At 40.1% G+C, this 144179-nt stretch overlaps 1 protein-coding gene across 2 annotated transcripts; it reads left to right on the top strand.

Moving 5' to 3' along the window:
- The first annotated feature begins 23594 nt into the window (after window positions 1-23594).
- FGFR2 (fibroblast growth factor receptor 2) lies at window positions 23595-116685 on the top strand. 2 transcript variants are annotated; one of them, XM_065407683.1, is made up of 16 exons: window positions 23688-23772; window positions 43646-43720; window positions 50912-51081; window positions 60138-60261; window positions 80581-80771; window positions 83370-83514; window positions 85916-86112; window positions 99864-100015; window positions 103339-103460; window positions 104118-104228; window positions 105039-105229; window positions 109364-109486; window positions 110896-110966; window positions 113224-113361; window positions 113706-113811; window positions 116521-116685. In XM_065407683.1, exons 1-16 carry the CDS (start codon window positions 23703-23705, stop codon window positions 116683-116685), a joined length of 2151 nt encoding a protein of 716 aa, XP_065263755.1. In that variant the 5' UTR covers window positions 23688-23702. The 2 variants fall into 2 exon arrangements, with proteins under 2 accessions (XP_065263754.1, XP_065263755.1); XM_065407682.1 differs by lacking the exon at window positions 43646-43720 and having other exon boundaries at window positions 23595-23772.
- The last annotated feature ends 27494 nt before the right edge of the window (window positions 116686-144179 follow it).

Raw genomic sequence — 144179 nt, 5'->3', positions numbered from 1 at the left:
CCATATACATTCTGTGAATCGCAATGCATGGACAATCATGGAAAGAGCATCTTCATAGCATATTTTCCTACAGGTTCATGACTGCGTACCATACATCATTCTGCACACTAAGCTTCTGGTGAAAACAGCTGTTTACATGTATATGCTATGCTGAGCCTCTTGCAGCATTTGTGTTTTGCCTAAGTGTTTTGATTTAATGTTTCTTTACTTATACTATGCTTCATTTTATTTGCTGAGCAGTGGAAGATGCAAGGAAGATGTGGGGTGGTTAGTGCTGTGGCAATGGTTTTCAATGCAAGTTCCAGATGGAAGGATCTTATAGCAAAGGCTGGTTTGAGCACAGTACTGGGAGCCAGGAACTACCAAGTTCTAGTTCTGACACTGTCGCCAATTTGCTGTATGGCCTCAGAAAAATCACAACCCCAGTGTCTGTTTCCTGATCTGTCAAATAGGAATAAGGGCTGGCCTATGCTGGAATTTTACATTGCCATAGCTAGGTCTCTCAGGGGTGGAAAAATCAACCTAACCTCCAGTGTAGACAGTGCTAGGTTGATGGAAGAATTTTTCTGTTGACCTGGCTATCACCTCGTGGGAGGAGTTCTCCCATTGCTGTTATTAATCCACCTCTCCATTGCTGTAGTGCGCGTCTACACTGAAGTGTTGCAGCGGCACAGCTGCAGCTCTGCCACTTTTATTGGTTTAAGTGTAGAGGTACCCTAAGGCTAACCTACCTCACAAGGATGTTGGATGATGTAATGGAAGAAGAAAAGTACTCCAATAGTGCTAAATATTCTAGTTATATATCTATAGACATCACAGTGTAGAGGGTGAGCAGTGAGTATTTTGGAAAGCAATGACTGACTGGGATGTAGAGTCATGGTAGATAACCAGCTGAACATGAGCTGCAATTGTGATGTGGTAACTAAGAGAGCTAATGCAGTTCTTGGGTGTATAAGCAGGGGAATATCAATCAGAAGTAGAGAGGAGATATTTCTCCTTTATATAGTCTTAGTGAGACCACTACTGGAATACTGTGTCCAACTCTGGTGTCCACACTTTAAAAGGGTATTGAGAAATTGGAAAGGATTCAGAAAAGAGCTATAAGGATGATCGGCTCCCGGCAAGCAGGGGTAAGGGCAGGCAAGAAGGAGCAAGGGGGGAGAGAGTCGGGTGCACAGCGGGCCCACCAAGTCCTAGGCTGCACACTGGGGGGATCTAGTCACGTAGAGTGTTGGAGTTCTTAGGGATTGGCTTGTTTTGGCCTTGTTTTGAAATGAGATTAACTTGATTTTTGGCTTCCTGTGAAAGTCGGGGTGCTTATTTACTGCGTGAAAGTTGGCAGCTGTGGTACAGACTAAAAATAAGGTGCACATTTTTAACAGTAAGGTTAATTAACCAGTGGGACAATTTTCCTAGCCATGTTGTGGATTCTCCATTGCTTGAAGTGTTTAAATTGAGACTAGATGTCTTTCTAAAAGATCTCTCCTACCTCACCCAGAAGTTATGGGCTGAATGCAGTAGTTAATGTGAAAATCTATGGCTTGGGTTATGCTGGAGGATGCACTAGATGACCAAAATGGCCCTTCTGACTTCAATGGTTTAGATAATGGCATAGAGAGTACACTTATAAAGTTTGTGGATGATACCAAGATGGGAGGGATTGCGAGTGCTTTGGAGGATAGGATTAAAATTCAAAATGATCTGGACAAACTGGAGAAATGGTCTGAAGTAAATAGGATGAAACTCAATAAGGACAAACTCAAAGTACTCCACTTTGGGAAGGTACAATCAGTTGCACACATACAAAATGGGAAATGACTGCCTAGGAAGGAGTACAGCAGAAAGGGAACTGGGGGTCATAGCAGATCACAAGTTAAATATGAGTGAACAGTGTTACACTGTTGCAAAAAAAGCAAATATCATTCTGGGATGTATTAGCAGGAGTATTGCAAGCAAGACACAAGAAGTAATTCTTCCACTCTACTCCGCCCTGATTAGGCCTCAACTGGAGTATTGTGTCCTGTTCTTGGCACCACATTTCAGGAAAGATGTGGACAAATTGGAGAAAGTCCAGAGAAGAGCAACAAAAATGATTAAAGGTCTAGAAAACAAGACCTATAAGGGAAGATTGAAAAAACTGGGTTTGTTTAGTCTGGAGAAGAGAAGACTTAGAGGGGACATAACAGTTTTCAAGTACATAAAAGGTTGTTACAAGGAGGAGGGAGAAATATTGTTCTCCTTAACCTCTGATGATAGGACAAGAAGCAATGACTTAAATTGTAGGAAGGCAGTTTAAGTTGGACCTTAGGAAAAACTTCCTAACTGTCAGGGTGGTTAAGCATTGGAATAAATTACCTAGGGAGGTTGTGGAATCTCCATCATTGGAGATTTTTAAGAGCAGGTTGGACAAACATCTGTCAGGGATGGTCTAGATAATACTTAGTCCTACCATGAGTGCAGGGACTGGACTAGATGACCTAGTCGAGGTCCCTTCCAGTCCTATGAAAATTTATGAAATAGTATGTTTTAGATGTTATACTGAAATACCATCTACCATAGTGGTTTGATTATTTTGGGGGTGGGAAGGTCTAATTAAATCCCCCTACATGTAGTAAATGTGTAAATCAGTGTTTAGATTGAAAAATAAAATAAACTTTCCAAATTGTTATCTGTGATGATCTTCCTTCCCTACCCATTTCCCCCAACAAACTTGCTGTGAAATTAAATTGGCTCAATTTAGAAGGCATTAAATACAAGCTTTTCTAGAGTTTTTTTGCAATCCTTTGGTTCCATCTTTTACATGTCAGGTTGGGTGTCTTTATGGTATCATGCCAGGTGGTAGTTTGCCAGGGAATACCATAGATGAAATTTTATAGTGTAATATACTCCAGAACTTCATTCTACTCACTTTCCGCTCACTTAAAATAGTATTTGCAGTCACGGAAGGTGGAGTTTTATTGTGAAAATGACAAAAATTGTCCATGTGTTTAAGTATTTGAAGAAAGCAAAATGATTTAATGATTGCTACTGCAGGTTCTTTAGGGGGCAAGTGTTTTATTTCCCCAACTGTCTATGTAGTGCCATGTTATATACAATTCTTTTAAAGGCCAGATCTTGGCTTCCACCATGTATGCTTCACTGGCCCTTACAGGTTTCCCTTAGCATGGGGGGATTCCCCAGGTGGCACAGGAGCTCCTCCACCGCTTACCACCTCATTCTCCAGCAATCACTAGCTACCAGAATGGCCTTCTGGAGATGCAAACAGCTTAAGGATTGGTTAGGGTAGCTCTGAGCAGGATTGAAAATGTCTAAAAGCATCATTCTGAAAATCGTGACTCGTTCTTTGTGTATTATAGAAATCTAGCTGTTATATTAACTTTTGATATAATCACTGTTACTTCTGTTGGTTTTCCTCTTCTAGTGGTGATTACCACCTTGATGAGCCTTGGTCTATATTTTTGGCTTTCCTATAAGAAAAACACACACAAAAAGAAAATGCTATTTAAAATGGGTTCCTTTTCTCTGTTATTAATGACAGCAGTGAGTGAATGTATACATGAACTGTGAATTGTCACACTTAATTGGGTTGTAAATGAATGATCCATGTTTTAATACTCTGGAAAAAAGCTGGCAGATAAGAAATTGCTTTCTCGAAATCTATATGGTGGTTCTTGCATTTCCCAAGATGCAGACTCTTAAGTTTATTTCTTCTCCTAACTGGGACTGAGTAATCCTTAAACACCTTTTCCCTCTAACTAGACTAGTCAACCTTACTCTTTCTATGCTTAAGACATGTTATTGAACATATTATAGGGGACATTGTTATTTGTTAACTGTAAATGTCAAACAAGTATTTTGTCTTAAGTATTTCGACTTAAACTTGGGGGAGGGAGAAAGGGGGAGGATCAATTTGTTCAAGTCAAAAGCAAGTTCTCATAGATGATAAACTAGTACACTTGTAGTGAATATATGAAAATGATTCTCTGACTTAGAATCAGGCTTAAAGCCAAGGTCTTAGAAGGTCATCTAATCCATCACCCTGCCAATGCTGGATTGTTCCTCACTGCATAGAGAAGAACCTCAGAAATGCACCCTATATTATGAAGTCCTGAGCCAAACCCCACTGAAGAAGTCAACAGGCTTTCAAAAACTGACAAAGTTTGAAATAAATTAAAATTTTCTACCCAAAAAAAAAAAATCATTTTGGGAAAGAAAGGCCATTTTCTGCTGAAAAATGTTTGAGGGAATTTTTTTCTCCAGCTCTACCTCTACCTCCCAAAGGAATGAATTGCACAGGTGTGAGAGAAGAATTTACCTTGAAGAATCTTTCTTGAGGCAGTGCAAGCCAGAAAGGCTTGACTCTGATCACAGGTTGATGTTCAGAGTTGGCAATAGGAGCAAGGCATCTTTTTACTTTGTCCACAAAGCACAGTTGATATGGAAGCCCATGATGGCATTGTTAGAGTAAGGTCTCAGGAAAGAGCTACATATTGAGCAGGGAGGATAGCTATTGGAGCAGATGGGCACTGAGGTACATGAGAAATCTCAAAATGTACATTTAGGAATGTACAGCATTTTTTTTTTTTTTTTTGCTAGAGCAGATATTATTATATTTGTCTTATACAAGTATAGGCCATTTTCAAAATTGCTTTTTGCTAACGTGCTTCACTGAGTATACCCACTAAATTATTTAATAAAACAAGCCTTTATTTTGTTATTCTTATACCCATTGTCCCTCCTCCATTTTTCAAGCTTGTACTCACTGCAAAATGAGTTTGCAAAGTGAGCAGTCTCTTTCATTTCTGCTGACAAACCGTACAACAATTCTTGAGCGCTGCAGTTTCCTCATTACTTTTTTTTGTAGGTCACCACTGTAACTTTTTACAGATAAAAAAATGACAGTCCAGTGTAATATATTGATAGCTGACTTTGCCTTACAAACGTAAATCTTCCCTTGCAGGGACAATACCGACTTGAACGGTTTGAAATTGACTAATTGAAAACCAAAACAAACAAAAAACCTTCATGGGAGTGCTCTATAAATAGTGGTATATCCTGATTTTTTTGTTAAATGATATTCTTTTAAATATTTCTTCCTGCTCCCTTCTTAATGTTTATGGAGGGGCGGGACGGTTTCAGCAGGGGAAGAACTAACTAAAATCTGGATCCTGCAAAGAAAAACACACAGGAATAACCTTAGTCACATGCTTAAATATTGGTAGGATTAGACCTTTAGCTCATTGGAGAATCTGTGCAGGTGTAGGTACACTACAGAGTACAACAGGGCAACCCTCGCATAGTACAATCCTTGCAGGGTCCCAGAGCTCGGGCTGCAGCCTGAGCCTGAACTCTACACAGCAATTTTCCAGCCTGAGCCCCGTTAACCTAAGTCAGCCGCAGGTCTTTTATCCCTGTGTCGACATACCCTGAGTGCCTCAGTTCCCCACCTGTACAATGAGGTAACAGCACTTCCCAACCGAACAGGGAGAGTTTTAAAGATTGTTGGTTGCTCCGATACTACAGTGATGGGGCAATATACATACCATATTAGAGATAATTGAATTTTAACTATCCCCCTTCGAACACATACATGACTGCCATTATTTACTGCACAACTAGGCCCTTCAGATCTGTGGGTGAACCAAAGTCAAATGTTACAATTTGAACGGCAGTTAATTATACTTGACGACCTTGGACTGTCTTGGGCCCCAAAAAGGCAAGTGCGTCTATCTCGTCTAATCTAAACCACCAGCACCTTCCCTCCCCCCTCTCTGCCCCGCTGCTACCTGCGTCTAAACATGCTGTTCATTACTCTTCTGCAGAAATTAATTTCAGATTGTTTTAACCTCCCTGGGACTTCAAAGGGATTTCTATCTGTGTTCACTCCAGCAAGCAGGGTGTGTCCTCGGCAAACTGCACGTGACAGCAGAGCATAGGTAGGTAGGAATTTGTCAGAGGGGCCGCAAGTGCCTCACTGTTCTGTCTGAATACTTAGACATCTTACAGCTAGCGAGATCTCCCGAATATCGTTGCAAAAGCCTGCAAATGAAGGGCAAGATTCTGGAGCTTTTGCTTGTATTTTGCCTTTTTAATTCTTGAGGATTAAGACGCTACTCAGTGTCAGCAACAGTGGCATAATCTGGACCCAAATCTTTAAAATAGGGGTTTTCAAGGTTTTTCATCGCATGGACCACATCTTAATATAGTGTGTCTTGTGGACCTGCCTCCACTCCCACTCATGAGCATCACAGAGGGGAGCAGCTCTTATTGCCTCACTCAAATTGGGGCACCTTGTGTACCTCATTTAATAGGGGAGCGTGGGAATCTAGCTGTAGAGAGAAGGTGAGATCATCTTGGTTGCCAGCACAACCCAGGGGAGTTCTGGAGTTTAGGTCTCAGAATTACTCCCAGAATTTCTGGTGTTCCAGTGCATTCCCTTTTAAAACCCCAGCACTGGTGATGACACAGCAATGGTTTACATGGAAAAAGGACACTAGGAAAGTACTGAATGGATTTGTAGCTGTCTTCAAATGCAATTTAGCAGCTGGAAACAAGGAGAGGCAGCACCACGTGGCCAGCCAGTTCTCCACAGAGCATCAGCAAGCACTTTGCAGGCCAGTCCACAGGCTATAGTCTGAGAATGGATGATTTGGGAGGGGGGGATCCTCTGCAGACACCCTCTCAACAGAAAGCCTCCCTCCACTCGGACCCTCTCCGTCCCCATTGAAGATGTCAGAGGGCATGTCTGCACTAGAAACGTAAGTTGACCTATGATAGGTTGACTTACAACAGTAAGTAACAGTAATTACTGCAGTGGTTCATGTCCACACTACCCTCACCAGGAGCTCTTCAACCAACTTAAGAGAGATAGTGTGGGGGGCTGAAAACCTGGGCTCTGAGCTCCACACACAGCTCCCCACCAGGAGCCTGGCTGCCCCTCAGACTCTCAGCTCCCTGCTGCCGGGAGCCCAGCTGTCCCCCTGAGCTGTCGACTCCCTGCTCCCCGCCGCAGCTGGGCTCCTGGCTGTGAGCTCTATGCCTGGAGTCTGGGAGCTTCCGGGCAGCCGCCAGGCTGCACCCGCTCTGCTTCCCACTCCCAGCTCTGAGCTGGGCTGCACCCGCCTGGCTCACCATTCCCAACCAGGCTGTGCCCTGGGCTCCCCGTTCCTCACGGGAAGCCGACTGGCTGCACCGAGGCTCTCTGATGGAAGCCCAGGAGCTGGCCGGACTCTGGGCAAAGAGCTTTCTGCCAGGAGCCAGCTGCAGCAGGGAGTCAGGAGCCTCCGGGCAGCAGCTGGGCTGGCAGCGGGGAGCCTGGGCAGCAGCTGGGCTGGGAGCCAGGAATGGGAAGCTAGGGGGCAGCCAGGCTCTGAGTGGGGAGGAGGGCAGGCACAGCCCGGCTGGGAATGGGGAGCCAAGGGGCAGCTGGGCTCTAGCTGGAGTCCCCCACCTGCCCCAGTGACAGCCTGGCTTTCTTGTCAATTTCACAGCATCAGCAGGAGCAAGGCATAGTGTGTACACGGACATAAACCGGTCGACATTAGCTGCCTTATGTCGATCTAAATCTGTAGTGTAGACCAGCCAGAGTGTCTTTCCCTGGGCAAATCACCTAGCCTCTTTGTGCATCAGTTCCCAATCTGTAAAATGGGCATAATAATGCTTCCGTACCTCACAGGGATCCTATTGGGTTCCGGGTCATACCTCACAGGGGTGTTGGGAGGATAAATATGTTGCTTTCCCCCTTCTACTCTCAAGTCCCCATGTCACAGCCACCATGCTGCAGAGAGTGTCCTTATTTACTGGAAATCAGAGGTGCTTTTTAACAAGCAGGAAGGGGGTCTGTCATGGTTTAAAAAAAAAAAAAAAGAGAGAGAGAGAATGTGATCTCAATTCATTCTTTTGAAAAGGGGACTTTGTATAGATTTAAAACTACTCTTGTTCCATTCTTGAAGTTACTGAAGTCCCTTTATTTCGAAGTTGGAACTTGAAGCATTTTAAGCTAATTTTAAGATTTGCTGCACTTAACTCTTCCACCCCAACTACATTTGTAAAAATTAGTGTCAGTGTTAGAAACCTTAATCTGCTTTTTCTCTAGACATCTCTTAATCCAAAAATGAGACAGTCAGTCACAATTGTTCTTCAGGAACTGAAATGTCTGGGGGGAGAGGGAGAAGCAAGAATCTTTAATCTGATGAAAAGCTTGTGACTTGTGACACTGACGTTGAGTTCTAGGAGGAGGATTCAGTCAAGCAGCACTCCTTGTGTTTATTTGTAAAATGTTTGAGTGAATGTGTGTCTCTGGATGTTTAGAGATCGGCAGCACTGGAAAATTAAGTTTATTTATTCACAAGATATGTATCATACAAACAGCTGCAAATGGCTTCCCCTCACCACTCTGCTAATGTGTACGACTTTGACCTCAAGGGATCACCCTATCTGTGGCTAAGAGGTAGTGGAGTCTCTTTGCAGTTTTGTTTACTGGTTTATATTGAGAAGATGGTACCAGTTATAATGGCTTTTTGTACTGACTTCTCTCTAGCAAGAATCATATCGCTATGCTTATTAATTCTGTAAAGCAACAGGGGAAGTAAGTACTTGTAGCCATGTAGTAGTAAGAAGCTTCCTAAGAATGACTGACTGAGACCAGATGCTCAGCTGCTGTGAATTGGTGAACAAATCAATGGAGCTATGTTGATTTACACCAGCTGAGGATCTGGCCATCAGACTTTTCTGCAGCACCTGCCACAGTAATAACTAAGCAGTAGTAGAAATCTGGTCATGTGCTACACTCAATAAAACATAGTGGTAGCTATCATTCAATGTACTGAAAAGATTCCTCAATGAATGAATTAGCAATGGTGTTACTTGTGACTGGACACCTGGATTTTGGAAGAGATCTACAAATGTTGTTTTCCTTTGGCAGTTTTGTTCCCATCCCAACCCCACTTCTCTTAAAGGAGGATCTCAGACAGGTAGTGGATCTGTCAGTTTTTTAGATGTGAAAGATCGTGGGGATTTTTCTCTGGAATTATCTCTGTTCTTCTTGGTACCCGAGAAATGGAGAAGTTTTTTTTGCCTACATCCTAGGTATAAAATATCAGTGGGCCCTATTTTCTCGTCCTCCAGTAAAACCTGTCAGAGAGCTCAAAAGAGATGGAAGTCACGGCAAGATTTTCCTTTGGGAATTTTCCCTAATTGCTTCATCGGGAAGATGAGGTTTGCCCCATTCCCTCGCTTCCCCTGCAGAATAAGCTGCTGGGCCGGCCTGGCTCCAAACCCAATGGATCCCCCAGGAGGCCCTCAGGAGACCTGAATTATTGTTGCAGAGGCCCATGTTTCAATGCAAGATGCTGGCTTCATTACCGCTTTGGTGCGAGCACCTCCAGGTGTGTCCTTCCGTTCTTCGTTACCATTCACCCCAGCCCACCTGCTCCTTCCCAGACTGCCCACTTTTTCTCCGACGCTTGCTCAGACCAGCACATAGCCCCCTGCTTGGGAAGTGTGTGGTTGCTGAGACTCTTTCCTGCCTGGAGGTGAGGAGTTCCATGTGTTGAGGGTCCTCTCTCTCTGTGGATTTTGGACCCTGTGTTTAGGGTGACCAGACAGCAAGTGTGAAAAATCGGGTAGGGGGTAATAGGAGGCTATATAAAAAAAAGACCCCAAAATTGGGACTGTCCCTATAAAATCGGGACATCTGGTCACCCTACCTGTGTTACTATTTTTCCTGTTTCAGAATAGTAAAGAATAATAGGGGAGCTGTCCTGTCCTGGAGTTGAAGGAAGCATTTCTCCATTTTACAATGAATCCTCTAGCAGACATTTTATCTGATCCTTGATGTGAGGGGTCAAATACTTCCAGTTCATGCTGTCCCTTGTAGCCTCTAAACAAGAGGAGCCAAACCTGTCATTCCTTCCCACCCTGAGAATCTCACTTCTGAGATCTCAAGGCAATTTGTACACAATGACAGCTAAATTGCAAAGCAAAGAGACACCACCACCACAGTGACTGACATCAGGGCTTTATGTCTATGTAAATACAATTTCTAAGTGCAAATGAATTGGTTGTTGCTGACTGTTGCTTGCAGTTACTATTCTCTATTTGATTTGGGGACATAGGCTAGGATAGTATCACTTCTTACCAGTAAATTATACATATATATTTCCTCCAGAGGCTTAGAATCACCAATACAGCCACCCTGCTTTAATCTGTATTTTCTTCTACAATTTCCCCCCTACCCCCCTTCTCTCTCTCCCCCCCCCCCCCAGTTTTCTCTTCTGTTGTACAGAGAGTTTGTCTTTCTGGAGATTGCAGCAGTTTTTGATGAAGAGGTGTCAGCTTCTCTGTTCTCCAGAATTTAATTGGTAACGGGTTTCTGCATACTCAATGGGTGGGACAGCTGATTTTTCAGAGAATAGCTTGCTGCATGTAAGGCTTCAGGGAATATAATTTACAGGCCCTTTTCCTTGCTTCAGTTCCTACTACTGTATAAATGCTTAGTTAGACCATCATGTTTTGACCCTCTGTGCACCGTGAAGAACTCTTATTAACTGAAATATTCTCTGCCATCCAAAGTTTGTTATTTCTCTCTGCTTCTCTAGTTCTTGACTTAACGTCTGTTTATTTTTATGGATCTCTAGTCCTTCACTTTCCTGGATGGCTAAAAACACAAATTAACCACTCTGTTTTTTTTGTTTCCCTTATTTAGATTTAATTGGGATAAATATCCCATTAAATATTGGCAGGATAATTTAAAACATTTACTTATTTTCTTCAGTAGATTTACTATCTGTCTGTGGGCTAGCAGTTGGATGGGCTCTTCAGACTACTGGCCTGCAGCATAAAATATTTTGAGAAGCATAGAGTGGGGAGACTGGGATGTTCGGAGGGGAGCTGGTTCATGAGATGATTTCCCTCTTACAAAGTAGTCCAATGACTGAAACAACTGGAGAACTCTTGACATGCGATACTGCTGAACTCCCAACTGAGTGCCACGCTGGCAAGTTACCAAGAGTCTGAGGGTTGTCCTTGGCTCTAGTCTGAGAAGCACTCTATGTTGAGTGTCTAATTTGTTTAAGCCCACCTTACATGTCTCAGCAGGTGCTTCTTCATCTTAATTAGATTGATTTTATCTGTTGACAACTCTTGGTGTGATCTGTGATCGATGGCTGAAGGCAAAATACTCAATGGGAAAGAGAGGAGCGCAAGTTGGGATAAGCCATTGCTATGCTCCACAACTTCATGCTAAAGTTGGCACTGACTGGATCTTTCTGACAACCTTCTGTTATAGGATTCCAATCAGAATTCTTTAGGGTTTCCACATACTCTTAATAGCTTTCTCAAAGTCAACAGCTTGTGTGCTACTTACTGTTGCTCTTAGCATTGATGATGATTTCAGATGTAATGATTGCCAGGTCTGAGGCTTGCCATCTGAATCCTTCCCAGGCATAGGATGGAAGGCATGGGCACACACAGGCTCTGCCATCCCTGTCTATCATGCTTTTTGCTGAAATGCATACCTTGATCTGTTTCTGTAACTTTACTTTTTAAGAGGATAGGTGGTTGGCTGATCACTGCCCCTCTCTGATCTGGAGGACCAGTGGGCCACTTGCATTTGGTCCCTACTCTTTGACCTGGCCAGGCAGGGTGACACTTCCAGGAGTTAAAACTCCCACCAGTATAGTTCTCAGGGTCATTAGAACATATAAGCCTTCCTGCCGTGACAAAGTGGAGTCCCTAGGGAAGGAAAAGCCTTGCCATATTGAACTGAATTTATAAAATCCCCTTAATTGAGGATTAAGCCCAAAGTGCACTCTGACAGCCCTGCCCTTGTTAATCTAGTGTTGCGTACTGTGGTCATCAGATAACTACATACTTGCAGTGTTGGATGTAGAATCTTTGGCTCCAAAAACACAGGCCTGAACTTGGTGAGCTAAAAAAGAAGTGGCTGTATCTCCAAGGAATGTCTGTATATGTGAGCCAGTCTGACATATGCCTTCCACTAGAGGGCGGTGTTACACACCTACCAACATCCATACCTTTTACTACAGAAGCAGTGGTAAAAGAATCCTGCCCTTCCTGCAGCAACACATACTCCTCTAATTTTTTTTGCATAACTGTCATTCCAATGAATATCTAATTACATTCCCCCAAAATCAAGCTTCTAGCCTGCTTACTTGTATCTACTATGTGAACCATTTCCTGGTCTATTTTACTTTGCAGTCATGGAATCTGTTGAACTATCTGTCTGTCTATCGGGCCCTCAGAGCCAGAGTTTTAGCACCTCATAACTGTTATTAAATTTTAACCCTCCAGAATCACTGAATGTACCATTATTATTCATTAAAAGATTGAGAAGATAATTAGGTCCTAAAGTTACCTGCTGTCTCATAAGTGGTCTCCTCAGGGTGTTGCATCAGTAACGGAATATTTATTGTTGTTTACACTGAGCTTTGGTGCAACTTTAAAATATAAACCCCAATGACCTTGTAGTCAGCACTGAAGGAAAATAGTGCACGTGCCCTATGAGAGGAGACTGGGTATATTTGTTTACACAAGATTGCATAATAAAGTGAGGATTTTCTTTTATTGAATATTTGTACTATGGGTAGTGCCTAGAAGCTCCAACTGAGACCGGGGCCCTGTTGTGCTAGGTAGTGTATAAACACACAGTAAAAGTTGAAGAGTTTACAATCTAAACAGACTAGGATGGGAGAAAAGAAGGCTCTAATCTCTATTATCCCCATTAGGCAGGTGAGGACCTGAGTTACGGAGAGATTCAGGCCATGTCTAAAGCAGCACATCTACAGTAGCGCCATAGTGTAGACGCTTCCTATGTAGATGGAAGGGGTTTTTCCACTGAGGTAGGTAATCCATCTATTTCAAGAGGCAGTAGCTAGGTTGATGGAAGAATTCTTCCACTGACTTAGCTGTGTCTATGCTCAGGGCACAACATTTTTCACAGCCCTGAGCAACATAGGTAGGTCAAGCTAATTTTTAATTGTAGACCAGGTCTAAGTCCAAGGTCGCTCAAGACACCTGAGGCCTCTAGTTCCTTAATGTAGATCTAGACTACAGCAACGGAAGGGGCGTTTCCATAAGTGTAGGTAATCCACATTCCCAAATGACAGTAGCTAGATTAATGGAAGCATCCTTTCATCAGCCTAGCGGTGTCTATACCAGGAGTTAGGCTGGCATAGCTACGGCACTTTCATACCCAGGAGCACAGCTATATTGACCTAAGTTTTAAGTGTAAATCACTGTACCCTCCTTCCTCTTTAAATTTGTCATGCAACAAAGTTATACAAATAATTTTAAAAAAAATTTCTGGAATCCTATAGGTAAAATAAATATACAATATTCAGCAGTTGTCAAGGAAGGTTACATGATTTACAATCTAAAGAACGTATAGCCGGACAGCATCTAGCACAATGGAGCTCTGATCCTCAGCTGAGGTCAGTTGGCACTAGAGTGAATGCAGATAAGAAATGATAATTTGTTTTTGTCCGAACTGTCTTAATGCATTAGCTGAAATAATTGTATTTCTCTAAGGCTTGGTCTACACTTACCCCCCAATTCGAACTAAGGTACGCAACTTCAGCTAGGTGAATAACGTAGCTGAAGTTCGAAGTACCTTAGTTCGAACTTACCTCGGTCCACACGCGGCAGGCAGGCTCCCCCGTCGACGCCGCGGTTCCCCCGTCGACGCCGCGGTACTCCTCTCGTCTAGCTGGAGTACTGCAGTCGACGGCGATCACTTCCTGGTTCGACTTATCGCGTCCAGACAAGACGCGATAAGTCGAACCCAGAACTTCGATTCCCAGCCGCCGAACTAGCGGCTGGGTGTAGACATACCCTTAGTAGACTCTGCTGTGGCATAATGAAAATGGGGTAGACCAAAAATTGAAAGGTATAAGCAATTACATTGCCACAAACCGTAGTTTAAAGAAAAAAGGGTCTTACCATTGCTGGATGCTTAGTATAGCTTTATCTTCTTGTGGATGGCAAGCTGGAAAACTCTGACTATGCTCCTGGCATAACCTGCTGCTGCACAATAATTTGATACCCAGTCCATTTCATGCTTTGATGTGTAATGACTGGTTCTACTGGCATTAAAATAAAGAAATTCTTACCACAATTTTTCAGCTGTGCAGCATCTTTATTGATGTTGCAGTCTAATAATTTAAGCTTTATGATGGGCACTCTCATTTAAAGAACAGCTTTAATAATAATCATTTATATCATTTGAAGTGACTTCCGTCCCAAAGTATCTTAGAAAATGTATATAGCAATCACTTCACTTACCATTGGAAGAAGAAGGGTGAAAAATGCTGAGGCCAAGATGTTCAAAAATGGATGCCTGCGGTTGGGTTCTTAAATCCATACTTAGGCGTCTAAAGAAGTTGCTATATTTGCAAAGGTGCTGAGCACCAAAAATGTCCATTGATGTCAGTGGAAGATGCAGCTCCCACTGAAGTCGATGGAAGCTGCAGGTGCTTTGAAAAACAGGCATATTATTTAGGTGCCTAAATATGGATTTCAAAGCCTAATTTTAGGTTACATTTAAAACAAATCTTGGCTAAAATGTCTAATAGTGCACAGCATTATTAGACAACATTTTAAGACAAGAAGTGAACAACTTACCCAAAATAGGAGAAATGGTACGTGGGCAGATTGTAATTGCTGGAGTTGGCCCAGGATGCTCACGTAACTGGAACTAACATTCCTACTCATTTGAAAAATGTCACAGGAACTTTTAGGATTAAAGTGGTCCATTTTTAGATCCTAAGGGCTGTAGTTAGACCACATTTGATGATTGATAGCTTGTAGGGTATAACTGCATTACATTTAAAAGTTAGAGTGAGATTTTCAAAGGGCCTAAGGGAGTTAGGTGCCCAATTCACATTACCCTTCAATGGAAGTTGGGCACCTAACTGCCTTTTGGCCTTTGAATGTGAAGGTATATGGAACCTGAGTTTTGGCTCCTCCTGTTATGAAGGGTGGAAACCAGGACCAGGTACAAGTTTAAGTTCAGATCCTAGTTTCCCCAAAGTCTGAGTGGTGTTCAGATCTAGAGCTTGGACTGAACTCGTCTCTAATTACAGTTGTGCTTTCATCTGGAATTTGAGTCTTATACTTTGTGCCATAGCTGATGCTGAATGTTAATTATATCAATGTCTATTTATGGAGTGGAGAAACAGGGAGGCCGGATGACTGAAGTGACAAAGATTTCAGAACACTGAAAGATTCAATTTAACTTTCTCTCCCTCCCTCTCCCCCACCCCACAACTTCCTTAAGTCCATATGCTAGGAGACAGTACAGTTCATGCTTTTGAAACTTATGGTGCAAAGGAGTATTGATGTCCTCATTTTCCTCCTTCCCTATTGAGGTATCATTACCAGAATGAAAAAGGATGTGAGAGCTTTTGAAAAACCGGGTGACTACTCAAGGCACTTTATAAAGGGGGAAGAAAAGGAAAGAAAATAGAACTCGGCAGGGGGTAGAAAGATTCTGAATGTGTGCCTCTTCTGACTTTTCTTTTGCTGGAAACCTGGAGCTGTTGTTCCTATTTCAGCTCAAACTGTCTTTTAGTTGTTGATGGCTTTACTGCCCTTGCTCCTGAACCTCAACAGATTGGGGCTTATTTACCTATTCACACTCCACTGAGGAACCTCGTTAATATGCTTATTAGCCACATCATTCTCCTGCCGCTGGGTTGACAAAAAAGATTCCAGCCACTTTGAGGGGGGGGGGGGGGGGGAGGGAATTGTAAGGAGATTATGCTTCCATTCAGCAGCCTAACTGGTGTGAAAGGCTCCCTGGGCCCACTGAAATCACTTGAAGCCTAAATATGATGACAGAATTGATTTTTTTTTTAATTTTAAACATGCTTTTGCTTTTCTCAGGTTGAGAAGTTTTGCTATTGTGGGCCAGCTTGCAAATTGACTCATTTAAGAGAATAGGGTGCTGTTGATAGATAGCTGCCATCTTTTCATTCCTCCCAAAAATAAATTCAGAGAACTGTTTCCAGACATAAAAACAGATGTCCTTATCTGTCATTTTCAGTGGAATGCTTCCTTTTCGTTCTTTCAGAATATGCAAAGATATTGATGAATGGCGAAACTGCCGTTTCCTGTGTTGCCCAATAATTTATGTGAGAATGCGTTGAGTGTTTTCAATGGGCAATGGACATGCTTGGAGCTGAAGAAATTGGATCTTGACTGTGACATCTCGGCTTCTCAATTAGATCATTCCAATGTCCATTACTTTAGGGAGAAAATTAAGAATTCCAATCAATTACAAACTTGTCCCCATCCCTTCCATAGCTTGTCTTAATGATGGTGTCAAGGTAAAAGTACTTCCTGGGAGACATGTACATATAGTTGTGAACATTTGAAAACGATGTCCCAAAGTATGTGAACAGAGAGATACTGTGTGGTGTGTTCACAGTCTTCAAAGATCCCATTTGTCAACATTGCACGCAGATTAGAAAATGTGCAGTAGCACTGTGCTTAAATAAGCTAATATTAAATTGATCAACACTCTAATTTAATTTGAGGCAACTACTGCATATTGATCTTGTTGTCAAGCTGATTCCACAGAATAAGCATTACATAGCATCCATATGAATAACCTTTTTGTTATTAGTATTTATTTTAGTAGCTGTTTAAGATGTTTGAATTATGCATTGTTTTTAAATCTGTGTGACCAGGCAAATAACTTCTGCTGAACTATTTGATCAGACTCTTCTTTCTAGAAATCAGGCGTACATTTCTTAAAGGGGCACTGTCAGTAAAAACCAGATGCTAATGTTATGTTTCATACAACAAGGCTTTGCAAAACCTAAGGTTGATTATTTATTTCTTTTATTGTGGTAGCTCCCAAAGGCCCCAGTCAGGATTTAGGGGCCCATTATGGGAGGGGCTACACACACGTAGATGCAGTTCCTGTCCCCAAAACTTCCTCAATATAAAGTTTTCCATTTATTTTCCTAATTCGTTTTTTGTTTGAATTTAAACGTTCCTCTGCAGTGTTAGCAACCCAGACTTTTCACACTGTGCTAGTGCATGACAGCCAGAAAGCGAAAGTGACAAAAAGTAGGAATGAAATTAACGAGTCTGTTTTCCTTGTCCAGACTGAGTTCATAAACAAACAGCACCAATGGTGGAAAAATAGATTTTTTACAATTTTCAGTTTTAACCATCGGAAGTGTTCTTGAAAACATAAGTAATGATATTTTTTCAGTGTTGTTTTAATGGGAGATGCTAAAAAGTGCTGAAATTGCAAGGGTTGACTGTCCTATTGCAAGCTACCTATTTTACTGCTTATTTAAGCTCGAATCCTTGACATTTAATATGGCTGATTTTGTGCAAGATTGTTTTCCCACGAAAAATTAGGATCCGAATTCAGCAAAACCCTTCAACACATGCTTAGCTTGAAACAGGTGTCACTGCCCATCGCCTTCAAGGAGAGAAGCTGAGCACGTGATTCAGTGCGTTGCTGAATCGGGACCTAGCTGGATAATTTTTTTAAAAAAATCAGCTTTTACCCATAAGCTTTCACCTGTGTCTTTTTCACTCTCTTCTTCCCAAGTGGATAAATTCTCCCAGTAATATTATACATTATGATGGATAGTGCCAGTACAATTCACTACTATTTAGAGCTTGATCTAATTGCCAACTTTCTGTGGACTTCAGTGGGTCAGGATCAGTCCCTTTATGAAACAAGTAGAAGAAGTTAGGTAGTTTTAAAAAAAAATCCTGATATTTTAAACGCGTTCGGTTTCCAGCATGAGATGGGGGGAGGACTCGCCTCGCAGACGGTGAGCAGCAGCACAGGAGCCTGTAAGTTTCTTTCAGTGCAGATTTTAAAGGGGGATTTTCTCCCTGCTCATTTATTTGTGCCACTTGGAGGCGTTTTCAGAGAGAATGCTCTAAAAGAGAGAGGGAGCAGAGAAATCCCCGCTCCGAGTCCCTGTGCATCGAAGGGGGAAGCGTCTGCAGTGTTAAACATTGCCTGGGACGGCTGTGATTGGCAGAGGAAAGTAGAACTGTCCAGGAAATAGCTCGAGTTTCAACTAGGGGGGAGTGACCAGGGGAGGGAGGGAGGAAGGGGAGAGAGAGGAGTGTGTAGGGGGAGGAAAAAAAGGTTTGTAGACTTGACAAAGCTTTAGAGATTACAACCGGAATTCTGAATGGAGTGGACCTGGATCTAGGACTTTTTAAAAAAAATCCCAGCTATGCCGTTTTGTTGGATGGAAGTTACTCCTCCCTTTCCCCAAGGCTGGATCTCCTCTCTGAGCCCCTAACTGGAGAAGTGGAGGGAAGAAAAGTTTTGCTGATGATTAAAATCGAGGCTTATTTCGTTTTAATCTTTTTTTTTTTAATCTCTATTCTCCTGGCAATTTGCGTGCGAATTGCGCGGCTCAGGCGCGCCTGTCCCACAGCCTGGGTTTGCCACCGAGGGTCCGAGCGCCTGAATGTGGAATAACCAAGGCACGATTGTTTTTCTTTGGAGAAGTTTCCCCCCCAAGGGAGCCTGTCTTCGTCACTTTGATTCATCCTGCGCACACGCCTGCTGCAGGGGGAAAGCAGATCGCTTACTCGGAGCCTTTTCATTCAAGGTAATTGCACCAGTGGTGGGTGGAGGAAATAGAGCCTTAACGGAGAGGGATTGGGGTCGCAAGGACCCGAAACGCAGCAAGGAAGGACTCCGTGGCTCCGGATCCCTTTCCCATCTCTAGCGTGCCCCCCCCCCTTTTATTTTTACTTACAAACGATCTGTGGGCCCCATCCACTCCTGCCTTGCACCCTGTGCAGAACGCTGCGCCGTTCCCCCCTGCCAATAGCTTTGCGCTGGTGACAAGCCGGGCAGCGGCGAATCTGGCTCTGCCCTAGACTCGCAGGAACGTGGAGTTCAGTGGGTATCTGCAGACCCCCCGTCAGCTAAGCCAGCCTGATCTAAGCCCTGCGTGTTTATTTCACAAGGATGTCTTTTGTTTGGGGTTGAGGGAACTGAGGCCAAGCACCTAGAAAAAAAATCCAATGGGGGACCCCCCCCCCAAAGAAGAGGCTTGATTTTGAATGCTTGATCATTTTTGTACAGTGGCCTTTGGCTATGAGCGCCCGGTAGAGCGTCAGTGAAAATGCACTTCCCTCATGTATCATTTCTGCTACTACAAGTAAAATAAAAGATTACCTCATCCACTACAAGACTGCATTTTTTGTCTTTTTTGCATGTGGACTTGGTCATCTTTGCTGTTAATTACAGTGAAGCCTGACAAACGTTAACACTTCCTTATTTTTTCTATACAGGGTTTATTTCTAGCAATTGAATGCCAGCTTTCTAACCCAATTCATAGAAATCCACTTATTAATATTCAGCGGTTACAATAGGATCTAAATTGGCAGGCCTATCAGTAAACCATTATCATGCTGTTAATTAAAAGGAAGCTAATCTTTGGGGGCAACAATAAAAATAGAGTACTCACTTGCAGTAAAAGTGGGGCGAAGTCTTCCAAACACCTAACAAGTTAAGGCTTGTGTGGCGGTTTTTTAAACCTATCTGGCTGTAGAAGGCCACAGTATAAAATCAACACATGGAATCTTTTAGCAATAGTTGCAACAATCTGTGTCAATGGAGAGAAGAATTTTGCATGGAGCTTAGTGAAAACGTGGAGCAAAAGTTATTACAATCAAAAGTACAAGAGGTTTCAGAGTACAAGAGGTTCCTCATCTAGCCATGCTTGGTTTAGATACCTTTTCGGTTTTTTAAAAAAAGCGATACATTTTCCCCTTCTTAATGAAATATATATTTAAATGTAAAACTGCCCTTTCAAACAGAGACCTATTATGAGTTTGGTGTGAAACGCTATCAACATTTAAAACCTCATTGTCTCCTTTGTACCAAATCCCTGTAAATCTTCCACTAGCCTTTACTCATTTTCATCTGAAAAGCCTGTTTGAGCTGAATAGACAGCAATCAGTAGCCTCTGTACCTCTCTCCCTCTCTGGAATGTCAATTAATGCAGATTTCCCCCCCCTGATCTCTTGGTGGCAAAAGACTCGAGAAAAACAGGATAGTCCAGGAAAGTAAATGAAAAGTTCAAACAATGAAGTACCACCGAAACTGCTAGCCAGTGCCCATTAGTCCTCTAGAATTCATGTTTAATAGCTGTGATACTCAGATCTACTTAGAGATTGAATTGAGATGAGTCTTATTTCTATATCATGTATATGACATTAGCTCAATTATACTGTCACTTTTTAACTGCTATACAGCTCATTCCCAGTTGATAGTCATATGATTTCTAGAAGGAGAGATCCAGACTTGATTCAGATTTTGGTATCCCCTGATGCCTAAGTGTTATACAGTGTGCAGTGTATTGATTTGGATAACATGTTCTCTACAAATTGCAACCTCGCTGGGGAGTGATAAACATCATATACACAACAATGGGACGAGATTAAAAAGAGCTCCGGCGATTGAATGTAATTAAAGCCACTGCTGAACAAGTACTGTGTGTGTGTTTAAAATTGAACTACAGCTTGGAGGAATTTGGTTGTGCTCCCAACCCAGGTTATTTTCCCATGCTTGTCAGTTTGGCAAAGAAATTTGGGCAGGTATGTGACGAGGTGAAAATTGACTTGATGAGCGGGTGGCAAGGAGAGCGATCAATCATTGGAGGCTGACAACTCCTCCCCAAAGTGTAGGCTGAGAAGAGAGACAGAGTTCCCTTTCAAGGGGAAAAATAAACACTACGTGTGGCTTTCACTGAGTCTGAGACTCCAGGAGGGATTATGGTATTGTAGTCAGGAAGCCAGAATTGTGGAGGCCAAAAGCATGCTGGGGCTGTGTTCCAAACATTGAGATAGAGGTACATAATTATCCAGAGTAGGAGGTCTTTCCAAATTCCAAAGAATTGTCCACCAGCAACAGTGGCAATTAAAATATGAAAAGAATTTGGTTTCATTTCATTTTTTTGGTGGGGGAGGGGGGACAAGGAGGACTGCTTTGAGATGGGGGATTTTTGAACTGCTTTAACATTTTTCGGTACCTGACATGTTGCAATGCAAATTGCTTAATTCCTGGATGCAAATCTCTGATTTCAGCTTTGCTGTTAAATTGTGAGAGAGATCTGCTGCATTTTAAACCTGCCTTTGCACCATGGATTAAGAGAGCCTATTCTCTCCTGGCAAATGTTCAGATGCAGAAACCGTGCTAATACTCAGGTGTGAAGGAGTCTTGACAGAAGCCTAGTGTTACTGGACTGAAGAATGTTTGTGATGAGAGCAGGAATAATTTATATACTTTAAAACCTTTTCAGGGGTTTAATGTAGCCTAAAAATCTTTAATGATTAAAATGTGATCAGAGTTAAATTATATTCCAGACCTGTTTTAAATACATTTAACATTTTAATGTGAAATGTTTTCTTTCTTGCAATGATAGTTTTCTTGCCTGTGATTATAGTTTACATTTATATATACCCTTTAATCAAGTTCAAAGAAGGCTTTATAGAAATTTAGTAAATTAGCCTCACAACCATCCTGTTAAGTCATTAAGTATTGTACCCATTTTACACATGGGCAAACTCACAAAGAAGTGAGTTAAATGGCAGAGTTAGGAAGAGAGCCCAGGTACAGTATTCTGGTTCCTGTGCTCTAATTGCTAGACAGTCAGAGACAAAAGTTACTTAAATTTGTAGCAAATTCACTCCTGCTTAGTTAGTACTTATTTAAACTTTTTTTTTTTTCCAGATCCTCTTTAAAATCATTCCTTGGAGTGATCCTAGTGTTTGTTTCATTGAAGGTTTAATGATAGCTGTTACAATATACATTATGAAAACTCATGCAATGTTTAAATTTCATTTCACAGAGTATGGATGTGCATGAGATAAGGAGAAAAAAAGCTGTGGCTTGAAACATCATGTATTAATTAGCAAAAAGTATCTTGTAATTACATTTTTAAAACGTTTAATACATTTCTGAGTTACTCTGTGTAGTATCTGAAGGGGCAGAAAATATGACATCAACATTTTCCCTATTTAAGGCAGGACAGGTTGGTTTTATGCATTATATAGCTTAAACAGGATATCTGAAGACTGGCAGACTCTGAACCTAGTAATACTTATTAAAGGATGAATCCATGTGTCAAACTATTTAAATGCTGAGGAACCAGGGTGCTGAATTTGTTATGGATAGATGTTTTGGAGAAAGTTCCAGTTAAAAAAAAAATTGGAGGATGGGAATGGGGAAAAGAGAGAGAGGGACGGTGAAAAAGGAATTTTAGATTTTTTCTTTTCTTTTTTTCTTCACAACACCTCTGAAATTTCAGTTAGGACTTAATACAACTAAGAATAGTCATTAGCCAGGTCACACAGATCAGAATAAATGATGCAGTTGCTTGATTTATTCATTCCCTGAGGAGTAGTCTGTGTGCGTTTGGGGGCGGGGGATGGAGGGAAAAGAGAGAAGTTTGTGTCTGGTCCAGTTGTTAAGCCACTCTGTGTTGGTGCTGGCATTTTGATCCATGCCTGACACATCATTGTGGTGATTACCAGGTCCATTGTGGGAGCTGCAAGTTTCCTTGGCACTCCATTTTTTCCAGTACATTGGTGTTCCATAAAGGATGCTCTTCAGCCTTTTAAGTGGCTTGTTTTAAAAAGATTGAAATAAACTTTTTTTCTTGCCTGTATAACGTCTACTAATACATGTCTATATTCTGTCTCAAGGATGTCTCTCTAAATACCTGTGTATGTATAGTCTGTGTATATATGTGTGTTTATATGTATACTTTGCGTGTAAACAAATAGAAATGGTAGATCTTGTGTGATCTCTAGCAGAAATGTATTTTTGTGGCAAACATTATTCAGATTTTCATTTTCCAAAACACAGTGAAGTTAGCAAGTGCAGCTGCAAAAACTGGACCGTTTTAATTGTCCCAGTTATGCAGACATTTGCACTGACAGTGAAGTTAATACAGAAGAATGTAAATATACAGGAGAGTTGGAATCCCAAATATAAAATAAAATCTCAAGGAAGATCTAAGTAGAAATATAGTATTTTTAAACTTTTGGCCATTATTGGTTTGTTTTAAAACTTAGCTGACCCTACAGCTATATAGGTGAGGGACCAAAAGGCCATGCAAACTCAAACATATGTTCAAACAATAGCAAGAATAGAATTTGTATAATTGTGGTAATTTTGTAGCATTAAGGGTTATGTGTCTGCACATGTGTGCCTTTGTATTTCTTAGCAAGCTGTATATTTTTCTGTGATTAAAATAGTTCTTTAAATATGTGCTGAGAAACAATTTTGTGAAATCAAGAAGGGCTTGGTTATGCCTGAGGTGATGATGGAAACTGTTAACAGAAAATGAAAAATCCCTCACTTTTCTCATGCTTTCAAAGCTGTAAAACTATTTCTCCACCCCCCTCCCCCTTGGGTTTTTGTGAAGATTTTCAACTGGCATTCAAGATGATTTCACTGACACTACTAAATCTCTCTCTTCCCTACAGCAGCAGCAACAGTTCCAAGTGAGAAGCTTTTTATCAAGGCTGAAGGCACTGCTTTCAGTCCATGCTTGTGTAGAAGTGTTCAGATGGGATTAAAGTCCACATGGATATATGGAAAAGGACCAGGAACTGGCACTAAAAAGATGGTCAGCTGCAATTCGGGTTGCCTTATATGCCTGGTGGTGGTCGCCATGGCCGGACTTTCTGTGGCTCGGCCATCATACAATTCAGTTGTTCAAGACACCACTTTGGAACCTGAAGGTAAGGCACTCTAGAATACTTCAGCTTCAAAATAAGTTACCGATAATTTGAAATGGTGCCTGAAATATAACTAAATTAGTTTATTTGCCCAGATAAACATAGAGAAAGTGTCAGGTTAGTCCAGAAATAGTTTCATATATTCTAATTCTCTCCCTTCCAAATATGGGCTCCAATCCGGGAAATATGCATATACTTAACTTTATGCAGGTGAGTTGTGTCCGTGACTTCATTGGGACCTTCGCTCGTGTGTAGTGTTAAGCACGTGAGTATATGATTGCAGGAATGGGTCTGTGGTTTCCTTTAAGAGAATTCATCTCCTAACTGAATGGAGCCACTGTGTTTGTACACATCTGTTACACATTCTGAGCTTTTATATATATATATATAAATATATAAAAAATAAAAGAAGCATAAATGTCTTTAAAAAATCCCATTTATTTTTCATCATTTGTGCTGATTATGTAATTTTGCAGTTCACTCTGCTAGGAGAATGAAAACGGGTTACTCAGTTTTATTTTTGTTTACGGTCAGTTTCCGTTATTGTTTCTAATGTCCCAGCACAAACTCTGGAGTGTCTGGTTTGCAAATCCTACGGGGGAATGCTTAAATCCAGACTATGTATATATATATATAGATAGATATAGATATAGTCTGGATTTGTTTGTGTTATAGTGTTATATAGTTATTTATATATAGTCTGGATTTAAGCATTCACCTGTAGGATTTGCAAACCACACACTCCAGAGTTTGTGCTTTTGTGCTAATATATTTAGTTTGTGTTATAGTGTTATATAGTTATTTAGTTATAGTCTGGATTTAAGCATTCACCTGTAGGATTTGCAAACCACACACTCCAGAGTTTGTGCTAATATATTTAGTTTGTGTTAATATATTAATTCCAGTGAAAACAAAGAGTAATGGGAACATTTCTATTGATAGTATGTTTTATACAAACAAGTTCTTATAAAATCTAATATTTTGAGTTTAAATGTGTCAGATACTGTTTCTTTAGGGATATCCTTGAGCCAAACTGCTTTATTTGTTGAATTTTAAGAAGGTGTTTTTATTATAACTTGTTTATTGTATTTTAAGTATATTTTTGTTATGTTGTACAGCACCCTCAGTGGCCCCCTAAGCACCTCAATAGGGATGGTTCTTTCTTAATAAAGTTATCTTGTAATACAATGCACTGATACATTTCTAATAACTGGGCTGTCAAAACAGTCTTCTCAAAATAATTGTGTATTGGCCACTTCCTATCCCACAAGCATTGTTTAAATAATTTGGCCTCTCTCTGTTATATTGTTCACATACAGGAATACAGCTTTGGTTTTCTTCAATGTATTTTAATGCCGAACTTATTTGTTTCAACCCATTATGTCTAAAAATAGGTTTTACCAGTTAATGAATTTTAAAAATAAATTCCTAGTACATTCTTATAGAAAAGTGAGGTTGAATTATTTAGATATGAGTGCTCTCCCCTCGTGTACATTCATAAAAATATTAACAAAGTATTGTAATATTGAAGTCTGTCATCAATAGAGATTATTGGTATCAAAGTAATTTTTCTCATGGTAATATGAAAATTAAAAAAAAAAAAAAAAAGGGCCAGACTCTCATCACTTCTTAATGGACCTGTTTGTTTAATAGCCCACTGGGTGCTTTCTTGATTTTTTTGGGAGCATGACAAAATCATGAATGATTCTGATTTCACGTCTGCTGTTTATGGCAAGGCCTTATGGTTTTAGGGTTAATGCAGCAGGAATGTGATTTCATTGCAGGGCAGTATAGGCAGAAGACAAATGTTTTCATCTTACGGTCATCATCATTTTTCAGTTTTATAGGGAAGAAATAACCATTATTTTTATTTTAAACTTACAATTCTAAAATATGATGCCTACAAAATGAGTATCCACTGGATGAAATCTGGATCTTATCAGAGTGTAAATTATTGAAAAGAATGTCACTTACATAAAACAATTTCAGATGTGAGAACACTGAATTACTACCAGCAAAGCGAAAATAGGCATTTGAATTAATGGCATAATAGCTTTCATGTTGCAGAATAGAGGGAACTGTGTGAGATTATATTGGAGATTTGGGAAATAAAAACTCCTTTTTGCTTATTTCCAATATATCTTGGCACTTTGATTGGGAGCTCATCTCGGTCTGTTTAGAGAGCAACTGGCTGAGCAACTGGCTCAGTGGGGCTCGATTCTGACTGTGGCCTCTAGGCAGTACCGTAATAAATAATATTTACACAGTAGAGTACATCTATCAAAAGCAAGCCATTTTACCTTGCAGTGTCATATATACTCACTAAGGGCCCGATCCTGCTAGCAGGAGTGCTGGAACAATTTGTATAGTGGGGGTGCTGAGAGCTATTGAACCAAACTGTAAACCCTGTATATGATGGAAACCACTTCAGGCTAGGAGGTGCGGCCGCACTCCCAGCAGTCCCAGCACCTATGCCTGCCAACACTTATTGCTGATTGGAGTGCGTCCTACCGCAAGTCCTAGTAAGAACGAACATTAGCAGTGTTTGCAGCAGCAGAATGTTAAGGACTCATTTTAAGCCTGCTTGTGTGTCTGTAGAATTATACCCAGCACTAAACGTTACGGGGGAAAGTAGTTCTGAGCAGGGGGAGTAACACCATCTCCACTTTCAAATGATTGTGATATTTAGAAATAAGTATATTCGACAGCATATAATGGAGTTCTTCTGTTATTGCACACTCACGCTATGCAGTCTTTTGATTGTATCCAGCACTTAAAATGCTGGGGTGGGGCGTGGGGGGGAGTTGACCGCACACATAGGTTACTTTGTGAACTGAATAATTAGTTTAGACACACATTTGATAAAGGGCAAGCTAACCCTTGACCTTCCCTCACCCAAGTTGTCTGTTATGAAGCCTGCTGGCTAGCTAATTTAGTCCCCTCCATGCAGGACTTTGACACTGCGCTCTGTATACCCAGACTCACTACTTCCACCTTTTCCTCACAAATTCAGGAACAATTGTTTTTAATTTTCCTCTGTTTTTAAAGCCATAGTTAAGCACAGCCTAATTCCAAGCCCTGTGAAAAACACAATAGTTTAAAATTAGTCTTAAAGTGTACTCAAGAGATTCAAAGGAGTAGCAGGGTATACAATCTCTTCAGATGGGTATCACCCGGGGTGATTATGCTTATGTTAGACACACACGTGACTAATAATTTGTCATTTGATATTTAACTCAGTAACAGGTATTCACTGATAGTAAATGAATGTAAATACCAGCTGGCGCAATTAAATACCTAAAGCTGTTCATTAATATCTGTAAAGTGTTTCATAATCCGCCGGCAAAGAACTGTGCTTAATGTTAATGTCACGTGATTAATACAGTCCAATCACAATTAAATCAAGGAGCACAATCCAATCTAAGTCAGAATTCTTTTCATCATTGCTACCCAGCCTTGATTCGCCTGTGGAGGGACAGACCTCGGAAATGAAAAGAAGAGCAAACAAAAATAAAAAATGAGGTAAAGTCCCCTATTATGCAGGTTGTGAGGGGCATCCAGCAGAAGAACATATTTTAACATAGCTTTTATTTTTTTCCCTGTGTGAAATTCTCTTCTTATGCTCAGGATTGCAGGAGGTATTCCAGAATGCATCATTTTGTGACACTACAAATACTATTGGTAGCATTGACACTTTTGGTATGAGTCAAGTTACAGAATGATGCATTTTGGGATGCCTTCTTATCTAAGGAAATAAGAGAATTTCAGAGGGAAGAAAATAAGTTCCAATTTGCCCTTTTAAATTATATGCCTGATAGGGGCAAATAAATCTCTGTTTTAAACTCAGTTTTCACTTGAGTCGTGCATGTTAGAGAAAAACTGCATCCATTTCACTCCGCCCCAGTGGTATGGCAGCTCACCGGGTAAGAAGCACTCAGCATGAATAAACTATAATTAAGAGAAAAAAAGGCAATTGGTATTTCTGAGACTAGTGTGGAAGTGGCCATGTTGTTTTGAGTGTTTTGAAACACTCAGTCATAAAAAAGAGCTCCAATATTTAAAGAACAGGTTTAATTTTTAAATATAAGCCATTAGCTCTGACTTCTGTTAACACAGTACTAAAGCAGTTTAGAAAATGGTCTGATGGCCACTTCCACTGGGCTCCTACACTCGAACTGTATGAAAGTCTCACACACATTCTCTAATCACCATGGGTTCTATTGCTCTGGGAACCCCGGGCACCCTGAGTCTTGATTCATACCCTGGGATCTAGTAAGATGTTCCTTAGACTCCATGTGCAGGTGTGCCAGGTTGCCATTCCTAAAGTATTGTATTTTTTGGTTGATTGTGGTTACATGGTTCCTGCTCCCAATCTAAAGGCATTGTGGAATGGCATGAAGCCCCAGAATCCTCCTTCCTACTCCTCCCCAAAACAGTGAAAGGAGACCAGCTACATGATGCACAGAGATGTGCCCAGTTTGTGAAGTAGCTAAGTAAACTGGGAGATTCCTTTAGGTCCCTGTGCTAGGGATTATGGGACAGCCTAGCATTTTCACTGAAGGTTATCTTATTTCACTGCAACCTTTGGACCTTTAAAAAGACCGACTTAGTTTTAGTTTTAATCTGCATCTCTGAGCTCAAAGAAGGATAGTTAAAATTACACTTCAGCATGGCTACAAAGATTTTCTCCTCTGCCAGTGAATTCAGATTGGTAGTCGGTAGGTGATAGGATAATACAAAATACTTCAGTTTGGTCTGCATGCTTTGTAAAAGGCAAGGCACTATAGATATGTGAACAAAAATAATTTTGACTTGATAAAACTTTGAGCCATTTATAGTGAAAGTCATGGACATCGAGGCCTTGTCCCCATTAAAGGATTAAACGGAGGTAACCCCTGGTTCTTTTTAGCATGGCTCCAAGAAAATCCAATGGCTGGAAGCTGTGCTCAGAAAAATTCGAACTGAAATTAAGATGCAAATTTTTAATTGTGGTAATGAACCACTGGAAAAGATTTATCAAGGGATGTGGTAAATTCTCTATCAGAAGTATTTTTTACAGCAAGATTTAGCTATGCTCTAGTTCAACAGCAAGTTTTGAAGCAAGAATTGCTGAGTGAAGTTCTATGGCCTATGTTGTACAAGAAGTCAAACTGATCATGAACATCCATTCTGGACTTAAATCTATGAACCTTTAGCATGGACAAGGCCTAAATCTACAGGCATGTGCATATTAAACTGCTGTACTGATCACACTAGGGTTACCATATTTAAAAATTTAAAAAAGAGGACACTCCACGGGGCCTTGGCCCCGCCCCTTCCCCGCCCCAACTCCGCCCCCTCCCCTGAGCGCCCCGCATTCCCCCTCCTCCCTCCCAGCCACGCGAAACAGCTGCCCGAGCACTACCGGCTTAACGGTTTGCCGGGCAGCCCCCAGATCTCCAGACGCTGCGCCCCCGGCCGGGCGCTTCCCCAGCGCAGCCAGAGCTCGGGAGGGGAAGCGCCCGGCCGGGGGCGCAGGGTCTGGAGGTCTGGGGGCTGCCCGGCAAACCGTGAAGCCGGTAGCGCTCGGGCAGCTCAGCTCTTCAGCTACACAAAGCTGAGGTGTCTGGGGGGAGCAGCAGCAGCCGCCGCCGCGGGGGAATCCGCCTGCAGCTCACAGCCTCCCGGAGCCGCTCTAAAGTAAGCAGGGGACTAGTATTTTCCCGGACATGTTCGGCTTTTTGGCAATTCCCCCCGGACGGGGATTTGAGGACCAAAAAGCCGGACATGTCCCGGAAAATCCGGACGTATGGTAACCCTAGATCACACACTAGTATGTGTTAAAACTTCAGCACATCAGCTATATTTGCAGTATCAGAAACAATTGCACATTGTAGGCTAATTTGCTACATTTTAAAACCTGTCCCTTTGTTATAATCTTCGGGTTTACTTTTTGGTTTTTAGTTTTTTCTGAGCCAATAACATTTCAGACTGGTTGAGTTCTTTTTTTTTTTTCTTTAACATATGACTAAAAAACTAAAACAATTCAATGGATGTGTATTTTTCTAATTTTAAAATAGTTACTCCTGAGTAGAGAACTTATAACTACATTTTAGCCCATACTAAATTTGTACAGGCAAGATACAAACTCATTAAAACAGAGTTTACAATACAAATCCTGACACAACTGCAACTACGTGAGGTTGTAATATATATGAGACAACGGGCTATTATAGCACTGCAATAATAAATGTGGCATGATTTGTAATGAATATTTTCTACACCTAGCTTTCCAACTTGAGTAGAAATAGTTGAATCCCCTTCCTTCTATATACAAATGCACAAAGATTAATATTTGCTTAAAATAAATGTTGAGTTTGGAAACAGATGGAAATATAAAGAAAATACTTAACTGTACTCTAGTGCCTTAGTGCATCACCACTCCCTTCTGGCCAGGCTGAGCCTTGTACTGTGTCCCCCTCAGCCCAGCTGGGTGTTTAGTCGTCCCTTTTGGTTTGAATCTATATAGTAGCACATCCTTGGGGTAAGGACGTTAACTTCTATCCCTCTGTGCAAGGGCCTCCCCTTATATATAGTGGGGGGCACGCTGGCTGGTCCTTATCTTCAAGGCTCTTGGAGGCCCCCTTTGATCCTAACTTTCTGTTAAAGGGGAGTTAAGGGAACCCAGGCCCATCCACTGCACTGTCTGCAGCTCAGGGCCCTTAAACCAGGCAGGCAGAATCAATCCTCAGCAATTCTCCTGCTGTGCCCATAGCTCCTGCCTACCTCCCTTAGTTCTCTAGACTTCTTCAAATACATCTGCAAGTCTTCACTCACCACTGAAATGCAGATACTTCTGTAATACATTCAGGATTAACATGCAGGTCTTGTTGTAAATCTACAGCACACCTCTGCTAGGTGGTAAATACAGCATCTTAAGTTAGCAATTAAAAAAAAAATTGACCCAATGGACCATCTTTCACTAATATTACCTACTGCCAAGGAGAGAGTTCTGGGACAGGGAATCACTTTGATATTTATTTATACTGTATTAAAAATACCCATGCCTTTTAAAATAACTCTGGGACCATCAAGCTGTGCAGATATCTAGACTGTGTAACTGCCTCCTCCTGTTACCTCCCTTCCCCCAAGTGCTATTGTTTGTTACTCTCACTGGTTGCATCTTGTTTTAAATTAGGTCCTGACCCCGCTTTGAGAGCTGCAAAGACAGAGCCCTATTGAAGCCAGTGGGGCTTTGCACAGGTGGAGGTGTCTGATCACATGCAGTACATTGCAGGATCAGAATGGTGGACTATAGGTTCTCTGGATAAGGAACTGTCTTCCTGTGTGCTAATACAGTTCTAGCACATTGGGACCCTGATCCTGACTGGGGCCTCTAGGTACTACAGCAATATGAATACAGATATATGATACCAGGCTTTAATGCTGATTAACCAAAGTGATTAATCAAATTATATTTGATTAAAAGGCCTGTGCTGACAGCCTTAGGTAGCATGTCAGGAAAGGGAATGCTCTGAAAAAACAGTCCATTTGTGGTTCTCAAACTTTTTTTTTCGCGGACCACTTGAAAATTGCTGAGGGTCTCGATGGACCACTTAATGATCTTTCCAAATGTTGTTTATACCGTTAGCTAACTATTGTAAAGCGCTTTGGATAAAAGTGTTATATTAAAATTTTTTAATCGTTAACGTTTTTGTTCTACAAATAAATAGCACACAACTCAAATAAAAGCACACAACTCATATTTTAATATTAGTACTGTTACCTTTCTAATGCGATGGATGTGCCCTCTCTCCCCCACCGCGGCAGCCCCCGAGCTGGAGCTGGGAAGGAGGGGGGTCTCTCCCCTGCCACAGCGGCAGCCCCCGAGCTGGGGCTGTGAAGGAGGAGGGTCTCTCCCCTGCTATAGCAGCCACAGAGCTGGGGCCGGAAAGGAGGACTGTCTCTCCCTGGCAGCCACGGCCCTGGAACTGGGGAAAGTCACCTCTTTCTCTGGCCGCCGCAGCCCTGCACATCCCAAATTCCCCCCACCCCCTCTTCTCACCCCACTGCCTCCTCCCACCTACCCCCTATTCCCCCCAAGGCCACCACCTCATCTTACATGTGCGTCTTCTCCAGGGTCCAGGCACCTAATTAGTGAAGCCACGCCTGCACGGCTCCACTAATTAGGTGGGTGGCCCTTAATTCTCTCATGTGGGGCCGCCCAGGCACACACCTTAAAGGGAACTATCCACGAACCACCTGAATGGCGCTCGCGGACCACTGGTGGTCCATGGATCAGTTTGAACCTCTGACTTAAAGCTCGTATCTGGAGAAACTCCATTGGAGCTGACAGATTACACGAAGGTCAGAATTTGGTCCATGCCTCAGCTCCTGTTCTTTGGGGTGTGCATGGCAAATAGCATTAGCATTTAAATGGAACCAAATAGATTTTGAATCTTGATGGTACTTGGGACAGACCAAAGTCAGATGATACGCCATGGTTTAAGTTAAGAATAATGTATTAAGGATAGGAGTTTCAAGAATGCCCATGCATCTGACGAAGTGGGTATTCACCCACGAAAGCTTATGCTCCAATACATCTATTAGTCTTTAAGGTGCCACAGGACTCTTTGTTGCTTTTTACAGATCCAGACTAACACGGCTACCCTTCTGATAAGGGAATTATAGGCATCCAATTCCACTGATGTCTAAAAGTCCCATCCTAGTCGTCAAAGGAGGTTTTATTTTACAAGGAGAATAGTGAATTCGCAGAATAGACTTCCAGATGAGGTGATTGAGTCAAAAGGAGAGCTGGGTGGGAAATTATTTTCCTGTCCTGCAAAAAATTAGAGATTCCAAGGTTTAAGACCCTGCAACTCTCACATCCCAGGTGAGCCCCGCAACTCCTGGGCTATAGAGTCAGTCTCTCTGTCCCAAGGAATACTTAATTATTTCTATAAAGTGGAAAAGCTCCAGCTGGAGAGATTGAGAGAGACCCACCTCTCAATAGTCTGTGATGGTTAGGGCACTCACCTGGGACGTAGGAGCTCTTTCTGATTTGGAAGAGGGACTTGAACTTTCCTATTTCCCATGTGAGTGCCCTAAACACTGGGAAATTGGCTCTGGGTCTCTCTCTCTCTGATCAGAAATTCCATCCTGGACCTGAGAAACTGACATTTTCCAATGAAAAGTTTTTGATTTTGATGAATTGGCTTTAAAGCACACTAGCAAACAAGCAACCTGTTTTTCCTGAGCTGCTTTAATCAAGAGTATGAATGTAGTCGTGTGTGTGGTCTAGTTTTTACTTAAAAAGCAACCACTGATTTGCTCCCAGAGAACCTGAGTAGGTCCCCTCTCTGTCCAGAAGTTATGCAACTTCTAATCTTACCATGGGAACATAGTATAACTTTATGTTTATAGTGATAACACCACCAGAGGATGGTGTGAGCCTTGAAGACAGAGGCTTAGTTCAATTTTTAGGTGATGGGGAGTGGAAAGCACTTCCCCTTCATCACTCTTACAAATGGAAATAGGGGACTGGAAAAAAAGCTATAGTTTGGGATTAGTCTGGTGGTTGGTTTAAGATGCTTTGTTTTTTTCTGGATCCTTAATCAAATAGACCCATCCCTTTCCCAGGGTCATGTCTCCTATACATAGTGTTTCCCAGTCAAGCAGATAGCAGCAGGTAGCAAAATGAAACCAGCTCAACCCCTCTACTGCTGTGTCATCAAGTAAGTGCTCTGTGCAGGAGCAACAAAGATCTGATGTTGTGCTGTTGTTGGAGGGAGAAGCAATGAGGAGACACTTGATATTTGTCTCTCTCTGCCCATCTCTCAAAGTGTGCCTTTTAGCAGTAGTAAAGGTTGTTTCACAAAATGCTGCATTCAAGGTTCTAGAAAAGGTTGATGTCCCTTTTTATTGTTTTACATGTTACACGAAAGATCCCACTGTAATTAGCGTCGATATTTGCTTTAGTTTTTGAGATTGAATAACTGTGTGTGAAGTACACATCATCTAGTTTTCATAGAGGATAAGCCTCACTTCAGTACCGGGCAAATTGGTTGAAACTATTGTAAAGAACAAAAATGTCAAGACACATAGATGAACATAATTTGTTGGGAAATAGTCAACATGGTTTTTGTAAAGGGAAATCATGCCTCACCAATCTACTAGAATTCTTTGAGGGGGTCAACAAGCATGCGGACAAAGGAGACCCAGTGGATATAGTGTATTTAGATTTTCAGAAAGCCTTTGACCAGCTCCCTCACCAAAGGCTCTTAAGCAAAATAAGCAGTCATGGGATAAGAGGGAAGGTTCTCTCATGGATTGGTAACTGGTTAAAAGATAGGAAACAAAGGGTAGGAATAAATGGTCAGCTTTCAGAATGGAGAGAGGTAAATAGTGGTGTCCCCCAGGGATCTGTACTGGGCCCAATCCTATTTAATATATTAATAAATGATCTGGAAAAAGGGGTAAACAGTGAGGTGGCAAAATTTGCAGATGATACAAAACTACTCAAGATAGTTAAGTCCCAGGCAGACTGCGAAGAGCTACAAAAGGATCTCACAAAACTGGGTGACTGGGCAACAAAATGGCAGATGAAATCTAATATTGATAAATGCAAAGTAATGCGCATTGGAAAACATAATCCCAACTAGACATATACAATGATGGAGTCTAAATTAGCTGTTACCACTCAAGAAAGAGATCTTGGAGTCATTATGGATAGTTCTCTGAAATCATCCACTCAATGTGCAGCGGCAGTCAAAAAAGTGAACAGAAGAAAGGGATAGATGATAAGACAGAAAATATCATATTGCTTCTATATAAATCCATGGTACACCCACACCTTGAATACTGCGTGCAGATGTGGTCGCCCCATCTCAAAAAAGATATATTGGAATTGGAAAAGGTTCAGAAAAGGGCAACAAAAATGATTAGGGGTATAGAACGGCTTCCGTATGAGGAGAGATTAATAAAACGGGGACTTTTCAGCTTGGAAAAGAGGCGCCTAAGGGGGGATATGATAGAGGTCTATAAAATCATGAGTGGTATAGAGAAAGTAAATAAGGAAGTGTTATTTACTCCTTCTCATAATACAAGGGGCCACCAAATGAAATTAATAGGTAGCAGGTTTAAAACAAACAGAAGAAAGTATTTTTTTCACGCAATGCACTGTCAACCTCTGGAACTCCTTGCCAGAGGGTGTTGTGAAGGCCAATACTATAAGAGCTAGATAGATTCATGGAAGATAGGTCTGTCAGTGGCTATTAGCCGGGATGGGCAGGAATGGTGTTCCTAGCCTCTGTTTGCCCGAAGCTGGGATTGGTTGACAGGGCATGGATCACTTGATGATAACCTGTTCATTCCCTTTGGGGCATCTGCCATTGGCCACTGTCAGAGGACAGGATGGATACTGGGCTTGATGGACCTTCTGACCTAGTATGGCCATTCTTATGTTAGGATAACGATCTACTAGTGTGTCCAGCTAATGGAGTTATTCTTTAGCTCCAATGATAGGGGTCTGTACTTTGGAGCTCAAGGTCATAGGTTCAAGTCCTGCTGATGACATGTGGTCACCATAACTGCAATATAATTAAAGGATACATAATAATGTAACTGGTGTGACTTCCAAGATCACGCAGTGCATAGCTAAACCCCGGAGCATGTAAGACTAGGCATTTTCCATGTGTATTGTGTACTATTGCAGCCATAACTCCAGGGACACTTCTGTGGTAAAGTTCTTTCTACTGCAGTAAGGTGGACTGTGAATGCTGGGTGAAATTCTCACTCCCTGTGCAAAGCCTGAACAAATAAGCTTTCTCACAGGGGACCAACGCAGAGGTTCTGTGAGATGCAACCATCACGCTCCAACCTGGAGGCAGGACATGTGACACTGAGGCAGCCACTTTGCAACCACCAGTACAGTACCTGAAATAGTTTCTGTGTCCCACTATGCCCTCCCCCGTCCTTATGTAGGGTTTGTAGCTAGAGACTCTGTGTAGTTTGAGGATCTGCTGGCCACACTCCATTACTTCATTGCCTCCCCAAGAGCCTGCTGGGGCATCCTGTGCAGTGGGCCACCCTGGACCGTAATGCCATCACCTGCAGAGCGCTCTGGAGTTCCTTTGCAATACTCCTCATGTTGTCTCGAGCAGTGGAATGGTGTCATTTCTGTTGTATTCTGTCCCCTCCTTAGCTACGTCGGGGGAAATGTGACTTTCACACATGGTGAATAAGAATCCTTGGTAATCAGATCTTTTACAGAAATTGCAGTTATTTATTTTAAATGTTGTATTCTGCCATGCATGATCTACATCCTGGTATTCACTGCCACGACTAAATAGAGCTGAAAGTAGCTCTCTGCAGGAGTATGCAGCATTACTTCTCTCATATTGATAACCAACCAGTTTCCAACCAGTATTACTTGAAATCGAAGTAATCTCAGAGGGATTCATTTTAGGTGTGTTTCTGAGGCTTTCCTCTTTGCTAGTAGGATCTTCAAATGTTGGAACCCTTTGCTATTTCTCCATCATTATTATTTTTGTTTAAGTCCTCAGTGCTTAGGAAAACAAGTCAGCGCCAGGTAATATTTTCCCCTTCCCATGATGATGATGGGAAATATTTCTACTGGAAGAGATTCATTTTTTTCCCTCCCTGTCCTAGTGTGTGTAGCATGTGAGAGACATTATTATGGTCCTGTAGGCTCATACTGTAATTACTCACTGTTGCTGTAAAGTATGCACTCATTGGAGTACGAGGCATACAGAACATGACATCATAACTTGTTTTGCAAGTTTCTTCCACCAGGGCAGAGTAACTTTCCCTTTTGAAATGGCTTTCTAATGTATATTTTTCATCTCAGAGCTACACCTTTTTTCATCTTATCTCATTGGTGGTACAGCCCTGCACACCTCAGACTAGCTGAGAAGCCCACTTCTTTATAGACTAAAGATCAAAGGGTTAAAGGATGCCAGAAAAAAATCCCTCAATTTATGGGAATCTGTTTCCTAACATATTTTGTAAATGAGGCTGTGATTTGAAATACAGTAGTACACGTAATTTTGTTCAGTAGTTTCTTTGAAAGAGAACTAGAATTTGTCACACCTTTCTTCTGTCTGTAACTATCAGAATGAAGTCCAGTTCCCATTCTTCGGTGCTATATATTTTATAAAGACTTTTGCTTCTGATTGTACTGACATTTTTTAAATTTCGTTTTAGAGGAAAAAATTAGTCTTTGCTGTGTGTGTGTGTGTGTGTGTGTGTGTGTGTGTGTCTGTGACTGTGACTGACTGACTTGGGGGGAACGACAGCTCAGTGATTTGAGCATTGGCCTGCTAAACCCAGGGTTTAATCCTTGAGGGGGCCATTTAGGGTTCTGGGGCAAAAATCTGTCTGGGGATTGGTCCTGCTTTGAGCAGGGGGCTGGACTAGACTAGATGACCTCCAATCCTGATATTCTATGACTGCAGTGTATTTGGGAGATAAAGTATGGCAACAGAACAGCTGGAGAAGTCTAGCTATGCCTGGCCTAGGATTTTGAAAAGAGATTGGGACATGGATGAGAGCTAGCTGGCTGAAGCTCAATCCAGACAAGACTGAAGAGATTCTGGTAGGTTGGGGGAAGCAAGTGGAAGATGTGGCAAGAATGATCCCCACACTACTAAATGAGGGGTGGTGGTGGTGCCCACCCTTTGTGAACTGTGCTCCTTGATCTTTACCTGCTGCCTGTTGGTTTCTGGATAGTGCTAAAGGTTTTGTTTTTGACCTACAAAGCCCAAATGGTTTGGGACTTTCAATGCCTTATTAGAGACATAGATTCCAAGGCCAGAAGGGATTACTGTGGTCATCTAGACTGACCTCCATAGAGACTAGACAATTCCTAGAGCGTATCTTTTAGAAAAAGATCTAATCTTGATTTTAAATTTGCCAGTGTTGGCGAATCCATCATGACTCTTGGTAAGTTCTTCCAATGGTTACTTTGTTAAAAATGTGCACGTTATTTCCAGTCTGAACTCGCCTAGCTTCAACTTCCAGCCAAGTTGGCTCTTGTTATACCTTTCTCTGTTAGATTAGCCTTAGGATAGCCACTCTTCCCATCTCATATTGACACAGTCCCCCTCAGTTTAAAAGAGAATGGGCTGGCAGCAGAGTCTTCTCTGTGAGGGGCTGTCAACTTTGCAACCAGCCTCTCTGATTCATCAATACAGGATGGGTCTTTGTGCTGCAGAGGGTGTTTGGTTAGTTACTAAGGCTTTTGAAGTGGAAGAGGCTTGACTGGGGGGAGGGGGATAAGGCTTTTGTGAAGGTGGAGAGCTTTTAGGGAATCTTTGCTGGGACTTTATTTATTTATTTATTGGGGTGGGATCTGTTGTTAGCTGATGGTTAGCTTGTTTGACTAAGTATGATATCCACATTCTTAGCCTTTTGTTAATATTTTAATAAATTTAGAAAACATAATAAAATACATATATAAATCTCTTGTTTAGATTGGTCATGCCCTAAATGGAAATGCTGTTTGGAATATAATTGAATTCATAGTCATATGAAAATGAGCTGTGGGAATTTCCACAGTCCTCTCTTCTGGCCACTTGGCTCTTAAGCAAACAGCATTTACACCATTTGTTCAGGATGGTCGGTTGGCATAAACCATGCTGAGAGACATGGGGAGGGCAGGGTTGGGGGGAAAGACACCGAAGTCTGTTTGTCAAACATTTATCCCAGAGGTGCCCAGTTTTGCAAGGGACTCCCCCTTGCTTTTTCTCCACCTATGTTGTCATGGATGTGTTCATGTTTTCACGTCTGACCTTAAAATAATGATGTAACTGTCAGCAGATGAGTGACATGAATGTAAAAGAAAAGGAGTCTTTTTTTTCAAGAATTAAGAATTGAACTGCAGTTTGAAATCCTTAAAAAAAATATTTTTTTTTTAGGGTGGAAGGACAGATGATAGTTACATTGCTTAATGCACCACTGGAGGCACTCAGATACCACAGTGATGGGGTGATATAAGGACCCGAGTACTATAAGATACAAAGAGTGTTTGGCTGCATCCGTCTTCCACACCCGATTGAGTAAATTGTCAACTTATAAACTTGGCCTTAGGGGCCAAATTGGTCCTACATGCATTGGAGCTGTGTCGGAGGGAGGTGCCACCCTCTGCAATTGTGAAGATTTCCTTGATGGTGGGGAGTCATGGCCTTGTCTTTTCCTTACCCCTTTTGGGGTGCCAAATGTCTGGTAGTACTGAGTCGGCCTTGTGCTTGAGGGAACCACAAGGCTGCATCTGAGGCAAACTCCAGGATGCAGGCACAAGAAAAGCGAAAGATTCTTGTGCCCTTGTGCACCCATATGAGGTTGGGTTACAGGAACAGCCCCAGTGTGGGCCTAAGGGCCAGCATTAATTGGGTTACACAATGTGTGAGTGTAGAAATTGGCCCTGTATTCCTTGCTGTAAATCTCATCCGAGTGTCAAAATATTTATTAACTGGGCACAGAGTACTTGGAGAGGAGGGTAATTTTGTAGAGTACTGTAGTTGGCGGGAACAGTTAACAGTTGAAACCTGTTGACCTTTCACTATGAAACTATTGGACAGGATAGTGCTTCAGTATCCCACCTGTTCCCTGTTTGCATTTGGGCACCAATTCAACACCCACACTGGAAAAGTTTTATAGGCAAACATTATAAAAAGTGGCAGTCTTAAGTGCTGCTATAAACACAAAGCCTTACCTGAAATAGCTCACTCCTTCCAAACAGTGGTTATTTCATGACAACTCTTGGTGCTTTACCTTCCTGCAGATGATATTAATAGAGAATAATGCACTAGGTCAAGGATTACTAATTTGTACAGCTCAGTATATCAGCTGTCCATTCTTTGTTGGCTTACTAGTAATTTTTCTTTTAGAGCTGTGGTTAAATATGACTTTTGACTTGTGTTGAAAGATTAATTAGGATAGCCATTTCAAAAGAATTCATTTAGGGATGGAGTTTTAATATGGTTTATCTTTCACGGCATGTAATCACAGTTGGAGTAATCTGTATGTGGAGACATTGCAATGGGATCCAGAGAGCCCTGACCGTTTGCTTTCTTGAACTGTTCAGTAAAATACCCCTTATAACAGAGAAAGAGAAGACTGAATAATGTTAACACCACCTATATTGGCATTTTAAAAATTTAAACAAAGTCATTTTTAAAGACGTCTGTCAATTGTTGGCATAGAGTAATTCTGTAAAATAAATTTACTGTGAAGATAGAGCCCACTACAGAAGCTACAGAGAAGTCTGTCAACTCTTGTACTGCAGAGTAAATTTGTCATCTTGTTTGTTTTGCAATTTCAGGTAACTTAAAAAAATCTTTGGCACTAGGATGTGAGTTTTCCAGTTTTCTTGGGTTTAATCTTTACTGAAATGAAATATATGTAGAAACCACTTGTCCTCCATCCGGAGATCACTTTTGTAATAGCACTATTTGGTGCACTATGTTTAACCTGTATAATGGATCAGTGGAATTCTTAATATGCCAGCAAGACTGGGAGGAGTGGTAGATACACTGGAGGGTAGGGATAAGATACAGAGGGACCTAGACAAATTAGAGGATTAGGCCAAAAGAAACCTGATGAGGTTCAACAAGGACAAGTGCTGAGTCCTGCACTTAAGACGGAAGAATCCCATTCACTGTTACAGACTAGGGACCGAATGGCTAGGAAGCAGTTCTGCAGAAAAGGACCTAGGGGTTACAGTGGACGAGAAGCTGGATATGAGTCGACAGTGTGCCCTTGTTGCCAAGAAGGCTAATGGCATTTTGGGCTGTATAAGTAGGGGCATTGCCAGCAGATCGAGGGACGTGATCATTCCCCTCTATTCGACATTGGTGAGGCCTCATATGGGGTACTGTGTCCAGTTTTGGGCCCCACACTACAAGAAGGATGTGGAAAAATTGGAAAGAGTCCAACGGAGGGCAACAAAAATGATTAGGGGGCTGGAGTACATGACTTATGAGGAGAGGCTGAGGGAACTGGGATTGTTTAGTCTGCAGAAGAGAAGAATGAGGGGGGATTTGATAGCTGCTTTCAACTACCTGAAAGGGGGTTCCAAAGAGGATGGATCGAGACTGTTCTCAGTGGTACCTGATGACAGAACAAGGAGTAATGGTCTCAAGTTGCAGTTGGGGAGGTTTAGGTTGGATATTAGGAAAAACTTTTTCACTAGGAGGGTGGTGAAGCACTGGAATGAGTTACCTAGGGAGGTGGTGGAATCTCCTTCCTTAGAGGTTTTTAAGGTCAGGCTTGACAAAGCCCTGGCTGGGATGATTTAGTTGGGGATTGGTCCTGCTTTGAGCAGGGGGTTGGACTAGATGACCTCCTGAGGTCCCTTCCAGCCCTGATATTCTATAATTCTATGATAAGACTAAGGTGGGTGAGGTAAAATGAGCTTGTAAAAAGTGTCAAGCTGTATTATAGCTCTTTGAAGACCTTGGCTAAAGATTGTTGTTCCCAGAAGTAAGAGTTGACATCGCCTATTTTAAGATGATGCTTGGCTCCCAACTACAAAATCTGTATATTTTATTTATACATATACGCATAGGCATACTGCACAGTTGGTGTCTGCATGTTGAAGGATATTTGTTGGGGTTCTTAGGAGCTGGAGAGCAGCTGCTCCACATGACACACCCTCCCCTTCTTTGCTTGCTATTCCATCTGGAGAAAGGGAGGAGGAGTACAAGTGTGGAGGAGAGTAGACTGTGGCTACATAACTGCTTCTGGGAGGAACCCATGGGTACAGAGGGACCAACTCTATGCAAATACCTCCGTACAATGAAGCCTAGGGCTTTGTGGGGTTTCTAATTCTCACGCTCCATGTCTCACAAGGACAGGAATCTGTCCACTTGAGGGGGAAATACTGAGGTAACTGTGAAGTGAATTTTTGGTGTTCTTTTGGGTTTTATTTTGGGAGAAGATGATTTCGCTCATAATAAATATAGAAAAACGTAATTTGCATATCAAATTTGTTTGAGAAAACAGCTGCTGAAGTTCTTGTGAATATCCTGGTACAGTAAGGGAACAGAAGGGTGAACTGTCTCATCTTGAGTTTGAAAGCTTCACTCACATGTCACTAGGTGTCCACATTCTACTCAGGAGAGAGCGTGAAATAAGAACTGGAGAGAATCAATTCAATGGAAAAAAATGACTGTAAGCTGGAGCAGAGAGTGGGCAGTATGGAAAACAAATATGGGAAGTTTGAAAAAGGAGCAGAGAGGTGCCAGAGAGAGGGGATAAATTAGTCATGTATACTGTGTATAAGCAATGGATTTATGCCAGCTTATATTTTGTTCTTCTATCACCTTATCCCTGTTCAGAACCTCTCAGGTAGAAAAATGTTTTGTTTTCTATTTCTAAAATGAATTTCTCTTGGGGAAAATATCATTCATTTAAGTACAGGGATGAAGTAAATGTCCTCAATTTTGAATTAGTTTTGTGAGTCACCTCCCTGTCCCCCAAATTGCCTTGAGATCTTCAGAATCTCAGACTCTGAGACATTCACCTGTCCAGAATTAGAATATTTTGTAGGCAGCTTTTGGTTAACACACAATAAGAATGTTACAGGGTTAACATACAATAAGAAGCAGTTATGTGTGATGTGCCTCTTTATAATCACACGCAAAGCTATCCCAATGAAGAGAGGAAGGACCACTGCTGCTTTGGCAGGGACTTTCTTTGCGGTTTACTTTTCACAAGTAAAATGTGCTCCATAACTGCATGCCTTTCCATTTTAAGAAAGAGATTGCTGGGAGAATCTGATAATGAAACATTTTCTTAACATAACTTAATTTCTGTGGATGAAAGGGGCCTTCACTGACTTTTGTTGGCAATTCTCTCCTTTCCCTTTTTCTTTTTCCTCCTTCCTTCCACTTTTGCAGAGCCACCAACCAAATACCAAATCTCTCAGCCAGATGTGTACTCAGCACTTCCAGGAGATCCACTTAAGTTACGTTGTCAGTTGAAAGATGCCATCATTTGGACTAAAGATGGGGTCCAATTGGGGCCCAATAATAGAACAGTGATTAGTGGGGAATACTTGCAAATTAAAGATGCTGCACCCAGAGATTCGGGCCTCTATGCTTGCACTGCTGTTAGGACTACAGAAAGTGATACTCTATACTTCATTGTAAATATTACAGGTGAGTGAGCTGAACACAGATCTTGCATGTAGTAGCAATTTTCAGTGTTAAAAGTGCTACATTCTGTTCTAATTTGAAGAAGTCCAGTGAGACAGAAAGTAGGATACACAGAACAGCCTTTCATATAGTGAAGTTTCTAATATTTTCCCCTTGAGCCAGATCCTGAACAGGTGTAAATTGGCATCATACTTCATTTACTTCAATGGACCTATGCTGATTTATGCCAGCTGAAGATGTGACTCTTTGCTGTATGTGTAAAATACTGGATTAGGTTCTACGGAGTGACCACAATGATAAAACAGCCTGTGTAATGTATTTAACTGATATGATTTTCATATGAGAAGTATAAGCATATCCTAGAACCAACCACGCAGTTCTGCATGTTGCTGTGTTACCTGCATCCTACAGTCTGTCTAGTGACAAATCATTCCTGAGACAATTAGAGATCTTAAGAAGAAAAGAATCATAACTGGAAAGAAATAGATTTTCTGTAATTAGCTGCCTTGCTTTGAAATCTTTACAGCAATTTCAGGATTATTACCCAGGTTTTTTAAGAATAATACACATTTTATGATTGGGTTTGCTGCTCATTTAACTTCGGCACATTTAAAGAAAATCTAATCCAGATGTACCTTGTTTAGGTGTTCTAAAGTGTAGGAAATTGCGTGTGTTACAAAATGCATCATATAAAAGATATGATCATCTTTAATATGCAGATGCTCTTTCATCTGGAGATGATGAAGATGACAATGATGGCTCAGAGGATTTTGTGAATGACAACAACCATATGAGTAAGTAACAGCTGACTGCTGGAGGTGACTGGCGGGATCCATGTGGAAAGTAGTTGCTTTCTAACCTTTTGCACTGTCAACTACTTGGCTTCTTGGCTCTTAAATGCATGTGATATCAAATAGCAATAACTTTTTCCAACTGTTTTCTCTGTATAACTTATTTCATGACTCTGGAACATGAAAATAAACTAACATTGTTGCATACCCAGTTTGTTTTACTGGTCTGTTCTTTCTACCTTAGTTTATCATTAACTTTTTAGTAGTTTTCCTTCTTCCTAAATTAAAGTTAACCATTGTTGTGTTATGGAGTCCAATTTATAAACTATCATCCCCTTTCACTTTCTGCTCTTGTGTCTGATTTGAAGTTTAACTAAAGAAAAATAATCTGTTTGAGAATGAGTTAATTAAAAGGTGGTTTGGAACTATTTTTAACTGAACCTTAATGGACCAAATCCTGCAGCCTTTACTCAGGCAGATATTCTACTGGAGACAATTAATGGACTTGAAGACAATGGGATTTATTCCTGGAGTGAGGACTGCAGGATTTGATCCCATGGAAAGCACTTTCTCTAATTAGTAGTCCAACTAAACTTGAACATTTATGATACTCAGTTAATGTGAAAGTGGGTTAAAAGAATCTGAAACCTATATGGACATTATACTTCCTTCCCTTTTGGTTATTTAGAGAGTTATTAATATGGCCTAAATGGATCAATCACTAGGAGGAAAAATATATTCATATTGATTTCTTATGTGGCTCCATGGAATTATTATCAAAGCCTTGTGGATTACTGGTAGTGTGCCATTGTGCACACTTTTGTAGTATCACTGATTTAAAGAACATAGACTGCTACATTTCACATTAACTTACTTAGAGATCATGCATTAGAGATGTCATATCGCTACAGTATATAGCAGTCAAGCAGTACATTCATTCTTCAGCCTGCTTTGTAATTAGCTCTTCTTTGGCATATAATACGTAGCCGAAACATACGTTCAAGTGATTAAGTACCGGTGTTATTCAACTGTACTAGAGATACTGCTGTATATAACTGCCTCTGTTCTGACGCTGTGAAATGTTAGATGCTATTTAAATTATATAAGTTTTTAGCTGACTGTTTGGCCCCTGCCATCTGTTAGTGTGATTAACCCAGTCTGATTCACAGGTGCATCTTAAAGTGGCTGAGATTAAGCAGCTCTAGGCTGCATTGACAAAGGAATGTGGTGGCAAGGATAATTGACAAGTTTGGAAAAGAGACATTTCCTTTAAAAACAGAGTTTCATAGTCAAAGCTGGTGAATATAGCAAATGCACATGAGAGCATAATTCTGTGTTGCATGTTTTAGGGAACGTCCATATTTAAATGACGATCTTCAAGTTTGTTTTACACTCGCTGAAAAGATTTTGTGGCATTTTTTAACAAGTTAGTCAATACAGTGGAGCTTCTGAATCACACTAATAACTGTGGGAGAGACATTTGATGGAATGAATTTCGTGAATGACTAAAGTGAGCAAAGAGGAAAAGTCCAGATCGCTGCCTCACAAAAGTGCTTTGTTTGCTTATTTAACAAGTTTAATTTACTACTATTATTTATATGTTCTGTAGTGTATTTTGCCACAGTAGTGACATTCTTGTAATATGAGTCTTCATTGCTAACTCTTTGCTGAGAAGAGGGAGAAAGACCGATGATTTTAGGATGTCCAGATTAGCAAGGTTCTTTTGCATTCTTGCTGCTCAAAATGACCCTGATGATGTAACCTTAGACTTTGCATATTAAAAACTCATTTTGTGTGGCAAAATAAAAGTTTGTTTAATTTTTAGGCGTAAACACAAAGAAACAGAATCTGTGATGAGAAAGACAACTGTTAGAGTTCTCTTTAATAAGGCTTTCACAAACTGCTCTGCCAGCCTGCAAATGGAAGCCCTAGAAAGACACTTTTCCTAGGTCTTCTTCCTGGTTCTTGCAAGGGTGGGGAAGGAAATGGCTGCAGTGCCTTCTCAGGAAACCAAACCTTGGCGTTCTCAATCCTGGATGCTTAGAAATAAAGCAAACATTTTGTGTGGTTTTATTCACTACTTTTGAAAAATGTCTTTTAAAATACTATTTATACATTTATTTGGTTACACATCTATTTTGTGTGGCCAAAGTTTTCACACGAAGGCACCTAAATCTGTCGATAAATGCAGTCTTATTTCAAAGGTGCCAAGAACACACAACTCCCCTTGCCGTTCATGGGTGCTGCAAATGCTCAGCAGCTTTGAAACCAGGCTGCTTTTATGTAGGGTGACTAAATTATGGATTTAGGAGCAGAAATGTAGGCAACTAAGTTTGATCATTTTGGCCTATGTGCATTTTTTTAAGTGAAGGGCATGCACAGCATATATCATTCGGTATTTGGTATCCTTACATGTTGACAGATATTTGAACGGTCAGAAAACAGTGGGGTAGATTTGTCCCAGGCAGTATCCTGACTGGGTTTCTATTGCTTCCAGCTTTTGTTTAAGTGATTAGTGGTGCTGGGCTGAATGTACTAGAAAATAAAATCCTCTTTCCACAGAATAGCTTTGGTGGCAGTTCAAGCTTCACTGACCTGACAGTCTGCCTCCATCCTGGTTTTGAGGGGGTAGTAGTACTGAATGTACTAGAAAATAAAATCCTCTTTCCACAGAATAGCTTTGGTGGCAGTTCAAGCTTCACTGACCTGACAGTCTGCCTCCATCCTGGTTTTGAGGGCCACCTCTAGGGGCTACAAGGCTATTGGTCACAAATGCTGATTCAGGGCCCAATCTTGCAAGTCACAGAATGCCTCCTACGTGGTGCTGAGCGTCCTCAGCTTCTCTTGGCCTCAATGGAAGTGCATTGCCACCATTTGCTACTTGGTCACATCATAATTAATACACCACTGACCTCAATGGGAGTTGACGGGCGGTCAGCAATTTGAAGGATTGTTTTAGCTGTTTGTGCTCATTGCTGAGAATGCTGTCATAAGTATCAGTTGGGATGATTTGTGTGATATGGACGCTTGTCCACGAATTACTTGCCTGACGCCACCTACTGTCATTTCACATGGGCATGGGCCACTGAACGACCATCAGGCAGGTCACTTCTAACTTGGACTGAATTCTAATATATGAAAGGCATCATATCCCAACTTAGTCCTGTGAACATCCAGTTCCTCTCTCTCCATCTCCTTTTAACCCATTTCCTTTCAGTTAAATAATAGTATATTGGCATTATGAGCGTTTGTTTTAAAACAACCTGTATTTAAACCCCAAGTCTTCCTTTTGAAACTCGAAGAATATCCAGAAGGATAAGCTATATAGTTATAAGCTATGCCTGTCTAGAGGGTGAAAAGTGATAAAAAGGTGCAAACAAATCAAACTGCAGAGAATGGAAACCCTCTCAAGGGAGCAGCAAAAATTGGATGTCTAGTAGAAGTGGTCTTTAAGTAAAGGTCAAATTCAAATTCAATTGCGCTGGAAACCTTCGGGATACTTTGAGGTGGTCACTTAAATCAGGGTGTTGCCTGCTGGAGGTGGTTTTTAGTCAAGCTTCAGTGCAGTTGACATCTTTTATATTTGTGTTTATTGGATACTTTTTGTAGGACTTTGTAAATCCTGAAGCAAAATGCTCCTCCGCATTGGCTAATTTCAAGTTTGCATGTGCGGGATTTGCCTGATTAGTTTTAATACATCTGTAGTCAAGGGCAGAGCAGGTCAGCAGAATATTTTCTTAGCTAACGTGAATTCTAAAAGTAATTAGTAATTCTCACCAGTTCATCTGTGAACTTTAAACTGATGTACTGTAACTATCTGTATACATTTCAGTGTCTGGTTAGTTAGCAAAGATGGTATGTGATCAGTTTCGCTCATAAAAAGATCCTGTAGAAATATTAACATGTATTGATTCTTGGTTTTAGTAGATCTGGTAAAAGTTATTTTTCCGTAAGCCAGTAAAAAGCACAATTGGTCAGAAGTTAATCTAGAAAGGAAGAAAAGCTGCCTTGTTTTTCTTTGATAATTTCTTCTCCTTAATAAACCAAAACAAAATGAAGATGGATATTACAAGTCTGTAAATGCTTCTGTCTCTTTCTTTTTATTTCTGTTTAAAAAAAAAATTGGTATGTTGCTAAAATATCTCTCTATGATTGTCTAAGGAAATACCATAAAGCCCTTTGAAGGATTGATTATTAACATGAAAAGATATGTCTTAGTGCAGTAGAAATATACTAATTAACTAGAAATCTAATTGCCCAAACCTGCATTGTTTTGGGGACCCTTCTTCCAACTAAGGTCTGGATCCTGATTGCCTTGGTTCCACTGTGCTGGGAGGAATATTCTGCAGACAAGCCTCCCAGGAGGACTCAGTCCAGCCCTGTAAATTGTGGAGTAGTTTCCTTCATGACAATATGGAAGGGGGAAGGCAATTATGGGGTTCCAAACCTCGTACGCACACACATTCTCATGTTGTATGCTTGAATCAGTGCATGCTGTGGACATGACTACAGCCCATGTGTTATCGTTAGGCTTGGCAGAATTTGATTTTTATTTTTGATAATTTCGATGGATCATATTAATGTTTATTTTGAAGCTTTTTCCTTTTTATAGATTGTAAAATTTTCACAGTTGCAGAAATTATGGGGAGGTTAGACAATAATTATTTAATTACAGTAGACGCTGTGGTTCAAACACTCAAAGCTTTACAACTGTTAAAACACAAATTTTGAACATCACGCCAAAAAATACAAAGTGAATATCTTTAAAACGAACTCTAATAAACTCTCAAGCAGCATTTTTCTTATCTTGCTTATTTTTAAAAGTTGATTATTTTCAATGGAAATATTTTTTCATTGGTTTGTGTGTGTGAAATCAATGTTTCCTGACATTTACCAATAAAAAATGAATCCTTCCAAGTCTAATTATAGTATTGGCTGTGAAGCTGCTGGGTTGGTGCTACACACATGGTAGGAAGGATTGCATGCACTCAGCTCTCTGTAGGTACTCAGATATCTCAGTGAGGAGCCCAGAGTAAATAAATGGCCAGGTAGGTAAGTAGATTGCTTGTGAAAATCAAGTTTAATCTGACTTCAGAAATCATGGATTTGGCCCAGTGAGCATATCTGTTTGATCACATTGCACTACCTTGTTGAATATGTTTAATGGTGCAGAGAAAATATTCTTTTTATGTATTAGTTCTTTAATGTAACTCTCCCTTTGCTTGATGTAGTTTTAATGTAATTCATTTTTTGCTAAATGAAGTAAATTCCTTTGGTCTTACTACTTCAATTTGTTGAAGGAGCCTTTGGTGTGTAAGGGTAATACTGTTTTTAGCTCATAATTTTAATGGTGTTTTCCTCTGCATCTTTATTCACTTTGGATCATTTAGCAATTTCTTGGTCCTGCATTTTAATTCCAAATACTTACAAGTTACCCGATTTTATGTTTCAACTACATGTGCAAATTTACTTTGCTTTTCTAGTTCATTAATTTTAACACTAATTGCTTCTTCAGGCTAAAAAAACCCCACTTATCGTATCTAGCATCATTTTAAGACTTGCTTTTGGAATGTTTTTCTTTATGGAGGAGAGGTAGTTAAAGAAATTATTCCTGTATTTCTGTCCAGCTGTATTTTTATTTGGGGGGGGGGGGGGAGGTCCCAGGATTTCTGAGTTTTTACCAATTGTAAAAAGTGCTATAAATATTTGAAGAACGGAAGAGTTTATTTATAGTGGAGTGCTAGACTGCTAATGAAGGAAATGAAACAGGGCTGAGAGAAGTGCAATTATTTTTCTAGACCCCTTTTAGTCCTAAAAATTCCATGCTAATCTGATTGATTTCAGGAAGAAGCCATTGTAAGTAAATTAATATTTCCTACTGTTAAACGGATCTTGATATTTTTTTTAAACAGGTAAGGTGGCTTAATTAAAACTGTGTTATGAAACCACTATGCAGTTTAGCCCAAGTAGTACACACTCTGCTTGAGAGGATTAGCTCTAGTATAGTAGGGATGTTAGGGCCGTTCAAAATTGAGTTGAACTGACAAAGTGTGTGGGAAACTGGTACGGTGCATGGCTTATATAGACAGTGCTAGTAGACCTCCATGAGTCATGGGCATCAGCTATTATCTATCTCTATTTATTTATCTATCTGTGTGTGTGTGTGTGTATATATATGTAATTTTTTTCCAAACTCAGCATTCACGGGGTAAAAACAGACTGATTTCAATTTTTTTTATCACGTTTATGATTTTGGTACATGATATATTAAGGGCCCAGTTTTTAGACACTAGAAGCCCTCTTGCACACATGCACATATCACATTTATCTATCTGTGTGAGCACTGACCGTAACTACAGATGGAAATGGGTATCTGGAGGTCTAAACATCCATTTGAGTGCAGTAATGATAGTTATCCATGTAAATGTAGGCTTGCAGATATGCAATCATTTTTGTACAACCACATTGGGCTTTTCTATACACTGAAGTTTTGGTTTGAAGGATCTTGACAAGCTCATAACAGAAGAAATCCAAAGGTTGCAACTTTGTCCTTGAATCATCCTTTTTTTTTTAATCAGGTAACCTTTAATACAGATGCTGCCAAATTCTGGCTGAATGCTGTGCACTCTTCTCCCTAACCACCTTCTAAAAAGCCATGTCCTGATGAGAAAGCATGAAATACAATTTTGCTGACTTGAGTCTGGCTCTCCTCCAAATCCATGTTGAGACCACCACTCTGCAAACCCTACACAGAAGAGTGTTCTTGGACAGGGTCTGCCTCTTGCTGTTGGTGTACTTGACTCATTTGGCCACCCGCATCTTCTCAGATAATTCATATTCCCGACATGGGAGGTACTATTAACCGAGCTGTGGCCAGTCAAAATACATATGCAAAAATGAACTGAGTCCAAATTTGCCCCATGGCATGTAATATCTCCCACTTTTTAGATCCTTTTAACTTCTGAGACTCGGTGAAGTAAATTACAGGTATAGTTCTCTTAACCATAGTAAGTCAGCAGCAGAACTGTGATTAGAACTCAGAAGCATGTGACCCCCAGTTATGTGCTAACTCTAAATGACATTGTCTCCCACAGCAATTCTTGCAAAACCAAGAGCGAAACATTCTGGCAGTGGGAAGGGAGCTCAGAACAGTTTGTAGATACTTATTGTTGAATATTTAATTTTTGGAAACAGGAGCGCCCTACTGGACACACACTGACAAAATGGAGAAAAGATTACATGCAGTCCCAGCAGCTAACACCGTCAAATTTCGTTGCCCGGCTATGGGAAACCCAACACCAACCATGCGATGGTTAAAGAATGGAAAAGAATTTAAACAAGAGCATCGCATTGGTGGATACAAGGTAAGATTACTTTTTATTATATTGCCATTTCTCATCTGCAGTATGGGGCTGATCCAAAGCCTATTAAAGTCAATAGAAAAGCTCTCAAAGGACTTTGGATCAGGCTTAGAATCACAAAATGTCCTCTAAAGAAGATTAGTTGATCTTGCCTTTCTTCTGTCTATTTTGGCCATTATTGAGCTTGCAAGCTGAGTTTTAAAACTTTTTTTTTAAACAGATTCAGTCTCAGAGAATATAAACATATTTGAAGATACTTTTGAGGGCTTATTTGGAACACTAAGAGAAAAATAACTTTACAAAACATGTTTTTTACAGATCAGATCTTAGCAGCCCAAGCTTTCAGCTCTAGTATCCTGGAATATTCAGCTACATTGTTAAATACAACAATCTACATTGGTGATTACAGAGGGTTTAATGAATGAAGGGTCGGAAGTCAAAAGTTATTATTTTCTGTGGAGTTTATGGTCTGTGAAACTGAAATGGGAAGCAGAGTTTGAGGGAAAGTAACAGCAATTACTTACTTACAAGGCTTTGTTTGAATTTTAAATAGTTTTAAGATAAGAAGTTTCAGTCTCAACTAGTAGTTACTGATTAAAAGGGAGGTTTAGGGGGGCCAGCTAGTGCACTGGTATAGTGCACTAACCTTTAACCTCTGGAGCAGGTCAGATCAGAAGTCAGAATTTGGTCATTGTATCCTAGCCTTTGTTGAACATGAATTTGTTCATACACGGGATTGAACGTGTTTGAGGGTAAGTGTCTGCGCAAGAATCATAATTTCCACCTTGCCCCACAGCTCCAGGCCAGCTCTAATCCAGCATGGCATCTGCCACAGCCATGCTGCCACTGACTTCTTCAGACACTGCTAGAAATCCCACCAAGGGAGACGAGTTTCCAGACATGTGCAGGAAGCAGTAGTATAAATTACGGCAGAATCCCTGTCTCCTCCCACTCCCACCAGATCTACATACTGGGACTGCACAATAGGGTCTCTAAAGAATGGGGGGGATCATGGCATATGCCTTTAGCTCTTCTCTTCTCCCCCGCCTTCAAAAAAAAAAAAGCAAAAAAAAAGTTGTGATCTGCACGCATAAGCAGAGGGGAGAATAGAGGAAGCCTTCATTATGGGTGTATTTACAGGGAGACTTCTGTAAGGAGTTCACTCATCCTTAGCACAGTCTGTATCCAATTCATGTCAGCATCTCCAGAAAAGCTCCTGAAAATTGCTTTGATAAGGAAATGTCTTCGTGGATGCAAAGACTTTCTTGAGCATCTAATTAGATTGTTTCATATTTCTCGCGTTGAGAAGTGAATATATTGATTTTGAGTCGTAAAACTTCTGAATTCAGTTTGATTTATTAAATTTAGTGTAAGTAAGCATACAGCATAATAATGCCAAGGAATGTGACAAATACTTGTTTCACTTCCTTAGGTTTTTTCCTCCTTTTTGCTCTGGATTAATCATTTAAGGTATTTTTTCTTAATAGTTGACAGAGATTAGCTTAGCCTTTTGTCCTGGCTTTTCATCCTTCTCCCACTTTGTACCTGACACTGTAGCACATTTTATTTGAGGATCCCAAAGTGCTTTCACACACATGAAATAACTGAGAGAAATTAAGTTACTTGCTCAAAGTGATACACTGAGATAGGGCTGGTCTACATTACCCGCAGGATCCACGGGCAGCAATCGATCCAGCGGGGGTCGATTTATCGCATCTAGTTTAGACGCGATAAATCGACCGCCGAGCACTCTCCCGTCGACTCTGGTACTCCACTGGGGCGAGAGGTGCAGGTGGAGTCGACGGGGGAGCGTCAGCTGTCGACTCATCGCAGTGTCAGATCTAAGTATGTCAACTTCATCTATGTTATTCACGTTGCTGAAGTTGTGTAATTTAGATCGATCTCCCCCTCCCCCCAGTATAGACCAGACATTAGAGGCAGAGCCCAGACTAGACCACAAGAGCCCAGATGCCCAGCTCCCTGCTCTAACCACGATGATGCTCTTCTTCTCTACTCAGATTGATGTAATCTTATTACTGTTTTACAGGCTAAAAGATTAAGATGCCTTGTCTTGAAATGCCCTGCTGTAGCAAGCACGCATATTGCCTCACGTGCTGTTGAGTCAGATCATCCCTATTGCAAAAATTTGTTTCCCAGGGCTAAGGAAGTCAGATTCTAGGCTCCCCTTTTTCTTTTCTACCCAGATTTACTGTAGAAGGTGTCAGTTTTTCCAATATTTGCATTTCTACAGAGTTAACTCCCAGAAAATTTCCCTAAACAAACATTATTTCTTCAAGAGTTTTCAATCTGATTTGCTTACTCATAAATTACTGTTCCTTATTAGTGTACACTTGGCAACACCTTCTGTCTTTCATAGTACTATAGTGTGTTAATGAATTGGCTACAATTCGGTGGTTTACACCTTTCTTAGAGTTGTTAGAAAACTGAAGCCAACTAAGAAACAATTAATCCTGTCTCGGAGCATAACAGTAGCCATTTTTTAGGTACTAACATTGCCATTGTTTGAACACTTTGCACCATGTGAGGGGGGAAAACATAGATATCTAGCCTAAAAATATTAAGTGGGGTTAATTAAATTTTGATCATATGTGTAAAAATATATGTAAAAAATGCATATATACCACCCACCCACACAAATCACAAACACGTATTTTTGAAGCTGATGTAAGACAAAATAAAGTATATTCCTATAAGCCTAAATCATAAAATATCCTACACATTTTAAGATTAACAGATGGAAAAAGAGTGCGGTATTATGATTTCTCATAGCAAGCATCTATCAAATAAACGCCTCCAGATCATTTCATATTCATCATTGTCCTTCAATAAGCAGTCTTCCTACTTGCCATAATTACCTTTAGCCTAGATTATGACAGTGGTCCTAGTAAGCAGAATGAATTGTGCTCAGAGATCGTGTTACAGAATGAAGCCCAAGCAGATTTTTGGGAGGTATTACACATTTATTTAAAATAATTCCTCGAGTCAGAAAAACTTTGCGTCCTACCAACAAATAAGACTTGGTATGCATTTTGCAACCTCAATATGAATAATTAAGAAGGGCAGGAAGACATTTTAGACATGACAATTTTTTTTTTTATATTGCTCCATATTCAACCAGGTATGGAAGCGTCTTTTGCTAACTTTTGTAAATTGGATTGTATGGAAAGTCTTTCTGGGGCTAAAGTATGTAAAAGCTTTCTGCTGTAGAATTTCATACTCCAAGGTATCCAGAAAGACTTAACTGATCTAGAATGATTAGAAGAGAACTTCTGCATCCACCATTGCTACTTGACATGACAGTTTGTGCTTTTTTTCTTCTGGCAGAGCCAATAATCTACACAGATATAAAGAGCAAACAAGAGGAAGGAAAATGTAAAATTGTTTGCTGATCCTCCATTCCTCCCCTCTTGAACTAAGGAAACTATTCTCTTTTCTTTTTGTTCTCGTTATCACAATCAGATAGCAGGACCCAATACTTTGTTCATTTGAGGTGTGTGTGGTGAGTCAATTTTCACTCAAGCATGATAGCAGAATGGGTATCTGTGTGAAGGGAGGTATGCTCCAGAAGGGAATTCCTCCACAGTGAGTAACTTTGCTTTTTAACACCTGGAAATATAACCTTTTATGGTTTTCATGATATACTCAGAGTTCATATATCAAAGAAAAATGGCTGCTTACTTACTTTTCCAAGCCTTTTTGATCCCCTGTGTCCCCTCTGAAATGACTATGGTATTTGTTAGGTCATTTGAAGAGATTTTGTAATTTCTCAGTGTGTACTTTAAAAAGAAAATATATTCTGTGTGAGATCACAAGACCCTTTACTTTTCTGTACACCACCCAGAAAGCAAATTTACTTCTATCTGTTGTTACTGTTTAAGTATTAACAGGTGTTTGTTTCCACATCTGCGTTTTGATAAACTACATCACCACAGCCCTTTTCACACATTTAAGTTCAGCTTGGGTAAATATAGGATGAACAGATAGTTTTAGAACTGTAAGAACTGAAAGAGTATAGTTTTTGCATGTACCTTTTCACACTAGCTCTGTGGAACTGAGTAGCCGCAGCAGGGAAATTGTAAAATACTTTCATTCTATACTACTAGATGCATGACTAGTCGATCTGTTTCTGATACAGAGCCATGCTCGTTTCAGGGTTTTGGTTCAGACTCCCCTTTAATATTTACATTGTATTTTGTTTTAAATCTGTGTATCTGAAACCCCATAAATTTTGGAAGGGTTTAGAATCCCAGTCCAAAACCTAAGTTGCTGACTGGACATCATCTTTATAATGGGGGCAAACCAAATCCCCAGATCTGAACACTGGGGAGGGGTAAAGTGCTTTGAAATCTGGATCTGAATTTTGTGGCTTTGGTACTAGTCTGAATTCACATCCTGTATGGGGAGGTAAAGAAACACAATATGTTTCAGCAATTTAGCTGATACCTGGAACTCATTGAGGGGCTAAAAAATTTTTATGCTAATGAGTCATCTCAGTTATGTGTCAGCTCTAGTCATGGAAGGGGTGGTTGTTAGAACTTGGTAAAATCTATTGAGGGAGCAAGTTTACTCTTAAAAAAAATAAAATAAAACAGAACATTTGCCCGTTTTCTCAGTCTGGTAAGCATAATGCAAGTGTAATGAAGAATATAGGGCTTGTCTTTGTGAACAATTTAATTGTGTAGTCACCACTGTTATCTTTTCTCTCCTCTATTTAGTTTCTCTGCCCAATACTTTCAGGGGAAGATAAGCAATGTTACCATGTTACAGCAAACATCCTCTTAATGTTAAGACTGGTCAAACATTTTCTCTCGATTTTGTTTTTCAGTGGAAAATTGGATTTTTGACTAATAATTTTTTTTTCTGTAAAATGACTGCTTTCTCCAGAAGATTTTGACTTTTGTTCAATAAACTAAACCCAAAACTGAAAAGCTTTTGATTCAGAAATGCTGCCGCAGTGCCTCATCAGAATTGTAGCTCAGTTGGCTCATGCCTCCTATTTTCCTTTATGGGCTGGATTCATCAGCCAGACTACATCTCTTATGATGCACCATGACTAGGACCTCCCATGAGGCACCTTAGCAGCATGGCTGAATAGAAGTTTTTGATTTTAATTTTTTTTGCTGAAAAGTCAATATTTTCTGTGTATATGTGTGTGGGGGGGTGGGGGGGAGGAGGGGGAAATCCCATTTTCTGACCAGCTCTACTTAATATTACTTTTGGTTCTATCAGCATTGAAGCAGTTTAGATTTCCTATTAGCATAAAGGTGAATTTGTATGGTTTTGATATGGTGCCTTCTGAGATTCTATTTAAAAAAATTGAATTGGCTGTAATGGGGTACTAGGACATGAATCAAAAACTTGCTGACAGACTAAGCAAAAATAGTACTTCACTGATTTGGTTAGAGTGCTATTGGGTGTCATGCAAGGGTCAGTGTTGGATCCTATTTTCATTAATGGTATTGCAGAGAAAATAGAAAAAAATTGATGTTAAGGTAAGGGGAGCTGTAAACACCTGAGCATAGAAAGAAAATAAATGCAACCTGGAAAAATGCAAGGTGGTATATTGGGGGGGGAAATACTGCAAAGCATGGCTATAAAATGAATTGATGATGCTTGGAAAGCAAAAATACCAAGATAAAACTAAACGGAGTGATGGATTATAAATTATAGACATCGGCTTGCAATGAGGTCTGGTTGCAAAACATTACAGGCCAGGATATGATAATCCTTCTGTATACAGCTGCAATTCCAGAGTGTTTGGAATATTGGGGTACCCCAGGTCAAGAAAAGGCCTTGATAAACTGGATAAAGTGAAGGACAGTAAAGCTGGTTAGTCTTGGTGAGGTGTGCATATGCTGAAATAACTTGAAGGGACTCAACCTTAAAGAGAGCTTTATGTTGGTATCACTAGAAATAGTAGGGTGATAATGGACAAGGAAATATTGAGGGTGGACAGTGTAAAAAAAAAAAAAAAAAAAAAAAAAAAAAAGGTTTCCCTAGCTAAAGATTAATAAAGGGTGTATGGAATGTTCTTCCAAAGAAAGTTACTGAATCTTTGTCACTGGAGTTCTTCATATTCAGTGGTACAATTCACCCCTGTGAAGGCCAGCACAAGGCCCATGTCCTACATAAGACCCATATAGGCCTGATTTTGACATTTTAAGTGGAAATTAAGGGCTGTTTAGATCTTGAGCTGGCCTCCTCCACAGGGGCCAGTTTCATTCCCTGGTCCCCTTAGCTCACAGGTTAAGACAGGTATCAGAGGGGTAGCCGTGTTAGGTTACCTAAGAGTGTGTCAATTTTTTTCATCTTCTAATGTAACAGTGTACAGCACTCAGTGACAAATAGTACCACTTCAGAATCATGGCTAACCTGCTAGATTCTAGGGATGATTATAGTTAACCATTCAGGTCAGTAATCTTCATCAAGAGAAACTTCCATCAATGCAGGAGAATAGTTTTCCCCATTCCATTTACAACATGGAGGCAGTGAGCCAACAAGATAAATCAAGTTAGCAGCCAAAAATCTGATTCCATGACAAGATGTCATAAATGCTTTGGGCATCTACAGCAACTGATTAGTTTAACTTAAAGAGGCTTAAATTGTGTGTCTAATCTGGAGATACAATATCTCTCCCCTCTGGGATATGAGAGGATATTTCCGCTGTTGCTTTTTTATACTGACATCAGTTACATTCACATTTTAGCTATAAGCCTGATTTTCCTATCAAAAGTTACATAATTGATTGTATTTTCTTCTCAAATATAATTATTTGAATAGCTGTTTGTTTTGTGGACCCACAATCTGTTTGTCCTGTTTTGATATCATCTAGGCTAAAAATTCTTGGTCTATTCTGGGAAATAATCCTAAAAATATAACTTGGAAAGGCAAAAAGCATAGAAAACGTTTCATGTTTCTTCCTCCCAAAAGAGGCCATGAAGCAGTAAAGCATCCAAAATACATGGCAATTGCCACCATTATTTATTGACAATATGACAACAATATTCTTCCGACCCCAAACACGTAATGTGCAAACTGCTTAGCAGCATGAAAATAGAATATAATAGTTATGTATTATAAACTCTTGATACTATGAAAAATTTGTAAATACTTAGGAGAATGTTATTCATATAGAACAAATTAACAATTTTGCATAGAGCCTCTAAACCACTTATAGCATAGTGACTGGTGTGTAGGTGTAGCAGCGTGTCTGAAAAGGTTTGCATTTCGCCTGTAGGGACATATACTGAGCAGGCTTCATTGCCCATGGTAGTAGGCTCCAAGTACTTTTCTACTGCACTGGCAGATTAAGCCAGCGGAGAACCAGTGCGTGGGCACTCCATGTTCCCTGAACCCTGTGGAGCAGAGCTCCAAGGTAGTTCTGTGCACAGCACAGGTAGTAGGGGGAAGTCTGGGCAGGCCCAGCATGTGATCACTATATCTATACGTTTTACGAATCCAGAGACCTCAACCCCCACCTGTTTGGGAGCAGCAACAGCTGCCCAGATGCATGCTGGTCATTGTAAGCAAGGGCTGAAGATGCTGGTCCCATACTCTGTGATGTTTCTGAGTGGTTTGGTTAGTGTCCAGGCCATTCACATAGACTAGGACTTTCTTCCAGGATTTGGCCTTTTTAAAGCACATAACCAAAGTGACTATTTCCTGGTAGGTAATAAGTAGCTGTGAAGGTACAAGGCAAGACAAAGAGTCCTTGACTGAGCTGATAGTTCACCTATATAAAATGCCTGAACCCTGGAGGCCATTGGTGCTGTCACCAACTTGAAAGAGCAGAAAGATATAAAGAAAACAAAATACCTTTTCATGTGCTTTAAAGTGCAAAGCTAAACTGTATGGCACCATGGGTACCGTATTGACAACACTAGTCTCTTCCTGATAAATAAAGACCAGTATAATAAGCAAAAGGAAAGCAGGATTTCATACGTACAGATTTTCACTTAAGTCCTTACTAAGCTTCTTTTCTGATGTATAGTATCTGACAGTATTGCTGTAACCCCTAAAAGTTATTCTAGAACACAAAATTGTGGAAGGGAGAACTCACTGTTTTCCATTTTGCATGATTAAAATTACTCAAATTTATGTTTACAGCACTTGACTTTTGTAAGCATGGCAGTTCATTGATGAGGCAGGTGTAGGTTGTTGGGGGTCCTGGGTAGTGAAGGGCAGACCTTGGATATAATTTTCATGATATATTTATAGTTCATAGAATTGAACAGAAATTTAATCACTCAATCTAAAAGTTAGAAAGTTTTTGAGTTTATCTAACTATATGTTAATTTCACAATACCACTTTGAGGTGTTTTTTTTAATTCCGGCGTAATTTCCTTTTTCACCTTCCAAAGGTTGTCATTGCAACATTCAGATGGCCTTATATTTTATATCAGACAGGAATTTTTAGAACTGTTTTCTTGAAAAGATTCTCTGTTGATATAAATTAGATTCCTAGAATAATAGATGATCTGCTTGAGTATTAATGTTGCACTTTTGTTTTTTCTTTTGCTCTGTAACACCTCTGTATATGTAATGCTGTTGTCAGTGGGCTATAGAGCCTTTGATATCACTGGAAAAATCCAGCCCTGGCTGCTAGATTGAGACAGCCAATACCATCAGATAACTGTTGGAGGCAGATGTGAAATGTCTTGGTAATCTAAATTCAGTTTCTAGTGGACTGGTGTCTACGTCATAAAACCAGAATCCGAACTGGGACTAATTGTGGCACCCTTGTTGTCAGTTGAAACAGAATGGCTGAGGACTGAATGTGCATTGAAGACTATTTTTCCAACTTAAGGGTGAAGTACCTTGGTAAAGGAGGATGTGGCAGCATTCACTGCTACTGCCTATGCTGAAGCTGCTCTGTGCATAAATAAAGGATTTTGGTCTCCAGAACTGTCAATCCAGCACTGCCGGGGCTTTTAAAAACATTTGTGTAATGGAAAAAAATATCTTCCTTTTATGTGGGAAAGACCAGTACAAAATTGTGCTATCAACTTTTTAAAACACTCTTATTGAAATCCTATCAGGTACGAAACCAGCACTGGAGTCTCATTATGGAGAGTGTAGTCCCATCTGACAAAGGAAATTATACTTGTATAGTGGAAAATGAATATGGATCCATCAATCACACATACCACCTAGATGTTGTCGGTGAGTAAAATTCTATCAACTACAAGAATTTTTTTAAATTAATGGCTTAATTTTATTTCTTTATTTAAAACTAAATGTAATGGATATTTTTTATTAATTTTAAGGATGGTTTCAGGGTTGGATATAAGAATGTAACTTCTGTTCTTTGAGGCTATTTCTACTGCCTTGCAACTACAGCAAAACCTCATTGATCACACACCTTATGCATAAATTCTCTCTCACACCCACTCACACTCACACACCAGTTTCCTTGCGTCTCAGCAAAGATGTGGTACCCAAGTGTATGAGGTCTTATATTATGAATTCATTATTGTTATACAATATGCTACAGTACACTTACAAGTGCATTATGAAATATAAATAATTCAAATCTCACCGCAGTTGTCAGAATTGTCACATGGTTCTCTGAACTACTGTAATTATAGCTGAAAAAAAATCTTCCTGCAAAGATCCTAATCTCAGTTACACCTGTGTAACTCTGGAGTGTTGGCCTTGAAATCAGTACAATTAATCTGGATTTACACTTATGTAACTGAGATCAGAATTTGGTCTGTGAAGTGCTGATATCATTTATTGAAACATAAAGGATAAATGTGAAAACATTTAGCTGATTGAGAATCTTTTTTTGAAAATTCTTATCAGTACCAAGGCCTTCATTTAGGAGAGCGCTTAAGCACATGCTTCACTTTAATCATGTTTAAGGCTTACTGACTTCAATAGGATTGAAGCACATGCTTAAGTGCTTTGTTTAATTAGGGCCTAGAATCTCAGGACCCAATTCCGCCACACATGCTCATTCTGAGTAGTGCATACTTAAGTGAGTAGTGGTACTCAACATGACTATGGTGATAGAACTGGGTCCTTAGTTTCTAACGTGAATAAAGAACAGGAGTACTTGTGGCACCTTAGAAACTAACAAATTTAATTCATGAAGTTGATGGATTTCCACTCCATACGGCTAAATGCAGTGCCTTGCATAATTTGTTAGTCTCTAAGGTGCCACAAGTACTCCTGTTCTTTTTGCGGATACAGACTAACACGGCTGCTACTCTGAAACATGTGAATGTAGCTCATGCTCACACCAGATGGTGAAAATGATGTGGGCATCTGAAGCTTAGTGAATAAAACCACTGATCATTCAGCACTGAAAAGTAACTTTGGGCAATTGCAGGCCAGTTCCGACTAGAGACAGGTGGTCCATTCCATCTCCTGTTAAATCAACAGGAGTCTTAGCATTGACTTTGGATAGGGATCAGACCAACAGTGACCCATTTTTGTCATTTCTATATTCATTCATTGTATTTATACAAATAATAGTGCACCCAACACATTGTCTCTGGATACCTGTAAGTGAATTAATAAAAATCAATGCTGCGTTTAGATCACAACTGTCCAAATCTGCAAAAAATTCCACCCTGTATTCAGCTGTGAATACAAATGTTTCCCAAGAATACTTTGAGGGTGAGATTTTTCTAAAGCACCCCGGGGGTTTAGGAGCACATCCTGTTGACTTAGGGACTTTTGAATTTCCCACCCTGAGAGAATAGAGGAGCTTCACACCTCTTCAACAAACTTGGCCCTATCTGACCAGTAGAGACAGAGAATGCCCTCGAATGAAGATGTCCTTCCCCCAGACATTTAAATTTCAAAAATTAGTTAATCTGAGCTGTTTAGCAGATCACTGCTGTAGCTTTGGTTCATGAAGAGAGATGCAGTTTCTTATGGAGCTAAGACCCAAACAAATGTCGGGCCTTTTACAGCACTAGCAACACTTCGTAGTCTGCATAGAGAGCATATTCATACAGTTGAGGTGAACTAACTTAGGGACAAAGCCATTTTTGTTTGAACACTTGTTTAAACAAAGTTTATTGAGGGTGCAGCACCAACGGCTGCCAGGAATTGTAGTAAATTGTATTACACATGGCTCCATCCTTTGCAGACCAGCTGGTGGAAGGGTGCAGTCGAACCACATTAGCTCACCAGGGAATGCTAGCAAAGTAAGAACAGAGTGGTACTGAGTTCTGTAGTGATTTTCTTTTCCCTTCAAGTCCTGGCTTTGTTCCACTTTGCTTGAGGTTACAAAGTGTTTGTAGCAAGTTAAGGGGGGAAAAAAGGACCCTTTTAAAATGCCTGGAATTTTCTTAGCTGAAGTGAAACTGATTAAAAGGCGCCAAAACTGGCCAGTTTCACATTGACTGTGAACCCTTTCAGCCAGTTCTCTAGCAAATGTGTTCACTATGGATAATGCTGTCACTTGAGTAAATATTTGCCAGAAACCCCTTACCTCCTCTCCCCCTTTAAGCCTTTTCTGAATGTCATGCATTCAGGAATATTATGCAGAAGTTTATTTTTCCTGGCAGTAAATCACAGTGGCCTGCATGAATGAATGGAATGGTAACAAGGATTATGTCATTTATATAAATGTCTATTCCTTTCCTATAGAGAAGCAGAAAAGTAAATAATGAAGCCAAGATTTCAAAAAGTGATTAGTGATTTTTTGGTGCCTCCATGTTTAGGTATTCACTTGAGACACCTCATTTCAGATGGTGGGTGCTTAGCACTTTCTGAACGCCAGGCCCCTTTCATGTGACTCAAATTGCGCACCCAAAATCATTGGTTACTTTTGAAAGTGGCAGTTCATGTTTTTTGGAAGCTAGCCATTTTAGCATTTAAAGTGTGCATAACCATGTTTAATCCCCAATAACCCTGTGTGTGTGTGTGTGTGTGTGTGTGTGTGTGTGTGTGTGTGTAAAATGTTTTTTGGGGATGTATGTAACTGCCACATTTCTAGTTTGACTTGAAGTCCTATATGTGCATGTACAGACAGACGTTTGATTCAATGTCTGCTGAAGCCACTATGAGTCTTTGTACTGATTAGGACATTGGATTAGGACCCTCGGTTGAATGCATGTGGATGGGATTGTTGGAAGGGGGTCAGGCAGATTTCTGTGGCTGCTGAGGTACTGAAAGCCACTGCTGAGTGTGGTGGTTGGGCAGGAGGCAGAGTGGAGGACTGAATTAAGTCAGGCACGGAAGGAGACCTCTGTCAGCCCTTGTCTATTGTATTGGTGTATTTCTATGGAAGTTTGGTTTGTTCTATTCTGCTCTATACATTTTCAGCTCCCATAGGGTTAAGGAGGGTTGTGGATGTGTGTTGAGAGTCAGTCATACTCCTTGGAATGTTTAGCCATTGGTGATCACCTCTCACAAACTTCAGGCCATAATTTTAGGCCAAGTTGTATACTCAGAATGTTTGAAAACTGTCAGCTGAAACTCTTTGAAATAGATTTTCCTAAATGATTTAACTGGTTCCAGAGTTGATTTTTAGTGTAAGTCATAAGGAATAGTATTAAACATGGGAATCTATTATAATAAAACGAGCAGCTGACTATACGGTGTAATGTAGAGAAACCTCTGATTATGTCACAGTTTTGGGAGGTATCCCAGCAAAATTCATGCCAAATAATGACACAATGCTAATTGGGAATATCCATTATTACTCGACTCAAATAACTTTCCAAACCCTGAACCCTTTTGACACGTAGAAGCCCAGGGCCAGCAGAGCATGAGAGGTTTTCAGTCAAAACGTAGGTGTGAAGTATAGTCAGTTTTACTTGTAATTACTTGGAAGAACCTTATAAAATAAGGACTCAGTTGGCTCAGACATTCTCATTCAAATTTACAAACCTGGCACACAGTCAGACTGAATTTCTTACAGCAAGTGGGAATAGAAATAAAAGTAGCAAATTATTAGCCATCCATATGTATATCACAAAAGACTTGGCCATATTTACAATAACTTCTAACTGTACAGTAGAGCTGGTCAGGAAACTTTGATGGACAATGTGATTCTTGAAATGTTTTGTGATGCCCCACCTCCCCAAATTTTTGACCAGCTCTAATGCAATTCACATCACTGCAGAGGGTTGAGCAAACAGAATAGACACCACATTTGCTTTCCCAATGGGACTTAAGTGGTACCTGGGCTTTGGGTTGGTCTCTTGCCAGTGGGTGAATTTCACCCTGAGACAATTAGGTTGCAGTATCAGCAGATGATGAGGATTTATTACAGGCCTGACACATTTTTTAAAGTTCTAGTATAGCTCAGTTGTTTTACACACACACACCTTTTCAACCATCCATCTCACCCTGTAAACCGGGAAGTGTGTTTTCTGGAAACCAGTACTCTTTCTCTCATCTCTGTGTCTCCCACTCTATTCTCTTCACCAGAGCGCCAGGAAAACATCAGTGAAAGAGTTAGTTGTATTGTCAAAGGGCTATCATCTTTTATGATCTTCAAGCATTAAATAAAACCCTCCACAGTACTTAAACTTCCCACAGAGGTGGGAGAAGGCATTAACATCATGTAATAAGTGATTGTGCTTATTTTTGTTCATAGCGACAAAAAGTTGAGTCCTGAGGTTTGATAGTGGACACAGAGCTGTATCTCTGGGACTCCATGGCCTATGGGAAGGATTCCATGCCCCTAGAGATCTTGCAAAACTCCCTGTATAAATCACTTTGTTGAGCCTTGTCCAGAGGAGAATAATTAAATTCTTATTTATTATGGTGGTGCCTAGAGCCCCAAACAAGATCAAAGACTCACGGTGCTAGGCATTGTATGTACAAATAGTAAAAGTTGACAATTGAAATACGTAAAGGATGGAAGAAAGGAAGTATTATCATCCCTGTTTTATAGATTGAGAACTGAGGCACAGAGAGAAATTTAATTTACCCTAGGTCTCACAGGAAGCCTGTGGGAAGCCAGGAGTTGAATCCAGTTCCAAGTCTCCTAGTCCAGTGCCTTCAATTATAAGACCATCCTTCCTCTTGTAAATTTTAGTTCATCAGCTGTTACTAGAGTTCAGGTGAAGTACCTTTTTATTCTGCTGTATTTAATTGCAGGTAGAAACTTTTATTTATAGGAAGCTTACAAAACAGATGCCTTCCATGTATAAAGTCATTCAGTCTTAAGGGAAAATGACTGGAAATTACAGTTATCACATACCAGTTGTATGTAGCAAATTCAGACTATAGAAAGCAACCTGGGAACACAGCAGTGCTGGGGCTTTTATAAAATTAGATTGCCATTATCACAGCTTGGGTAGCAGTTGCTCTCTTTAAGCATGGAAATTATTTTACAACTAATTGAATTTATATTTTAACAGAAAAAAAGAGATATTCACTGAACATTCAGGCTGTAGGTTGCAATTTGTCCTATGTAATGTAATTATCTAGGGAACCAAAGATTGGTTAGGTTTCAGTTTAAGTGCTTCACATTACCTCATCTACCGGGTGTTATAAGCAGCTAACAACTGCTCAACATCCTCAAAGAATGTGTAGGAAGACTATGCCATTTACTATGAAATGAATAGAATTTGTCAAAAACACTTTTGTCTTTTTTTAAAGGTACTATTGCAACCTGTTTAGCTGGTTAAGTTCTAAATTATCCAGTTGGCTCATATTTGTGGTTCAGTTTTTGTTTAATAGAATATAAATATAAATGCAGTTGAGTACCTTTAGCTCTACTCTATTACTGTAATTACTATTTCAGATGAAAATGGTGGCAGAATAACTTCTCCATGAGGAGCCATTTAAAAGGTTCTGTTAAACACTGTTCTGTTTAAAACCCTTTGCCCTGATCCTGCAAAGACTTATGCATGTGAGTAGTCCCATTGACTGATGTGTGTAAAGTTACATACTGAAGTCTTTGCAGGATTAGACCTCTTATTTTTTGGAAGCAAATTTTCTTAACTATGTTACATTATTAGACCACCAAAGATTCTAAACAGCCAATCTACTTTTCACTGTTGGTGATTGTTTTCTTTTTTGTATTTCTCTTTGGGAATGAGAATGAACTTCACTTTTGTTTCTAGTCAGTTTCACTTTCAGGTTCTAGTGTGCCTTAATGTTGCAAAAAACACTGCAAGGTTTTTTTGTTTGTTTGTTCCTTTTTAAAGAGGCATGTTTCCATTTTGTTGTTTCTAAATTCAGGGAAATCTATGCATTGATCTTAGATTTTGTAAACACTTACTTTTCAGAACCTAAGGGCCTGTGTCCCTTCAATTTATTTTTTTTAAATATAGTATTCAATTTATATGTAGGATCAATTATGACTTACATTGTCTAAATTTATAGCTTGCCCTCTGTATCATCCATGTCTGGCAGGAGTTAAATGTAGGTATTACAACCAAGCCCAAACTTGCATTTCTGGCAGACATGAATGAAAGTTGTTGACTAGATCTTTACATGAGCATGCTTTAGCTTGACATATTCACCTGAGTGCATGCAGCCTGGGACATGATGGGACAGAGACTGAAAGAATGAAGGAATACATACTGCCCTCAGGTATTTGGTTAAATTGAGAAGGAAAGAAGGTTTTATTCAAAGTACTAATAAGCCTGACTGTGGACTTTACACCCAGCATTGGGCTTTTGGCAACACATGTACAACTCTGAGAAGAAATTACACAGATTGTTTAGTGCTTGAGGCTGTGTGCTTCACTGTTGAGAATAAAGACTGTGGTGTGATGGTTCAGCAAAGGGAAAGTGAATTGATCTTCGTCCTTCCCCCCTCAGCTCCTGTTAATAAAGTCAAAATATTCCCAAACTGTAGTTTTATAGCATAGAAGCTTCTGATTTCATTGGAGTAATCTGGCTAAATTATATTTTATGAACATATACTAGCATCATTACTTCATCCGTTGGGTGAATGCTGAATTTGTCACGTTTGAAATGCTTTCTGCCGAATCTTTTGTGAGAGGCCTGGCCCCCCTGTCCCACTTCCTGTTTTTTTATCATCTCAAGACAGGTATTTCTTTTTGGTTTGAGGAATGCTGAACGGGACATTATTGCAGCTTGTGTGCAGATTATTATCTTTAATCTTGCCTTTTAATTCATCCAGCTTCACACTCACGGAACTTCAAGTAGAAGTTTGCAAGAGTTGTCTGAAAATACCAATAAGCATGTTGTATCCCTAGATGTGCATTTGGCACTTGCTGAAGTACATTTGTGTAATCAGTGTCTTTGTGACCCTCCACTCCACAGACTTATCCATGTAAGAGGTGTATGAGTTTGCTACTGTGTCCAGCAATGAGTCTGCTATTAGTGCTTCAACTCAAATCACAGGGCGCTCACCCTTTTAGCTCTGAAGGTCCCAGGATTCAACTCCTTCTTTTGGTCCATGTGCATTTGTTTACACGAGTACATTATTATATTGCAATTTACCCATGACTTAATAATTAAAGCTATCAGGAAAAAGAGTTGGTGCTCCATCTTTCTAAGGCAGGTAAGTTAAGTACCATGCAGTTTAATGGGTGAGATCTCTTGGATGAGATGTGGAATTCTGTGGGCACTGCAAAGACACTAAAGATATAAAAAGAACAGGAGTACTTGTGGCACCTTAGAGACTAACAAATTTATTAGAGCATAAGTTTTCGTGGGCTACAGCCAATATGCCCATATGCATCCGAAGAAGTGGGCTGTAGCCCACGAAAACTTATGCTCTAATAAATTTGTTAGTCTCTAAGGTGCCACAAGTACTCCTGTTCTTTTTGCAGATACAGACTAACACGGCTGCTACTCTGAAACCTGTCATTAAAGATATAAAAGAAGAGGTTTTCCCTGGCAGCCTTCATGCAAATAGCACTCTGCACAACAGGGAGTAGAGGGGACATGTGCCCTTTACTCCAGATGTGGCTGCATTTCAAATGTGTTGAGGATTTTAAGTCATTAGACCATCATTGGATTGCTACCATTCCCAAGGTGCTTCAGGAGCAGTTGCTGCATTTTAAGCATGGAAGTACAGTTAAAGCTGGTTTAATTAACCTTTTAAAGCCCTGTTTTAATAGCCCTATTAAAAACCATAGTTTGTGAAGAATTTTGGGATATTTTAGGAGGAGAAATGCTCTATACATAAAAATTGATTTTTTTTTTTTCAGATTGCTCTTTGAAATATTTCATCCATTCAGGTCTACTAAAGAACAACATTGATAGTGTTAGAAGTAGAGCTGAATGGAAAACTCATAATGACTAACTACTTTTATGTTTCTCTTTTTGCAAAATGTTGGCAAGCAGATTGCAAAGTTCTCAAATGTATCCGTTATTGGAAATTATTTCTCACCTTCACAAATTATTCTGTCATAACAATAGGTCATGAACAGCTTGCTACAAATAGTCACTATTTAAATTTTAAAATTCACACTGTTGGTTAGTGCTGTGAGCTAGCTGGTATTGTTTCTCTTCTCTGGTTGGATGAGACACATTAGTAACCAACACAACTTATATTTCAAATGTCAGTTTCAAGTATAAATTTGTTTTCAGTGTGACTATTTGAGCATTTGAGCTTAACTTTTCTTTGGCTGGGTATTTGTGCTAATACAGGTACCGACCTGGGTTTGAATATCTGTAGAATGCTTCCATGTCCACAGTCAGCATTCACTTTCAAACAAACAACTTTTTTCCGCTCTTCACTCCGCTCTACTGAGATGGCATTTCCATCAAATACACTTGGCCAGGAGGATAGAGATGATGCTTCTGAACCTCAAGGGAGGAGCGTGTAAATCTGTCAATTAATGAGCACCTCTAGCAGGAGGAATGTAGTTTGGTTGGGGGTTTTTTTTTTTTAGTAAACCCGTAAACAATTGATAGATGTTCAGATGACTGGAAATAGCTCTGCTGCTTTTTCCTGTATCTCGTTACATGTGAAAGTTATGCTGTCCTGCCCATTAGAATGCTTAGGTTAAAAGTCAGACAAATCTAGATACAGAAGGGAGATTAATAGCTGAAGAAAATTACACGGGAGACATGCTTTGTCTCTGGTACATCTATAACAGGGGTCGGCAACCTTTCAGAAGTGGTGTGCCGAGTCTTCATTTATTCACTCTAATTTAAGGTTTCATGTGCCAGTCATACATTTTAACGTTTTTAGAAGGTCTCTTTCTATAAGTCTATAATATATAACTAAACTATTGTTGTATGTAAAATAAATAAGGGTTTTAAAATGTTTTTAAGAAGCTTCATTTCAAATTAAATTAAAATGCAGAGTCCCCTGGACCAGTGGCCAGGACACGGGCAGTGTGAGTGCCACTGAAAATCAGCTCGCGTGCCGCCTTTGGCACATGTGCCATAGGTTGCCAACCCCTGATCTATAGTATGTTTGTGCCCAGGCATTGCCAGCTTAAATGTTTTCTATTAAAGCTGCTTCAGCTTTCTTTGTTGAAGCAGTGGAGTTAAGTTAAAGGTGATGAACAAATACATGTTTGCAGTTGGCCCATCTAGATACAGTAAATACAGTACAGTAAGAAGAGGGAGAAGTGTGGAAACATTGTAAAAGAACTCAAAGGGTTTCAATGGTATTTTCCTGTCTACTTTGAAGGCAGACACATTTCAGGGAAGGGAGAGTGTGGAGATAGAAAATATGTGGTGGAGCCACACTAATAATCATTAATACTTTGCATTTTATAGCATCTAACTAACTAATTAAATCTCACAATACCTGTGTGAGTTAGGAAAATACTATTATCATCATTTTACTGATGGGGAACTGAGTCACAGAAAGGTTGTGATTTGCCAGAGTCCTCTCAGCAAACCTTTGGCAGAGTCAGATATAGAACCCAGCCCTGTGCTTTTTCCACAAGACACTCCCTTCATCTCCACCATCATTGCCATTATTAAGTGGTTGCATGCTGACTGGGTGCTCACTGCTACCCACAACACACAATTCCGTCCCCCAAGGAGTTTAATGAAACATCTGGAAATGGCCTGGATAGTAACATTTTGCCCACTTTCCAGCCTTGTCCGTGAGACGTTACATGCTGCTTTTCACATTCTCTTGAAGTTTTAGAAGAAGCAAATCAGAAGTAATTTCAGTGGAAAGCTTTTCATTGTTCTGCTTCTCATGTTTTTTTTTCAGACCAAAATGAGGCATTTCTCCTTTGCTCAGATGTGCATAAAGCTGTTGCTTATACATGTAGCATATCAGGGATACCACACGTGAACTCCTAGGCTTAGTAGGGCAGACATGAGTCTTTTTTCAGCTAAGACACTTTTTCACTCTGGTGAGGCTGATGAAATGCATACTGTGGCAGACTAACAATAGGGTGTTGCACTAAGGCTAGTCTAGTATTAAGTATTACCGTGTATTGACAACTTAGCATTTTAAAACAAGAACGTTCATGTTGCATGCTTCAGTTCTTGACTATGTCTTGACCTGTCTTTTTTTTTTTAAACCCTCTGGTACACTCATGATTTTAAAGAACAGATTTTATTTAATTTTATACGACTTTTATAAGGCCCTGATCCAAAGCCTGTTGAAATCAGTGAGAATCTTTCCACTGACTTCACTTAGCCCTTATAAAAGCGGCATTTTTCCTTGTAGTGTCATGTTCCATTTTATTTTGCTACAGCTGTCTTATCCCCACCCTGCAGGGAGCTAGTGAAGTTTTAGTCCTTAATCCTGAAAAAGTGTATGCATGTAAGGGGACTGTTGCCCCCTTACTTAACATTCAGTGGGGGTGTTTTGGTTGGCTAGCTCCCAGCACTAAAAGGGGACGGGTCAATGGGAAATCAGGAGCCTGAGACTGACAGTCCCCAGGAACAATGGGGAGAGGCCAATGCTCCAGATCAGCCTGATTGACAGGGCGGGCAGGCTAATCAGGGAGTCAGGAGGCCAGGGGGGGGTCCCGTCCTCCGTGTGAACTGGAATGGCCTGAGTCAGACAGAGTGGGGCCGAGCTAAGGAGAGAGCAGGGGCCCGAGCTAAGTTGCTGGGAGCAGAGCTGCAGCCCCAAAGCCAGAGCACAGCCCAGAGAGAGCAGACCTGCCCTGGGAGCAGAGCTGCAGCAACCAGAGCCAGAGGGACTAGACAAGCAGCCGGGAAGCAGGTCAGAGCTGGGAGCAGAGTCACAGAAGCAGCCTGCAGAGCAGACCTGTCCTGGGAGCAGAGCTGTAGCAGCCAGAGCCAGAGAGGCCAGAGAAGCAGCCCAGGGAGCTGAAGGCAGAGCAGCAGCAGCCGCCGTGCTGAGGCAGAGTGGAGCTGGAGCTGGGTGCGGTGAGCAGCTAGGGAGAGGAGGGGGACCCTGGGCAGTGGGCCCAGCACAGGGAGACACCTCAGCCAAGAGGCTCTGCAGGCCAGACTTGGGGGGATCGTAACCCCGACCGGGCAGGGGCGACGCTGGGAAGAAGGGTCCTGCCACCTATAGCCTGAGAGCGTGTGGCCACCGCCAGAGCAAGTGTCCAACCCCCAGTGTCTCTGCAGCACAGCCAGGGCCTGAGAAGGAGCCTGGGACCTACAAGGAACAGACTGCAAACTGCCCTGATGTTCCAGAGACACTGTTCGTGATGTGTTTTCCTTTAACTTTTCCCATTTTTCCTTATTCTTTTTTTAAATTAATTGTTAATTAAACAACGTATTTGCTTTAAATTGTATGAAATGATCAATGGGTCAGGGAGGTGCCCAGTGCAGAGAGAGTACCCCGGAGTGGGGACACCCTAGCCCCTGTCCTGGGTGACCACAGCAGGGCTGGGGGTTGAGCCCCCCAGGAATCCTGGGCCCAGCCTTGTCGGGGTTTACGAGGACTCTGCCAGACAGGAGAGTGGAAGGGGAGTCCTCAAGGGCAGGGAGGCCTCTGGGTAAAGGAAGTGAGAGTGAGGACTCAGATCCTTTCGCTAGCCCACTTCACCGGGGTAGTGCAGAAGCCAGGAAAGTTCCCCACAATAGCGGGACCATTCCCCCGCTTACATGCACATGGTTAATTTTATACACCTGAGCAGTCCTTTAGGAGTCAATGGGAGTACTCAGGTGCATACAGCTAAGCACATGCATAAGGGTTTGCATGACTGAGGCCTTAGTCTTAATTCCCCTTCATGTCCTTACATGTCAGGGCTCCCACCTGGAATAAATCTTGAGAGTTGCAAGCACTGACCAGAGTCTTACGTTTAAAAAAAATAATGCTTCAGTGACTGCTTGAAAAAACACAGCAAGGTGCTGGAAGGTCTGTGGTAGCTGTTGCTATTTACACTGAGCCACCACAATTAAATTGTTCTCTGCTTGATCTAAGAGAAAATATAATCAGACAGGGTGACATCAGTGGGAGTTTTGTCCACATAGGGAGTGCCGAAGAGGGATCAATATTTCAAGTCTGAGGCGAAAAGTAAAAGGAAGAACAAAAGAGTTGAACACATGAGTCATTTTTGTAAAGGGTAGAAAGGTACTGTCATTTTCTAAACTGACCTAGATGTGATTACTTTTAAACCAGGAAGACAGTTTTCAGATGGCACAAAGAAACACAGTGATAAATGCTTTACTGCATACAGTATATCAACTGCTCCAAGTTTTTGTAATGACATTATATATTTTAAAACTATAATTGTTTAAAAATCACAGATAATCCCAGTGAAGCCATTCAAGCTTTTCTTAAAGTTGAGTCTCATAATGTTACCTAAGAACTCTTATTCATTAATCAACTTTAGGGAAACAATATTGCCTCTGACTCTCCAGTGTGGTATTCCAGTCTTATGCCAGTGTTAGCTCCATTAGCTAGTGTCAAACTGGAGTACTTCAGTGGACAGTTAGACCCTGTAATTAGAAATGTCAAAGCATGTGAAACAGCAGCGGAAAGAAACACCCCAGTCTTACAAAACTGGAGCCACTAAACTTTCGCTAGGTCGGAGGAACAAAGAAGATGGTGAAGAAAACGTAGGATAAAGACTTTAGTCCCTGTCAGCACCTACATGGGCAGACCTCTGTGCCTGCATGAAGCCCTACTGACTTCATTAGGGCTTCTCGAAGCACAGGGGTCCACTCACATGGGAACGGTTGTGGGATTGGGGTCTTAGGTATTACCTCTTCAAGGAGTCTTGAGCTGATCAGAAATATTGTATATAGAGAAAAGAGAAGAATATGATCAAAAGATAGAAGACACGTTTCCCTAAAAACTTAGCAGAACAATAATTACATAATAAAAAAATCTTCTAACAAGTCCATACTTATTGTAACTCATAAGAAACTGTTGCTGAACAGTTAAGCTGCTCGAATAATTAGTAAAAATGTATTGAGGAACAATTATTTTATCAAAGATGCCAACATTGGTAACAAATTATATGACCAGCTCTGATGAATAAAATTGGTCCAAACCGTAATCCATTCTGCAAAATCCATAGTCCATTCTGCTTATGAGTTACCTGTTAGTAAACAGCTCTATGGCAGGGATATTCTTTCCAGTGTTGGGAAGGAATATTTTCTCTAGTTTATCATGTGGTTATCTCCAGTTTAAATTACAGAGTGAATGATTATTTTATATATAAAAATAGAGCATCACAGTTCACCAGAGCTTCTGAATTGGGTATAAACAGAATGCAGTGCTTTGTGAAACAAGAGAAACCAAACTGACACACCGCTGGTCGAAGCTACTCCATCCCTGGTTCAGTATATATACAATATATGACATTAATTAGTAGAGGTACTTGCCTACACCTGCTTAGTTGTCGCTAGTCTCCTGAAGCAGCAGCCATCCCTCAGCTTTACTTCTGCACATCATTGAGCAAGTGCAATGGAATGAATAGTGTTTTCCTTCTAGCATTTCAGTGACACAGGCCCCCATAAACCATTGCTTAGTTCTGGAGTAAGGAAATTTAGGCATGGATTGCCACCGTATGAGCATACACTAAGGCCTAGGCCACACTAACCCCCCACTTCGAACTAAGATACGCAACTTCAGCTACGTTAATAATGTAGCTGAAGTCAAAGTACCTTAGTTTGAACTTACCGCGGGTCCAGACGCGGCAGGCAGGCTCCCCCGTCGACTCTGCATACTCCTCTCGCGGAGCAGGAGTACCGGCGTCGACGGCGAGCACTTCCGGGATCGATCCCAGAAGATCGATTGCTTACCGCCGGACCCGGAGGTAAGTATAGATGTACCCTGAGGGAGGAAATCTCTGTGGACACTCTGAAGTTTCCCCTAATCATCTTGTCAGTTTGATCCCTCCTATGTCACTCTACCTCGGAATGTACAGCCCGTGATCCTGCAGATCAACTTGAGTGCAGCTGGGGACACAGGGCCATCTGAACTCTCCACTCTGGCTGGAACTCCCATGGCCGTAGCTTCCCTTAGAGCCCTACTTGAAAGAAGATTCCCCAGTGCAGAGAAGGCTCCAGCAACAATTAATGCAGCCTGAGGCTTCATTAATTTTTGGACAGATTTACCATTGGTAGCTGAGGTGTTTGGTGATGGACAATGGATGTCTCCCCTGGCCTTTCTTTTTCATCCCTTTCCTTGACACTGGTCCCTGGGGCCCTCTACAGCATCCAGAGTGTGGGGCATAGAGGTGTGGAAATTGGGATGAAGATAGCACACTTCGCATGCACCAACCCAGCAAATCTGTCCCTGGTGGATCTCCAATCTTCCTCCTGGCCTTTAGAAACTTTTCTGAAAATTCATCAGAACAAGTGAATTGTCGTCATATATCTTAGAGACTCTTTAAATGAAGCTTTCTAATGTCAGTTTTGAGTGCAGAAGATAGACAACTAGCTTCTGAAAATGAACTGTTAATCAGAAGTAATATTATAAACTATAGCAATAGAGAATTAAAATGATCAGAGGAAACAAGTGTCCACATCACAAAAACTCTGTCAAAGTTGGCAATAAACAGCATGTTTGTTACAAGGTTGGAAAATGAAAGACGACTAATGAATGCAAGACCAATCATGAGTTTAGGGAGATCCTTGAAAAGGCAGTGAACTAATGCTCTTCTGCAACTTGTAATTAGCAAGGCACGTTTAGCAGGTGACTGATCTTACTGAAAATAAAGGTGCTTACATAATAGTGTTGATAATGGCGGGAGCTTTGAGTGTCACTCACTCTTGCAGAGTCATCTCAATAGCTGCTGCTGAGAAGCTGCAGAGGCACTCACTTGATTGCATGTCCAGGAAAGGAAGAGGGTCTAGCACAGTTAGGGAGACCAGACAGCAAATGTGAAAAATCGGGACAGGGGTTGGTGAGGTAATAGGAGCCTATATAAGAAAAAGACCCAACAATCGGGACTGTCCCTATAAAATCGGGACATCTGGTCACCCTAAACAGTCATCTGAAGGGTCAGCTATCTGCAGGACAGATCCTGTATCTGTTGCTCTGTGGAGGGAAGAATTCCCGTGTCCTTTCACCCCCCTCCAGCCCCACGCCCAGAGCCTCAGGTTCTGGAGGGTCTGGGAGGTCTCATTTCCTAACCAACTGCCTTCCAAAGTGATGATCTGCAGGAAACTCCATGAGGTCAATCTCGTGGATTTTTCTGAACTTCCTGGCTCCCTTCTGCAGATTTCTCTGCTGGAGGAAGGCAATCTGGCCTGATGCTTTAATGTTAATAGGTTCAGTAATGCATCTGTTAAAATATGACCATTTCTTATAAATTGGTGGGTATTTTTGTTTGTTTGCAATTTGTTTACAACCTCCGTCTTTTCAGATGTCAATTCTATTATTCACTTCTATTTAGGCAATTCAAAAACTGGGCAGGGGAAAACAAACCCTGAACATATTTATATATTGGTATGTAATTTAGATATCTTAGCTTTGAAATAAGGCATTACCTACACTGATGATCATTGTGGCTCTGCCTCTTGTAAAGGAAGTGATTGAACTCTAGTGAATGATTGACTCTTTAGATGTTGACCAGAAGCCTACTTCTTTGGAAGGGGAATAGGCTGTTTTTTTTTTTTTTTTAAACTCTGAGTTACTTATCTCCACATTCTCTTTAGTTACTGAGAATGAGCCATGCTTTCTGTTTGTAAAATATTACAGTGTTTGACTTCAAGAGGAATTAGAAGGAAAGTAAAATTTAACATGCTCTTGCTCAAATTTATATTTTTCTAGCAGTGTACTTCACTAGTTCCAGATCATTTTAGAGAAAAATATATTTTATTATTTCAAAACGATGTAATGTGAGTTACTAAAAAAACACTTTTAAGAAAGCAGAATTGATCTTTGAAATACCCCGTAGACCTGAATTTTGTTCAGTAATTAAATATCTGAGGATTTGAGTTAATGTGTCGGAATAAAACAAGTGCCTAGTAATTTTTATGGTGCTAGAAATGCAGTGTTTAGTATGCCTGAAAACATTAGCAACAGAGGGTCCTGTGGCACCTTTAAGACTAACAGAAGTATTGGGAGCATAAGCTTTCGTGGGTAAGAACCTCACTTCTTCAGATGCAAGTGAGGTTCTTACCCACGAAAGCTTATGCTCCCAATACTTCTGTTAGTCTTAAAGGTGCCACAGGACCCTCTGTTGCTTTTTACAGATTCAGACTAACACGGCTACCCCTCTGATACTTGAAAACATTAGGACATCTTTCTACTCTCTAGGGCTTTCCCCCATGTTATAGCAGATGATGATGACCTGGTTTTTTTGCAAACATGTTATGTTAGCACTGGGAATGGAATGCTATAAAATTTAAATGGTCAATTAGCAAAGATTTATTTCCCCAGGGCCTGATTCACCTCTCTATCACACTGGTGTAAAAGGAGGAAGCATGCTGAAATCAATGGAATTACAGCAGTGTAAAGCTGGTATAACTGAGAGGACAGTTGGGACCAAGTTGTTTTTATCAAAATATTTACTATTTTGAGTCAAATTATCAAAACCGTATATATTCTCCATAATTTAGTTTATCTGCAATGCTTAGCTACAATTGTTAGATGATACAAAATAAATCTACATTCTTAAGTATCCATCAGACAAGTTCTTTATTTCAAAATTAGTTCCTGTTAACTTTGAGGGAGATTTTTGAGAGAGAACTTTCAACTCTTTTGTCTATCTGTATTGAGCAGATTTCATAGCCTCATGATATTTGAGCAGCCAACTGTCAACATGGGGATAGCTGCGTACTAATGTAAGGCTTATGTTTTAAATGCACATATTGACCTGGAATTCATAAACAAGCTCTGAGATAGCATATAAAGATGCACAGTCTCTTTGATTAGTTTTTGCACATTGCATAGAAACAGCATATGACATTTTAGCACTCTGATGGAGGCTTTCCCAAAAATATTTTACACAGAAATATTGTCAGCAACTTTTCAATTTTACTAATTTTTCCATAGTTTTCTTTTCCCCTACGTTAATAAATACTCTGTTTCACGTGAAGTAATTATCTAATGCCCTGATCTTGCACCTTATTTAATGAACACAGACTCCAGGATTTACACAGAGCCCCGGTGACTTCGTATCCTGTAGCTTGACTTCAGCAAGGCTCCATGCATAGTGTGAAACAAGTAGCAGGATCAGGGATTAAGAGTAAACTGCAAAAGCTCTGAATCATAGAGATCAGTTCTAAATCTGTGTAGTCTGCCTGTCCACTGGAAGTAGATGAATAGGAGTTGAACAAACACTGATCAGCAGTTTATATCCCAGTGTGCAAACTTTAATTTGCTTCTAATTCGTTTAACTGAAATGCATTTAAGGACATAGCAAGAGGAAATTTCACAAATCCTTACCCCCATTTGACCTGACTCTTTTAGTAATTTAGGAGCAGGAATATAAACATTGCTTTTACTTCTTTACTTGGCCTTTTTTTTGGAGGGGAGGGGGGTTGACAGTCATCAATAAAAAATTAAATTGTTGATGGCTATTGAGATAAACCAAACGTGTTTTGTGTGTTGATGCTGGCGTTGTAGGAACTTTTCCAAGATGTTTCAGGCCTCATTCTCTGGTTTGTTTAAGGGCAGAGAGTAAGGTCACAAAGGAAATCAAACCCTGATGTGGAGAAATGAAACATGAGGCCTACTGACTTTTAAAAAACATTTTAAATAACATTCTCTAAGGTTTCATTTTATACTGAAGGCAGCTGTAATAAGTTTTGGAAGATGGTGTAAGGTTTCTATTAAAGGGAGACCATGCTTGCTGTTTCTGTACCCAGAAGAAGGAGCAGGGGAACATGGAATTAGACCCTATTTAGCAAAAGGTGAGAAACTTTATAAGTTCTCTCCTGGACTATAAAATAGTAATTTATACATTCTACTGTAATTTACAAATTAAATATTAAGCAGTTCCTAGGCCTTAGAAAATAACACAGATAGCCATGGAATAATTTAATAACTGCAACACAAATGCACTTTTTCCAAAAGTAAAACAAGACTGCTGCTTTGTAGTACACTGCCAGTGTTGCGTCAGTGAATAAATTCCCAGTAGATGCTTGCAGCATGCCAAATATATTGGACTGTATGAAAGATCCCATTGTTCAATGGGCATCATTATTTGCTATTACACTCACAATGTTTGCTTGTGAAACAATTTATTGGAAACTAGTATGTTTAAGAAAGAACACTTGATTTGAAATTCAGTTGATTTTGCTTATAACATTTAAGCTCTTATAATACATTGCCTCTATAAATATTTAGGTCCATTATTCTTTTCTTATCTTTTAAATAAAATGTTTTGAAGGGGCCCTGGATGGCTCAAGAGATTTGGCAATGTGACTTTCACTTCTAATTCATGAGTTCAAATTTGATCTAGGTCAGTATTAACTGTAAATATTTACCATCCAACAGCTATTTAGTGACTTACATGAAGTGAGTTACTGGTCTTAGTCTCATTTCTAATAGGTATCCAGGTTACAAGAAATGTCCCTCCCAAATAGTACCACTTGGAACCCCTGTTCATCTCAGAAGAAAGGGCAAGGGGTGGATGGGTATGGAGAGTATACTGCATTCACTTCTAGACTGCTCAAAGTTGAGGATGTTGAATGATGTACTGTGAGGAAGTTTTCACTGCTCCTGTCAGTTATGATGTGTGGATAATTAGGAGATTTCAATGTGCAGGGCTGTCATTAAGACAACTTTAATTGACACTAGAGTGACCAGATAGCAAATGTGAAAAATCGGGACAGGGGGTGGGGGGCAATAGGAGCCTATATAAGAAAAAGACCCAAAAAATTGGGACTGTCCCTATAAAATCGGGACATCTGTTCACTCTAATTGACACCATATTCAGGTGGAATGGTTTTAAGCTTTGTCAGAGTTCCTTGTCCACCCAGTGTAGCCAATGGAAGCTTTGGGAGGCTGATCCTGTCACAGAAGTCAATGAGAAGTTTGCCATTGGCTCCAGTAGGTGCAAGATCAGGCTCTGTGCACACAAAGAATGTAGAAGCAGGCTCCAAGAGTGAAATCCTGCCTTTGTGGCACTCAATGGCAAAACACCCATTGACATCAATGGAACCAGGATTTCATCCCAAATCTTTACATACTTTGACAACAACTTTCTGCTAGTGACAGTAGCATATTGACTCCTCTTGTAGGTTCACAGACTGTAGAAGTAATAGTTAACTGACAGTAAACCCATCGTGGTATTGAAGATAATTCCATATTCCCCTAAGCCAGGGGTCGGCAACGTTCGGCACGCGGCTCGCCAGGATAAGCACCTTGGCGGGCCGGGCCAGTTTTATTTACCTGCTGACGCGGCAGGTTTGGCCGATCGCGGCCCCCACTGGCCGCGGTTCGCCGTCCCGGGCCAATGGGGGCGGCGAGAAGCGGCGCGGGCGAGCGATGTGCTGGCCGCGGCTTCTCACCGCCCCCATTGGCCCGGGACGGCAAACCGCGGCCAGTGGGGGCCGCGATCGGCCAAACCTGCCGCGTCAGCAGGTAAATAAAACTGGCCCGGCCCGCCAGGGTGCTTACCCTGGCAAGCCGCGTGCCGAACGTTGCCGACCCCTGCCCTAAGCTATACTTAGAATAGGAAGCAACTTTGGTATTTCTGATGCTGTAGTTGATAAAAGTTGACTTTTGTTCACTGTGTTTCAAAAGCCTACTTAATTTTTGTTCCTCTTACACCAAGAGTTTGATGCCTATGCAGCTCTTTTAGTGATGCCTATAATAACTTCATTCATTTTAGAGCAATGATTATTTAATTTTATAAAGTCATAAAACTTTGTTGTTGTTTTTTCTTTTCTGGTTTTATATTAAGTAGAATAAATAAAAACTCAAAAGCATTTGTTATGCTGAACTGTAAAGTAAAATTTATTTTCCTTATTCTATGGTGGCCCAACCTTGAAAAAATGTAAATTTTGTTATGTGGCCTCTTTCCTGTCCCCCTTCCCTCTTCCCCTCCCGCCCTTCTAAATGGGTATTCTTTGTACTACAAGTGTAGTACTCAAGTGATCTCCTTTGAAGTGTAATTTTTGTTATAGATTTTGGCTGCAGTGTTATTTCAGAGGAGTCAGCCAACAGGCTTACAGGGCTTTTTGGCTTGAGTTCATAACAGTGTTCTTGGCAGCACCGCTTATTTATTTATGCATTTTTATTTTTTCTCTCTCTCGCTCCCACTCCCCATCCCAACAGAACGATCACCACACAGGCCCATTCTCCAAGCTGGCCTTCCAGCAAATGCCTCTGCGGTGGTCGGGGGTGATGTGGAGTTTGTCTGTAAAGTATACAGTGATGCTCAGCCTCATATTCAGTGGATAAAACATGTAGAGAAGAATGGCAGTAAATATGGGCCAGATGGATTACCGTATCTTCAAGTTTTAAAGGTGAGGCGTTTCGGCACATTAAATAGCTATTTGGCGCATGGAATATATGTTGTGTGAACCCAAGAGTTTTGAGATCAGGTCTTCTGTTTTCAAGCTGATTAGCTTAAAAAAAAAAAGAACATATCTTACGAATGCAATATTATGTTGAAATGTGCTAGTCTAAATGCTAATTGCGCTAGCTTATGGAAAGTCTATTGTTCTTCCATGGTTTCTTAAATCCATCTCTAAAATAATTTATGCATGTTATATTCAAAGAAGTGAAAAGCCACTAAAAGAACTTCAATGCTATTTATTTGTAGAGAGCATCCAAAGCAAACCAAAGAGAATCTACTCTGTCTCTCACATTTCTTGAGCCTCTTCTTTTCAAAGGCCCCTTAGTAATGGTGAGATCTGCTGCCAATGACTGTTGGCAGTGCTGGGTTCTCTGGATGTGGAGCCTGCAGAGATGTCCATATTTCACCAACTTGATGGGGCATATCAATGGCACAAGGTTATTCTTCTTGGCAGGCATTCTAAGGAAGTTCGTTTAAGGAAATTCTCTGTTATGAAGTTTTCCAAACTGGTTGGCGATGCCAAGAATCCAACCAGTTGGCGTCCAGACTGGTCAGCTATATACCATGTTATTCCATTGAACTAGTATACCAGCTCTGGTGCTCTTCCTTTCCCCTCCCCTGCTTCTATTAACAACTCCTCTTAGTTACTTCTAATTAAAAAACCCAAAGAACAAAAAAAATGTTTTGACACTGGTGTTTACACTAAATGGAAGGTATGTTCTCATGGAGTGTTGGTGGTGGGACCATAAACAGAGTTATGTCCATATTGGGCAGCAGTTACATTGTTCTCCTATGTTATTGGTCTATTCTAGCATTCGGGGATAAATAGTTCCAATGCTGAAGTGCTGACGCTGTACAATGTGACAGAGGCGGACGCTGGAGAATATATTTGTAAGGTCTCCAATTATATAGGGGAGGCCAACCAGTCTGCCTGGCTCACTGTTACAAAAGGTAACAATGTTTTTTAAAGAAAGCTGGATGTGTAGAAGCTGAAAAAAATGGTGCTTTGGGAGACTGCAGGCAGCTTGTAGGATAACTCTTTGGCCTTGGTATATTTATAATCCTCCTTTGGTGATGCAACTGGTATTACACCAGCAGCCATGGAAAAATTCTCACAATAGTCTCTGTCTGTGCTCTGTGTTTTCTGAAGTTGATCTGTCTTAACCAATTTTATTCTCTCTTGTATTTGATGTCTGTCTCTGCATTCAGGTTTGTTGTTAATGCTGTATATTTCATCATAACAAATACAGGGTGGTATTACATAATATTAAGGTCTAATTTTTGCTGCAGCAAATATATACAATTTACATATGTACATATCAACACATAAGTTAGCACAATATTTAGTCATTTGTGACCTTCTACATTACATGCACCTAAATTGCATGTGATTGATTTCCCCCCCCCATTACTTTGTTACAAAATAACTATAATTTAAAAAACAAAGGCTTGCAGCATCATATTGACAATTTATACCTGAAATGATTGGAAAAAACGATGGATAAAATTTTGCTCAGTCTCTCCTTCATTTACTTCAATGTAGTTTCTATTTTTGTTTTAAAATTGTGTTCTCTATATGTCTGGCCTAGTTTCCTCCTAGCAGTCAGTGCAGTGCTTTACCCCTGTTGAACAGTTTGTAGGATCAAGGGCTAAAAGTCTCTCTTTCTGAATTAATTCTAGCTGTAAAAGTTTTGATAATCGATTATACAAAAGATGACGTGACGTGATTAGTGTTGTCAACACAAAACTTTCAAACAACATGGTTCAGGCATCAAAACTCATGAGATTTGTTTACATGTGCTGAGATTTTTATATATATACTTGGGTTCTATTTTGTTTGCCTCCTCATTTTTTAACCTTTAGGGCTTTCTAGCTTTTCTCCACAATCATGGGCTAGTAAAATGAGGGGAAAAGAAGACGAAGCAGCTGAGATTCTCACATAAATGATTCTAGGAGATGGGGTTTTAAGAAAAGCACATCATGAGGCTAGATAATTGAAAATGGTGAGACTTGGCAGCATTGCATAATATGCCATATTTAAATACAATGCAATGGATAAGGAATCCTTAGGGCCATATTCCGCTCAAGATAGCGAACAAGTTGTTTGTGTAGCTGAGGTCAGAATTTGCCTCTTAGGTTTCATCTCTTCAGTGTATATTTTTGTATGGCATTATTCTCTCTGGTAGCTGAGTGGTACCAGATACTGTCCTACTTTGTTTTCTCTCTGTTTTTCTTTCAATCTACTTTTATTCTTAAAAAAAGAGGAAAGAAAACTAAGTGTTGTGGGTTAATTTTTCCATGTCATTTGATTGCATGCATGTTTAGGTGGTGAGTTTAGGTCTGGTGAAGGGTGTTGATTACTCTCTGAGGTGAGCTGGGACCTGTTGGTAAACACCTTTTGGATGAGGGATTTGTGGATGGGGAAGGAACTTTGGATCTGCACACCACTGACTTCACAAAGTGCAAAGCCCTGTGGTTCCATAGCCCTGTCCACAAGAATTCCCACAATGTCTAGCTTTTCTCTTGCTTCCCTTTTTTTTTCTAGGCCGCCGGTGTTAACACCACGGACAAAGAAATTGAGGTTCTCTATATACGGAATGTAACTTTTGAGGATGCTGGGGAGTATACATGCTTGGCGGGTAATTCTATTGGGATATCCTTTCACACTGCATGGTTGACAGTTCTGCCAGGTATACACGGCTCTCTTTCAGTGGTTTTTCCTCTTTTATTTTCTTTGTTGATTGCTGCAGAATTAGCACAGCTTCTGTCTCAGAAATGGGGCTTTTATTATCCTCAAAATTCTTTATTATTATTATTATTTTTAAAGAAAGTTGCCTTGATAAGTCTGTGAATGTCTTACAGAACTGCACTTAGTCTGCAGCTATAAAAAATGTAAAGGACAAATTGAACCACTATCAGGCTTAATTTAAACATCTTTACTTTCATCAAACATTCATCAGAAATTTGAAGGAAATATATCTTCTTAGTGCTTAATGAGATACTGAGAATCAACACATTGATCATCACAAACTTTTCCCATAAGATGAAATTCAAAATTACCAAGGTAATTTTGAAACTAATTTGGCCATTATAAAGTATGTTTCAGCAAAATCTCTAAGCCATTTAATATGTTTGGGTTCATTTTTACTTATAACCTAAGTCTCTTGTGAGAATCATTGGGTCTAATTTTAAAGCCAGCAGAATGTATACAGAAGCAGTGTATTATATACCTTGGGAATCGGTTCTGTGCATCTTTCAACATTGCATGTTTCAAAAGAATGAATAGTTAATTTGCTTTTACTGCAAAGCATGTCCTGGAATGCGGGGATTGATGTTTTTTCTTAGGAGAAACAAACATCAATGTGCTTTATTGCCTGACAATTGTTAGCTATCAGAAAATGTAACCTTTTCGTTTATTTCTATGCTAGTCAAACTTTCTTATGTATAACTGTTAGCTATAATGTAACTGCCTTGATGTTACCTTTGAGATAACTTGAACTATCTGAGGTTTGCTGGGCCATTATGTACTTGAGCATTAATTAATTCTTAATCCTAAGAAAAAGGTGCAATTACCTGCATGTGTGTCTTGCATAATTGTGTAGTTATGGTTTGTGCTACACAAGTGAAATGTTCTTAATATCTACTGGCCATTTTGTCTTTATTATTAAAATGCACTGGACAAAACAGTTCCATTATATCTCACTCGCCTCTTGCCCAGTGAACTGACGCCTGCATGGTTCATTCATCACTAAGCAGTCAGACAGTGCTTATGCTGAGCTTGCTTCTACTCGCAGTGTCTGCATTTTGAAAGTGACTGATTAGCATCTTTTAACCAATTTGCTTGAATGATATATGATGTTAACAGAAGACGAGGTACAAGAAAACTTGGATGTGCACTGCTTGCAGAGTGACCACTGATTGCTATGGAATGCTGCCTTTTTGGAGGCATATTCCAGATAAAGGTTTACATAAAGATGAACTTAGAGTATTTGCATATGTAACCGTCTTGAGGATAACTTCAAAATGGTTTCAGTAAGAATAGCAGCTACTTACAAAAAGACACACGCACACACACGTATATGTATATCAAAATAAGGACTAATCTTATTGACCCGTAACCACTGATAAGGTTAAAAAAAAAGTGCTGTGTTAGTATGAAAACTATTATGTAGGTCTGACTGAAGGAGAATCATTAAAGTGTATTGAAAGCAATTCAGTCATCTTGTTTGTTTATTTATTCTTTTTAGTCTGAGGCTGGGCTCTTCAAAAGAGCCTAAGGGAATCAGGCACCCAACTGAAATAGAAATTAAGCAGAAGTTGGGCAGCTAATTCCCTTCAACTAATTTAAGAATCCCAGCTTGAGTTAAGAAGCACACTTATTATAAGGGGCTGATGGATCCTGCATTCCTTGTGCACTTCTTTCCCAGTGGAAATCTTGGATATGCAAGCAACGCAGGCTCATGCCCAAAGTACATTCTATTTAGGAGTTTATAAGCCTTTCTTTTAGCCTAGCTAAATGAATAAGTGTTTGTCTGTAAATGTGCGTTCAGCCGGTTAGCAAAGTTAAATACAATGCTCTTGTGAATTATTTTGACTTAAATCTGTCATTTGTTGCTATCAAAAAATTGGCTTAACTATTTATTCATCTGGAGTGAATTATGTGCCCATTTTCTCCTCGAGAGCTTGGCTTAAAAGTCAGAACTGGAAAACAAAGCTAGGTAGTTTTAATTTTTAGCACTAAATTCACAATGAAGCAAAATGAGTAATCCCAACAACTATATATATATGTGTAGACAAACAAAGACAGACCAACAGAGAGAGAGAGAGACACACACACACACACACACACACACACACACACTTACACTTCAAAATTATCTTGAACCAGCAATCTGGAGAGGGAGACCAGTGTACTGATTATGAGATGTTCTAAACAAATTCTTTGGAGATCAACAGTATTCTGTATTTCATGAAGTCACTGCATGAAGTCCCCATGTAATTTAATGTTGTTCCGATTACTGTACTGATACATGTTTGTGCCGTGTGCTAACTCTGTGGCATGATTGTTCCTCCTCCAAACTTGCAACCTAGCTCCTGATGAAAAAAAAGAGTATCCATCATCCCCAGACTACCTGGAGATAGCAATTTACTGCATAGGGGTCTTCTTAATTGCCTGTATGGTGCTGACAGTCATCTTGTGTCGTATGAAGAACACTACCAAGAAGCCGGACTTCAGCAGCCAGCCTGCCGTGCACAAGCTGACTAAGCGCATTCCTCTGCGCAGACAGGTAACAGAAAGTAGATAAAGAGTTTAAAAAACTTTTACCCCCTCCCCAAAAGAAAAGAGAGCGAGAGAGCCATGAAATCGATTTGTAAGATCAGAGTTTTGATATAGATTCAAATCAGTTGTACACAAAATTGCCATAAAAGAGTTGGTTTCAGTGCCTAAAACCCTAGGAAGCCAGAATATGGAGAGCCTCATCCTAAATGTAGAGTATATGCCTCAAGGGAAGAAGAAAGCAGGGTGGGTGGTAGGGGAAGGGACATTAAAAATGAAGCATGTTCTATATTAGCAGTCCACAGGGGAAAATGCACTTGATGCAATTATGGCCTGATCCAATGCTCGTTGAAGTTAGTGGAAAATTTCCAGCTGGCTTAAAAAATGGGCGTCACAATAGATCCTTATTTAATTTTATTTATAATTTTGTTTCTAAGGTACCTATCATTGTAGTAAGTGCGTACCAGACAGAAAGAGGAAATTTTTAGGAAGCATTTCCAGAGACTGAGCGGGAAGGAATTTCAGTACATCATAATGCTAACCAAAGACCCAGAAACAGCTTCAGAAATACACAAGAGCATAATCAAATAGTAGGGGAGAGATTAAACAAATTCTCAAAGGCAATTTGATTAAGCTGCGGATGCATTTGGAACCTGGCCATAGGGAAAAACTAATACCAAATTTGAAACATACATCACAAAAAAAAGTCACGTGAAACATTCATTGAATCTATTAAAGCAACTTTGACTCATCATTGGCAATAAAAGTCTCTGGAGAGGGCAGTACCAGGAACTACAAACCAGTCGAGCAAGTAATAGGCTTTTTAGCTTTGTCATAAGCCCATCACTTGCCAAAACAGCAAGATTCCCACATACTATCTTCTTTTAAAAGACTTGTTTCTTTTGAGGTTGTAGTTTAATATGTTTTGATTTTCTTGCTATATGTCTTCAGAAGAAATGGGCCTACGCCACAAAAATTTACTCCCAGATTTCCAATGCCTCAGGATTCAGAGGTGTCTGGATTTGGGGGTGTGCTTCATTATAAAAATATAGGGTCCATCAGCAAAATTTAGATTCAGATTCTGCTTTCTAATGTTCAAAGGTGTTTGGATCTGGCCCATCTATAAGATTAGTAGTTTGTACAAAATTCCCATTGTTTTTGCAGCCTGTTCAGAATATTATATCATTTGTAATGATGTGTCCCCCTCAGAAAGTTTGTTTTTTTCAATGTGGATAAGCATATAGACGTTTAGATTCTTATTGTGGAAATGAGTCTTAATTTAATAAGCTATGCTTTTTTTGTTTTGTTTTTGCTTTTGCTGGATTTCTAGTTCTTCTGGGTTAGAAACACTGTGAGGGGAACCTTTATTGCAATATTTTAGTCCTCCGATCCTGAATACAGGAAGTGCAGAGGTTCATAGAATTTGAATAGGGAGGGAAAATGCCCAAACTTTTTCAAACCTTAAATATGTTTGGTTTCCTCTTATGGTCAAAGATTTGTGTCAGTTCTGATTTTATTTGAATCTCTTTGCTCATCACTAACCATTGTAATTCTGTTTCTAAACTTGCTTGCATTTGCATTTGATTGCAAATGAGGAGAGAGAAAGTTTGGTGTGACCCCCCCCCCCCAAAGCCCTGCTAATTAAGCCTGTGGAACGTGATTGATTGATCAGAAAGAGCCACATTCACCACACAGATATATATTAAAAATTCTATGTCAATTGTTCTTCACAAAGAAGGCCTTTTAAATGTAGCCCCCTTATCCAGAGAAGGAGATGTGTATCAGCTCCTACAATAAAAGACATTTATTGGACTGTGGCCTGAATGACAAGAATTGTACTAAAATGTTGATGACAGAGAAAATGCCATTGGAATCCTCTGCGTGCCTTCACGGTCACCAGCCAGGCTTAAGGCTCATTGTGAACTCATTTTTTTCTGATGAAAAATACTTTTGGACTGGTGGTTTGTTAGGTGTCTTTTCGGTATGTGTGTGACATCCTGTGCCAATAATTGCCCTCGGTTTAATCATTTGTCATCAGTAGTGAATTCTTCATGTGTTATACATTCTCTGCTGATGGGTCAAATTCCCAAGGGGCTGATTTAAGCATGGGAATGAAACTGGCAAAGATGAGGAATTAGTTTGACTGTGAATGGCATCTTCTCTAGGTGGGAAGAGGTTTACTGCTGAGTACCGTAGTGCTCAGGTTGGGAGTCTTATAACTATTATTTAGTGAATTTCCACTACATTTTATCCTTCTACACATGTAAGATTTTTTTCCTACCAAAATTCAGTTGTTTCCACATTCCAGAGACGTTATAGGGTCAGAATGAAGTTAATCAGAAAAAAATATTTTCCCCACCCTTTGCCCTGACCTCACTGTGCTCTGGTACCTTCTTTTTGAACAGGAACTGCCTATGAGCCCAATGCTGTTAGTTACAGCAAATCGGGCCTACCCTGGTGTGTGTCTTTGGCATTCTGTGTGGGAGTAACTATTCACAGGTTTGGGAGGTGAACTGCTTATGGGATTGGGTATTATGACACCAGTCAGAGCATAGATCTCAAATAGTCACTTCTTTGGGCAGAGGAACCAAAGTGGAAGGCTGAACATCAGTAAGAACTTTCACTTATTTTGTGGAACAATTTTATGCCTTTAATAAAATAGATGACACTGTAGTTTAGTGTTCTGGACGTTAGGGTCCCATAGCTTGTGACTTGCCAGGGTTACAAACATACTAATGGATAAGTAGGAACGCTCTCATGCCTAGCAAATTTTCCAAGTATTGATTACAGTAATGGATCAGAAGGAAATATTTTCAGTCCCTTCTCCTTTGTGTGTTGTGAGAAGGGAAGGTATTTTACAGAGAGACATATTTTAAATACATGTAAATTAATTTGATGAGCCTATCAGCTGGTCTAGAAGTAGGCTGTTGAGTCTAAAACTATGGAGATATAGCAAATGTATTTGTAATGATAAAAAGGATAAATAGGTTAATTGATCTGAGGGAAGACTGAGTTCACCAAATGGAATAACATAATTCAGAATGATGGTATTTGATAGGATTAAAAAAGAAGAGAGAGAAAGAGAAAGAAATAGTTCAGATTTAGGAAGTTAAGATTAAGCATAATGGAGGATAGCTGAGGAGTAGAGAAGGTCAAACATAGTATCTGTCTTTGAAAAGGGTACCAAAGAAAACCTGGAGAATTATAGACCTGCAATACCTGGAAAGACACTAGAACAAGCACCTCATAGGACAGGATTAGAATTCAAAACAAACTTGACAAATTGGGGAACTTGGTCTAAAATCAACAAGATGAAATTCAATAAAGACAAGTGCAAAGTACTGCACTTAGGGAGGAAAGATCAAAGGCATGACTACAAAATGGGGACTAACTGGCTAGGTGGTGGTACTGCTGTAAAGGATCTGGGAGTTATAGTGATCACAAAGTGAATATGAGTCAGCAATGTGATGCAGTTGCAAAAAAGGCTAATATCATTCTGGGGTTTATTAACAGAAGTGTCATATGTAAGATATGGAGGTAATTGTCCCATTCTGCTTGACATTGGTGAAGCCTCCACGGGAGTACTGTGTCCAATTCTGGGTACTACCCTTTAGGAAAGATAAGGATAACTTGAAGAGAGTCCAGAGGCAAGCAATCAAAATGATAAAAGGTTTAGAAAACCTGACCTATGAGGAAAGGTTAAAAAAACTGGGCATGTTTAGTCCTGAGAAAATAAGACTTTGGGGGAACCTCACAACAATCTTCAAATATGTGAAAGGCTGTTATAAAGAGGGTGGTGATCAATTCTTCTCCATGTCCACTGAAGGTAGGACAAGAAGTAATGGGCTTAATCTGCAGCAGGGAAGATTTAGGTTGGATATTAAGAAAAAACTTTCTAACACTAAGGTTAGTTAAGATCTGGAATAGGCTTCCAAGGGAGGTTGTGGAATCCCCCCATCCTTGGAGGTTTTTTAGAACAGGTTGGACAAACATCTGTCAGAGATGGTGTAGGTTGACTTGGTCCTGACTCAGCACAGGGGCCTGTACTTGACCTCTCAAGGTCTCTTCCAGTTCTACATTTCTATAATATTTCATGTAGTATTGATCTATGAGTTTGGTCTTCAGCCCACAAATACTCTCACAAACAGTTCTGGTTAGGATATGGCCCAAAATGTTTGTCTTAATATATCATCAATCATCATCATCATTCCCATAATGGCATTGGTCATTGGGGCACCATCATTGATGAGCAATCAGCCAATTGTCTCCACCCCTGACGATTGTGTGTCAGTGCTTGAGTCTCCGCGAAGTCCATTCCTGTCCACCCTTTTATGTTGTCAATCCACCTCTTCTTCTCTTCCCCTGTACTGTCCCTTGGAGGGTGATCTTGGATAGGCCAGATGATCGTGTTACATGGCTTGCGCTTCTTCATGGTCATCAGCAGGTCTTCATATGACCCAGCGCATTGGGTGATGAAGTTGCGGACCTCTTCATTAGTGATGCGGTCGAAGTAGGAGATGCCCAGGATTTTACGGAAGTATCTCATCTCTACTACCTATATTTTCCCTTCAAGTTCTGCCGTAAGAGTCCATGTCTCGCATGCATACAGAAAAATGGAGATGACCAATGTGTGCGTCAGTTTCAGTTTGGATTCCAGGGAGATGTTCTTATTACTCCAAATTGGCTTTAGCTTTGCTACTGCTGCTGCTGTTTGCACAGTTCTTGCCCAAATTTCTGTCTTGTATCCTTCATCAGTGATGATTGCTCCCAAATACTTGAACTATTTCACTGTCTCCAGCTCTTGTCCACTGACAGTGATATGTGAGCTGATCCCATCACGTTTGTTTGTCATTAGCTTGGTTTTCTCTGCACTGATTTCCATGCCCTATTTTCGGAGGTTTCATCCAATCATTTCACAAGGCTGGCAAGTTCATCTTCGCTGCCTGCCAGGCCATCAATGTCATCAGCGAACCGAAGATTTGAGATTGTTCGCCCCACAATTCTGACTGTGCATATGTGATATTCTAGGGCGTCAGTCATTATGCACTCCAAGTAGATTTTGAACAGTGTGGGCGAAAGAAGGCAGCCTTGCTGGACTCCAAAGTGGTGCGAAACCACTCTCCTATTGTGTCATTGACAAGAACTGCACTACTGGCCTTGGCATACAGTTGTTTAATGGTAAGAATAAGCTTACAACCAACATTGTACTTCTTCATGGTTGCCCAGAGAGCTTCATGCCATACTCTGTCAAATGCCTTCTTGAAGTCAACAAAGATGTGGTAGATGTCCTGCTGGTGTTGTAAGTACTTCTCACATAAAACATGAAGGTTGAAAATCTGTTCTGTGGTACTTCTTCCAGCACAAAAGCCAGCCTGTTCTTCAGCAATGATATTCTCCACTTGTGGCTTCAATCTGTTCAATATGACTTTCAATATCACTTTGCTGGGATGGATAATTAAGCTTATGGTCCGGTAATTTTGACACAGTTGCAGGTTGCCTTTCTTTGGCAGAGTGATGATTAGTGACTGTGTCCACGTGGAGGGCCACTCACCGGTCTGCCAGATCTTGTTGAGTACATCTATTACTATTTCTCCTCCAAATTCATCAATTCGGCTGGGATGTTGTCAATACCTGTAGCCTTTCCGTTCTTGAGTGATTTCACAGCTGTCGCTATTTCTTCATGTAGTATTGGAAAGTCATCCTCCTCTGTTGAATCTGGGCTGTCTAAGACACTGGGATCTCCATTTGTCTGGTGGTTGTACAGATCAGAGCAGTAGTTTATCCACTTATTGATGATGTCCCTTTCTTCTGTAAGACGGTTCCCTTCTTTGTCTTGAATTGCGTTAGCTTTGGACCATCTTTCCTTCGTCAGATCTGGAAGGCTCATTTGCTATTTTTATTACTGATGCACACTTCAATTTTAGAGCATTGTTTTTCAATCCATATCTCCTTGGCCACCTTCATTCCTTTCTTGATCTTTCTGCCAATCGCTCTGTATTTATCAGTTCCCTCAGTGCTATTCTTGTCTCTCTTAAGTTCTCTTCTAATGTCACACATTTGTAGTATTTCATTTGTGACCCATGGTTTTGTCTTCTTACGATGTTTCCCAAGAATGTTCATTGCTGCCTCATTCATTACAGCATTGAAATTGTTGGTCTTGTTTCTACGTTTTCCTCTAGAGCAAGCAGCGGGGCAGATTTTCTGCCGATCATTGCTTGGAATGATTCTGCAATGTTTCGGTCTCTGAGAATTTCTAAGTCAAATGCTTATAACTACAGTAAGACTCCTCACTTAGTGAATTTGCTTTGTATTTTCTTAGGTGCAGTCATTCAGATGGGAAGTATTATCAGGATTTCTGTCAATAGCTGATTCCATTGCTTACTTACTAATTATGCATGTGACTTCAGATTAGCTTTTAGAATGAAGCCTTCAAAGAGACAGAAAGTAGACATTCACTGCTACACCCTCACAGCCTGCGTTGCAGAACTGACAGATCTAGGCTTTAAATCTGCATAAATCATAAATGCAGGAAAACATCCCTTCATAATCAATTACTGAAAATTACATGCTCTTCCACAGCTAATTTCATCACATTAAACTTGAATTACCATGCAAGATTTATTTATATTTTGATACCACATACAGTATATAAATTATTTTTTTCTGAACTGGTTAAATTCAGTGCATTCAACCCAAGGACAATTACTCACTTGGGTAGATGCATAAGGGGTGGAGTGAGTGGAAGACTCCTTGCTCCCCATTTTAAGCTTGTTTGGGGGGGCTAACCACAGAGTCTAGGGAGTTAAGAGACTGTACAAGTTTGATAGTGAAGTTGGTTCTAGAATGATCCTGCAAAGAGAAGAGATGGAGTAAGAGCAGGGTCATAACTGCAATCCCCTGTGTAGTAAGTATTCAGTGAACCTGCTCAAGAAGGAGTGGGGAGAATGTGTACCACACTAGCCTATTTAAAGGCTGGCGCAGAGGATCTGTTGCATCATGAATTGTGACAGAGTAAGCCAAAATTCTGCCTTGGATTTTCATTACAGTGCAGTTTCTCTACATCTCCTTAACACCGGGCTTTGCCTTAAAGGCACAGTCTAGCCTTTAATATTTACACCATAAATCTCTCAGATCATTACACAATTGAAACCAAAACCTAAGGTTCAGAGAAGGACAACTAAAATGATTAGGGGTTTGGAGAGGGTCCCATATGAGGAGAGATTAAAGAGGCTAGGACTTTTCAGCTTGGGAAAGAGGAGACTAAGGGGGGGATATGATAGAGGTATATAAAATTATGCGTGGTATAGAGAAAGTAAATAAGGAAGTGTTATTTACTCCTCATAATACAAGAACTAGGGGTCACCAAATGAAATTAATAGGCAGCAGGTTTAAAACAAATAAAAGGAAGTTCTTCTTCACACAGCGCACAGCCAACTTGTGGAACTCCTTACCTGAGGAGGTTGTGAAGGCTAGGACTATAACAGCATTTAAAAGAGAACTAGATAAATTCATGGAGGTTAAGTCCATTAATGGCTATTAGCCACGATGGGTAAGGAATGGTGTCCCTAGACTCTGTTTGTCAGAGGGTGGAGATGGATGGCAGGAGAGAGATCACTTGATCATTGCCCGTTAGGTTCACTCCTTCTGGGGCACCTGGCATTGGCCACTCTCGGTAGACAGGATACTGGGCTAGATGGACCTTTGGTCTGACCCAGTACGGCCGTTCTTATGTTCTGCTGTCTCACATTGCTGAAATGACTTCTCCATTCTGAACTTTGGGGCATATCTCAGCAAAGCAGCAAGCTCTGGGATGAGGTTGCCCATGTCCCCAGAAGCATGGGGCAGCAGTGATCTACTTAAAAAGGGATATATAATATGCAAGAAAATGTGTGTTTCCTACATACTACTCCTAAAAAAAATATTCAAGTAGGTTAAAGCTGCTGTAATATGTCATTGACCTTCCCCTAGGTGGAATATTCTTCACTGTTATATAGTGACTGATAAACAAAAACACTTGATGTAGATTTCAAAGGCTTATTTTTGCTATTACAGAAGGAAGGAAAGGCCATTTTAAAATAGTTGTCTAACCTCAGAGGGCCTCCTCTGACCAAGGGCCAACTCAGTCTGCCTTCCTCTTTTCTCAAGCAAGACCTTTATAGCCCTTCAGCTCCCATAACTTCTTGCAGTGCTCCAATTAATCAATCAAAATTATATTCCCTGCGAGCATGGTCTATTCCTTTCCTTATGACTAATACTGGGGGATCCCTCTGGATTTCACTCATCCGTCATACCCAGGCTAATTCACTTTTATTTCATATAGAGGTTAGTCAATTACATAGTTACTGTGTGAAGTAAACAGGTTCAGTTATACTGAAATGGAAATTGGCAAATAATTTCAGCTGTTTTTCTGCAACATTATTGCAGCTTTCTGCTTCAAAATACACTTACAGGTTTACAGTTTCTTCCAAGTTTAAATGTAAACATGTTTTTAACCTAGTAAAACCGCTGACTACAATCCTCTTTTAAGTTGACAAGCAAATGATCAAAGTTAGAGACAGTTGTTTGTACTAATAACATCCTATCAATGAAATAAAGTTCTGAAAACCCATTTCAGATCATTCTTTGATGTGCATGAGATATTAACTAAGTAACGCACCATTTTATTCACACCTTCATGGTGCAGTGTCCATTGAAAACAGCAGTGGCTATGATGATGAAGTAAAATGTCAGATCACTATAACCTTTACTCAGAGTTCTGCAAATTGGTGTTTTTAATCTGAACTGTTTTCGATTGTTAAGTTGCTACTAAAGGTGAGCCTGATCATCGCCTATGAGAGTCAGGGCCGGCTCTCAAGCGGCGGGGAAAAAAAAAAAGAAGTTGCGATCGGCGGCAGCTCCACCGCGCCGCTTTCTTCTTCGGCGGCAGGTCCTTCCCTCGGAGAGGGACCAAGGGACCCGCCGCCAAATTGCCACTGAAGAGCTCGATGTGCCACCCCTTCCCCTTGGCCTCCCCAAACACCTGCTTGCTGGGCTGGTGCCTGGAGCTGGCCCTGATGAGAGTCACTCTTGCTGCATTTACCAAAACACCATTGGGGAATTAATGGTGCCCAAGCAAATTTGGATGGAATATTCCAAATTCCATTTATGCTTTTAAACTACTTCTCTTAGTAACTGCTTGCCACCCTGAATTCTACCTATTTGTGGTTGTGGAAAATTTTCTGAATTCCTGGACACGTGCCTGATTTTGTGAAGTATGCTGTTCGCTTACATGTCATTTCATCACTTTGTATCAGTTAAGAGCTTCTCAGTTAACACAGAAGGGCAGACAGGCATTTGTAAATAGTAAATGATATAGGGTATGGACATAAAGGGTGAAATCCTGACACCATTAAAGTCAATGAGAGTTTTGCCATAGACTTCAGTGGGGCAAGGATCTCATTAAGGCATCTACTCCTTGTTGTAGAAGTATAGAAAAAAAATAATTTATGTTGCACTGATAGAGTGCTAGACTCTTGACAGACAAGTATAAAGACAGAATACCTGCCCCAAAGATCTTTCAGTCTAAAATAAACTGTATAAACAAAGTAAGGGGAACAAAGAGCAGTGTGACTAAATGATGAAGAGGGACTAGCGTCTTGTGAGTTTCACAGTTCTTGTTTCTTTCAATTTGTTTGGTGTTTATCATTAGTTAGCTTGATGACTTGGCATTTTGGTCATGACCAGGGATTGAACTGGAGACTTCTAGAGCTAAAAGCATCAGCCTCTACAACTTGAGTTAAAGGTCTAATTTTCTGATCTGGGAGTTGTATACAGTATTGTATCCTCAGTGAATCAGGCACATTAGCACTTCTGCTGAAAGTACTAGGGTTTATAGGGCCTAGGAAGAAGTGTGCTTTAAAGAGGGAAAGGCATAGAGGATGATAGATTGGATCAGGGAGGAATTTTCAGGCACGGAAGGAGGTCTGGAAGCCATAATGAAGGAAATTAAAGGGCTAGGCAAGGGAGGAATGAAAGGAGTTGAGAACAGAGGAGTAGGCAGGAGCTAGATTGTGCAGGTCATTGAAGGTGAGCACAAGGAGGTTTGCATTTGATGTGGAAGACCGTGGGAAGCCTGTAAAAGTGATTTGAAGAGGGACTGGATGTGGTCAGAGCGACAGGCAAGGTCGATGCCTTGAGAGAGAACATTTTGGGCAGATTGAAGAAGCCTGAGCTGAGAGTATGGCTCCAGGCACCAGCCTGGCAAGCAGGTGCTTGGGGCGGCCGCTCCGGAGAGGGGCGGCAGGTCCAGCTATTCGGCGGCAATTCGGCAGACGGTCCCTCACTCCCGCTCGGAGCGAAGGACCTCCCGCCGAATTGCCTATTTGTGGCAGATCGTGATCGCACCTTTTTTTTTTTTTTGGCTGCTTGGTGCGGCCAAAACCCTGGAGCGGCCCTGTATGGAAAGCACAACAGGGAGGGATAAAGTGGAAAATAATAGTGGCCTGGGCAAGGGGCTTGGCAGTGGGGATGTAGAGACGTGGGTGGATTCTGGAGATTTATGGAAATACTGACAGAAGTGTGAGAGAAGAAGGAAAGAGGGGAATCAAGGATAACACTGAAGTTATGAGCCTGAAGGACATATGGGATAGTGGAGTTGCCATTTTGCTCAGATTAGTCTGTATATTTCTAGTTGTGCTATCAGTTCATTTTATGAAGTATAATTTTTAAAAGGCACTTGTGAAGGGAAATAGATAAGTAAAAGTAGAACTCAAATTCTAATCCTGGGTCTTATACTGACTTGCTTTGTGGCTCTGGGCAAGTTCTTTAACCTCACTGTGCTTGTTTCCATCTGCAAAATGGGGATAATTATTCTTAGCTCACTGCAGTGTTGTGGGGACTCTTTGGTTAAAGTGCATTCACTGTTTAGTATAGCCGTGTAGGCAGTATTAATAATGGCCTATTCATATACCAAATGGGCAAGGTATTTATTATTCCTTGGGGGGGAGGGATAGCTCAGTGGTTTGAGCATTGGCCTGCTAAACCCAGGGTTGTGAGTTCAATGCTTGAGGGGGCCACTTAGGGATCTGGGGCAAAATCAGTACTTGGTCCTGCTAGTGAAGGCAGGGGGCTGGACTCAATGACCTTTCAAGGTCCCTTCCAGTTCTGAGATAGGTATATCTCCATATATTATATTATTATATTTCCTTAGTACACAGAGTCCTCTGTGCCATGTATTTATATCTTCTATAAATGGATAGTGACTTTAATGATGTTGAGGAAGAGAGATTCATTTGTGTGTAAAAAGACGACTTTAATTTGAGTTGTCAGAGTCACCTGTACCCATATACACATACCACAGATGCAGAAGTTGGAGTCGATCCATGGCAACCAGATTTCTTTTGAAGGCAAGTTTGTCAATCAGCTGTAAAATGGAATGGTTTCCTAATATGTTAATTTGTTGAAAGCAAACCACAGCACCTCTCACCCCATTTCTAGACATAGGCAGCCCCCAGGGAGCTGCATCTGATGTCACATCCACCTGATGTCACATCACAATCTTGGGGATCTTCCCCTGAAAAAGACATTAAAAACAAAACAAAAGAGAATGTCCCCCTTAGGAGACCTGAAGTCATGATTAGAAATGTATTTCTGAGACTTAGTCATATCAAAATATACCATGTTAAGAGCATCATTACCCCCACCATATCCTCCACCCACCTTAGAACTCTATTCCTGGGTACTAAGCAATTTAGTGAGCTTTGGCATTGTAACTATACTAGGGTTTAATATTAGAGTGGGAACCAAAGTGCAGTAGCCTGATGTCACAGAGGCAGCAAGGATGCTGTGTGTTTTTCGGTGGCATTCACAGGAGAATGTTTTTCTCTCTCTGGATGAATCATGATGTTTGGGAGCTGCTTTATTTATAATAATTTTTTTCATTTAACTGTGTTGCTGAATATCTGGAACAAATGTGAAATATGTGGCCTGCTAATACTGTACACCTGCCACATGTCATTCAGCCACATGTGAACCGTGGGCTGAGGATTGATCTTAAGACTCCTGCTCCCTACTATGATAAAGATCAGGTGTGTTAGTCATACTGATGTGTTCAATCTCTGGCTTGGGATGGGAGCAAGCCATGCCACCCTCGAGGACCTCCTGCCAGCTGATTTGTGAGGATCGGTATTGATGGCAGCATTGAAAGAGAACCTCCATCCAACCCTACCAACGAGATACTGGGTTTCCAGAAAGACCGCCAATACCTGGAGAAAAAAGGTGGACTCAAAACTAAAGACAGACAGGGTGGCAACAACACTAGAGATGCCTGAGACGTGAGGAGGTCTGGGGGAGAAAAATCGCTATTTTGTTTTTAAATTATCTTGCAACAGTGAGATGAAATAGCAGTGGGATGCATGCAAGGGAAATGCCATATGTAAGGTGGCATCTTCTCTTTATTTTGTACAGAAACTATTTTTATCCCACAAATGTAACCTGTGACATTGCTGGTGCTATTTTTGCTTAGAGGTTAGCATTAAAGGCCTCTAACATTATACTGTGAATTCCTGAATGTCTGTCCTGGATGTTTGTATGCACCAACTGAAGAGCTGTGAATCTAGCCATAGAGTTGGGGAGGGGGGAAAAAATCAAAATGCCAAAGTTCCTTTTATTTTGCAGTGTTTGAAATTGAGTCATTTTTCATTCTCCCCCCCCCAAAAAAGTTTAATGAATTGTTTTCAATATTTTTAAATCAAAAATGTTATCAATATGCGTATTGAAATTTTTCATTATCCAAAAACTTGTTTTTTAGTAAACCAAAAATATTGATATCCTTTTTGATATTTTTGATGATAGTTTAGGGAAAAAAACAAAAACAAACAAAAAAAGCCCTAACAATAAAAACACATTCCATTTCCCCTTGTCTCCCAAAATGAAACATTTAATCAACGCTGACAAGTTGGTTTTTGTGAAAAGGCCCTCTGAAATCAATGGTAGTAATTCCATGGACTTCTGTGAGGTCAGAAATTCACCCCTCTTTTGGTTGTGTTTGTTTGGAAGGGGATTGGTATTTTTTAACTTCACATTTATTTATTTTTTTATTTTGTTGCATGCAGCCCTATGCGATCTTATGTGGGATGTGTTATAAATATAATTATTAATTTAATTAGCTGGGGTATGGCTCTGAATCTGGCCTCACAATAGGATTTCTCTGTATTCTGTTGAGCTCCCAAACTACACTTGCTTAGTGATCCCAGTTGAGCACCAAGTAAATAGAAATTCTTAGAAAATAAAAATGTATTCAGGTGTACATAGAGTAAAAATAATAAAAAGGACAACTAAAATGAATGTCAGTGTTTCAATAATTCATCATCTAAGGTCAGGCTTGACAAAGCCCTAGCTGGGATGATTTAGTTGGGAATTGGTCCTGCTTTGAGCAGGGCGTTGGACTAGATGACCTCCTGAGGTCCCTTCCAACCCTGCTATTCTATGATTCTGTGAAATGGAAGAGGAAAACTGATGCCAACTAAATTAATAGTGAATGTGTTTAAACACTTAGCACTCTACAGTTTTCTGCTTGTACTACTGACTCATCCTTATTGGCAATTGAATTAGAGTCAGTGCTTTATTTAGAAGGGAAGATAAACATGTCCAAATGAAGTGTGTGGTTTCATCCACTCTTCATTTTCTTGAATATCAGCTGGTTTGGTTACCATGTATTGCCATTGTCCAATAGTTAGGCCAATATTACATATCCTCCTTTTGCATCTTGTATTCCGATAACAGGTGTCTGCAGATTCTAGCTCCTCCATGAACTCCAACACGCCTCTGGTGAGAATAACCACTCGTCTCTCATCAAATGCTGATGCCCCAATGCTGGCAGGTGTCTCAGAGTATGAACTGCCAGAGGATCCAAAATGGGAGTTCCCCAGAGATAAGTAAGTAGGCGATTTCCGTTAACACCACTTACAGACATCTGAAAATCACAACATGGTACTTTGAAGAGGTTTTCTTTCCTAATCTCTTCAAGGATTATTTTAGTTGTATGTATTTTCCCTAATACGGTTAAATGAAAATCCCAAATATCTGAACCCTTTCTAAATGTCAGATTCAGTTCTGTTTTATGAATCCAATATTTATAGTTCTGATTTATTCCAAAGTTTTCAGATGTCCCTCAGAGACATTTAGATAACTGTAGTCCACCCTATAGAAAACTTTAGTAAATCCATATAACTGACTTGTTAGTAGCAAAGGAGTAAATCTTAATTGTGAGTTAGCAATGAGTCAAGAGTTTATACAGTCTGGATCAGTAATAAGTAATATCTCGTTAGCAGTCGTTAAAGTTAATGGGCAATCAGACCCATGGGATTCCTTTCCATTAAATCATGTCTCCTAATCAATTTGGGTAATTAATAAATAGAAAATGTAGTACAATGCTAATGGAGATAATAATCAGTTTTGGCCTATCTGGAACTTTTTCTTTTTTGAATAAAGCTATTCTGGAAAATCTATTCTTAGGAGTGTAATAAAGCTGAGTATCTGCAAGATGAGCTGGAGCATAATCTTTACCATAAATACCATCCAGGGTTTAATCTGTATGAGTGAGAACTATGAAATATTAACACAGGTAAAACCAAAAACATAGAGTAAAGTTAGTATTAATTAAAAAAAATCATTAGGTTTGTTTGAGAAAACTACTTGTTTTTCCCATGAACAGTTTCCTTTGTAAGATCAGGCTAACAACTGTTGGATAGAGGAGTTGTAATCATGTATGTTTTGAGAACAGTTATGGAAATTATTTGAATTATGTAGCCAAAACCTGGTGCAATACACAGTAATTGCCACCTGCGATGTTCTGGTCAACAGTGGGGGTCTGTATGCATAATTTTGTCAGCCCTCACCCTGGGGGGATTCACTAAATGCGGAACATTTTAGAGTGCTAAACATTTAAAAACAGTTTTCAGCACAAATATAGGTGGAGCTGGTTTGCAATGAAAGGAGGCTATTTAGAGGCATTTTATTAGGTTGGGGGGCAGCAGGCACACAATGACAGGATTGTTATGCTGGTGCTAGCAGTGCAATAACACATAAATTAACCATTTTCCAATGCAAATGTTTGTTCTCTGCCAAGACCTTAAATTCAATTATAGTTCTGGATAAAACGCAGAATGACCTCAGCGTAACATACCCTGCCCTTCAGTCTTTGTACCTTTTCAAGCTAGTGTGCACACTAAAAACAGATCCAGAGCATGTTGATAAATTTTCACTAGTATTATGGTTCAATTAAAAAACAATATTTGAAGAAAGTCCATCAAATTGCCCCATCTGGAAATAGCTTTCCATTGTTTTCCATGTTATATCCAAGGAAATAGGTGATATTTTTAAATCATTTAGCACTGGTCTAATGTATTCCTGTTCACCACTGTGCTAAAACCCCCTTTTACTTCAGTGGTAACAGACAGAAACCAATGATCAGTGCTTTCTTCTGAATATCCCATCCTATATATCTATTAATATAAAATAGATGTTACTTCCAAAAGTGGACACACACAGCTTCAATAGCAATTTTTATGGCCCTGACCGCGTGAAAGTTGGCAACTGTGATTTGGAGCCCTTTATTCACACTGAATAGCAGCAGCAAACTCCACAAGTCGTCTCATTGATGCCAGTGGGGCTACTTGTGGAATAAAATATTGCTCCATGTGAGTAAAGAGAGCAGAACATGGCCCTTAAGCATTGATTTTGTAGTTCTGCAGCTTTGGGTAAACACTGATATTGGCACCAAACTCCCTCAAATCTCCTAGTTTTGCAATTGTTTTTATTTATTTATTTATCCCCCCCAAATTTGAGAATGAAATTTCTCTGTTACAGTTTAGTGGGTACTGCCTCCTGGGTGTCCTACCCACACTGCATTTTACACATGCTGGTGACCTGGGTACTGAATGTTCTTGGTAAAATCTTTTATGGTAAAAGTATTATGATCAAACATTACTTTCCCCAGCCCCTGCTCCCACTCCTTGGCTGGAGACCAGGGCTGGGAGACTCTCTCATATGACATCTGGGGCAGGAGAGAGCATACAGCATGGAAATTGTCCCCACAGAGGACACAGCTCTAGGTAACATCCTGATCTCTTCCCCTAGAGAGAGGAGCTGAAGAAGTGGGAGCAGGCATCCTACTGCTGATTGGAGAGGGCAGATTGCAGGGGAGCACTTTGGGAAGAGGGAGGTGCTGCTCCTGAGTGCACTTACACCAGTAACTGGCCAGCCAAGAACAGAGGCTGCCTCTGTGTAAGTGGTGCCAGCGCTCACAAGGGAAGAGCAGAGCCAGGGAGAGCCATCAGCACTGGCAGCTCCTGGCAGTGGTTCAAGACTTGGAGGCATTTAGAGAGAAGCTTTCTGTATGCTCTCACAGCTGTTTTACAGAAGCAGCTCCTCCCAACCCCCACTCCCTCTGGACTAGCTGCTTGGTCGACATTGGCAGTTTCCCCTTTCCATACCTTCTTGTCTATGTCTTCCTTCCCTTTTCCCATAAGCAGAAAGTTGTCTGGCCACCTCATTGTCTCCAACCCTGGACCCTTTAGTGGGAGAAATGGGGGTTGTGACCCAGTATGGTGCCTGTGGGGTACTGTCTCTGTGCTGCCTACTCCCTTCAGCTCAAGTTGTCATTAGAGAGAAACTTGTTTCTATTGCCTCCAGACAGTGGGTTTATACCACATGAGTCACTGATATTTAAAAGGTCCCCAAAGTGTTGATATCACCCTTTAGCACAAGAATCATTCCAACTCCAAGTTAACAAGTAGAGTAGAGCCCACACACAAATAAACCCGTTCTCATCACCCTGCACTCTGGCTGGAAAAGAAGAAAATGACCATATTATAGTGATGTGGAAAGTTCAGCTGCTGTTGGCCAATCTGAAACATTGCATTTTAGCTGAGCAATTTTTAAGGACTACAGCTTGCAAGCCCTGCAAATCTGACCAACGAGCCATCAGATATAGTTTGTTGTTCTACGTAAAGGGAGATTTCAAAAACTGGTTTAGTAACTGTTCGGGTAGTATTGGATGCTCACTGTGGCATCACTAAAAAACACATGCTACAGTGTGCATGAAAACTGGTATGCACCAGGAGTCTCATTTGTTCTTTATGGTAAATGATTCATGCTATAGCAAGTTGTTGCAAGCTTTTTATATTTTGCTCTGGAATTTCACTGGCTACATCCCTTCACCAGATGCTGTGTGCTAATCCTCTGTTTATACCTCTAGGCTGACACTGGGTAAACCCCTTGGAGAAGGTTGCTTTGGGCAAGTTGTCATGGCAGAAGCAATGGGAATCGACAAGGACAGACCCAAAGAGGCGGTTACTGTGGCAGTGAAGATGCTGAAAGGTAAAGGAAGGGGGGGTGAGGTGGTAATTTTTATCAAGAAAGTTCTTTTGTGGCATCTGAACTCTAGCGTTATAGGGGGTCAGAGTTCACATAGTTGACCTCAGCCTTCAGCAGTTTTCAGTATAAATCAGGGCCTTTGACAGCCTATTTATCTTCAGCAATGTGTATTTACAAGCAAATCAAAGTCTTGTTAGAACTGTTCAGTTTTCTTGTCTGTTGGTTTCATTCACAGGAGAGACGATATATATTTAGATATACCCATCATTTTCCATTTCCAGGTAGACAGGTACATGTTTGTTATAAACTTAGCTATAAGATTAGCTCTCAGAAAAGATGTAACTGTTAATTGCTTGAGAGTCCAGTTCAGGTTTTGCAGTGTCTTGGCAATCTCCCCATATTTTTTGCTTTTTCCTCTAACCATAGAATGTTATTGAAGGGAGGCGGGGGAGGGGGCAGCTGGCCAGCCTGTTTCAAGAGACTGAGACCACTGCTTTTCAGGTCACATGACTTTGTCACATGACATGAATCCTAGAAGCTCACATTTATTCCTAAACCTGTGTCCTTTAGATGATGTCACATGAGCTGACAAATGGCTAACAACCCAAGTTAAACTGGCACGCCAGAAAATGTGAGATGAACTTGTTTTCTCTTGTGCAGATGATGCTACAGAAAAAGACCTATCTGACCTGGTGTCAGAGATGGAGATGATGAAAATGATTGGGAAGCACAAAAATATCATCAATCTTCTTGGAGCATGTACACAGGATGGTGAGTAAAAAGCAGAAAGCTAGCCAGTGCTCTCATTCAAACAAGTCTTGAAGTGTCTCATTTATCATAATTTTTCAATAGTTTTTAAGGAAACAGTCATGCTGTGATGGGATTTGCAGATATTTCTTTAGCTTAGCAGCAATATTTTAACTTCCATATCTGATTATAAACAGGCTTTGCAGCTGTAATGTTAAGAGGGATACTGTATAGTGTGAAACCTTCGTAACTTATCTCTGCTATAGGGAAAAGTGTTTTTTTACAGCAGTTTTACACGCTTTATTCTGACACTGTCAGTCCTGTTTTAGTGAAACTTTTAATGTGTAATTTGGAAGGGATCACTTTACTCTGTAAATGTTTTACCTCTTTGTTATTACAAGCTAATTTTGAGGTATAAGGGAGTCCAGAACTGTGTAAAGTTGACAGGAAAACTAACTTTTTTTTAAAGCAGTGTTATCTTTTGGGGGTTTTGTGCAATTTTTGTTTTGCAAATGTTTAAATGCAGGAGACAGCATGGTCTGAAAGGAATAAACTCAAGGTTGGGATTTAGGAACTCTGGAGTGCTAATGCTGGCTCCGCCACTGACTTGTGGTGTGGCCTTGGGCAAATCACCTAACAATGTTTCCACCTCTTTTTCCCCTATCTTTAAAATGGTACTTGCCAATTTCACAGGGCTGCTGTGAAGCTTAGTTGGTGAATGTATGTGTGTACAGTGCTGTGAAGATGGAAAGCAGTATATAAGATTCTGTTAAAAATCATTTTACCCTTTGTCCCTGTTTCAACTCTCATGCTGTCTGTTCTGTTTATCTAAAGGTCCGTTGTATGTGATAGTTGAATATGCTTCTAAAGGGAATCTGCGGGAGTATCTGCGAGCACGGCGACCCCCTGGAATGGAATATTCATTTGATATCAACAGGGTACCAGAAGAGCAGATGACATTCAAAGACTTAGTATCATGCACATATCAACTGGCAAGGGGCATGGAGTACTTGGCTTCACAGAAAGTAGGTAGAAATAGGCAAATGCTGCACAAACCTTTCTGGGAATATTTGTCTGATGCTTTAAACTAATTCACTTCAATTTTAGTCTGATCCCTTTTGTGTTAACTAGAGAATGTATTTACCAGCAGAAATGTTAATGGAGGCCTTGTTCCAGCAGGTGCATGACTCTATGCACATGGTAAGTCCCATTGATGTCAATGGTACTCGACTCATGCTTAAAGTTATGCTCATGTGTAAGTACCTGGCTAAATCAGGGCTGGGGAACATTCCATTTTAAGTAAATACTAGAGAATATTTCCCTGAAATGAACTATTGAATTCATAAGCACAGGCATTCACCTGATTATAAGAGTTATGTTCCTCAGTCAGGGAACAGAAACATGCCATGTCACTTATGTTTCCAATCAAATCTATTAACACAGTTCAAATATCAAATATGCCAAAGAAACGGACTCTGTTTCCAAAATTATTTGGAGAATGTTAAAAACCCTACTGAGAAAATCTTAAACTGCTCATGGATATTTGTGAACAGAAGAAGAGGCAAAAAAAACCCTGAATACATTATTCACTGCAAATTATGCCCTCAACTCTACTTAAAACCAATACTTGTCAACGGAGCAAACTTAGTGAAAGAGCATATTTACCCAGTCCCTAGAGACCTACTTCTGGTTAAAAAAAAAAAAACCTTCTCAACCTGTAACTTGGATTAAATTCTAATTAGGAAACTCTTAAATAGTACTGTGTAACCAACCCAGCAAACACACCAAATCGCTTTGCTAATACAGGGGAATTAGGAATAAGATGGGTCCTGGTTGAGACCTAGTGCCAGATTCTCGAAGGCTGAGAAGAAGATGTGGACACCAGGTCCCTTGCATATCCACCCACAAGGATGTAGCTGTTTGCAACTAAAGAAAAGAGTATGAGCCTCCAATCCTGCTATGCAGGGAGATGCTGACTTTATTGCATCTCTGTGCATGCACCCCTGTAGAACTGGTCTACATTTGTTTTATCCTTACATTATGAGAGACTAAATGTCTGAGTACAACCTCGAAGACTTGGAAGGCACTCAAGCTACAAGTGTGAAATTTACTAATGGAATACATGTGAGTGCAGGACAAGCAAAGCACCCTAGGTGCAGAGACTGATGTAAATCATTAGTGAAGCATCTGAGGCTGGTGTAAATTATTAGTGAAGCACTTAACTGGATATGACCCATAGCCTTTTGGTGGCGGGTGTCCACTAAAGAAAGCAGGCAACCAGTATGAAAGGAAAAAAATGAACCTCTCGACTGACACATCTTGTGCAAATGGGTACACTCTAGGAGCACAGACACCAGAATGCTATTGTAGGATACTGCTAGGAAAGCCACCTTTCCCCTCCACCCCACACACACATGCCATTCCACCCTTGAGCTAGTCCCAGTCCTGGAAACACTTGATGAGTGTAGAACTTGACAAAAGGTAAGGCATTGCACAAGGCCAGGAGCAGAGAGAAAACAAAGGGAGTATATAGTAGGATTATGCATTCTGATTCTTCAAAGATCTCACTATTTGTGTTTGTATTTCATTAGCTCTTTTTCCTTCAGAGAGCCATTTGTTGAGCTGCCATAATAAGAAAACCGATCATATTACAGTGTTTCCACCATCCATGAACTGAGACGACCAGATTCCTTGTTATTTCAAACCAAAAAATGGCTCACTGTGGTATTAAAAAAATCCCATGAAAAATGTAAATGCAAATTTTAATCAACACCCGTAGTATATAGTATTTATGGGTAAAATTTTCAAGAGCATCTAAGAGATTTGGTAGCTCAAGTTGGGTTTTAGGTGTTCACATCCCATTAATCGTTACTGGGACTAAGGTTTCTAAGTGCCTCCATTACTTTTGAAAAATGGGACTTAGGCACTTCTTAAAATTTTACCGTAGATCCCTTGACGCCTCTTCTCCAAATCTTCCAGCCACTCAGTGCGTGGTTCTCAGAATGTGTCATTCCATGGACCACAGTTTGAGAATTGTCAGGTTTGGACCAGATCAAAAGGGACATGGAGCAAATCATCACAGCAAGGCAGTCAGTAATGGCAACAATCAAATATGGCTATTTATAATGGCACCATTTTGATGATGGGAGGTATGCAAGAAGCAATGTTGGTGACGGGCTGTTTAGAAAACGAATGGCAAAAAAGGGGCCAGAAGTTGTATTGGCAGAAGGTGTTGGGGCGACTGACACCTGATGTCCCTGATCAGGTTTCCCTAATCTGTGGAGGAGGCATGTGCAGGGAGAGGGCAGGCCTGCCCAGTTTATTCCTTCTGCTGAGGCCTCCTTGGAGTAGATAATTTTGAAGCTTTGCCTCTGGAAACTCTGTTTTGATGGCTGATCGTGTGTGTGTGGGCACAGTTGGGACCTGATGTCCCCTGTCAGGCTTGCTTGTGGAAGAGTAGAAGATGGGCAGGCCAGGCAGAGAAAGAGAATTACCAGGGTAAACTACAGCATATGAAAGCCACTTAAGATATATATACAACCCACCCACCCACCTCAAAAACCGTGATCTACTGTATGGTACCTTAACCAATGGTTTGGCTGAGGACATCCATGTAAGGAGGGATGCCCAAAGCTAGAATAAAGAGATCATCCAAAAATAACCCAAAATAAAAAGATAAGAGAAAGAGGAGGGATTGAACTCCAGGAGAAGTAGGATATCCTGGAGAGAAATCCAAATGGAATGTTTCTCAACATGTCTCTGCTGCTACCTTGTATTACACATGAGAGAGCTGCTTAAACGTAACAGTGGTATCAATCCGCAACAAAGACTTCCTTTCAGTGCTGGGAAAGGTCAATTGTACATTTTCAGGAGGGAGCTTAGACGAAGTTATGAGGAGGTAACTTTTAATCTTCAACATGGGGACCTTCCCAAAAGCAAAACTTCCTCCCCAAATTGTATTTTACAAATTAAACTATTTTAATCCAGTTGATCAAGTAAATGCACACATCTCAGACACACACACAAACACACACACACAGCATTTGACAGCCTCAGTTTTTTATGTTGCATGGTATGTGTTTTTTTATTATTATTTTAACAACTTTTATGTAAAAAATGGTTGCACTTATTGACTAAAAGGTGTTTAGACAATTGTTTGACTATACTCGTGGGTCGATTTTAAAAATGTTCAAGAGATGAAATAACCGAACTTAGTCAAATCTACCCTCCTTCCAGGAAGCAATTCTTAGCTCTCAACATGTTCACCTTACACAGAAGGTGTGCTGCAAAGGTACACATTTCAGCCAGCAGTATTTATAGTATGATTTTACAAATTACAAATTTATTTACACATAATTAAAATCCAACCGACCAGTTTGTAACAGTCCTTTACCTTGTTGTTTTGTTATGTACTTTTCTTATCTCTGTTTTGGATAGTACATTCCAAACCAATTGGGCATAGAGGTACATCCCAACCTGTGCTAGGTCACACCATTCACACGTCTTGGCTTTGACGGGCTTTCTATTTTCTAATGCCAAAGCTGACTTCAGCCTTGCAAAGTGTTGTGGGATAGTTGACATGGGTGAACAGAATTATGGGGAGAGCTTCATATATTCCGTTAACGTAACTTCACAACACTTACATATAACATATATCTCATTAATACCGTGCATATAATACCCATTAATGTGGTGTACAATATGCCTGACATAAATGCATAGGCTAACACACTGATCCAATGTGTCAAGTTGAAGCTGTGTCAATCCAGTGTAATATGAAAGAGCCAAAATAATTAAACACTCATTAACAGAATTTATATTTAAAAAGCTGGAAGACCTATACCTGTAACTGGCTCTGATATAATGTGATGGGTGAATCACAGAAGGTTTGGTTCAGTTAAGGTAATCATCCAAGTCTTTGGATATGGCAAAATTGAGCTGAAAATCTTATAAAAAAACTGGCTTTTCAAAAAGATTTCTGGAGCAATTCTTCAAACTGGATACACTGAAAAAATAGACATTAAAATTATACTCCATGTCCTTTTTGATTATAGTATAGTAATTATCATATGCTGAATTCACCTTCTGCTTCAAGAAAATCTTAAGGGAAAATGAAGTCATATATTGAAGCAATTTCATTTTTCTTTTTTCTTTTTCAGTGCATTCATCGAGACTTAGCAGCAAGAAATGTTTTGGTAACTGAAAATAATGTGATGAAAATAGCAGACTTTGGTTTGGCCAGAGACATCAACAATATAGATTATTATAAAAAGACTACTAATGTAAGTGGATTGCGGTCTTATCTCTGGAACCAGTATTTCTTTCATTAAAGTAGCGTGATTATAATCCTAATGGACTTCTTGTACACCAGCCTAACTTTTAATCACAGAAAATAAAATAGTAATCAAAGGCATAAGCATCTCTAACCACTTTTACTAAGCGATGAATGTTATCTGTTTACACAACCTGAGAGAATATATATTACATGATTAATTATGAATGATAAAATTCATTTTTATAGGGCTTTTTATAGGGCCTGATCCAAAGTCCATGGAATCAATGGAAAGATTCCCATTGTCCTTAATGGGCTTTAGCTCAGGGCCTCTGAAAACTTTTAGTAAACAGTAAAATGTTTCCTTTTCTGGTACCTGAATAGTGTACATTACTGTACATATTTTTGGTTGCATTGTATTCAGGGTTGTAAACATTTTACTGTGGTGGTAGCAAAGTGGGATTGGAGTCAGGAGAATGGGTTTCATTGCCCACTCTGCTACAGATCTGCGGAGTGATCTTGCAAGGCAGTTAGGTCAAAAAAGTGGTCACTGATTTGGGATACCTAATTTAAGATACCTTGCACCTAGTTTTCAGAGGCCCTGAGCAACCACAATTCCATTTGAAGTCAATGGGAGCTTTGCAAAGTGCTTTGAGATCCTCTGATTCAAGTTGCTATATTAGTGCAAAATATTTATATAATGTATTACGTTAAATTGTTAATTCATAAAAATAAGTTTCTAAGCTACCATCCATTGCCCTTTTAAGGGTGACACTGGGCTTTGTGTGGGCAACTCCATGCTCTTTGTCATGGAGGGAATAGAATCCACCATCAATCTTGGGGCAAGACATAGCCCTTCTGCAGACTTGTCATTGGAAATGCCAAGTCTCTAGCCCTCTGCAGCTCCACTGTGCTCACCATGCTTGGGTTTGGGCCACTGGAGCAGGATAAATGTGAATCCAGTAGCCCTAACCTCACCTGCCAACTAGTCCCTCTGTGCTGGTTTACTGGTTAAAGATTTGCTGAAATTCATCTGTTTGCAGAGGGTCCCAGGGGCAAGGCCCTCCCATATGAGGCTATTGACTCTCTCCACCTCTTCCTCTCACTGACAGGCAATGTGGGGGATACGTGGCATGTAAGGGTTCTTTCTGTGGATCCTCTGTGTCTTAGCTAATTTTGTCTGAAAAGTTTACTTCTATTTATATGAACCCGGGGTCTGGAGAATATCGGTCTTTGTTTTCTCGGAGAATACCGAGGTAAATGATGTGTTGTTTTGTTTTGTCATGCCATTAACCTTTGCTTTTTTATAGTACAGTATTGAATATTTTAGAAATCCCATTGCTGAATTTGCCTTGTGAATAACTACAATTTTAATTCAGTGTTTCTTATTTCTCACCCACCTTCCCCTCATGTTTCCAGGGCCGGCTGCCGGTAAAGTGGATGGCTCCAGAAGCCCTGTTTGACAGAGTTTACACACATCAAAGTGATGTGTAAGTAACTTTATTTTCTTTAGCCTTTTTTTATTTTATTTTTTAGTTACAGTTTTGGGAATCTTTATAGCTTTTCCTGCTTTCCTTAAATCTTAACTGCTTGCTTTCTCTGTTTCACACATTAATAGAAGGTGCAGGAGTCGCCCTTAGAAAGTGAGGATTTTATGGTAGACTGCTAACCAATGCTCTGTTACTAATCTGCCTGGCTTCAAAGCACATGAAAGGTGGAGAATGCTAACCTCCTTCTGTCAGTGCGGAAGTTTTCCCCCCTTGAACTTACTTACGGATCTGCAGCTACAAAGCATGTATCTAATTTGCTTGGCTTTGGGAATATTCGGAACTTGCTTCTATTTTTTTTTTTTTTTTTTAAGGAAATAATCCTGAAATTTTCACTTGTTGAAATTTGTGCTAAAAATGGCTTTGATTTAGGTAAAACATACAGTGGGCTTACTTGAAAAGTTCATTCTGCTTTAGAGGTATTACTGCTTCCAAAAACATTCCCTATTTTAAGTATGGGGAATAATTGGAATCAATAATACCTCTAAAACTGGAACAGACTTTTTAAGTTTCCCCACTGTATCTAGCTGACATAACCTCTTGGGATTTGCTCTACTTTCTATGAAAGTTTTCTAGGATAATCGTAGCACTCCTTATAATTCTGAGATTACAATTTGAAACAAAATAAACTCTTCTATGGTGTACATATTTACTGTTTTCCAGTTTCTTTGTTTCCTATACTTTGTTTGATTTAAGCAGAAGAACTCGCTTTTTCTGTCACTTTGGGTCTCAGAATCACAGCGCTAATTGACACTACTCATAAAGATTTAAACATTGCTTTTGTTGCATAGTCTTTATACAGTGCTGCTGGAAATTGCACATTTCTTTATTTTTATATGAAGAGCGATTAACCCCAAAGGGCTTGATGCTGCACAGCACAGACATGAGGAATTGAGCATATAAGCACAAAGTTTGAAGAAAAAAAAAAGAAAAGGGCCGGACGGGAGGAGTCTGATCCTGCACTAATCAGAGCACTTGCACTTGTACTTACACAGAAGTGCAACAACCATATGCACCTATGAGGAACTGAAGGATTAAGACCAAGAGCCAAGATTTTCAAACATAGCTAGTGATTTTTGGGTGCCTTGACTTTTGAGGCATCTGATCTGCAGAAAGCGCTGAGCACCCACCCTGTGAAAATTAGGCCACCTTTAATGTGTGGCAGGCTGGGCTCCCAAAATGGCTTGTCAATTTTGAATAACCTAGTCACTGTGTACTCATTTAAAAAATGTTCATAATGTATTATGTACGTTTGGTTTTCACACATTTTTTTCATTATTTGTAAACAACACCATTAACACAAGTTCGTGGTAGCTGATTTAATTTTTTTTTGAGAGAGTTTATATTTAAAATAGAATTAAATTTTAGCAACTTTTTTTGAGCAAACTTGCAATAAAAGTTGCCATATGTCTACATATAGTCCTTACCTTGACGAATATATTTTATCTGTGTATATTTTTAGTAGTCTTCAAGTTTGCCAAGGTTCTGAGACCCTAAAAGCCCAGCTCCATAGCCCCCCGGGGTTTCCTGCCTGGTTTCCTACAAAGATTGGCCAAAAGTGACCCATTCTTGTGGAACATTTTATTTTTAATGAATTGGCATTTTCTGACTGAGAAATGTTCTGTCATAACATTTCCAACCTGCTCTACCATATATGTATTCTATAAATAATTATACTGTAAATTACAATTTCAGTTTTATTTACAATAGCCCTGGAAACTGACAACTTGGGAGTTTGGAGAACATCGAACAGAGGCCTCAATTCAGGGAAACATTTAAGAATGTGCTTAAGACAATCCCTATTGAGCAAAGCCCTTATGCACACGATTAACTCTAAACATGTGCTTACGTCCCATTCAAATCAGCAGATGCATAAAGTGGCAAATGCCTAAAGTTAATTTCATGCTTAGCTATTTTTCTGAATAAGGATGGACTGCTGAATTGTGGCCAAATTTAGGACCAGATTCTGCCATTGTTTCCCACATTGAGTAGTTCCTTATTTGATGAATCATCTCAGTGAAATGGGAAGTATTCGAGGAATCAGGTTCTACGGAGTAAGGCTGGGGGAATCTGTCCCTTAAACACAGAATTGCTGCAGAAAGTAACAAGGAATCACTGTTCTCTGTCTCTTTCAGGGATATGCCTATGCTTTTATAGGTAAGATGGATTTAATTATTCACTGTTCCCTTTTATTCTGTAGTTGGTCATTTGGTGTGTTGATGTGGGAGATCTTCACTTTGGGAGGTTCACCCTATCCAGGAATTCCAGTGGAGGAACTTTTTAAGCTGCTTAAAGAAGGGCACAGAATGGATAAGCCTGCCAACTGCACCAATGAACTGTAAGGACCATTATTTACCAAAGTAATACAACACTAGCATAGTCACACAGCTAATACTGATTTGAAGCCCATGCAGAATCCAATATTTTCTAACCTACTTACCTCTATAAATGGTAGCATTGCGTATAAAAAAGAAATTGTTTGAATATGTTTCCTGGAAATGTCTAATACAGGATAGACATTGACTCACTTAACTTTGGTACTGTTGAAAAACAATTAAAACAAAAAATCTCAACGAGTCAATCTTTGGTATGTATGTGTGGATTAATAATAATAATTGTGGATTAAATGGACAGGCAACGAGGATATATAAGGTTAATTAACCCAGTGAAATATTTATACAGCTATATGATGATGAGAGATTGCTGGCATGCAGTGCCTTCGCAGAGACCAACTTTTAAGCAGTTGGTAGAAGACTTGGATCGAATTCTCACTCTCACAACTAATGAGGTAAGTAAAGTGTATTCATGTCTTAACCAGCAGATCAGAACATAAGGTTCACAAGATAAATGTAATGTATTAAAATATGAAACTCTGCTCTATTTCTATTATTATTCTATTTATCAGTTTTCCACTGGGGTCTCTCACAATTAAACTATATGGCTTAATGAAATCATGGTTTTTCTTCTAGAGGTTTTGATTTATGTAACAAAACAGACACACACACACACACACACACACACACACACACACACTAAAGCGTTTTCACTTGTCTCTCTGCATATCTCATAATATTTTCGGCATATCATCCAGGAAAAATATGTTGGGGGGGGGGATATTTATATTTCAATATTACAGTTTTCTGTGAGGGAGAGATTTAGAGTTTATGCTATTCTGAATTTATTAACTTAGTTTGATTCTCAGTTATAGTAATTAGGTCAGAAAAAGCAGCCGAGGTAAATGGCAGATTTCAAATGATCTGTCTAGGAGTTAATTTGGATCATTGAAATAGTTCTGCTGGGAAAACAAGAACCCAGAGGGGAATATGGAGAAACCATCCAATTCTACAAGGGCAACAGCTAGCACCATTCCTGTTAGCAATATACATGATGCTATTTTATTCTTAAAATCTTATTTTCAGAGGTCTGAAAATCTATTATTTGTAGCAAGCAATGCATTAAGATATACAGATAGGGATCATTTCAGTTCTTTTACCACTGAAAAGCTACCAAAAAGTTTGGTGGTTTGGTTTGGATAAATGCTGCATCCCCAAGAGGAAGAGGGGGCTTAAAGCCGTCTTTGCACCCTCACGATTCTATGCTGCTCTAGGGGCCACAGAGCCTACAGGGGCCTATTTGCCTTCTAACCTATGGGCTGCTGTGCTACCCATAATCTCCACAATGCTGTGGCTATGTCCCTCTACCCTCCCTCCCCTGCACACCACCTGCACTGGGGCTTGCCAAGGGGTCTTTGGGAGCAATCTTATCACTGTATTCCACCAGGCCAGCTCCAGTAATCCTCCTCAAGCTTGATATGAGGCTTTTAGGTCCCTTTACACCATTTTGACTCTTCTATGTGGGTGTAAAAAGGCTGGAGTGGGGGGTGAAGATCTCAGCCCAGATGATTAACTGAATTATGTGAAACTCTTGGATCTGCGAACTGGACTAGAAATCTCATGAGAATGCGCTCTCTCTCTCTCTCTCTCTCTCTCTCTCTCTCTCATGTTCTAGTACTTCGTGCTTCCATTTGTGTTAGAAATTTCCAGACCATTCTGGTGCCCTAGAGCTGTTTCCCTAACATACATGTGTGTCCTGTCTTCAGACAGCCACAAAGGCCAGTTTAAAAACATTTGCTTGTGAAATATGAAGTTATATTAGATCAAAACAGCAGTCTAGGAACCATTTTGTTGTCTGCTATGTGTGTGTGTGTGTGTGTGTGTGTGTTTTAAAACCTCCATTGTTGCTCTCATTTTAAAGCTACAACCATAAAGTCCTGACACTTTAAGATATGATTTTGAAAAATAATTTTAATCAAATAATTAAATGAAAGTATCCACTGCAGTATAAAATACTGACTGATAAGATTTGTCTCGTCAGCATGATCATAACTTGTGGTTTAGCAAATGAAGAGATAGCATTAAATGAATACAGCTGCCTTTCAGAAGTTGAAACAGAAGGAACTTTTCAAGGGAAAAAATAACTTTATTTTCCTGCCAAAATTGCCGTTTCTAGTAAAAGTTGCTTAACTCGAACCTTGGATTAAACTGAAATTATTTCTTTTTTGCTATTCTGGTTTGGTCATGGCTACTTTAGGACAGTGGTTGTGAACCTTTCCAGACTACTGTACCCCTTTCAGGAGTCTGATTTGTCTTGCGTACCCCCAAGTTTCACCTCACTTAAAAACTACTTGCTTACAAAAATACAAAAATGTCACAGCACACTAATACTGAAAATACTGGCTTTCTCATTTTGTCTGTATGAAATTTTAGTTTGTACTGACTTTGCTTGTGCTTTAAGTAGCCCATTGTAAAACTAGGCAAATATCTAGATGATCTGATGGTACCCCCTGGAAAACCTCTGCGTACCCCCCAACGGTACACAGAACCACTGCTCTAGGAGGCAAGAAAAAAGAAAAAAAAGTGGCAGAATATTTAGTGTAGAGAACCCAAATTCAATGAATATGGTTTTATTTTTCATTTCAGTTCTCATAAGTATGCCAGTGCAGTACATGTTTAAGTCTAAATTTAAAACCAGATAGTCAAACTGACCAAAGGAATATAAAAATGGAAGTATCTTTTTCTCCAAATCATTACCATATGCTTGAGAAAAATGGTTCTATTTAGGATGAAAATTTCATTTTTATCATTATAAGCAAAAAGTCCTCTTCTGATGTGGTGAGCGTGTTTATTTCTACTGATGTGGTTAATGCTCATGTTGTTGGAAATGACACGTCTGCCTTAGACTGACTGACTCTTTTTTTTCTTTCTTTCTTTCTTTCTTTCTTTCTTTCTTTCTTTCTTTCTTTCTTTCTCTTTCTCTCTCTCTCTCTCTCTGATGTATAGGCAACAGTCAATTTTGAATGTAGCTGATCTTTCTTAGCATAGAATTGCCTGAACTTTTTTTGTCTGTGAAATATACGTACTGCTTGACAAAGCCAAATCATGTGGCAATGTGTTTTTGTCATTTATATAAATAATATTATTTCTTTCTTCCATTACAGGAATATCTGGACCTCAGTGGACCTCTTGAACAGTATTCACCCAGTTATCCCGACACTAGGAGTTCGTGTTCTTCAGGTGATGACTCTGTTTTTTCTCCTGATCCAATGCCTTATGAACCCTGTCTTCCCAAGTACCAGCACATAAATGGTAGTGTTAAAACATGAAAGGAAAGCATTCTTATTCCTCAGAGGAATAAAGAAACAAGAATGCCAACCTACCTACCACAAGTAAAGAGCTCTTTTCTCCAGGACCCTAATGTTTCTGTTTGTACATATGAAATATAAGAAGAAGAAAAAATATCTTGGAGGAAGATGGTCAGAACATGTGTAAAGAATTATATAGTTTGGAACTCTTAAGCAATTCCAAAAGAAGGAGAATGTTTATGGGTCATGTATGGACGTACCTCACCATGTCAATTTTCTGGCTCACCGCAAGCTGCAATGGACTTTGTACCATGGACCAGTTGGACTTAAGGCAAACTCTGGGTCTGCCTTTTTTGTTTATTTTGTAATATTTGGAGAAAATATATGTTGGCACACACTTACAGAGCACAAATGCAGTATATAGGTGCTGGATGTATGTAAATATATTCAAAATATGTATAAATATATATTATATATTTACAATGAATTATTTTTTGTATTGATTTAAAAATGGATGTTCCAATCCACCTAGCAAATTATTATTTTTTTTTTTAACAGCTATTTGCTAAATGCTGTTCTTACACAGAATTTCTTAATTTTCACCATTCAAAGGTGGGAAATACTTTGCTTTCAGGGAAAATGGTATATCGTTAATTTATTAACTAATTGGTAATGTACAAAACAATTAATCGTTTATAGGGTTGTTTTTTGTAATTTAAATGGCATTTCTAAGCAGGCAGCACAGAGATCTAGTTGATATATTGCTCAGACTTTAGTAGTTGTCAGATCTTTAAAAAAAGAAATATTTACAGTATATAACTAATTGGGGGAGAATTACGCTTTTGATTTATTTGTGTTTTAAACTTCAGTGTCAGATGATTGTTCTTATCAATATCAAAATTCCCCTATTTAAAAAAAATAATCCTTTAATAAGAAGGTATTCTGTTTTCTGTATGTCTGGTTTTGTAGCTATCACTAAAGCATGTGTGACACTTGAACAATATTTTCTAAGGCCAAAATAACACAATCATTCTATGGAGGAAAAAAAGGAGAGTCTTTAATGGGTTCCTAAAGTAAGGAAAGACATTAACTTGTCTATAACCATAGCAGAATGTACTGCTCTAAAAAGAGCTGAGTTTCCACTCTGCGTTGCTCATGCATCAAATTAACTAGTATTGTCTTCATTGACTTGATAATGGGTTCCAGATCTTCTGGCCTGATAGTAGCCTTTCAGGCTGTTCCTATATTGTAACATAAGTTAAAAAGAGAGAGGTTTTTATAATGACAATTTCCCATAGGAATACTACCATCTTTTTAAGGGATTAGTTCATGCTGGCTCCAGTATATTTTTCCAAACTATTCCTTAATATCAGGCATAGCGCTGGTGTCAGACAAAATATTACTGCATTTTTTTCATATATATATTTTTTTAAGTATTGTGTTTTTACTTTCAAAACACCCATTCACACTGATATAGCCATGCAATACAAATGCAAATTACACTGATTTACTTATTAAAAATTTGGGGGGAAAGTATTAACATCTGTTAACTTTTGTACTGACAATAAAATGTTTCTACAGATATTAATGTTAACATTACAAAATAAATGTCATGCAGCTTATTTTTTTAATCCTGTGTGTCTTACAAAATGGTTTCCTGTATTTAAAATGACGGGGCATATCAAGTAATTCTTCTTATTGGCTGTACATTAGATCTCATTCTAGCAAAACATTCTTTTAGTGCAGGGGTTTGTACACAGTCTTTCACACATGTAAGCATGAGTCGCTTTACTCACCTGAGTAAAGATATATAGGCTTTGGTGTTTGCAGAATATTAGTTTGAGCTGAAAATGTGTGATTTGCCCAGGTAACAAATGGATGCCAAGAAAAATTTGGTTTCTGAAAATATCTTTCTCTGTTTGTTCCAGCCAGCTTATATCCATTGCTAGTAAGCATTTATATTAATATTTGAATGGTACTATCCTTTGTGTAAAAGGTTGTTGCGAAAGGAAAGGAAATTGCCACAAGTCTTTCATTTTTGCCCTTCATTCCTTCTTTGATACCTTATGCAAAATTTTAGAAATAATCGGAGCTTCTTTCTAACAAACATAGCAGATGGAAAGAAGGTCTGTCTAAATTAGAATTTTGAATTATTTCCATGGCAAATTATTTCCCCCCTTTATTAGTTAGACTTTTAAATGCTACCTATCAACCCTAGATTCATATACAAAGCATAAGAGCTAAACAAGTTCTGATGCTTCAATTTAATAAGAGAGGTTTTTGTGCGCTAGGATGGGGAGTTTGCCATAGATGCTGTTTTTTCCTAGCCTTTTAAACATTAACTTGCTTTGTGATATGTGTATGTATAAACCTTCAAACATTTGTTTTGTATTGCACTAGCACCTAGATGCCTCAGTCTTATTGTGCTAGGTATAACCAATAGACGTTCAGTGCCCTAAAGAGCTATTTAGATCCATCAGGCATCCATCGCCATCCACTGCTATGCTTGCTCCAGACCCAAAGAATTCATAAAACGTCCAGTAAATATCCAGTTGTGGCACCTCAGTTATGTTTTGGAGAGGCTCTTCTTAGGGGCTATGAGAAGAATCTGGTTTTTTTAAAAGTCTCTTCCCCACTTTCAGGCCATCTTTGAAATTAAACCATTCATAGACTCATAGAAATTGAATGGAAAAGATCTATTAGGTCATCTAAACTAGTGCCGGTCAGTACAGGATTGTTCCCTATGGCATATTTGCTGCTGCTTTGTTCATTCTTGCTTAAAATGTCCCAAGGATTTAGGCTTCCACCTCTTACTGTGGGAAATTTTCTACAGTTTCATAAATCTCACTGTCAGGACTTTTCCCGATGTATGGAATACATTTTTCCCTTTACCTAATTTCATGCCATGTCTTCTAATTACATTCCTTTGTTTTACCCTATTTCTTCTCCATCCCTTGGAGGTAATTACTGCCCTTGGAGGCAGACATTTCTGAAACAGAATGCAGCAGCGCAGAAACAATGGGCAACTCCTACATAAGAGGTGAAGAATAGCATACCAAGTTGGAATTGCAGGGGCAGTTTAGGCAGGTAGAATATAAATATTCAAGTTAGAATTTGGTCAGGACACAAGGGCAAGCACCTTTTAATCTTGAAAAAATTGCCACGGCTCTTTCATGAGCAGGTCAGAAATTTGGTTTTACATCTCACCTGAAACATGGGACCACCACCACTACAATGTCTCCTCACAATAGACTAGAGCATGACTCAAGAAGTGACTCGGATGGAAAAGTTTCATGTACTGAATATCCATCACCACTTGCTGTAGAACCTAATTGTTTCTAGGTTGTCTCCCATTCAAATACTGATTTAGCCCAACCCTGCTTAGCATGTGAGAAGACAGGATTATGGCACAGGATAATACAGCTGCAGTCTATAAGGAGGTTTCATTCACTTGTTTTCATTTTTACCTCTTGTCTTGTTTTTGCCTCACATCCTTTGTTAGGATGTTACACTTCATACTGGACAGAACATAATTTATGACACTGAATACTCAAAATTATGAATGAAGGTCAAAGATGGGGAAAACCTTGGTTTCTTGTTCTTTAAAATAACATGAGCACTTGTTCTGGAGATCTTATGGGTTCTAGCATCCATACTTCAGAAAGAAATTTGAAAAAATAGGAAATATTTCAGAAAAGAGCCACAGGAATGATTAAAGTACTGGAGAACATGATCTATAATGGAAGAGGCTTAAGAACCTCAAGACGGTTAGTTTATACAAGAGAAGGTTAAGAGATGACTTGATTGTGGTCTACTATTACCTATCAGTTGCTCAAGTAATTGCAAGTGAATATCAAGCATCTCATCAAATGGGCAGCTTTATCGCAAAATTTTGTTTTTTGCAATAACATATTGAAACTGTTGAAAAAACTTACTGAGACACAAATCTCTGGGGGAGAAGTTCCAGGAACTTTCTTGGTGTTGGTTTTTCTGGTTTTTGTTTTGTTTTTTGTTTTTGCTTTGTTTTATGAAGTGTGTATGGAAACTTAAAAAAAAAAAATCTAGACACAAATGTAAAACTGATTAGGTTACTAATATCAGAAGAAAAAATAGTAACCAACATTTTTAATATAAAGCAACTTCTTATAAAATGGAAGATATATAACTCTAATGAGCTGATTGCTATGAATAATTATTTTTATATGGAAAATATAATTCTTCATGAAATAAATTTGTTCTTCTAAAAATATGACATGCAGTTACAGCTAACAATTCACATTAAGAAGGTTAGTTGTTAACCCTGCCTCGCCTATAAATGTGGATACAGAGCATTGGTTATGAGTTTTCATAATAGTCATATCTGGAAATGAAATGCAGGTTAAGAAGTCAATTGATTTTGTTTGTGGAGAAAGTGAGCTTTCTTTCCTCTTTTTTTACAGTTGCAAAATCCTTGGTTAACTGTGTTTTCCATAGAACTCCTAGCATGGTTCTTGCATAATATGACCTCAGTTTTGGAGAGGAAGTCTGGAAAGCTACTCTTTTCCTTCTTGTATTCATCTGTAGGATGCACTACACATTACAGTTTAAGCTTTAGGTTTAACAAAAAAGGTCTGAACACCGAAATGAATGACTGAAAATTAATTTCCTGCTAGTGCTACTAGTAAGGAAACGGAGAAGGTAAAACACCAAATGCAAACATAATAAGAAATTTAAATATTGAAATCACCCAAAACACATTTTTATTGCAATTGGGAAAATAGGTGGTTGATGGATCCAAGTTAGACTTAATTGACTGTACAAGGTTAGGAGTTCAGGTTGAATCAGATTTTGAATGTGATGACATCAGAATGTTGTGAGCTGTTCTCAAGGTGTTTTGGATGCATCTGAACCAGAGCCAGGAAATAGGCCACCGGACCTGACCTAGAACACAGGGGACATGGTTGAATGTGGGGAGATTTGAATCGGATTCTCTCCCACCACCTCTTATTCCTCGCCCCCTAAACATCTAAGGAGTTCCCAGTTCAAGATTCGGGCTTGGCTTCATTTCTAACGTTTAGAGGTGGCTGGCAATTTTCTGACAGCACTTTCTGCTGGAAAAACAATTCAGTCGAAATTGAAACTTTGGACAGTGTTGATTTAGATGAAATTTTGTTTAGAATTTTTTTTTAAATAAAGAGTTTCAACCTTATCCTAATGGAGCATTTTTAATTCTTGTTTCAAAATGACTTTTCCTTTTAAAATTTATTTTATTTTATAACTTATCTGTAACATTTTAAAAAGTAAAAATTAAAACAAAACACCTTTTGTTTTATTGAAACTGTATGCTTTGGACCAATAAGTTTGTTTGTTTGTTTTAAATTTCATTGTGTGGGAAAATTAAAAAAATATATTTTCCAATTGGGAATTAAAACAGAATTTCTATTCTGCAGGAATTTCCAACATTTTGACATTTGAGTTTCGACCAGCTCTAATAATTTTTATATTTCCACAGAGCTCCAAAAAAAAAAAAAAAAAAAAGGCATTTCTGATGTGTGACTGTGGTAATGCACCAGTCATTAAGGAACACAAGACAGATGCTGCCTGAACGTGTGTGTGAAGGGAAGGTGTAAATGCAATTCCTCCATGCATTTCCTGGAACACCACTTCAAATGTGAGTCAGTGGGGAGGAAGCAGGGCCATGCCCCCTTTTCATCAGCCAGCAGAATGTGCTGAAAGAGTATGCTGTGTCCTCTGAAAGGGTGTATTATTGAACAGTCTCGCCTATACTCTGAGGAAGTCTGGGAAGAGGTCTAGTGCTTTCCTTGGAGCAGGGACTCTGTGCCGCTTCTAAAGTGGTGCAGTGCCTTGAAGCTGTTCTGAAGCAATAGGGAGTGGATGGAGGAATAGGAAAGGAGACCAAAGTCTGCTTCCGATGCCCCTGCCATTTGGAGAAGTCCATGGCATATTATATCTGAGCAAGAGAAAATGAAAATTGATGGAAAAATCTGAAGTGCCAAAGACTGTATTTTTAAAGACATTTGAGAGAAGAAGGTAGCCAAGGTGCACTATTTTGTCTAGACATGTTTCCCTGGCACAGCTATAATTTTTTAGGTTTATTCAGCAGTATGCAGTACTTTCTCTTCCAAAATTATGTTGCCACAGAGTGGTACAAACAAAACTACATAATGCTAACTGCTGAATTGAAGACAGTGAGGGATCTGACATCTTAATTATTGTTTGGCAGTTCACAATACTGGGTTAAATCCAATCCTGAAATAAGTGGGACCAACACCATTGACAAGAATGGAGTTGTACCACCTTATACGACAGCTGAATTTGGCACGTTGTCTTTTAAACCGTAAGACATCCATAACATTTGAGGACCTGGAAAAATGTAGTTAGTGCCAATGGTTCTGAAGAAAACTAACCATTCATGCTTGAGGTTTGCATGTGATAATCTTTACTGGGAAAAGAATGGAATGGAAGAAGGATGCCTTTCTTTGCTGACCTATCCAGCAGAATTATAAATTGCATCTCTCCACTTTCTGTGATATTAGGTGAGTCTTGGCCCCACTGATGTCAATGGGAGTCTGGCAATTGACTTCAACAAAGCCAAGATTTTTACCCATTATTTTCATCATGAACTGTACTTGAGCGTTTCTGGTGGTAGTAATGCTGAAGGTAAAAGGAAATGTGACACAATGAGTTAATGGCAGAATTGGGAATACCCTCTTCCCGTCCTTTCATCTATCCATTCACTTTACAAGATAACACTTGTACTGTGCCACAAATGTCACACTCAGTGGCATGTATATTGTCTATGTAGATGGGTTGTATGAGTCTTAATGGTAGAAACTCATCCCTTGTGATGAGTAACGATTCCCTGGTGTAACTTAATCTATGAAGTTCCAACGCACATACATTTGGTACAATATGTATTGAACGATTTACACTGGATTCGTCCACAAAGAGCATAATACAACCTGCTCTGAGCAGGTTGTTTTGCCCTTGAGCTCAATGGCAATAGGATCAAGTTCCTAGCACATTGCTATTGGCTCTGTAAATACTCGTTCAGAAATGGAAAACATCCCAAGTGCAATCTACTCTGGTTGACATGGCCTCAATGGTCACATATTGCCTGTGTTCCTCTTGACATGCTCTGGAACATGGAAAAAAGAAGAGAATAGTTTCAGAGAACAATTGACAAAGCCCCTATACTAGAAGATGAGTCAGAACTGCTATTAGCTTTGGCACTAGAATCTATAAGAGGAAACTGAGGAATATAAAAGCGTGGAAGAAGATCCATCTCACCTGGGTATTCTGCAAGAAGAGGGATCCAAGGACATCATCTTAAAGAATAAGTTTTGACCAAAAAATGGACATCTTTAGAAAAGAGAGGTGATAGAAGAAAACCTGCACAACTGGTGTTAGCTCTCAATGTAAGGTTGGTTCTCATTCTCCCCTCACCCTGTGAAGATGCCAACATGAATGTCTGGATTGTCTGTTGTGAAAGTGCCGGTAAGTATGAAAATTGCCTATAGGCAACTTTTCCAAGGGTTTTCTCTTTATTGTTCATGCCAGCTTTCTTATCTATCTTTCATTTTTTATTTTAAAATATTGGAAACAATTAAAAATGAATTTATTTCCATTTAAAAATATAGACATGGGAGGGGAGAGACCCAAATTTATGTCTGCTAATTAGCAAAATGTTGCTTGCCTATTTGTAAAAATGGATTTTACTTTTCGCGAACATTTTCAGGTGCTTATTTTATGACATTTGTTAGGGCTAGCTCCTTAGCTGGTGTAAATCAGCCTGGTTTCTTTGACTTGAATGGAGCTATGTTGCTTTACTCTAGTTCTGGATTTTTCCCATAAAGCAGGTTCTAATTTTTTTGAGTGCCCAGCAGTGCATTCTGTCTAGCTTTCAGAAGGAAAACAGAATTAATATTGGCCCCTTTCCCTTCTGCTGATTGCTAACCATGAGGCTAAATACTTGATAGACATACAATAGACATAAAGCACAGTTTAACTACTGAATAGACATAATGAACAATATTTTTTTTAAGTTTCAATATATATATACATATATAACTGGTTGGAGAAAAAAAGAAGTAGAAATGTTTTCATTTGTGAATTAAAAGGTTTTCCCGTCACATTTGGCAACATTTTGTTTGTTGTTCTTGTTTGATTCTGTGCTCCAGTGTTCATGGATACTGTGTTTATCCTTGGCTGGTTTAATGATCAGGAAACCGCATTTATAGCCCAGGCTAGTTCTAATAAATCTTAAATATCATATCCAACCTCCTTTTGAGTGTTTGCATTAAATGTGAAGGATGTCACTCAGATCCAAACCAAGCCCTAGTGAAATCATCCAATTTCTGGACCTTCTAAAAGTCAATACACTTTATTTGCCATATATACTGCATATGTGTGAAGTCAAATTGTGAATATGTACTGAGCTGTCTTAATTTTTAATCTTGCAGTATACATAAAGGCAAAATCTGCAGTGGTTTCCCTCATGCTCTGGCTGGCTTGTTGCAGATAGACAAAAAGTGAAGAGGCAATGTGGTTAGTTGCTTTTGATTGTACCGTATATGCTGTCTTTCTGTCTGGGGCCCTTCTCCTCCTCCCACTCCCCGATCTGCCACCAGATCACACAACACAGTAGTTCAGAAACATGCACTGTTAAAGACCTTCATATTTTTCGAGATTTCTTTGTAAGGCTAATGACAGACGGCTGTTGCTCCATTAATCACCTTGTTCTGTTTGACAATTGGTAGATTTACGATACTGCGTTTATGAAACACAGAATGCAATTAAACACAATCAGTCAACTCAACTGAAGTTTCCAGATACTGCTCACTGAATCCGTTTCAAACATCACTATGGTTTGGTTAGAGTGGGGCTTTGAGAAAGAGTGAGGGAAACAAAGAAAAGACTTTAACTTTAAATGCTGTTTTCAATCACTAAGAAAGAGATCTAAAAAAAATCACGACAACTTCAGGAAAAGGGCAAAGGAATCTCTTTGCTGTTTCAAATATATTACTTTGTTTCAACTCACGGGAGGTGGGAAGGGCTTGAAATTAACAAAGAAATAAATCCCCAGTGGTTTGTGTGGGCATAATGGCTGCCCCTTCTCTTTTCAGTGGGACTGCAATCATGAATAGTAGGTTCCTTTGAGGAAAAGAGAGTTTTTTGTTAATACATACCAGAGAAATGGCCATATGTAAACCCTGTAAAGCCACATACTAAATTTGTAAACAGTTTTGTCTTTTTAAACACCTTCAATTCTTTTGATTTTCATAGTTTTTCCTCCCCCCATCCTGAAATATATACAACTTCCAAAAAACCTACCCAAGTAGTACTATTGAATGTTATATTATTTCTTAAAGGATTACAATAATAGAATAAAATCCTACATTTTTTGCCCTTCTTGCACATTTATCTTTGGAGGAGAAATCCTCATTATTCTTTGAGGTGACACAGTATAATGAAAGCAGTGTCAATATTATCACTGTTATATCTACTGCAAATAGTCAGAGTCTTTACTTCATGGAACAAGTTAGGGAAAAATTGAAGTTACTCGAGAGAAATCCCGTGTTCCTTATCTTTACCTATTGAAGTGACCAAGGACAGATCAAGGAAGCACTCCTCTACAGATTAGGACGGAGGATGCCCCAGATCCTTGATAACACAATGGAAAACTCCTGGCTACCAATATCGATGAGAGAAGGTGGAGCTCACGCTCCCTGGGTTAGGTCAGTGGCAACTCTCCATGAATCCTGATTCTGTGTTCAGGAGCAAAGGAAGACAGCCCTGAGAGCTTGAGAATAAATTGAAAACTTATTTACATAAACTTTGCTCAAACACCTCGTCTCCTATCCTAGATATTCTTACCTATCAGGTACAGAAACAGAAGTGATTATTAATGTTCAAATAACCAAGTCCAGCTTAGTGAGCAGTAATTGGCTTTGGAAGTGATGCAAGTCTGAAATGTCGATGGCAAAAAATCTCAGCGGGCTTTGATTTGCAATGTGGTCCCTCATTTGCAAGTGGTGTCCACAATAACATTGTGTGTTGTCTCTCATCTTCCAGAGATGTAAGAGATGACAACATGTGCCATGTGATGTTCTGAAACGGTTCAAGGTGGACCATTGTTTCCAGAGTTGTTTAATGCCTGGAAGTTCTTTTGGGGGGTCGGCAATGAAGTGTGTGTTTAGGATATTAGCATTGCTCCGGAATTCTTTCCAGTGCAATTTGCCTCAGGATTGAATGAGGATTCTTTAAGAGCCTTAGACTGGACCCAAAAAGGCATGTGAGATTTCAGGTGCGTCTTCAGATGGTTCTGGAGCTCCTCATGAATTGGTAAGTTTAAGCTGGCCATTCTTTGATTGTATTCATATGCTGTGTGCATGTATGTCTCTGGTGGAGCAACCATTGGCTGGGTGTTGATGTTGATGTTCCAGCTGTGATTCTCATCATAATATTAAGCTGCTTGTCCAGAGATCTGGTATGTGAGCAGCCCACCTAGAGTGGTGCACTGTAGTAAGCAGTCAAGTATATTAATGCTAGAGTCACTGTTTGAAGTGTGTGTGCGCATTAGCACCCCATGTTGTGCCCACAAGTTTTTGGACAAGGCTAGTCCTCACTTTTACCTTTCCAAGTGTCTTTTCCAGATGAGTTTTAAAAGCCAAGCATTGGTCCATAATGAGCCCTATCCAAAGTACTTGGGTGTAACCTTGGACAGATAGGTTTTCATTTTGGACCAGTTGACCACAGAAGGTGACATTGCATGGTTCCTTGGAGGCTTTGTTGTTTAGGTGAAAGGCTATTACCAAGATTTTGGAAGTACTACGGCGGAGTTTCCAATATTGGAAGTATTCTGCCATTATCTTGAGATTAATGGAGAGGGTGTTGCTGATAGTGGTGAGGGCTTTGCCTTGTACTACAAGAGTGATGTCATCAGCATAAATGAACTTGCACAAAATTGTATCAGGGTAAATCACTAATATAGATGTTGAATAGTGAAGGAGTCAGCATGGATATGAAATCTTTGCTGTTTTGGAGATGCCCAGCTCAGAAGGCCACAGATGTATGGGCCTGGATGGGCTCAAAAGGGTGTGTATATAGTGGACCCCATTAAAAACAAGATATTTACCACTTGCCATAGTTAAATTTACTATAGCATTTGTAATAGTTCCCATACTAAGTATAGGCAGTGTGATACTAGCAGACAAGGTCAATCCAGGGCCACAGGCCAATTCACTTGTGTATTAGTACAGATCAGAATACGTGTATAAGTGTGTATTCATACATTTAAACTTCATGAGTGCTAGTGGAATGTTCCTTGTAATGTTTTCACTTATCTGTTCCTGTTATAATGTAGTAGCAAACATTTATATTGTGTATAACCCTGTAAGTAAATCACCCATCAAAGAAATCTTGTGAAATGCTAATGAAGGACTTAAGGACTTTACCAGAACAAGCTAATTTCAAAGCAAGTGGCCAATATATATGATGGTCAGAAGACAAAAGACTTAAGTGCATTTCTCCCTCACTGTCATCAAAGGAAAAGCCCACAGGGGTAGAGACACTCTCAGCTTGTTTTCTTTGTCAAGAAACTATAAATACAGATTCAAAGAAAGATCCCTTATCTCTAAACTGTTTGGACTCTTACAAGGGACTGTACAAGATTCAAAGCAGAGATCCCGAGAGACAATCTGGGTACCCTGAAAGACTTTTGGGAAACTGGCAATTTATTACATCACTGCCACCACTTGGAATTATAAATTATGACTTACCTGTGCATATATTTTAGCTGATTTAACTTCTCAATAACTCTCATTTCTTTTCCTTAGCTAATAAACCTATAGTTAGTTTACTATAGAATTGGCTGCCTGTGTTGTCTTTGGTGTAGGATCTGGAGTACCAATTGATCTGGAGTAAGTTGCTGGTCCCTTGGGACTGGGAACAATCTATGTGTGATTTTTTGGTTTAAATAACCTTTTATCACAAAGTTCAGTTTGTCTGGGTGGCAAGATAGACTGGAGAGGCTATTGGGACTGTCTGTGACTACATGGTAAGGCTGGTATAGTGATCCAGGAGCTCACATTTGTTACTGGTATGGTGAAACCTAATTACAGAACCCACCACCAGCTTGGGCTGTCTGCCGTGTTTTCTGACAGTCTTCCCTGAGATAGGCACTCTCAGTTGTGAGCTACTCCAGACAGCATGACAGGCAGTACCATAAAAAGCACGGTAATGGTATACATTGCAGTACCGTAAAGTCCATTTTAATAACTATCACTATGTTTTCTATTGTTTTTCCCTTTGAAAGGCAGACAACATTTTAAATATGGAATTTCATGATTTAATAAATAAATTTTAAAATGTGTATCATGTAAACCAGTAACGTTACATATAACGTTTCTGTGAATGTGTAACGGTGAAAGTTTCTACACTGTGTACATTCTAAAGCACAAAATTAGCTCAAGAAGTTAGAATGCAGACTCTCCTCCTGAACGTATTTAGATAACACAAGAAGCCTCTCAAATGCCAAAATCATTAATCTGCAGGGTCTTTATTATCACATATTTACCACTCATGTATTAGACCATATGGATATATAAACTAGTTTTGGCTGAATTTCAGACAAAAGCCATGTTTTGAACCTTAATTATTCACCCACTCATATGATGATAAAGCAGCTACCTGGCTGATTGCTACATGATAGCATTTTCCACCTGTGCCTAGCACACAAGGAACTGGGGACAATGAGGAGTGAAACCTTCTGATAGTTTGTATTACTTTCATTACACACAGTAGAATTTGGTCCATATCTTTTGGGACCCTTGGGGCAACTGGTACAGAATATTAAGTGTTCACATGCCATGTGTCTTAATGTTAGAGTCAAAGGAAACTTTTTAATAAGTGCCTCAGTCAATCAGATCACTGCTCCATCAATTCCAGCATCTTGTTTCTAGCAGTGGTCAACACTTCGCTTCAGAGGAAGGCCTTAAAACTCCTAGTGTACACCTGATCAAGTGTGCAATGCTGTACCTTGGATGGTGGGGAGGGTTTCTTCCTAACCAGTGGCAATCATTTTACCCCCAAAGCATGAGCTTTTAATAATTTTATCTCAGAATGCACAACTACAAATGCTATTATAACCGTGAAATTATCCAGCTTTTTCCTAAATCCAGTTACAGTATTTGACTTTCTGACCTCCTACAGCACTGAATTTCACCTGCTGTGTAAAAGAATTATTTTCTTGGACTTGTTCACATTTACTAACCATTAATTTTGTTAAGTGACCCTCAGGTTCCTTATTAAGGGACAGCATACAAAGGAGGAATGGATTAGTGCCCACAATAGCTTTCATTACCTTGAAATAGCTGAGTCAAAGTTCCCACTAAAACGTCTGCTTTCCACATTAAATAATGCTAGTTTTTGTAATCTTTATACATATATGTCTCTATACCTTTTTAACCAGTTTCATTAATCCAGCAAGCATTGTTGGATCACACCAAATCATGATGAAATCACTTAATAGTTGCTCTATGAAAAGCACATTATTTTCTAAAAAATATTTGGGACAAAGAAATATCGAATGATGGATTGTGATTTGAGGCACAGGCCTGAGTAATGGATGGTGTATAAACTACACCAACCTAGGTGTAGTGTTAGGAGACATTGTGATTGAGACACGCAAGTGTCAGTGCTTCCTGTGCTTCATCCTTGCTTATGGAGATAATAATTTACTGCTGGCCTATACCACTGGCTCAGCTACTGTCCATCAAGAAGTGTGGATGGAACCAACACTCAGCCCAATCCACTGCCCATTCCTGCAACTCCTTCTCTTCTTTGTAGAGAGGAAGCGGGTGAATAGTTCCTCTTACTTCTGTGCACCAGGACCCAAGGTCCATGTAGTCCATTAGGGGAGTTAAGGAATTTAGTCCCTTTGCCTAGTGCAAGTAATAATCTAGTCTTAAAATGATTATTGTTATTGACAATGCTGGAAGGTTTCCAGGCTTCTATATTTTGGCAGACAAAGTAGGCATGGGAAGGACCCATTTGATGTTAGCTTTGTCTGACCTATTCACATGCTGATGCTATATTTCTCACTGAGATTTGCAGACCTCTAAAGTTTGTGTGAACACTTCTGTTAAAAGTCTTATCTGTCTTCTCAGCCAGGTATCAAATTAAATAATAATAATACTGATCCATCTACTAATCTCATGGAAGTTTTATTTTTATTTAGATTTGGTTGGAGATGGTATTAAGGGGACTTGGATGGTTTGAGAGATTGGTCAGGAGGAGTGTGGAGACTTTTACTTCCATGTCACTATTATGGAACAAATTACCATGTGATGATTGATAGGTCATTGGCTATGTGAAATGTGATAAAGTTCTCAGTCAAGTTCCTACTAGATAAATGCCAACATCAGAATATCCTTCATCACAATAGAAATTAATTGGTATCATTGTTGGCAATCTCAACAGAGAGGCCAGAGATGGAATCTGTATGGAGAAGAAATTATCCTTTTATTCTAGAAGTAGTCACTCTGTGTCAGAGTAGCCGGTAAAGCTGAGTGAAATTTTTCCGACAGATACAAAATGAAAAATGCAGTTTGTGTCAACGCAAAAGTGTTAGTGAATTTGACATGAATATTTTCAGCCATTCACAAAATGGCCCTAGGAGGAGGTGACAGTGATGGTGCTGCTGCCACCCCTGCCCCCCATCCCTTAATAACCATTCGCCCAGTGGCTAGGGGGCTCAGCTGGGATGTGAGAGAGAACCAGTTTCAAATCCCTGCTCTGGAACAGACTCAAAGTGGACTTTTTTGATTCACTGAAAATTCTAAAAAAATTCTGATTTGGTTTGACCAAAACTGATTTTTCCTCGTTTTTTTCAGAACTGCCACCGAACCGAAAAATCCATTATTCGCCCAGCTCTAGTAGCTGGCACTATGCACAGCAGCTTCCTGTGCTGTATCCAAAATAAATGGGGCTTCAGACTCCAGCTTGGTCAACCTAGCACCTTTTGCTTGAAATAAAAAGAAAGGCTTAACTTTTTAAAAGACATTAATTTCAAGAGTAGGGCAGGTGCGTCTATACCAAAGAGGAGATGAATGGAATTCAAAGGCATTACACTAAGGGATAAATGTGGCCCTTGGACTGTTAGTGTGAATGATGGATATGGTCAGCATGGTATCAGGGTGTCTGTGTCATGAATTTGAAGTCAGCATTGCAGAAATTTTACTATCAAAACTGGAATCAAGATACAATGGAAATATCACCAGCAATCTTAGTCCTCTTGTGGGTCTAAAAGGTGGGAGCATGTTGTTATGTTGGTCCAAGACAAAGTGTCATGTACCATCTTGGCCTATCTAAGCCAGTGCTCTTGGTAATTGTATCAATTAAAGACATAGCAGCTTTGGGGTACTACAACATGTTCATGGCATTAACAAGACTTCTTTTCTGTGAGAAGAATATTACGAATTATGCCGGCAATAGTGCAATAACTCTAGTGCAACCTTTGAAGTTTAAAAAGGCATCCAAAGTGATTTAGTTATGATTTCAGTCCATTAAAAATGTTGGCACTTTTTAAAAAAAATGCTTCAAGGAAGGAAATTAAAATCTGAGAGCATTAACAATTAAAATGAATGAGAGACTCATTTCAGCTGACTAAAGTAGCATAAACTGAAGTTTTAAGGGTATAAGTCAGGTTCAACTGGCTTTCAGTTTAATTGTTTTAATTACTAAAGTACATCCAGCTGATTATCACAAGATAATCTCTTTTAGGGCGATGATGAAATAGGAGGCAGAGCCAGTTTTAATGCACAAAGGAGAAGATTGTCTCGTCGTAATTCACCCCACCCTGGTCAATCTGTAAAGTATCAGAGAATGTAGCATGCACCATATGTGCTTTTAGTTTGCTCTTTATTAGGTAGTGATGCTTTCACTGGATGCAAGCAGTATTTTCAGTGATTCTGATGAAGTGAGCTGATTTTTAAGACACATCTCAGCCATTGGTTAGTTGCTCTTTAGACTCCTCATAGGTTAGTGCAGTGGGTCTCAAACTTTTTTACTGGCGACCCCTTTCACACAGCAAGACTCTGAGTCCGACCCCCCCTAATAAATTAAGCACACACTTTTAAATATATTTAACACCATTATAAATGCTGGAGGCAAGCAGGGTTTGGGGTGGAGGTTGACAGCTCATGACCCCCCATGTAATAACCTAACGACCCCCTGAGGGGTCCCAACCCCCAGTTTGAGAACCTCTGGGTTAGTGACTTCTGGACTCGAGTTATCAGGTCAGAATTTTAGCTTTCATTTAAAAAAAAAAAAGTTTCTGAGTCTCTCAGTTGCAAAGAAAAGTTCAGAAATTAATGTAAATCAAACAATGTCCATCTGAGTCTGCACACAGCCTGAAATAGTGGCTTTGTGAGGTGTGAACTGCTCCCTTCATCTTAATGGGTTAACTCTGAAACCCACTCCTCTAAGGATACCACTGACACCACCCCTCCAGAGGACTCTGATCCTGATTCAGGAAAGAACCTGAACACATGCTTTAAGTATGCACATCCTTAATTACCATTGAAGTCCAACTGAATTTAAAGCATGTGCTTAAGTGCTTTCCTGAACTGGGGCCTCTGCACCTGGAGTACCCTTGTTGGTGCCTGTATTGCTGTTGTGACACGTAAGGTGGAGAGCATGGACATGGGCCAGAGGGCTGGGGTTGGTGCCTGGGGATTCCATAAATGGGGTGTGCCAGAAGTCCTGGATTGCTTTAATCTGGCCCTGCCCTCATGTTGACAAAATACTGCTGACACTGAAGTTCTCCTGATGAAGACTATTCCAGTGCAAACCAATTATGTTTGCTAGTTCCTAGGAATAGCTGTATGGCACACTTTCACCTTGGTAGACTTCTGACTCTCAAGAGCTTTTAATTGTATATTGAACCATAATCCAAATTATGTATCATATTCATGACTTTGTGTATAGCATTGTACACAGCAGGAATGTCTCACTGGTTTTTCAGGGTGACATGGTCACAGATTAGAAATGTACTATACATTCGATCTGGCTGAATAATTCCTAAAAGGTTCTACTGGTTTTTATTTGAATTTTGAAATGAATTCGCTTTGGCCATGTACCCATCACTTTTGAGTTCACTCTCTAAGAACATTCAAGTGATCAAGTTTCACTGACACATACGGCTGAGGAAGGCAAATTTACAGTCCCGTGCCATGGTATTTGCAGAAACCAAATTTTATATTACCGACTGCAAGTGTTCTCATTTGAAGTGCTTGTGTGCCTCTACAAGCACATGTGACATATCTGACTGATCACAACTACAGCTCAAACAGCAAAAAACGAAAACTTGCAAATATGTAAACAAAACAATGTCACAAATCAAATCATGGAATGATTTCTAATAGAGTATGTTCAAGGAGATTGCAATCTGTTCATAGATGTTCCAGGATCAGTAAAAAGGCTAAATTTGTAATTATTCACTCAGCTCAATTACAGATACAAAGGCATCAATTGACCAGGTCTCCCCTTTTAGCAAGAGGGGAGTTTATTACATTTCTAGTTAAGCATATGAACCAACAGATAAATCATTATTTTGGAGAAACTGTTGTATGTCTTTTGAATCTTTTTTTCCTCTTTTAGTGAAGCTAGCATTCTAAACCACTACTTTGGCACTTATGTCCCTCACCAATCTGAGTTCTTTTTTAAATTTTAGCTGACCTGTTTTATTGGTAATGTTGTAACCCTTACTTGTAATCATTTACAATGCTGAGATAAAAATAGAACTTTTTTAGGTACTGATTTAAAGAGACAAATGTGGCAGTTAATCATTTGGGAGTCTGTCAGATTGGTGCAGATTGCTCTCTGAGATTGTGCTTGGGACATTTTTTAAACAAAATTTTTGAATAATAAAATGGACCAAATTCTCTGCTGGTGTAAATCAGTGTAGCTCCATGGAAATTTTACACCAGCTGAGGATCTGACCCATAATTCCTCTACTTTAGACATATGAGGTAGGGAGGTCCAAATGCTGTAAAGGAGGACCAGGATTAGGCTATTATTATGGCCATTATTTGTGGCTACTTGATTAAAATTAATTACATTCTGGACAGGTTGTTTCCAAATGCAAAATGGGATACTCAGTTCAGGATTTCCATGCGGGGGGAAAGTTTTTATAATAATATTATCTTGGGACGGACAAATATGTTTTGTGGAATATTTAACCAGTTGAGCATTGTGGGTTTTAAAATTTGATTTATTGGGTTCACATTCTGCTAATGAAACATTTCCTAACTGGGAGGTCTATTAGACACCACTGAGGAAGCGCTGAGTTCACCATTGTTTGAATCATTTTATAAGGGTCATGAACAAAGCTTTGAAAAGCAAAGACTTTGGGGAACAATTCTGCATCAGTAGAGTATAGGACCAGACTACCTAATAAGTTTCTTTGCATCTATGATTCTGTGAACAGTATAATGTCCGGAGACACCCTTGTTGGAATTGGCTCATTGGAAGAAACTGTCAGCATATTGATGTCTTTCAGGTGATGGATTCAGAGCTCTCTAGACCATACGTCAACATGGGACAGATGACCTCAGAAGAAAACTATAGACGCAGGAGTTGAAGTTGCCTTGTTGTGATGTTTAACAATGTTCCCCATATGAGTTTCACAGCACTGTTACAAGTGACTTTGTGAACTGCTTGCCACACCCTTTTATTTCCTCTCATTATTAGATTTTTTTCCCATTTGAACATCTTTTCCTCACAAAAGCGATTGTTACCTTAATTACTCTTGTAGCAAATGAGAAACACCTGGACTGCATGCTGCTCCATAAAGAAATGCAAATCCCAAAAGCATTTGCTGAAAGCAGGGCACTGTAGCTTCAGATTTCAGGAGTTGGGGGGCGGGAGGAAGGAGGGAAGGTAGGCTATTAGCACTTCTTGTTGGGCTGGGGAGGAACACTGACCTTTCACATTGTTTTTCCTGGGATCAGGGATAACAGGGTTTGGGAACCAAATGGAAGGAGGAGCTTTTTATTTTGTACTTACCTAATGGCTCCTGCTCCTGTGCTGTCAGATCCTGCTGAAGCAAGAATCATTCAGGCCAGATAGTAGCACAGCAGCAGTAGTGATGTGTCAATGGTGGTTCTTTCGAGACTTTTTAACCTTTCAGTCTCTCCAAAACAGAAGGATCCACATAAGCTGGGCCAGATTCTTTACTACATATGGCCTCTTTATGCCATTCTAGTGATTAACAACTGAAAGGTCAGCAGATCTGGCCAACAAGAAATATTCCTTGATAGCCATAGAGCAGGTGTGGATGCTGTACCTCACCTCCTGATGGCTTCTGGCATAGGGGCCATGTAGGGAACATGGCTTGAGAGAAGGGGGCATAGCCAAAACACTGTCGCACACCAAATATTCTAAGCTTAGGGAACAACCCCATGCAGGTCCCTTTAAAGCATAATTTTAATGTGCTCCATGCTTTTTTCTCACCATTTTGATGATCTCAGCCCTAAATACTGTGAGAGGGACTTCTGATCAAACTTTTAGGAGTGCTGTTAAGTTTATAGCATTTTCACTTTCAGTCCTTGCCAACTGCACATTCAAACCTAATTCTTTTCCGGGGGTTTATTCTACAGAGCTTTCATATATATTTAAATTCACCATACTAGTGGACAATCAAATACATGGCCTTCCGTTTTATATAGAAAATAGATAACAGGACTGGTAATTTAGTGACTAATAACTTTTCTAGATATATATGGTAAAATGAGGGTAGTTAGAGTTCATGCTCCAGAATGTAAACTGATGACAACAGGTGTCAAGCAAGAATGTGTCTCTCCAAACACACTTTTGTGTTTAGCATTACAGAAATGACTAGGTGCATTAGGTGAGGGAGTTCACCTATCATGATGCATAAGGTATGGCCCCTTTCAAGAGGTCGGATACTGGAAAATGAATACTCTGAAAAATGAGTATGTAGATATCTCTGTCTGAAATGATCTGCTAGTTGTATCTATTTGTATCGGATTAATTAAGTACCAAAAAAAGAAGGGGGGGGGGGAGGAAAAAGGGCAGAACTAATACATCTTAGGAACCTTCTTCTTGTGCATCAACAAATTCATTTACTAGGTTTGTCAGTTTACACCTATACAAATCCACTGATGGCAAATGAAAATTTGTATTTATTTATTTAAACTTTGGTAGCCAACTGCAGTCACTAGCAGAGGCTTCTGTAGTTTTGTAACCAAGCAATATAACCCCTCCAGCAAACATAGCTGCAGTTTGGTCCTAGAATAAGTAATATCAGCAAAGAATACATGGACAACAACCAGTATTTCAGACTAGTTTATTTGTTCCATTTGTAAAGGATGAGGTTGTAAATGTTAGGGTTTGCCAAGTATGGATTTAATTTAGATTTCATTAAAATAGCTATTAAAAGTTGAATAAACACCAATTCATTATTAAACAGAATTCACTTGGATGCCCTGCCTTGTTGTCTCAAATTTAAGCCATCTTTTCTTTTCATTATGGCTGGAGGTTTTTACAAGTTTATGCCTGACACTGTGCCCTTGCTTTCTGGGTAAGAAAGGTAACTGTTCACTTTTGGTGACTCAAAATGGCCAAAGGTATAAATCAGACTGCGGTTCATAGCCAAAGGCTTTTTTTTTTAAAAATAAAACCCACCTAAAGCTATGGGGACTAAGATGGTTTGGGGGATACACTGATTCAGTGCATGTCTGATTCCACCTCCATTGGCCGAGCTTTTATGGAGTGCTCAGTGACGTTGCCTCCCTGCTGCGTTCAGTAGTCCTCACTGGCTCAGCGTGGTGCTGAGCCAGAGGGATAAATCTTGATGGATAAGAATTTTAACTTTTTCCCCAATGAACAAAAGGAGCCAAGTGAAAGAATCCAATGGCCAATGTAAAGTAAAGCAACGCTGAGAGGGCTGAGCTTTATGAGAAAATATAGTAATCAAAGGAAAAGTAGCCAAACTGGCAATCGTTGGCAAGGCTTGCATCCTAAACTACTGCCATCAGTACAGTTTGGTCCAATCCATATATCTTTACTGCCATAAGGAAGGGCAGACCTGTATGACCCTCTTAGCTCCCTATCTCAATAAGGGCAGAAGGTGGGTCACTTTCACCCCAACCCTGGCAGAGCCTCCTTAATGGGGAGGAGGTTGTGGGGTGTCCTAGCTCATATAAGATTCTTTTCACCCATCATTGCTTTCTACCCTCCTCTCTTTCCTGTCCCCGGCCTTCCCTATACTCTCTATCCCTCCCACGCACAGTGGTAGAGTTTTTGCACCAGTGGCCAACTTTTATCACACCTCTCCCTCCTGCTTGAGGTGTCTGCAGCCTTCTATCTAAAATGGCAATAGAAGTACTGAGAGTGAGTGAGTATTCCCAAGCTGAGGGAATTCAAATTAACTCTTATTCCCTCCATGCCATGTACAATGCCATACTCTGCTGCTTCAGAAGAGTGACCGCGTAGTCATTAAAATTAAGGCTTTTCACAAACCTGTCCTGGGCTCCATATTAGGTGACAACAGAGACATGCACTGCCCACAAGTTCCAGTACTCAAAGCAGACACTTCTACCACTTAGGCCGTAGCTACACTCAAAACTTCAAAGCACTGCCGTGGGAGCGCTCCCGCGGCAGCGCTTTCAAGTGCGAGTGTGGTCGTGCGCCAGCGCTGGGAGAGAGCTCTCCCAGCGCTGGGAGGTACTCCATCTTCATGAGGGGGTTAGCTTCCAGCGCTGGGAGCACGGCTTCCAGCGCTGGGAGCACGGCTTCCAGCGCTGGGAGCACGGCTTCCAGCGCTGGGAGCACGGCTTCCAGCACTGGGGCATTGTTTACACTGGCGCTTTACAGTGCTGTAACTTGCTGCGCTCAGGGGGGTGTTTTTTCACACCCCTGAGTGAGAAAGTTGCAGCGCTGTAAAGCACCAGTGTAGCCATAGCCTTAATGGGTAATACAATCTGATGGATAAGGGACCCAAATGAGCTCCTGACATTCTGAAGATACTATTGTGAGCTGGGTTAAACATTGTTATGGGTTGAGTTAAAACCTCAGTGAGACTGATGTGTGAATTTACCCTTCGTTTTAGATTGCCGTAAGAGACTGTTAAGGGGCCACACCCAAAACAAGGCCTAACAGAGTCTCTCCAGGAATTAACACCAGGTGGGCAAAGGGTTCCACTGGGTATTGTTCTGCACAGGAGTGTGTGTGTGTGTGTGTGTGTGTGTGTGTGTGTGTGTGTGAGAGACAAGCTTTGGGGGGGAGTTTGGGAGGGAGGACATGAACTTAGAGACACTTAGAGGGGGCAAGAAAGCCAAGCAGCAGCCTTGAAACCATGGTGTGACCTTGAGAGAAGCCTAGAGAAAGGTTGTGGGTTGCGTGTGCTGGCTGAAAGCAGCTTGGGCCTGTACATTAAGAAACTACTCCTTTGTTTTTGGTTCTTCCTGCATTTGTAGAAGCATGACTCTTGTTTACTTGCAAGCAATGCACAGACTGCATCAAAGAAAATACCAGACACTATTAGCAATTGCTAGTGCCAAGTGGATCATCTCCAGCACCTCAGCCTTTGACAAGACACTTAAGTCAAAAAGGGGTAACAATATTTTCAAAACCAGCATCTCCTGCGAAGTCAGAGGGGTGAAAGCACAGGTTTAGGAGACAGGTTGATGTCTGTGATGATGGGAGCCATATAAGAACCTAACCAGACTAGACAAGAACAGAGAAAGTGCAGCCAACAGAGTTTGCCACTTTTGAAAGCTTTGCTGAGATTGGCCCCCTCGCTTCAGAACATTAGAGCAGAAACCTGCCAACAGAAAGCTTACGTATGGTCATTAAAAGCTCTTTTCCACGTCCCCTTGTATTTGTATGTTAAATATATTTAGGGCTGAGTATCACTGAACCTGCTGAAATGAAGATTAAGGGTAAGCAAACCCTACAAAGTCTGACTCTGATCTCCAAGATTCCAACTGAAGCGGAGCCAAAATGTGTCTTTAATATTATAACCCATTATGCAAAAAGCTTTTTGAGTACCCCAGCCATCCCCTCCAAATGTTCCATTCAGCCGCAGCTGACTACAAGGGCTGTCCTCATTACAAACGCATATTTAGCTCTGTCCCAAATCTGGTTTTGATCCTGCTTTTTGTTACTCCCATCTGAAGTGCTGCATTATGAAATGCAGATTAGTAACATTAAAGAGGTTCGTAACTTATAACATCTTGTTTTGTAGTGGATCTTGGTCACAAATTGTATTTACTTTGACATTTCTAACTGCATGTAGAGATCGTGAAATTGGTCTTGCTGCAGCCAGCCTAATATAACCTGGAAACCCCCCTCTGATTCAAATCTGAACTTCTTCGGGGTTCTAACTATGCTGATTAGAGTCCTGGGTATTCATTGCTGTGACAAATGGGGAATCAAAATGGGAATGACAAACTTATTTTCACTATAGAATTAAGCAAAAATATCAGCTGTGGACTGCAGTGGGTAAGGCTGATGCATGAACTCACTATGCTATCAAGATTCCATCCCACGTTTCAACAACATATGTTCTAAACAGAGACCCTGGCCAAGTCTCCCAGCTTCTCTAAAGTCATATCTTTAGTTTGAGCAAACCTACCAGCTTTGGTGAAATGTGCAATTGACCATAATGAACCAATCCTATGAGTAAGTTTTTTTCACTGTGTAATTGGCTAATATACACTATAGTATATAACTGGGGATGTGGTAAAGAGCATGTGTGTGACCTTCTGTCCTCACATCTGCATTCAGGGAATTGTATCCTTCAATGATTTCTTTTATACAAATCTGCATTCAGTTATTTTTTTGTTTTTACTTTAGTCTGGGTGTTTGCAGAATGAGAATCAGTTACACTGAATGTTCAGAGAGAGTGCTGGCACTTAAGGAACTGTTCCAGTCAGGACCGGCTCCAGGGTTTTTGCTGCCCCAAGCGGCGGGGGGGGAAAAAAAAAAGCCGCGATCGCAATTGCGATCGGTGGCACTCCGGCGGCAACTCCACCACGCCACTTTCTTCTTTGGCAGGAATTTGGCGGCAGGTGCTTCCCTCCGAGAGGGACCCGCTGCCGAACAGCCCGACGTGCCGCCCCTTCCCCTTGGTGGCCCCAAGCACCTGCTTGCTGGGCTGGTGCCTGGAGCCGGCCCTGGTTTCAGTAGGAGTGAATGCACCTTGTCTCAAAGACAGTTATATTATTTTTATTAAAACATGAACGTTGTTTATGTAAGCCTTGTGGCCTGAAGCCTTAGAACTCTCAGTGGTCACCTGTTGGTGAAATGGGAGAAGAGTGACTCCATTGGGGAAGGTGCTCTGTGACAACATCTCTTGGAGAGCAAGGGTCATTCACTGAATGGGCCAGGCCTCATTCGCATTTTAGGTATGTGACAATTTGGGGTATTTTGGTTAAAATATAGTTAATATTTTTGTTTGGGGGCAATAGAATGCTATTGACATTGTTGGGAAATGCAAGGACAAAACACCAACATCAAATGTGCTTGGGGTCCCGATGAATGAGATTTCTGTCTGGCACAGGTGGGTAAGGGAGCCTTGATAGAGCTAAAGATGGAAGAGAGAGGGGAAAGAGATTTCTACCATTTGCTGTGAGTGTGTTATTGCTGATAGAGACTCTGAGTGCCCTAACTGTTACTGATTCCTCCCTAAAAGCTGAGTTCAGACTGCTGGAGAACAGAGGATGGCACAGAGTGGCAGGAGCTTCAAGGTGACGGGTGGCGCAAAGCAGTGGTGGACTCTGGGGGAGGGGTCCTGACCCACAGAGTTTTGTCAGTAAGACTGCTGAAAGCATGTGGTGAGAAACTTTGCTTGAATCTGATATAGTCTGTTAAGTTAGGCAGTAGTAAATGTTTTATCTTTATTTTTCTTGTGACCATTTCTGAATTTTATGCCTCATTCTTTGTACTCATTTAAAATCTATCTCTTTGTAATTAATTCACTTGTTTTACTGTTTATGTAATTCAGTGTGGTTAAACTGAAGTATCTGAATAACTATTTGAGATAATAAGATGGCATATTATTCCCTTAAAAGAATAATGGACATAAATATGTGTACTGTCTAGGAGAGGGTGGGGCAGAACAGGACATACACATCTGGGGGGAAATGGGAGACTGGGTGTGTGTTGGGGTCACCCTGCAGTATAACCAAGGCTGGTGAGAGCCAGAATGTAACCCAGCATGGCTGGCAGGCTGCAGTTATACACAGATACTGAGGGTGTGGCTTGCATGCTGGAATGCTGTTTGTGAGTGGCCCACATGGGACCTATTTCAGAAAGGCATTGTAAGGCACTCAAGGTAGCAGAATAGGGGTGACACAGCCCTCTAGTCTCGACTGTACCCTGGATATCACAAATCTCTTAGATACCTTTTTCTTGGCCATCTACAGATCTTAGGGCTTGCGGGGTGTAAATCTAAAGTCTACTAGCCTGCTGTGTGGACCCTGCTACCATGCACTAAAATTTCCCTAATGGATTTGAAACAGCAGTACGTCAACACGCACTATAGAACTGCTAGTGCACGATATCGTGTCATTACTTAGTGCACATCAGTCTTAGCACTGTACATTGACACTCTGGCTTGCTGCACGCTGAGTTTCTGTGTAAACAAGCCCTGAGTTGCATCTCAACACATGTTGCTTTTTCCCAACTCCTGCTTTAAATAATCCAGGCCTAATCTATACATTTTCTGTTTCAAAATTTTAGTTCCTTATGATTAATAAGGTGGATCTTTTTCAATATAGGGTTTCTCTTCCCTAAATGCTTCCCAGTAACTAAGGCCAGAACCTGCAATGAATTCTACATGGCCAACCACATCCTTGTTCCTGTGGAGAACTCCACTGAAATCAATGCTCACACAGAGCTCATTGCAGGATCAGTGCCTAGAAGCTTAAATCACTCTCTTTTACACCCTCTTTTCAACTGTGCACTGAGACAGCTTAGCCCCTCTTACCTACCTGGAACATAAGCTTTACCAACTGTCAAGTCATTCATAGGGGTGTAAAAGTAATCTCTTTTCAACCTCAGTATTGTCAAATACTTGACTTGTTGCTTCATACAGGGCCTAGTAAAATGAGACAGTTCAAATTGTGTGGGTGCAAAAATTGACATTACATAGTCGACAAATCATGCAAGGAATTCAGTGATCTGTGTATTTAATCTAAATTTGTTAACACTGGCAAGATAAAGGTCATTTTGACTCCATGCCTACTCCTGAAACTGGGATACTGTTCAGAAATTCTGAGTTTCTACATCCAGCTGTGTACATGTGCCCTGTTATCTAATACTTTAATTGCTAGCAAAACAGTATGTGGCAGCATATACGCTGTTCTGTGTCAATATTTAAGCAGGAGTTTTACTTTGTGGCTCAAATTTATTCACCTTGAGAGAGAATTTTTGCCTCAGTTGGATCAATGGGTAAGGTAAAATAGCAAGGTTTCATCATGTTCTTGTGGCCTGTGTCACACTGTAGCCAAACAGGTAGACAAACTATGTGAGCTCTACTCCTTCTTACCCCCCATATCACTTCAAGGGCTGTTTCCTGATTTTTCAGGAGACTAGACATTTCTAAATAGCTGCATGGTTGCTGTAGAGTAAACCTTTTAATGAAAAATTCTGCGTTACTAACCAGGCAATTTTACATCACCTACCCTCTTGTGGCTGTATAGAAATGTTAGCGTAGGAGGAAAGGGCCAAGTTTTCTTGGGGGTGGAGTTTATATACAGATTTTGGCTGGGAGCATGAGGTTCTTTGCAGAATTAAAGTTAGGACAATCACAGAAAATATCTAAGTTCTCCAAGATTCTTAGTTCCCATCAGAATAAGTTTACTTACAAATTCTTCCTACTCCTTTGGGGGTCTTGCTGCTTCTTGAGGGGCATTGTAAGCTTGAGCTTCCATAAATTAAGACAAGAACAACAACAAACATGACCACCAGCATGTGTAGGGTGAAATAATGTAGAAGGCTAGAGCTGTTCTACAAATATAAGGCTTTAAAATATAGCCACTATAGAAGGCTTTTTGTGCCATTTTTATAGCTTTTGTGGTTTTTAACAAATGTGATTTTCCATCTGGTGTGTGTATGTGTGCAGTATAGAAACTATGGTGAACTATGAAGCAGAAACAGAGTTCTGATCATCTTGCCTAGACACAGTGTTTGAATTAAGAATCTTTTTAGATGAAGGGTGGTCTCTTGTTCCATTATTTAAGGAACAATTTTTATTTTCATACCTAATGTTCATTATGCCATGAAAATAATAACAAACAAGATAATTATTAAGTTGCATACTTTGATAATTGATTCCTTTAACTCCCAAACAATTTCTGGCTTCCCAAATGCTACTCTGATGTCAATGCCCTCCATATCCATTCTGTACTGCGAAAGTCATTCTTCATAGATCTTACCTCTTCTGGACTGCAGAATGTTCCATAGAATAGAACCATTAGATCAAG

This window comes from Emys orbicularis, chromosome 7, assembly GCF_028017835.1.
Source record: "Emys orbicularis isolate rEmyOrb1 chromosome 7, rEmyOrb1.hap1, whole genome shotgun sequence".
Lineage (NCBI taxonomy): Eukaryota > Metazoa > Chordata > Testudines > Emydidae > Emys > Emys orbicularis.
This window is presented reverse-complemented; position numbering and strand designations above follow the sequence as displayed.

Bases quoted from the DNA above. Each gene is read 5' to 3' on its own strand.
- FGFR2 (XM_065407682.1), top strand. From the start codon at position 23,598: ATGGGATTAAAGTCCACATGGATATATGGAAAAGGACCAGGAACTGGC. The intron at 23,773-50,911 runs GTAAGGCACTCT...TTTTGGAAACAG, and splicing joins CACCACTTTGGAACCTGAAG to GAGCGCCCTACTGGACACAC. The intron at 113,812-116,520 runs GTAAGTAAAGTG...CTTCCATTACAG, and splicing joins TCACTCTCACAACTAATGAG to GAATATCTGGACCTCAGTGG.